General features: G+C 38.8%; 3 protein-coding genes across 4 annotated transcripts; 1 reads left to right on the forward strand and 2 right to left on the reverse strand.

Moving 5' to 3' along the window:
- Positions 1–60,914: 60,914 nt before the first annotated feature.
- On the reverse strand, positions 60,915–94,528 carry cckbrb (cholecystokinin B receptor b). Its single transcript, XM_066686883.1, has 6 exons — positions 94,323–94,528; positions 94,105–94,234; positions 68,567–68,815; positions 65,145–65,409; positions 63,980–64,107; positions 60,915–61,493 (listed from the first exon to the last, which is right to left on the reverse strand). Exons 2-6 carry the CDS (start codon positions 94,229–94,231, stop codon positions 60,964–60,966), a joined length of 1,299 nt encoding a protein of 432 aa, XP_066542980.1. The 5' UTR covers positions 94,232–94,234; positions 94,323–94,528; the 3' UTR covers positions 60,915–60,963.
- A 3,880-nt stretch (positions 94,529–98,408) lies between these two features.
- On the forward strand, positions 98,409–104,404 carry pdzk1 (PDZ domain containing 1). 2 transcript variants are annotated; one of them, XM_066686347.1, is made up of 8 exons: positions 98,409–98,615; positions 99,114–99,342; positions 99,437–99,573; positions 99,695–99,890; positions 100,781–100,977; positions 101,735–101,995; positions 102,374–102,679; positions 104,307–104,404. In XM_066686347.1, the coding sequence occupies exons 1-8, from the start codon at positions 98,409–98,411 to the stop codon at positions 104,358–104,360; spliced, it is 1,587 nt and encodes a 528-aa protein (XP_066542444.1). In that variant the 3' UTR covers positions 104,361–104,404. The 2 variants fall into 2 exon arrangements, with proteins under 2 accessions (XP_066542444.1, XP_066542445.1); XM_066686348.1 differs by having other exon boundaries at positions 102,374–102,616; positions 104,307–104,362.
- A 259-nt stretch (positions 104,405–104,663) lies between these two features.
- si:ch73-390b10.2 (Golgi pH regulator) lies at positions 104,664–113,983 on the reverse strand. Its single transcript, XM_066686349.1, has 14 exons — positions 113,814–113,983; positions 113,590–113,649; positions 111,352–111,455; positions 111,167–111,273; positions 110,961–111,062; positions 110,730–110,850; positions 110,146–110,226; positions 109,257–109,366; positions 108,783–108,871; positions 107,841–107,933; positions 107,656–107,751; positions 106,518–106,607; positions 105,867–105,932; positions 104,664–105,692 (listed from the first exon to the last, which is right to left on the reverse strand). Exons 1-14 carry the CDS (start codon positions 113,853–113,855, stop codon positions 105,486–105,488), a joined length of 1,368 nt encoding a protein of 455 aa, XP_066542446.1. The 5' UTR covers positions 113,856–113,983; the 3' UTR covers positions 104,664–105,485.
- Between the last annotated feature and the right edge of the window lie 18,996 nt (positions 113,984–132,979).

Genomic DNA, 132,979 nt, shown 5'->3' on the forward strand with positions numbered 1-132,979 from the left:
GGTTACACATGGGCTTTAATCCTGCTAAAAGGGTTTGAGATGACTTTCCCGGGGTTACTAGCTTTGATTTTTGCATATTACATGATCATGTGCTTCACACTCTCACCAGACTGACCCACATGTCTACAATACGGATTATTGTAAAAAAGATATGATCTTGATGAACCAATGTCTAATTTTGTTTTATTTGGATCATTTTATGGAACCTGCAGAAATGAAGGTGAATGTATTAACCCTAGTGATGACTTGAATGATAATCATTCATTAATTAATGGATTCATTCATTATAATAAAAACAAGAGATGAACTGCATGAGATGAAATAAACAGCATGTTTCTGGAATGGAATCACCAAACTTAAAGTAAGTGAATGCTCATCTAAAATGCATCTGAAATGCCTGGATTTAGACAAAGTGGTCCAAATCTTTTGAGAGGCTGGTATCTTATTAGGATTAATCAGGATAAAATCTATTTGCATAGCTGGCAAAAATATTAGTGGCTGTGTTTGCTGTTTACAGTGTGTTTGCTTCTCACTCTGTAGCAAGCTCATTTGAAGCTGTAATGAAGTGAGAACTGAGGAGGCACGCAGTGGGGGCATTTCTCACGAGATTCTAGCAAACTCTGGCCCTTTTTATTCCTCAGCTGTATATTCCTGTCATAACAGATCTGTTTGTTGCTGTATTTTAACACGTCTGATGCGGTAAGCTGTTTCTAAGTCTGCAGAGACGATACTATTCAGAAATCAACATGTATAAACTAGTGACGCTAGACAAGCTCACCTCTGCTTACCTATACACACACTGCACCTTGCCTCATTCCTCTCATCTCTGCCTTTCGGCATCTGCCTCCCAAGCTGCTTCCAACCCCATATGTCCAGCACTGGCCAAGTTCCAGCTCTGCTGGCACTTCGACCTTACACATCAAAGCACCACTCATAGCACTCAGCAGCATGGAGACAGCACTAGGAGAATTCTTTTAAATAATGTATTGCACAACACTGCCCTGGGAAAGTAAATATGTAAACACATTTTCACAAGCATGTGTAGGGAGACATATGATATTACTAACATGATTAGTAAGCATCAGTGCTTTAGGTTTCTGGTCCTTGAACACCAATGACCTGCATATTGTGGAATCCTGATCTAACATTCTGACTTCAACCCAGGACGGTCTGTTTAATTAGTTAATTACTGGGAATCAGATGTGTTGGCAGCAGAGGAAACTGTGGTTGTGCTGGTTGTGTTGGAAATTTGCCAACTGTATTTTAAACCAAAGATTATTGCTGTTTGTTGGGAACTGTATCTGTAAAATAACTGGCCACAAATGTTCTTACTTTTTAATGCAAGTTAATGCAAACAGCTTTCCATCATAGTATTTTAACAGAGTGGAAGAAGCAGATACTGTGTTCAAATATAGTTACACTTGCAGCTGTTCCTGTGAAGGGTCATTACAGAAGATCAAGCAATCCACACAGTCAAGTTGGAACAGGTTTTACACCACATGCCCTAACTAAAACACCACCCTTCTATTCCACACAGGCTTGGGACTGGCGCTAGAACACTGACCATCACTACTCCACACAGAGACACAGGCCTGCAGCAGTGACATCACCGTTGTGTGACCATGCTGCCAATGTTGAAAAAATAAAAATCAAATAGAAATGGGGATACATGGTTTTCTTTTACAGTAGCGATGTACTGTGTACAGCCACTATTCATAGGTGCCTGTACTATATTATACAGTATGCTACTATTCTGACATTGTAGCATACCATCAGTGAGAGCTGTAACAATACTCTATCAACATCACAGCCTCAAACTGACTGATCCCAACGGCCTCATTTTCTTTTGTAACATTTGCTTGTACATTTTATATTATGACAGTGTTTCTCAGGCTGAGTCCTGGAGAGACAGCATGCTTTTGTTTTTTTTCCTGGATGGTACTCCAGGTCCAGGACTGAGAACGGCTGCTTTGTGCAATTAAATTGAACAAATCCTGTCTTGAAGATGCTCTCTCTCTCTCTCTCTCTCTCTCTCTCTCTCTCTCTCTCTCTCTCTCTCTCATAATAGAATGAATCAAGATGGAATATTCTCAGTAAGATCTTCTCTTAATGCCATTTACCTCTTCCAGACACAAAGACCTGTTTCAAATCAGTGTTAGCAATATTAAAATAGCTATTGAAATAAGTGTGTGTGTGTCAGAGAGCGAGAGCAACAGTATAAGTGTTGACGTGTAAGTGAGGCATGTGAGTGCGTCAGAAAGGCCCTGGGGTCCAGCTCTTCTGCAGGTAGCACTGCTATAATGTGTCATTTGTGAAGAAGGACTGTGACTCTCCTGGAATCTAAAGGAAATTGCTACTGTGAAAATGACAACAGCACTTAGGTTGCTTTTATGTTCTTTAATGGAGAAAAATAAAAGGGCTTTATTATCAAGGCCTTGCTCATGCTTCCTGACTTGCATGTAGTTTGCGGCTTTTTGGTGGGGGAGGGGGTGGTGCAGTGATTTGGTTATAAAATCATAAGTATTGCCAAAGTAGTGTTTTTACTAGCACATGACTGAGAATGGTTTTGTCTAACTCTCAGCATCTTATAATTAAGCTTTCTTCAAGTCATGGACTCTTGCTCCTTTGTCCTTACTGATCAATAACTGAATCAATTAGAATTAAGGCCATGTCATCTAACCCACTGTTTGTAACTGTACAGCTACAATAACGATGTGCATGAGGTGCAGTTTCATGCAGAGGTTTTCTGTGTAGGGAATCATATTCTGTGTAACGAAGTCAGAGATGCTTTATGTGGTCAGACAGGGTCACTAAAGATCTCACAGTGAAGTTCACTGCTGCATTGCAGAAACGCGTTAATTATTTATGAGCTGGAAGTACACATTGTAGTTGTTAAAGAATGTCTCTTTAAGACTATCAGACACCAGTTTTATTAGGGGTAATTTACAGGTGGCCAGAAATGTTTTTCTGCCGTGAACAGGATGTTAATGACACTGGCAAACTCCTAAAATTAGCTGTTAAACATACTGGTAGCAACAAATTGGTAGCAATTAGCTAAAAACTGTAAAGCTAAATTAGCATGAAAGCCCTAAAGCAGGGGTGGCCAACCTATCAGACACAACAAGCCAAAAAAAACAAATAATCCCAGGAGCCACAAATAACATATTTACACAAATAGTGCACATTTAAGTACTTTTAGTAGTACAGTACTTCGCGGGTTTTTTTAAGGGGGCTTATGGCTGCTATATCGTGGACATTGAGGGAAAATCCAGGAAAACCATGAAAGATGAATAGCCAAAATATTGCATTAATATTTACATGTATTAGACTAGGCCTGTAGGTGAGAAAATATATCATTTACAAGTGTTTCTTACGTACAGTACATGTATTGTTCATGTCCACTTCCGAGTGAAATTTACTTATGCTAAATCACAGCTTGAATTACTCTATTAAAGAAACTGGTAGGATATCACATGTTCCCACTCAAAAACATTATAGAATGAATGTTTAATGCAAATGGTGGGTTGTTAACAGTAACAGGGAGGGTTTTAAAAATCCAAATACTTGTTAAATACATAAAAAATATATCTTTCCTCTACTTCACGGAAATTTGTTTTTCGCGGGTGGTCTTGGAACGCATTCCCCGCAAAAAATGAGGGATCACTGTATATTATAGTACTTTACATTAAGATCTTCATTTATATTTAATTAAAACAGTGTCTGAGCCAAGTGCTATAGTTGTATGTTTGGCGTTCATTGCTTGTTTTACGTATGATCCATGGACTTTTTATACATGTCTTTGCAATTTTGATTACTCTTTATGATGTTTTGGTGTACTGTCACTTTAAGGCCATGCAGCTTCAGGTTTAAACCCAATTTAGTGTGTGTTAGTGAGAAATGGCAAAGCCAATCCTGTTAGTGATGCATGTTCGGAAGGCGGGACTCGGGAGTAGAGAATGACCATCAAACGTTTGTGTACCGAATACATTGAATCGACAGCTATATGATTTATTATGAAAAGAAGAGTCGCAGATGTACAGGAAAACAGCCGCATGCAGCTCAGCAACCCCTGCCTTAAAATGACATAATTTATTAATTACTGTATAATTTCAAGCTCTAATTAATAGCTTAATTGATAATTAATAATGTAAGTAATAATTTTGCTTTGGTTTGATGCATTCTATTTTCAGTAATATTTATTTTAATCAGTGCATTTAATGTTTAGATTGGGAAGCCTATATAAATATATATATATATTTTTTAAATAACAGAATTCATCTGTTTTTTGTGTCAACTTACCAGACTTACCTGACTATCAGGCCTATACCAGCCAACTACTTTTAATTGTACATATTATACATAATCCTGTGGGTGTATAAATAGTCCATGTATTTTTTTCTATTGGTATATACGGTACGTATGTGCAGTATCCAGGACACATTCCTTGTATTTATTAAGTGATTCTGTGGGTGACTGATTTGTGCACAATGTTGCACTTTAATTTGCACGTCAATATCATTAATTTGCTCAAATACATAAAATAAATCTACTGAACAAAAAAAAAGAAAATGTTCTTGTGTGTGCTTCTTGCTCCCATACCAATAATGGATTACTGCAGGGGAACTGCACTGAATTAGCTTTGACCTTGCTTTAAACTTTAAGCTGCTGTAAATTGAACTCATAGAATGGACCAGTTGTCTGTCTTTCATACACACACACACACACAACACATAGGCATAGAGACGCACACACATCACGGGACAGGTAATTAATGTTCTCCTCGTTTCTCACAAACTCTCGCTCTGTGGGACCAGGGACGTGCCATGCTACTTCATTTGCTGATAAAATTCATTCCTCAATTTTCTAAGTAGACGTAAGAAAATTTCAACCAAATATTTCAGCACCATTGTCTCAGCATGATGTGTCTCATGTACATGTGTAGTCCTTGGACCCCAGAGTGTACTCATATCTGTACTAAGCAGTATATTATACCTTTTTGGGAGGGAGGATATTACTGTATTTTGAGGTGCTATTGTGTTTTCATGTTCTCAGAGTACACATAAAATGGGTAAAATGGGTTCTAGTGAGACTAGTGAAAGAGTAAATGCAGTGGAGAACACTGCAGGTGAATTCATGCATAATGAAATCCTTTTTCAGTGACAAAACCACCCCCTGCGTAACACAGATAGCCATCATGAGGCCTTGCTCACTGGAAAATTACTCTCCATTACCACATTCATTCCCTCTCTTGACAATGCCACAATATGCTAAATAAATACCCACCAAGACTAATTTCATCATTACTGACTAAGCCTAGAGGACATTCCTTTAGGCTCATTTTAGACATCAGTGGTACTTAAAGAACAACAGACTAAAAGACTAAAAGTCATATATTTAGATAGTATGATGACATGCAAATTGAGAATTTGTCTTCATTAGAGGATTGTAGAAATTCCCTGAATTTATGAATATAGATGGAAGCACCATTTTGTGTGTTTGCTAGTGCAGACCACGCCCGTAAAGACTGCAATGGGGAGGTGAACTCAGATGTTTTTGGGGAGGAGTTCAGAATTCAGGAGTTCAGCTTATGAATGCGTATGAAGCTAGACCCCCATCCCCTCTGTTGGATTGATGAATATAAAAAAAGGGTGGAGACAAGGAGGAGTGTGATGATGGACATGACTTTGTTCTAGAGACAGACCACAAAGCTTTGCAGTGGATCCAAAGGATGAAAGACTCTAATGCTAGAATCACACGATGGTACTTGTCATTACAGCCCTATCGTTTTACTATATGGTATAAAAAAGGTGCCCTAAATGTAGCAGCTGACTACCTGTCCCGCCACTGAGAAGGCGTTGAGCTTAAGGAGGGGGGTGTGTGATGATGTACAGTACCTGTGACACATCACCAAGAGAAACCATTATGTATACTTACCTGTACTTACTCACCTGCATACGGGTCATGTGAGAGGGAAAAGAGTACTATCTCTTGATGCTGAGTTTTACTTACCTGGTTGAATCCATTCTCCACAGAGGGAAGGGGGAACTAGCATCTAGAAGAGGGAAAATATATTATCTAACAAATAGATAATATTGATATTGATAGATATTATGAATGAATGTTAAACATGCCATGGTCGTAATTGAATCTTGGTACAGTTGTTAGTTCATTGTTATTTTTATTGTTTATGAAACTTGTGTATCCAAGATACAATAACTTTTACCTCTTAAGGGAATGGTATATTCTAAGGGGCGGGGCTACCTATATATATATACCACACAAGGGTAAAAGAGGGAGGACTCTGCTAGACCGTAGCGAGAGGAGCATAACCTAAGGGCATAATAAGACTCATGATTTAATTGTCTTTATCCTTTTTGTCTCTGCTTATAGAGAATTTTGTTTTGTTAATTTTTTTTGTCCTCAAGGAGCGCGCATGTATATATTGTATATAGAAATATAAAGTCTGGTGTGTAAATAAAGGTGGAAGGGAACCAAAAATCGAACCTCTCGGTGTTATTTCGAGTCAACCTTATAACATCTCAGGCCTCTCGCCCGACTCTACCCATAGAGAACACCTCCCACCATTTCACTTTGCGATGGTGAAGGGGTGAGCTTTATCACAAGGAGGTTAGAGCTTTTTTGTTTGTCCAACGCAGAAATGACATGAGTTTGCAGGGTATATATAGGGCTGAGGGGAGGAGTTTGGGCGTGGTCATACTCCCACAATTATGTTATTACATCACTTCACTTAATGAACACAATTAAATTTCCCAGATTTCCCAATGCTAAACTTTTAAGATTTTTGAGGTCAGTGAGTATCTCTGAATCTCTGAGCACTATGAAATTGATTTGTCACTCACACACACACACAGAAATTCAGTCACTCTATCACACTTAACAAAATGCTTCAGAAAGTGTGCTGTTTTGTGATTCACATCAATCGACCTTTATTTTTTTCTTTATTTAACAGTTATTAGAAATGCAGCTGTTACTCAGCAGTGTATGGGCTGTATATGACTAGGCATGCACACACATTTTCTTAATGCATGTACCAAATAGACTGAATTATAGTGAATTTCTTAAAAGGATAATGAAAGGGGGAAATGGTTTGCCTGGGGTGATAATAAAATCTGTACTGTCTGAATTAACCTTAATTTTGAACACACAAAAAGGTCTGATCATTTTTATTTATCCGTGCTTTCGTCTTCCCAGGTTCATCTGGGTCACAGTGTACAGCATTTGTTGTGAGTTTTGTTTTGGTGCTTTGTGGTGCTTTCTTGGGGTTTACTCAGTGACAGTAACGGATTGCTCCGGTATTAGATATAATTGGTTGGAATTTAGTTTCACTTTCCTCTAATTACTGGCCAGACTTAAAACCTGAGATTAAAATCAATCTGTAATGCACGCCTTCAGTTAAAGCAGTAACTCTGTAAGTACTCTGTAACCACATCCACCTCAGAACACAGATACATTCTCTTGATCCCACTACATTATACTGCTTACATAGTCCAGCATTAAGTAAAATGTACTTTATGTACATCCACCAGCAAACATCTTCTCTGTCAGTCTTTGATTTACAGACATAAGACATAAGTCAATTGCTTTAAATAATGCCTCATTATTTCATATATTTCTGATAGTTTGTTAATTTCATTCATTTATTCATTGTGTCTGATACCGCTTATTCAGGTCACTCAAAACACTCACACCTAGGGACACTTTTTAGTCACCAATCCACCTACCAATGTTTGTTTTTGAACCGTGTTTGAACTGGAGCACCCAGAGGAAACCCAAATGGACACAGGGAGAACACACCAAATTCCTCACAGACAGCCACCAGGAGCAGGACTTGAACCCACAACCTCCAGGTGGAGTTGTATGACTGCAACACTACCTGCTGCACCACTGTGTTTGTTAACACCCTAGTTTGTTAATTTGATTTATTCTAATTTTTGTGTTCACTTGTTTTTGGCTACAGGGTGGAAGTGTTGACAGCCTGAAGTTTAGGTTCAATACAGTGGGAGCAGGAAAAGAAAGACCTATACATCCTTTAAAACCCCCTCAACCCTTAGTGTGGGTTTGACAAAAGATCAATATGCCAAATGTGGCATAGCTGTAATCTAGCTTAATCATTTTTACAACAATAGACTAAGCTGTCTTTCTCCGTTAAAATGTATGGTATGTTCCAACAAGTGTTGACATCTGGTTATCCAACTTTGTGAATTAAATGGTATTTTTTGTCCCAATCTTTGCTGCTGTAACAGCCTCTGCTCTTCAGGGAAGGCCTTAGATTAGTTGTTGGAGCGTTGTTTTGGAGATTGAAATGCAGTCAGTCACGAGAGGTTTAGTGATGCCAGGTACTGATCACATTGGATTCTACTCCTTCACTCCAGGGAATGCAGTTCCACTGCTCCACAGCCCAGTGCTGGAGGGCTTTATAGTTCTCTAGCCAGTACTTGGCATTGGTCATGGAGAATTTAGAATTATAAGCAGAACCTCCACAGCATACCTTTCTATTGGCAGTGCTTTTTATGGAGATTATACAAGCTTTGTGTGAGCAATTGAACATCTGTTACCAGCGGGTAAACCTTAAAAATCACTGAATGCAATCATTAGAGGTCCTGTCTGCATGCATTTGCACATATAGAGTACTGTGAAAAGTCAAAGAGTCAAGTCAAGCTTCATTGATTTTATTCCCAGACAAAATGCACAGTATGTAAAAGTAATATTTAGGATGATTTGTTGTAATTAACTACAGCTTTTTTTTTTTCTTGGAGTTAACACTTCCTCATGCAAGAGTATTTTTATATTTAATGTCTTTATCTCCTACATGATCTTTTTGACTGAAAATTAAATACATAAATCTGTAGTCTGACTTTTACACAGAAGTCTATCATAGTGCGGATCATTTCATTTTCTACAAGGTCTTAGGACTTAAGTATGTGAGCTCATGTCAAGGGGCTTTAGTTAACAGGGCTCCAGGCAAACTTGAATCCAGAGCCTCCATTAGCACCAGATACGTGCTTTCAGTCTTGGCTAGCGAATCTGAATCTGAGGCTTCAGCGGCATTGTTTCAGAACAGGCAGATGAGGTTTAGAGATTCTGGCAGTGAGAGTTTCTCCTGGGGCATTGTTGTTTCTCCACAGACATCTGCCTCTGAGCATTTCAGTATGCTACATCATCACACGCAGGGGTTAGCCACAGCCTTAGGCATGGGTAACCAAGCTCGAGGAATATGTCAATGTTTCGAATGTACTGACGAATACACCCATGTAAATACAGGGAGCTAATAATAAAAAAAGAAGAAGTACATCTTAGTTGTAATAAGGTATGTTTATCTATCTAATCTTTTACAAAAGGGCATGTTTTAATGTGTTTATTTATTTCTGTTTCAAATTCAGCACATTTATTATATATCTATAAACACAGTGAGGATTTACTGATACTGTAACTAGTGTTCTTATGGTTCCTAACCATTCGAATACCAGCTGTTGCTTCAAGAAACTTGTCAGCTTTATTAAAGCTAAAAAAATGTTTTAAATAATCAATACACAATTGTTTACTTATTGTTTTCTTATCACTAGCCAAAGGAAAAATGTTTCTCCATTTTTGTGGATTTTTAGTTTACTGCATAATTTGAACAAGGCAAATTAATAATTTGTGTGTCCTTCACATTGTGTGAAACATTCATGATACATGAACCAATGGAAATGCTCCAAAATTACTTGGAATTAAATCATTTTACATTGACTTCTATTGACATTTAATTTTCCCCTTCTTTTATAAAGCTATAAAAGTAATTTTGGAGATTTTTTTTCTGTGGACAGCAACTATATATTTTCCATCAGATTTCTCTCCAGTTATCACCATTGCCAGTCACCTGCCTATTAAGTCTCTCTTTATTAGAATTGAGTGGTAATGAGCATGGATGTTGTTAGACCTGTACTTTTGCACCCCCAAATTCTTTTTTATTTTTTTCACAATCATTTTCTCTCTCAGCATTAACAATGTATTGAAACATGGGTGCACTAGGACCTGGGGGAGCTACTGCTGTTAGCATTTGATGCCGTTGACTGTCGATCTGTATTGCTTTATTGACAGAATACGCCCACGGTGTATGTGGGGAGAAGGTGTAGTGGTTGTCATTTAAAGACAAAAATAAAGAAAAAAAACTTTAATTGAATGCCTGTTACAGTATTTAATTAACCAAATTGAAAAGCTACTGATGCCCTTGTTGAAATAGCATTATGCTAGCAGAAAAAATTATTGATGGACGTAAATAAGCCTGTTAAAATGTTCAGGCATTAAAAACTGCAGTATTTAGAGCAGACTGTGTTGATGTTCATGTACTTTCCTGACTGTATATTTTACAGTTGCATGTAAATAATGACACCCCATGTTCGCATGGGTTTCCTCCGGGTGCTCCGGTTTCCTCCCACAGTCCAGTCCAGTTTTCTTTATATGTATCACGTCAAAGAAATTTGATGCTACATAGATCCACCTGGTTAAAGCTGCAAAAACGTTGCTGGTGTTTGTAAATGATGAAGATATTTGAACCTGATAATGTAACAAATTTCTGTTTCATTTTCTTATCTTATAAACTGGCAAATAAATGAGCAGAGCCAAGTTACTGTGACAGGCGATCCCAATAACAAAAACACCTTAAAAGAAGTGTGCTCCTCTTATTTTTGTCTCAGAGTAACAACTACAGGACAAGTATTCACAGCTTGGTGATGTCACATAATGAGAGGAACATAGATTTTGAATTCCACATGATTAAACTTCAATATACCTGTTACTCAATTTACCATGGGGTGATTAAATCCTGCTCTGCCTGCTCCACGAGCTACAGCAAGGTGATGAAACCTCAGTCTGCCCACATTGTGAGCTAATCCTTGGTGATTAAACCCACTCTGCCAGCCCCACAGGAGCCAGGGTTGGTTTAACACTGTGTATGGTAAACTTTGCTATGGCGACATCATTAAAACCTCTCAGAAAGTGCTAAGGAGAATTTTTTTCTACTCAAAGTTTGAATGCTGTACTCTAAATTGAATAAAACAAATTCATTCATGGAAGACTTTTTTAATAATTGGAGGGGTGGGTGAGGGCTGCTTTTCAACAGGTAGGGCCTTTCCGACCACCGCTGCCCCTCTAGCTATGTCCCTGGGATGTATAAAATCTATGCTCTGGAGAACTCACTTCCTTTCTCATTTGTCAAAGAAAATAAACCTGTCTTTGTTTCTGCTTAAAGAGATTGTTGTGTGGGGAAAATCAGATTGGATGGATATGGGTGTACCACTGGTTCAGGTCAAAGTAATGACAACTGCAGTCTTGATAGGTTATTTAGTATTTTTTTCTGTTCCAGGGACTCTCAGTGCCACTGATAGGAACAGGTTGAAAGCCACTTCCTTATCGTTTCTGCCATCTGTCATGTCAGGAAACCATTTCCAAATGACAGTACACATGAGGGATGGCTGAATTACCTTGTTTGTAACTATTACACGAGAATGACTAATGTCCTGAAGTTTACAAATTTCCACTTCCGTGATTGAATGTCAAACTTTAATCATTAGAAGGAAATCTGCTTTACAATGGGATGCTTTGGGGGATCTATAAGCTATTTTTATTATCTATAGGCTATACATATTCCTGATTTAGGATTTGGTTGATTGCATGTTGGTAGTCTCACTCAGTGTTTTGCATCCAGATGGTTGTTGTCAGACTGTTACCTTGAGGCTTTTCCTGTTCACAAAGCAGGGGCTGTAAAACAGACAGGAGTCTGAAAAAAAAAAAAAAAACAATATTTCCTTACACTGACAGATTTCCTGCCACAGGGATCCTGGCTTTAGAATTAGTCTCTTCCATGGAACAAAAGAAAATTCGGTTTAAAAAAAAAAAGATTTGGGTTTGGAATTATATTATTTTAAAATATGATTACAACATTTAATTATATTTCAAATTTGATGAGCAACACATAAACCATTACTGATTGTAATATTGACCCCTGAAGTCCACCACTCATCACAGATTAATATTGACAAAGCTATGATTCAGGAATTACATTTAGTTTCAGCCACAATCCTATAATACACTGAAGCTTTCATATCTCAATGAAAAGCATGCCATAAAAAAGGAATTCATTTGATTGATTGTTCCTTAATACCATTACTTCCTACATTTAAACATTCATTCATTCATTATCTGTAACCGATTATCCAGTTCAGGGTCGCGGTGGGTCCAGAGCCTACCTGGAATCATTGGGCGCAAGGCGGGAATACACCCTGGAGGGGGTGCCAGTCCTTCACAGGGCAACACACACTCACACGTTCACTCACACACTCACACCTACGGACACTTTTGAGTCACCAATCCACCTACCAACGTGTGTTTTTGGACTGTGGGAGGAAGCCGGAGCACCCAGAAGAAACCCATGCGGACAAGGGGAGAATATATATATGTGTGTGTGTGTGTGTGTGTGTGTCTTTGTTTATATAAAAAATAAGAAATAAAAATAAACTTTACTTGGATGACTTTTTTTTTTCCCCAGACAATGTCGCACATGATTGGTAAAGAATCTCCAATATGTAGGGAACACACAGCTGAACAAAAGGCAGAAGAAAATTAATGAATGTGAAAGGGGTGAATAAACCCCTCTCACTGGCTCACAGCCCCATGAGCCTGGACATAGGCTTATGAGAGACGAGATACTATTTACACACACGCATTTCATATATAAATATCACTTTGTTTAATAATATCTGGGTAAGTGCCTGATAAAACTCACATTGTTCCTTACGGGGCGCGTTGGTCTCGTGGTCGCTTCAGTTTTCGCCATGCTATATGAATCGGCGTTTTCATTAACATCGGGTATCCGTTCAGCGTGTGGCCATTTGTTTTCATAATGCAGTTTTCTGTATGGTGATAGGTGGACGTGTGGCTAGTGAGGTACCCACTACCACACGCTCCATTTAAACGATGGTCATGTTTTAAAATACCGCTGTTAAAACTTGCACCCGCGCTGATGCCGGCGTTTCCCACTTCCACATCCATTATTAGGGACCGGGTTGGAACACGCGCGCTGCTCTTAATGGCCCTTTATTGAAGGTTCTGGGGTGGAAGATGTCGGTTTTAGAAGGAGGGGTGTAATTTATCTCTAACATGCCGGTGGTATTTACATTGTGCATGTTTTAATTTCTCAGTTCAATAATATGAATAATGTGTTGTATTTGGGTGCTTGGTGTTATTTTAAAGTGATAAAAAGTGATTTTTGTTTCTTTAGGAACTGCATGTTCCTGGCTTACCATACCTTCATGGATGGTATATCCCAGGTGGGGTTAATGAGGGGAAGGTATTTAAGCATGGGGTGTGTGGAGGAAAAGGGAGTTGGAGTGGGCCAGCTTGAGGAGAGGCTGCACCCAATATAGCTCAAGAAATTTGTGGTTTCTTTTGATGTTTTTTTTTTTTTTTTCCTTTTCCCTTTTTGTCTCTTTGTTTTGGTAATCTCACCAAATAAAACAAAAAGATAAACTTACTCTGCAGTGACTGTACCTCTGCCAGTTATTGATACATGCAATATCTTCACATTTGGTGGCAGCGGTGGGATTTGTGTGCAACCACAGAGACTGGAGGACAGGAGTGCTAGGAGGTACCTCACACGGCAGGAGATGGCCTACAGGAGATTGGCAAAGGGGGACGAGGATCGACCCTCTGAGCCTGCAGAGGTGCTACCGGAGATGGAGACAGTAGTGGAGGAGCGGATCTCAGAGGAGGGAGCCCTGGCCTCACTCTATCAGCTGCTGCAAAAGACTGTCAAGTCTCAGGAAAGGGAGGCTTTCAAGCAGGAGCAGCAATGGAGGAGTGTGCAGGTCCAGCTGAACCAGCTACGGGATGATCTGGAGGCAGATCGAGGTGAGGGAGCAAGGACAGAACGACAGGGACAGGAAGGGCAACCACCAACAGAGGAGGACAGCGCTACCGGGCCCACCATGCCCCACCATCCAAGTCCAGATACCAGCCGATCGGTGGCCAGTGCAGAACCTCTAGCATGGACCAGGGCGATGGTGCCAAAGCTGGAGGAAGGAGATGACATAGAGCAGTACCTGGCAACATTTGAGAGACTTGCATCAGCGTACCGGTGGCCAAAGGAAGACTGGGCGATCTACTTAGTCCCATATTTGAGTGGGAAAGCACGTGGGGCGTATGTGGCTATGGACATGGGGGAGTCAATGGACTATGACAAGGTAAAAGATGCCATCCTTCGGAAATATGAAATTAATGAAGAGGTTTACAGGCAGAGGTTTCGGAATCCAGACATATGGCCTGGTGAGACCCCCCCATGAGTTATACCAGCGCCTGAAAGATTTATTCTGGAAGTGGATTCGACCTGCTGAGAAGACAGTGGAACAGGTGGGAGAGATCCTGATTCTGGAACAGTTCCTTCGTATCCTGGGCCCTAAGGTCAGAGTATGGGTCAAGGAGCATGACCCTCCAACTGGACAGAGGGCCGCACATCTGGTGGAGTCGTTCATGGCGGCGCGTCAAGGCACAAGGAGCTTCCGTTATGAATCAACCCTAAAGATGACAACCAGGGGTAAGTCTGAAGGGTTCAAAGGGGGAAGTGGTCCTGGGATTAGAGAGTTGTGTAAGGCACCGGATATGTTGCCCTCAGTACACTCACACACAAAGTCTAGCCACTCATTGGGAGACAGAGCAGAGGTGGTGTGTTATGTGTGTGGTCAGAAAGGACATATTAAGCCTGATTGCCCAGTAAGAAAAGCAAAAGCAGCCAGTCGATGTTGTCTTCCAAGACCTGAGGGGGAGTAGTCTGAGTTTATGGGGAGGTTGCAGACAGTGAGTGTGAGAGTCAATGGCAAGACATACCAAGCCCTGTTAGATACGGGTAGCACCCAAACCCTAGTGCAGCCAACTTTGGTCGATGGGAGAGATCAGGTAGGAGATAAAAGGCTTAAAGTACTATGTGTTAATGGGGATGAGCACGAGTACCCTACAGCAGAGGTTTACCTGGAGGTGGGAGGACACATGTTTCTGCTCACAGTGGGGGTGGTCAACAGCTTGAGTCATCCGGTGATATTAGGGCAGGATGTTTTAGTTTTACCAGAGTTGGTACAAACAACCAAGCCCATCCAGGTGGCCTTCACCCGTTCCCAGGCTAAAGTGCAGGAAAAGGTCTGGCAGCTATTACCTTTTAGAGGGGTTGAACTGGATAGAGAAGGCCAAGGGAAACAAAGGAAGTCTCGCAGCCAAAGAAAGAGGGAGAAGCTTGTTGGTTCCTTATTAAAAATACAGCAGGTGGAGGGTGCCCCGAGGTCGGGGGTGGCAGTAGAAGAAGTAGGTCCCTCTCAGATAGAGCAGCTGCAGAAACAAGACCCGTCATTACAGGCGGCTTTCGCTAAAGTTGTTCAGGTAGACGGAGTCCCAACCGGGGTGGCAGCGGCACTGTCGGGGGAGCATTACCTAATAAAAAGGGGCCTGCTTTATCACCAACCTGAGGGAGACCGTCAGGAGCAATTGGTTGTACCTAGGGAGATGAGAGAGCAGGTATTATCATTAAGCCACAGCATCCCTTGGGCAGGTCATTTGGGAAGTGTCAAGACCTGGGAGAGCATCAGTCATAGATTCTTTTGGCCAGGAGCATACAGTGATGTACAGAGATATTGTAAATCCTGTGGGATATGCCAGCTAACTAGTAAAAGGAAGGGGGGTTTGTTCCCTTTACAACCACTCCCAGTGATTGAAGTACCTTTTACCAGAATAGGGATGGACATTGTGGGGCCATTAGAAAGAACGAGAGCAGGTTTTAAGTACATCTTAGTGGTCTGTGATTGTGCTACTCGCTATCCAGAGGCTTTTCCATTGCGTAAGATCACAGCACAGGCAGTAGCGAGAGCCTTGTTACAGTTGTTTGCAAGGGTAGGAATTCCCCAAGAGATAGTTACAGACCAGGGGATGGCCTTTTTATCAAATACTCTTAGACAGGCTTATCGGTTGCTAGGGATATATGGTATAAGGGATATATGGTATAAGGACCACTCCCTACCACCCTCAGACTGATGGCTTAGTGGAGCGGTACAACCAGACTTTGAAGGGTATGCTCCGAAAATTTGTGGCTACCAATGGCAAGGACTGGGATTGCTGGCTGCCATACTTACTGTTCGCCTACAGGGAGGTACCCCAAGCCTCAACAGGATTTTCTCCTTTTGAACTTCTTTATGGACGCCAGGTTAGAGGTCCACTGGACATTTTGAGAGAGACCTGGGAGGAGCCACATATAGCCCCGAAAAACAGTATACTCTCCCATGTTTTAAAGATGAGGGAGAAATTGGAAGAAATGGCAGATTTGGTTCGGGAGAACATGAAGAGTGCTCAAAAGCGGCAGAAAGTCTGGTATGACAAAACAGCCAGACAAAGGACTTTCCAGTCAGGACAGAAAGTGCTTTTGCTACTACCCACCACAGAGAACAAACTGCTGGCACGGTGGCAAGGACCTTATACAATTCTTCGAAAGATGGGTCCTGCCACCTATGAGGTGGATATGCCAGGAAGGAGGAAACAGACACAGGTCTTTCATGTCAACCTGCTGAAAGAGTGGACGGAGAAGCAGGGGCTACCCAGCTTACAGCTTTTTGTACGAACTGTGGGGGAGGAGGAGGACTGTCCTGAGCAGTTTTTCCCAAGCCATCAGAAATCAGCATCCTTGAATCTGTCCCATCTTTCCCTACAGCAGCAGAAAGAACTTGCACCTGTTATCCCGGCAGAGTTGTTCCAAGAGAAGCCTGGGGCTACAACAATGGTGGAGCACTCCATTTCCTTGAGAGATCCTACTCCATTTCGGCAGAGGATGTACAGGGTACCTGAGCGCCTACTCCCATCCCTCAAGGAGGAGTTAGAGGTGATGCAACATCTGGGAGTAATTGAAAGGTCCTACAACGAATGGAGTAGTCCGGTCATGCTTGTACCAAAGAAGGATGGTTCCATCCGTTTCTGTATTGATTTCCGTCGGCTAAACACTCAATCCCACTTCGATGCATATCCGATGCCCCGGATAGAGAATCTGATCGAGCGCCTAGGGAAAGCACACTACATCAGCACACTGGACTTGAGCAAAGGCTATTGGCAAGTACCCCTGGCAAAAGAATGTCGGCCATACACAGCTTTCCGGACAGCACAGGGGCTCTTCCAATTTACAGTAATGCCCTTTGGTCTCCAAGGGGCCCCGGCCACTTTTCAGAGATTGATGGACTGTGTCCTGGCAGGTATGAAGGCATTTGCGGCCGCATACCTTGATAATATTGTGGTGTACAGCTCCACCTGGAAGGAGCATCTTCATCATCTAGAGGAAGTGCTGCAGCGAATCCACCAAGCAGGGCTGACTGTCCATCTGCACAAATGTGCTCTGGCCCGTCAGGAGGTGAGGTACCTGGGACACGTCTTGGGTCGTGGAGTGATTCGTCCACAGATGGACAAAGTGGAGGCCATACAGTCCTGTCCACCGCCTCAAACCAAAAAGGAGCTCAGATCCTTTCTGGGTTTGGTAGGCTGGTACCGGAGGTTCATTCCGGGATTTGCAACTCGAGCTGCCCCTCTCACTGACTTGACCCGGAAATCTGGGTCGAATCAGATTACTTGGGGTGCGGAACAAGAAAAAGCCTTTCATGATCTGAAGGACATGTTATGCAAGGGCCCTGTCTTGCAAAGCCCAGACTTCAGTCGACCATTCGTGGTACAGACTGATGCCTCTGGGGTTGGCCTTGGGGCGGTTTTGCTCCAAGGAGGAGTGGACCAGAAGCCAGTGGCGTACATCAGTCGCAAACTCTTTCCCAGGGAGACCAGGTACGCTGCTGTGGAACTGGAGTGCTTAGCTATCAAGTGGGCACTGGATACTTTCCGATACTATTTGTTGGGTAGAACTTTTAGATTGGAAACCGATCACCGAGCCCTTCAGTGGCTGGACCAAATGAAAGACTCAAATGCCAGAATTACTCGCTGGATTTTAGCACTGCCACCGTACCGGTTCCAGGTACGGTATCGTGAGGGAACGCAGAATGCAGTGGCAGACTTCTTATCTCGCCACCCTGGTGGCAAGCCTCAGAAGGAGGAGGAAATGTGAAAGGGGTGAATAAACCCCTCTCACTGGCTCACAGCCCCATGAGCCTGGACATAGGCTTATGAGAGACGAGACACTATTTACACACACGCATTTCATTTATAAATATCACTTTGTTTAATAATATCTGGGTAAGTGCCTGATAAAACTCACATTGTTCCTCACGGGGCGCGTTGGTCTCGTGGTCGCTTCAGTTTTCGCCATGCTATATGAATCGGCATTTTCATTAACATCGGGTATCCGTTCAGCGTGTGGCCATTTGTTTTCATAATGCCATTTTTTGTATGGTAATAGGTGGACGTGTGGCTAGTGAGGTACCCACTACCACACGCTCCATTTAAACGATGGTCATGTTTTAAAATACCGCTGTTAAAACTTGCACCCGCGCTGATGCCGGCGTTTCCCACTTCCACATCCATTATTAGGGACCGGGTTGGAACACGCGAGTTTCTCTTAATGGCCCTTTATTGAAGGTTCTGGGGTGGAAGATGTCGGTTTTAGAAGGAGGGGTGTAATTTATCTCTAACATGCCGGTGGTATTTACATTGTGCATATTTTTATTTCTTAGTTCAATAATATGAATAATGTGTTGTATTTGGGTGCTTGGTGTTATTTTAAAGTGATAAAAAGTGATTTTTGTTTCTTTAGGAACTGCATGTTCCTGGCTTACCATACCTTCATGGATGGTATATCCCAGGTGGGGTTAATGAGGGGAAGGTATTTAAGCATGGGGTGTGTGGAGGAAAAGGGAGTTGGAGTGGGCCAGCTTGAGGAGAGGCTGCACCCAATATAGCTCAAGAAATTTGTGTTTTCTTTTGATGTTTTTTTTTTCCTTTTCCTTTTTTGTCTCTTTGTTTTGGTAATCTCACCAAATAAAACAAAAAGATAAACTTACTCTGCAGTGACTGTACCTCTGCCAATTATTGATACACGCAACATCTTCACAATGAACTCACAAACACGAGCGAGACCTGTCTGTGAATATAAATATTCCTCTCACCTTTCCCTTTGAGTTGTCACAGTGACTTATAAATGTCCTCCTAAGTAATAAAAGTAATACAGCTGTAGCACCATTGGTTACAGAGGTAAAACATAACCAGTCTAGGTTATTTTCAGAAAATTGTCCAGTAAATTTGTTGAAAAAATAGGAATAGGACCTCTTCAGGGTCTTTGGTGCCTGCAACCCTTACACTGTGTAGCCTTTTGATGCTGGACTTTGAGATCTCTGAGGCAATCATACTGAAATTGTTACACCTGAATAATGCCAGCATTGATTAGGCAAATGACAGAGAATAAATTCCATACAACAGAATCTGTGACGGGACAGAGACATGTGGGACCAATTTGGCCTTTTTCAGTAGACATTCATTGAAATTAGGGTTGAAAGCTTCCTTGACATTGAGTGTAGAACTGTCTTCAGCACTTATTCAGTATCAAATACTCTGCTAAATGCAACAGATAACTTATGATGCCACTGATTTACATTTCTCCTTGTCTTCCAGAAAGTACAAGGTATAATCCCCCCCTATAATGACCTCTGTATGTCTGGCACCATTAATAAAAATAAGCAAAACAAAGGCTTAAAAAATCATTTACTCTGAAAATAAGAGAAAAGTTTGACTCTTGGGGATTTAGTAAAGGCTAAGCTACAAATAAAAAAGTTACACAGCATACACAGTCTTTTAAGCTTTCTTGTCACTCTTCTTTGCATCTTACCCCACAGGTTTCAGCTGAGTTTAGATCAGATGTTTGACATAGATATGGCAAAATATTGGCGTGTGTGTGTGTCTGTGTGTGAATTTTTAGTCATAGTTTTGATCATCCGCATGTTGGAAGTTGGAGCCATAATCTGGTGTCTGTAGTCTGGCAGAGGCACAGCCAGAGATAAATCTAAACCTTTGAAGGATTTGGTGGAGCCATTTTTCTTAAGACCTTTGGAAATATCCTTAAGTTATGAACCAGCTTAAATAAGTGCAAATGTAATATTATTATATGTGCAGGAATGAGCAATGTGCCTTGCGCCCAATGATTCCAGGTAGGCTCTGGACCCACCGCGACCCTAAAATTGGATAAGCGGTTACAGATAATGGATGGATGGATGGAATGAGCAATGTATGTCTGAGGTAAAGCAAAGTCTGATTTTAGCTAAATTCTTATTTTCCCTGAGGAAGTTAGCATTCATAATAATTATTGCATTCTTTATATTTACACATTACATTCAAATCAGGATTAGGATTCTACTTTGATGTATTTATTACTTTAGAATATCCACCTTGGTGTATTAGCTTGATCGCATTGTATTAAAATTATCATTTTTTTAAATTCTATTCAACAAAATATAACCTAAAATTACATAGTTTGAAATGGCAAGCTAGAATAAGTTATTTTTTTTACTGCATGAGTTCTATCAAGGAAAAGGCACTTCATAATCATGTGCATTGACTATGGTTCGACATTACACTGCAATGTGCAGCTATACTATTCTTAATTTGTTCTGTTCTGTTTTGGTTTAGACCATTTTAAAAACAGTTATTTTGATGTTAATGATCATGAATGTAGCATATTTGACTTAATTTTGTTATTAATTATTAATTTTGTTATTAAAATTAAATTTGTCATTGTAATACTATAAAGCATTTAGCAAAAGAAAACAAAAGCGGGAGAAGGTTTGAATTTTAAATGACAATTATGTTACACAAAACTGCTTTAAAACTTACTTGTACACATAATATTAGTCTATATTTAACTCAATGGAGTGGTGAGTGATCATAGCATGTGATTGGCAAATGTATCCCATGTACCATAGAGATGTCACAAATCCCCAAGAGACAACCTTTTGGGATTTTACATAATAGGAAAGTGATATTGGTAAAACAAAAAGCTATGTCATATTAGCTATGAACTTCCCACTGGACTGATATCATCAGACATCAACATCATTTATCATTCTTGAGATAATTTGATTTGGTGATTATTCTTGACAGCATGTGTTAGCAGTGTTTTGCTTGTGTTCATACGAGTCTACACATGATTCTGGTTAAGAGAGTATAATATTTGTAAATCTTAAAATATTTCAGAAAGGAAGACTTTCATGTTTGATCAACCTGGTGTTTGCTAGTAGGTCAAGAGAGAATAAAAATGAGGTCGCTACTCAGCCAATTTAGAATTATATTATAATAAAATAAAATGGAGCCAAATAAATGCATTTTCTTTAAACACAGGAAAAACAAATACTTCTTAAATTATCCCTCTTTTCAGTTTGCCATGGGATCATTTGTGAATGTAGAGTTTGGTACGTATTGGTCCATTTAGTTAAATTTAATAGCTTGATTTGAACAGCTGTGTGAATACACCAAGGTAATGGGCGAAGAGGAAAATCACAATAATATGTGTAAATCAATTCATTTCATTTCATGCACATGTTAAAATGTATATATCCTGTACTATAGTAACTTTTATAATAAATACCACACAATGGCTGTCTAGTATTTGTGTGGGTTTTTTTTTTTTTTGACATCCAGATGGTGTAGTGTTGTGCTTTGCAAACTTGATGAGACCAGAAATCATTCTTGTCATCATGCAATTTCTCCAAACTGATCTTGGGAGAAAGTTTCTCTAAAAACAATTACATCATCTTTAACATATTACAGATGTTTCAGTAGTGGAGATGAGTTCAAATTTTTTTTAGTGTTTTTAGACTGTAAGGTTTGAATCAGATCAGTCAGACCAGCTTTGTTATAGCTGGTGCTAGGCATGCTATTCTGCCATCTCCTAAACAGCTTTTGTAGTGGGCTTTTCAATCACATCCTATTGCTGTTTACTGAGAATGGTGCCAAAATTGGAAATAATGACTGGCGATGTTGTGGATGAAAGCCTCATGAGGAATAGTGGGGTCAGTGAAAGACCTTGTTGGATGCCAGTATAAAGCAATATAAACAACAAAGTGTGTCTCCAGTTGGCATATTTCTGAATTCTTTCTACTAACTGCCCCTTGGCCGTAGTGTTTAGAATTTAACATGCAAAATTAGAAACACATGTGTTCTCCATCTACACTGATAGATTGCTCAAAGGTTTCCATGATGTAAATGAGAAAAATGAAAGAAAATAATGAGATTGGACACTAAATTTTATTGAGCTCAGACTGGGATGCGATGAGAGAGGTTGTATAAAAACATCTGTGAGAAAATGTTTAGACCAATATGACAAAATCTAAGTGTTGTTTCTCAGAAACAGATTTTCAGAAAGGCTTTGATTTCACAGATTTTACTGACTTCACTGTTTTATATAATTTATATTAATAACATATTGTGGTGGGCTGTTTAATCCTCAAGGGACTGTTTGGAAGTGTGTGGCATGATGGGAGCTACTTCATATGTGTGTACACAGCAAAGCAACTCTTGTGTTGTTTATTTGTTGTTGTCATTCTAGAAGCGTGTAATGTTTTATGTAGTTTTATTTGTGGATGGTGTTTTTGTGGTATTTTTTAGTAATGATTTTCCTAATTAATAATCTCCCCTCATTTTGTGTGTTGGGATATGCCCTGGGTCAAGCACTTTTAGTGAATGATATGTGTCTCCTGCTCACTGTCAATCCCAGACCACTACAATGATATTTATCTAATAAATAGTCTGCAACTTCAAATAAACAAGAGGTTTATTTGAATATGAAACTATTGAAATTAATTTATTGAATAATGAAACTTTTGAATAAAATTAATATATTAAATAAATTATATTATTAAAAAAACATAATAAAGAAAAAATTGTAAAACCATTTATAATATTCATGGCATCACTCATTGGAGAGTTGGCTTTTCCAGGGATTCTTGATGTGGAGGATTTACACAAATCAGCAGAAATTTTCCTGAATATCCAGACGTCAATAACTGTCTAAATCCTAAAACATGAGACTAAGTTAAAACTTTAACTATCACATTTTCAGTTATAACTTTTCAGAACTACAAATACATTCACTCATTGTCTATAACCGCTTATCCAGTTCACTGTGGGAACTGAGCCTACCTGGAATCACTGGGCGCAACACACATGGACATTTTTAGTTGGCAATCCACCTACAATGTGCGTTTTTGAACCATGGGAGGAAACCTGAACACCTGGAGGAAACCCACACGGACACAGGAAGAACACACCAAACTCCTCACACACAGTCACCTGGTATAGGACTTGAACCCACAACCTCCAGGTCCCTGGAGCTGTGTGACTGCAGCACTACCTACTGCACCATTTAAATCTCCATAAAAGTATATTGTCACTTGTCAGATTTCTTCATAAATCCAATCACCTTTCCAACATCTATCAAATATGTATCTTTTTGTGACAAACGTTGTCCAGTATATAGTCTTTATGGACTTTTAGGTCGTTTTTGTTGGCAGAAATGATTCATCTTATCATTTTGGGTGGAGCAAGAACATTATCTGAGTACTTTAACCGTTCTGAGCATTTGTGTTCTTGGCTGTGTCTGAAACTCAGGGCCTTGCTGTCTTACTGTCTCACATATCATTGCCTTAGAAGGCAGCATTAAGAAATTAAGGTATTTGTAACTGTTTTACGTTAGAGACTGATGTAAAAAAGAAATCCTGGCTGCAGGAATCTGCCTGGTTGAAAGTAGGGGTTGGCGATATGGGCCTAAAATAATATCACAATATTCCATGGTATTTTGGTGATAACAATATTCTTGCTAATATGACAAAACACTGAAAAATAAATTTATTAATTTCAAGAAAACACTATTGCAACAAAATACATAATGTATTAATATTAGTTATATTAAATAAATATTTTAATATATATTTTATTAGTATTAAATATTTTCATATATAATGAAATATATCATATATTTGCTTATTTTGTAATCAATGTAATCAACAGTAACTTATCAAGATACTAATTTTATATTAAGTAAATAATGTAGCATGTAAATCTACCATAACACAAAAATGCAGAAAATTTAGTGTGCATATAAACAGCAAATTATATATATATATATAAGTTGTGTTTCCCTTTTCTGCTTATAAGCTTCTTTCATTTCTTATATAATACCATGGTTTATTGTACATCTTATATTCTGTAACCAAACCACCTCCATACGATTGAAGTCACTCCCATTTTTTTGGAGTAAAGTCCTCAAAGCTACTTTCCACTGTACTTCACTGTGCCTAAATGACTCATGTAAAGAACATATGCTGTACATGGGTAATTGCATGATTCATTCATTCATTCATTATCTGTAACCGCTTATCCAATTCAGGTGGGTCACGGTGGGTCCAGAGCCTACCTGGAATCATTGGGCGCAAGGCGGGAACACACCCTGAAGGGGGCGCCAGTCCTTCACAGGGCAACACACACACACACTTTTTTGAGTCGCCAATCCACCTGCATCGTGTGTTTTTGGACTGTGGGAGGAAACCAGAGCACCTGGAGGAAACCCACGCAGACACGGGGAGAACACACCAACTCCTCACAGACAGTCACCCGGAGCGGGAATCGAACCCACAACCTCCAGGCCCCTAGAGCTGTGTGACTGCGACACTACCTGCTGCACCACCGTGCCGCCCTTAGTTGCATGATGTCAGAACAAACAATTCGACATGATGAACCCAGAAGAATCCAGAGAACAGAATGGAGCGAATGGTTTAAAATATGGGTGACATTCATTGAAACACACCATTAAACACAATGGATAATATAGAGGTCAACAAAAAATTTTGAGAAAAAGTCCATATATTGTTCAATTAGTCAATAATGTAATTATTGTGATATACCTACTTTTAGCACACGAACAACAACACACAGGCATGTTAACAAGGTCAGAATGTTAATTTTCACAGGAGGGAGGAGGACATTAAGAGAGCATCATTCAGAGGATTAGTGTGTGCAAAATCAAACGAGCTGGGCACTGTTATGTAGATGACATGGCCTTATCTCTCAAGATTAACAAACACTGTCCACCCACATTCTGTCTGCTTGTTTTAGGACAAATATCAACAGATCAGTTTGATTAAGAGTGTATTGAACACCTTTGGCACAAAGAAGCATGGCAGGTAATTGCTACTACATGCTTTATGGTCACATGGCATCCTCAACCAATTAGCTGACTGTGGACCAATGCTTCAAGCCCAGATTAACATTTTAATTTAAATTCTAAACAACCAGCTTCAAGTCTGGAGGCGCTTAAGACATAGCTCTACAATGATCTGGACAGACACTTTGACTACTGATAGTCAAAATACAGCAATACAGTTAGTCTCAGCTGAAAAGGCTGGCCAAACATTCTGAGATTTATTTCAAAGAGCAGCACACACAACCGAAAACTGAAAGTAGGATGGAATTTGTGTCACTGTCAGAAATGTTCTTTTAGGTAGTTAAGAATGATTTTCTTTTTGTGAGTCTTTATGGATACTAGCCCTGATGTGAATCCCCTGGTTGCTTTCAGAGTGATGTGGTCTGACACTGCAGCTCAGAGTTAAACTGTGTGTGGAAAAGCAGAGGAGCTCAAAGGCTGCATTTATTTATTTATTATGTGGTACTACTCTCAGATGTCCAAGTCTGTTTCACAGCATCTGTGACATTTGAGAATGACTGAAATCATAAATAGATTATGTTTTTAACTTTGACTTTGGGCTTAGGCAGTTGGCTTCATCTGAAACTTGAGATATTGTTGAAAGATATTTTTCCCGAAATTAGGATGTGGGCGGCACGGTGGCACAGCAGGTAGTGTTGCAGTCACACAGCTCTAGGGATCTGGAGGTTGTGGGTTCAAGTCCCGCTCCGGGTGACTGTCTGTGAGCAGTTTAGTGTGTTCTCCCCGTGTCTGTGTGGGTTTTCTCCGGGTGCTCAGGTTTCCTTACACAGTCCAAAAACACGTTGGTAGGTGGATTGGCAACTCAAAAGTGTCCGTAGGTGTGAGTGAATGTGTTGCGCTCAGTGATTCCAGGTAGGCTCTGAACTAGTGCTGGGCGAAATGAGTGCAAATCGGTATCATGATTAACTGTACATTTTACCACGCTTATGATTAATGAACGATTATTTTGTTTTTGTATATTTGACCCTCATATTTCAGTGACATGGCTTTTACTGTAAATATGCTTCAGTATTAAATATGGGATATTTTTTCTAATGTTGTTTTTGAGTTTATATTGTTTATATTTGGTGGGTAATTGTACTTTGGTTGCTTACATTTGACTTCTTTTTGTTCAGTGTCGTCTTAATTAAAGTCAAAGCAAAACATGTCCAAACCACAGCCAATATGTTTTCATTTGGTACTAGCTGCTCGAGTCACTTGGTCGGCCTCTGCGTTTAGGTTGCTTCCATGTGGTAGATAGGGGCAGAATCACGTGACTACAGCTTGGTAGTGTCTGTACATGGCACAGTACAAGAACACACAGTGGGGACACAACAGAATAAAAATAATTGATCTAATCGATATAGAAAAACTTATGTTGATTAGAAGATCTGAATGTTGATTTAGATTCATTACAGACAATGATATAAAAGGGTTCAAAACTAGGGTCTCTGGTGGACTTGTTTATACCAGTAAGGATCCCTTTTTATTAGAAAATTTGTAGACTTTCAGTTGAGTCACAGTTTAAGGCTTGACATAAGTGTTTAATAATTGCTTGCTGTGCTTGTACAAAGCTGTGTTACTGTATATCTCTGTGTGAACTGAACTAAAATTGAAGTAAATTGTTGCTGTGTAGTGTTCTCCCCGTGTCCGCGTGGGTATCTCCTGGTCTCCCTTACAGTTGCAGAGTATAATTCACTTTTACATCACTTTCCTGAAATCAAGGGGGAGGTGGTAGGGGCCAGTGCTTTTCTACCCTCTAAAATTTGCTCATCTTAAATTTACCAAGGTTATAAGAGTCTTTCTGATAGATTTGAAATGCCATAGTCATCCATACATTTTTAAGGTACTGGAGGTCAAACAACTATGTGTTTATCTTTTGTTAGAACCTGTCTTGGGTTGGTGTATATTTTGCGTCTTTGACTTGTATAAATATCCATGTCCTCCACAGATGTAATTTCTAGGCAGTGATTAAATTCTAGTCTGATATGTCCTGACATATCTCTCCATTCATATTTCCCTCTGTGACATCTAATGCCCCAAAACTGTTTGCAGAAAAGCAGGCCCATATCATGATGATCTCATCTCCACTCTTCACTGTTGGGTGGTGGGGGGTGGTGTTTGTGGTGGGGTGTGTGTGTGTGTGGGGGGGGGGGGTCTTGCTGAGTTTGTTTTGTCTGATTAGACTGCATTGTTTTGAAGTTTTAGTTTGTTTAAATGCTTATGAAAAAAATTATATGCACATTTTTAGCAAAGGAGTTTTATGTGGGGTGCAGGAACAATGATAAATTCCGTTCACTTCTTTTCTTATTATTCTCTGTATAACTGAGGTTCCTGCTGCTTTCAGATAATCATTCAGCTCTTTTGAAAAAAAACTTTTTTTTTTTCTTTGTCATTAGTCCCGCAGCAGGTTAGTGGTGTTAGAATGCTAAATATTGCATGGTGCACCTGTCTGGGGATGATTTAGATTTAGTTTCATGAAATTTCCACTTACTTCATATCAAGACAACTTTTATTGATATGAATGTTTAAGATCTTAACTTTGAACTTTGGAACACCCTCCTTACCACATGAACACTTTTTAACCAATGAGTCCATCACAGGGCATCACACACTCACAAGGTTAATCACACATTTATATGCAATATTGCACATCCAATCCACCTCCTAAATTGTTTTTGGACTACAGGAAGAAACAGGAGCTCCTGGAAGAAACCAATACCGCCACAGGGAGAACACACCAACTCTTCACAGAGAGTTACCCAAGGACAGAATTGAAGCCACAACCCCAGGACACTGGAGCTGTGTGTGTGTGACTCTACCTGTTGCTCAACCTTGGCCCTTTTTTCAGCATTTAGAAATTATTATGTTCCTGAGTAACATTTACATGTGGATAGTATTAATATGTTACAATGTCATACAGCTAGTGCACATCACACTTTCTTATAGTTTACTTTTGATATATTCTTACTCGTATTTTTATTCCTATTGTAATATATTGCTATGTACTGTTTTTAATGTACTTGTGCTGCTGTGATATCTATCTATCTATCTATCTATCTATCTATCTATCTATCTATCTATCTATCTATCTATCTATCTATCTATCTATCTAATATATTGAATAAATACTTCTATGTATAATTTGTTCATATCCATGTGTACAAAGAGTAAGTGTATGAATTTCCTCTACTGTATATGTAGAGATTGATGGCAGTATATATTGAATGTTTACTGTTAGTACGAAGCCAGTTTATGTTGCAGCATAAATTAAGCTGTTGTTTTGTTTTGGAATTCAAATGGGCTTTCATAAATAATTAAATAGGTTCTGCTCTTTACATAGTTAACATGAATGGCATTATGTCACGGCTTGTTCATGCCTGGTAATAGTTTCTCAATTAAAAATGGGCTCCTTGTAGTTATTCAAATATTGTTTTTAAAATGATTATACCTTTCCAATGATTAACACTCAGACCTCAGAGGTCTGTATTATCCTGAAATATGAAACATCACAATAATCGATGTTCACCTCACCCATGTCAGGAAGTGGCAGGATCACAAGGTCTCTCCCACAGATGCAGAAAGGGAGTTTGTGGGGGTTGGGTGGTGGAGGCAGGATATCTGCTAAATAATGTGTTTAATGTGCAGTGGGAGAAAGTGACTGACAGTGATATCCTGTTATTCATTTAACTGACATATATATTATAATTACTAAGATTGTCCTTTAGGGGAGGTTAGTCATTTCTACAGCTCATTTATTTAATTATCAGCAATCATAATCTGATTTATATATGTGCATGTGTGTGTGTGTGTGTGTGTGTGTGTGTGTGTGTGTAAAAATAGCTCCTGGTGCTCATTCTCACACTGAAGCTTTGTTAATTGAAGTTTAATGAGATTCTTCATATTAAAATTGAAAACATCCTCATTTAAATACTTCTTTGTATTCTCCTAAACTAGGGTGCAATCAGAGCACGTACAATTGAGTACAATCTTCTTCTTTTTGGACATTGTGTTTGCAAAGCTAATTACTATAGCTCCACAGACACCATTCTGAACGCATATTTATTTGTTCATGGATATATTTCACACATTTCTGTTTGACCCCCTGTGATACCCTAATGTGGAACAAAATCTCAACGTAGCGTCACACAGAGAGCAAATCAGAGCCAACTCTACAGTGACTAAAGGGTTTTTCTGTGAACAGATTTTCAATTACATGAGATAAATGAGCCAAATGTTGTTTTGTAAAGTCCATATCGTTTAAAAGAACAAGTCACATCTGTTCAGCTCCTAAATGAAATTGTAAGCTATTTCATGCAAGCTAGGGAGTGGAACTTTAATTATTGTATTTGATTGTAAAGGTGATTGAGGGACGTCTAACACAAGCAAAATGTTTTTATTCTCGTCTACCAACAATCACTGCTGTATTATGCATTTACAAAAACATGACACGAGATTCAGCAATATCACTGAAAGGAATCATGTGAACTACGGAAAAGCCTTATTGAACTGGCCGTCTCCTGCATGGAACTCTAATCATTGTGTATCTGACTTCATGCTTTCATTCAGTGTTAAGACTTGTGGGCTTTACTTGAATTAATTTCTTTTTACCTTCAGAAGCTTGCTGCTATTTTCTTCTTCTTTTCTCTTTTTTGGACTTCTGCCCAGTTTTCTCCTCATTTTTATCCCTGTTATTTTCCCTTCACATGATGCTGCCAAGCTGGGAGTGCACTGTGTAGCACATTCATCTTTCAAAACATGGGAAGGCTGGAATAGTTTGAGAAGGGCCAGATCTTTCCAAACCATGATTACCTAGGGATGGCTCATGTAACTGGAATGCTACCATATCTCTACATTTTGTTAGAATTTGGTTTCCAGTTTAGTATCCTTTTTTATTTTTTTTAACACTGATTAAACTGTAAACTGATTAAAAGTAGCAAAGAATTATGTATGTTATATATATTTGCGAGAGGAGTGCTGTAAATCTTACAGATGTGTTATATTATCAAGCATGTATATACGTTGAAGCCAAACTTTAGTTGTCATCACTGGAATTTCTGAGGGAGTTTTAAAAATGTAATTAATTTGGTCCACAGTTCTTTAAATCTAAATATGCAATATCATACCAAAGATACGTCATTGTTGTATTGTTTTATTAATGTTAGTAAGGTTGTAGACTACCACAGATTTTTTTAACCTTCACCATCTTTTCTGCCCCAACAAACTTTTAGGAAAAGAAATTTGGCGAAATTCTTTAGGCTCTTTTCCCTTCCTCAACTTTCCCCAACTTTAGACAATTCATGAACAGAGTTATTAAACTGATTTAATCTGACATAAAGTCATATCATTGGTGACTGACAGGGGCTCATTGAAATTCATAATGTAGCTCACTGCATGACAATATGTGTGAGAGTGGAACAAACCTGAAATTTTCCTAATTTAGGCCTGCTGTTCACAGGCTGGATAGGGGGAGCTCTCATTATTCAGGGGTCCCCTTTCATCCATCCATCCGAAACTGACAGGTGACCTTTCCTGATGTCACTCTTCCATGGACTGTCTCATTCGTTCTGTTCATTTGGGACTGAAAGAAAGGGTGAGGAGGTCTTCTACCCATTTCCAGGTATTTTTTTTTTATTTTTTGGTAATGCACTGGGTCAGACTGATAAAGTGTGTGATTGCAAATTCAATCCGTGCATGTTTTATTTAGCATAAATTATATATGGCTGTTATTAGATTTGGTTGTTGTGTCTGTTATTAGATTGGGTTGTTGAAGTAATAATGTGATTGCTATGCTCTCTCTCTCTCTCTCTCTCTCTCTCTCTCTCTCTCTCTCTCTCTCCCTCCCTCTCTCTCCGTATGTCTACATTTGTATCTTATGCGTAGCTACTTTGATGTATTTCTTTTCTAGCTAGAAACAATGAATGTATGAAGAGATGAACATTCTCAGACGTTCAAAGTGACATATGTTCTATTGACATCACTCACTTGGAGACTGCTTATCATTTTCAATTTTGTTTTATATTTCTCAAATTGGAAAGATGGAAAACAGCTCCATATTGTTATGTTCAGACTGCCCTGCTTCAGTGAGAAACAGAAATGGGAAAAGTGTGTGTTTGAGAGTCGTTTATATCTTGTGAAGCTACTTTTCTTTGTGGTAATGGAGTCTGCCACTAATGTAGGAGGTATTTCTAATTTCATCATAAACCCATTGGTCTGGCTGAAAAATGCCACACAGAAATTTATGGCAGGATGGTCGGATGAAATAGTAAAGTTGGCATTATTATCAGAAAGAGTAGGAGGATGGGGATAGGTTGTAAGCTCTTTCAACCCGTCATATTTAGACTCATGTTGATCTTTTTATAATGATAGTATCAGATGGTTATTATCTGCCCTCAATCACATCCAAACTTGCAAGGACTCCATGGTTTATATTTGTACCTTAACCATGCGTGACTGCCTTTTAAGTGCAGGATTACATCCTCCCCTCCGCCAACATGTTTCCTGTCAATGTGTGATATGTGGTAACAACCTTGCAGTACAAATCTTCTTGTCTTCATGCGCATATCTGTGAGATCTGTGGTGATTTTATCTGGCTCACAGATCAAACTGGTGTAGATTCAGATGGGACAGAGATGTTCCGTGAAATCAAAAGCCTTCATCTTATTTTCCTCAGCTAGAGCTTTTGTTATGTTGTGTTATGTTTGCAAAGTCACATATAAGCACAGGATACCAATGCATCACTCTACTAAGACTAAAATATATATATAATCAACTGCTGCATAAACTATGAATATTGGAATGTTTAATAACAAATGGAAAATACACAGTATGATAAATGTGAGATATATCATGCTTATAACAATTAATTAGCTAGCACAACTATGGCTTTGTGTATAATTAAAATGATTATTCCTCATTTTATAAATTAAAATGAATCCAATATGTATATGTTGTTCAGTCTGTTAGCACGTAAAAGTAACAACATGAACTGTTAAACAGCTTACCAGTACAAGCCAATCCTAATAATGGCCTGTGTTTAAGGCATGATTATTATGTTGAAAAGAATCCTATGTTTATCTGTGTTTTACTTTGATTTATAAAAGAAGCAGATCATTGTTTCATTCTGTTTGTTTATGATGCAGGTTTCTTTGTAAGAGGAATTTCTCTTTCCTTAGGTGGAATACGATTTCAAATATTTTTTTTAAAATTAAGGCTTGGTGAGATATCCCAAGGTGCATTTAGATTCTGTAGAGTCAGTGTATATTCTGCACGCACTACACCTTGAACATCAGACCACAGTGATCTAGGCTGAGTTTGTTTATATCAGAAAATATCAAATTGCCATTTCAGCCCCTGATGTAGCCATTTCCATGGAAATTGAATACATTATTCATACAATAAATAAGTAAACTAGAGCATTATTGAGACCAGTATCCCTACTGTATAAATTCATATGTGGTGATATTTATATTATACTGGTTATGAACTATCCTTTGAGGCATTATAATATGCTAAAGGAACTTTCCAAGCACCAGCCACAGTGAGAATTCTTTCAAGATACTTGCATTTCACATAAATGAGTAAGGCAAATTTATTCAAAGTACATCTGCTAAAGATGACAGTAAAAATATAAATACAACCGCAAAAATGTGGGATGCTGTTTAAAATTAAAATGAATGTTAAAAAAAAGCATAATGTAATAATTTGTAAGTCTCATAGACCCATGTTTTATTCATAAAACTATAGTGAGGTCTGGCTGGGGCGACGGTTCCTATGTTCTGAGGGAGACAGTCCCTGTGTCCGAAATGGTTCCCTATTCACTATTCCCTATATTACTCACTATATAGTGCATTATTATAAGGAACTGAATTCAGCAGGGTAGTGAATGATTTTGAACACTACCTCATGTGGGTTTTCTCAAAACAATGCAGTGTATGGGTTTCTCTTTTTAGAGTGCCACACAAGCCTGGCTGGTAATTTGGTAAAGCCCCTTGAGTTTTCTCCTAGGTCTCCCTTCTCTCTAGCTGAAATTCCTACCAGACCTTTCAAGGTTTCTCTGGCTTCCCTCCTTGGCATTTAATATCTTACTTAATGTAACCTAATAGCATCCTTCTACAAGTCATCCATGGCCTGATGGCTATAGAAGAGGGCTTAGGACTGAGGTTTTTGGTTCGATTCCTATGACCAGCAAGAAAAATGGGGATGGTGGGAGTGAAGGAACAGCGCTGTTCTCCTTCCTCTATCCACAACTGAGGTGCCTTTGAGCAAGGCACCAAACCCTCAACTGCTTCGAGGGCGCCAGGGATGGCTTTGGGTGTGTGTTCACGGCCCCTAGTACACTAGAGTCTGGGTGTATTCACCGCCACAGATGGGTTAAATGCAGAAGACACATTTTGTTGCATGTTATACAATGACAAATAATTGCACTCTTCATTTCTCATTTTCATTTCAAGTCCCTTTTGAATGTTCTCTTTCCAACCTTTTCTTTGAGTTGTTTTGTCTCTTTTTCCTGCTTCTTTTTTTAGGAAACTATTTCTTTCCTCTTTTAAATTAGCTCAGTTATTTTGAGCTGTTCAGTTTTCCCGGGAAATCCTAGGATTTCCCTTTTTTCATATCAGTCACGAGTCCTATTCGTTGCTATCCAGCTGTGGCTTTGGGGGCAGGGTTAGACAAGCAAGCTTGAAGTCGTAGGGTCACCAGTTCAAAAAAGCAAAAGGCCAAGCCGAGTCGTATAGGTTCCATGCAGTGGAAAAGTGCAATATGATCATTGTACAATCGTACAAAGAAATTTGAGCTCTGCATTTAACCCATCTGTGGCAGTGAATATATACACTCACACTAGTGATTGAACCTAGTAACCTTCCGGTACCAAGCCATGTCCTTAGACCATTAGTCCATGGCTGCCCCATGAAATGCTGATGAACAACTAAGGATTTCACTGTGTTTAGAGGTATTTATCTCTTTTGTAGGGGCAGCCGTGAACTAATGGTCTGAGGACATGACTTGGTACCGGAAGTGGGAGGGGCATACGCAGCAAGTGGGAGGGGTAGATACCCTCTACTAGTTATATAGTTTAAAATATTAGGTTTCAGTGAAAACGAAATACATAGCACTTCTGATATTTTAATTATATATTTTTGGTAATCTGATTATGGGGTGAACTGCCAACTTATGAAATCCATTAGGTCTCTCATGTCTACAATCATTATTTTAATTTGATTACAGTATTATAGGACTGTATTATTTCTTTTGTACTCAGCACAGTATTGGATCATAATCAGTTTAAATGTGTAAACCCTTAAGTAACACTGTAGAAAATGGCCCACTATTCAAATAAATATTTAAAGAGGCTCCTTTCCATTAATGGACATAGGAGAAATGGTGCTAATAATTTGCAAATAATCATAATATTCAGCAAACCTACCATGACCACTCAGTCATAGTGGGTGAATATGACAATAGAGTCATATATATAGAGTGCATGTAGCTACAAGTTAGGTGAACTTAATAAGATGGAAATTCACTGTAGTTATGGTATAATGAATTTCAAGATAGTGGTGCAACCTTTCAGGAAATTTGGTTCAAGTTAAAACTAAGAATATAAATAGAAATTCAGAGAAGTTCACTGTACTTCATCTAGTTCCTTTGCATGGTTTTAAATGGTTCTTTATAGAAGTATGTCCTTTTTGTAGAGTATTATGTATTACTCTTTGCGTTCAGATGATCACACATGCTTTGATTTGGCATCAGAATCAGGTCCTGGAACACCCTACTCACAAAATTAGTTGAATCAAGTTTGTTTGAACAGGTAGAATAGGATCAGAATTGGATAACACTGGCTTAGACTGTCAGAAAGCCTCCCTTTCTTCTTACCTGGATTGTGCATGTGAATTTGTAGAAGAACTGTCATTCATTCATTCATTCATTGTCTGAAGCTGCTTATCCAATTCAGGGTCGCGGTGGGTCCAGTCCAGAGCCTAACCGGAATCACTGGGCGCAAGGCAGGAACACACCAGTCCCTCACAGGGCGACACACACACACACACACACACACACACACACACACAAACATTCACTCACACTTGCCAATCCTCCTACCAACTCCTAAAAGACAGTCACATGGAGTGTGGCTCAAACGCACAACTTCCAGGTCCCTGGAGCTGTGTGACTGCATCACTACCTGCCTCACCACCGTGCCGCCCAAAGGGCTATCGATGTATTTTAATACAGTTCATTTATTCAGTTTAATTTATTTAATAAATACACCATATGTACAAATATTTCAGGACAAAGTTGTAATGAATGTATTCTACATTAAGTTGCACCCGTTACTAACACAGACGTGCAAACGTGCACACACTGCCTCTCTAATCCCTGTAGAGAAATACTGACAGTAGAACTGGATTCTCTGGAGTAGAGAAACATGAACCTAATGACAGGCGAAGAATATATAGCACCCCAGCACTGAGCTGTGCTGATGAACCCATATTGACTGTCATGTCTCTTCTTAGGAAGTGAGTAGTAGCCTATATGTAAGCAAACATTATCATTCTCAGTGGTCTCAGTTAAATGGTCATTCTCTTTTTGTTGCAAGAATTTCACATATTAAGGCAACCACAAACAAGCCTGTAAATCACAAAATGCTGAAAACGTACTCCATATAATGTACTCAATGTTTAAAAGGTATAATATTAATACTGAAAAGAAAACTTATTACAGTTATTACATGGTCACCAGGCATAGAGCTGTACTACAAAATACACAATAATCTAACACAATATCCCAAAGAACTCACTGACATTCTCTTAAATTTCCAAACAATGCTCAAACAGAGCAATTTGAGCTGCATTAGTTATAAAAATTTGTTAGAAGAAAGAAAATAACTAGGATACCTATTTTGTGCAGGGTATTTTATGCAAAGCAGGACATCACAGTTAACCAGACAGTCTAGGTTTCTAAAAGTATCAAACTATACACACTGTCTGAACTGTGGTGTGGTGTGGTGTGAAAAGGTGCCCTGCAGTCCAGTTTTCACGCCTTAAAAATTCTGGGGTGAGGGGCATGGCATAACCACAAACATTGCATTGACCCTGAGACCCTGCTCATCAGCACAAGCTTTTAGAAACAGCTCCATATCACCCGTTTTCAAAAACAAATTAAAAGGGTTCTTTAGCCTCTGGGTCATCTCCAGAACCTTTATGCCATCTACATATCTCGAGGCCAGCGACGTGCTTGAGTCGTGCTTAAAATGTTCTTCTGCGCTCACTTGGAGCTGTACGGCCCACTTGGAGATGCCTCCGACCTGCAGAGATAGCCTTCTCACAACAACAAGGACAAGAGCTCTGAGCTAAGCTTATACAGGGTGGGCCATTTATATGGATACACCTTAATAAAATGGGAATGGCTGGTGATATTAACTTCCTGTTTGTGGCACATTAGTATATAGGAGTGGGGAAACTATGGGTACTGGTAGCCTGTGCTAGCATTTCTCCTGCGGTGTTGCTATCAGTGTGTGAAGAGAGGGAGAAGAGGGTTGCATTGACAATCCAACACAATGGGCAGCACTTATAAGAGGTCAGAAACTTGTAAATAACTCATGAAAGAATAAAGTTACGTTAAAACACAACATTGTTTTTCTTGTGAAATTGTGTCACATGACCCTCTTCCCATTAAAAAAACAAAAATTGGATCCAAAATGGCCAACTTCAAAATGGCCGCAATGGTCACCACTCATCTTGAAAAGTTTCCCCCCTCCCATATACTAATGTGCTGCAAACAGGAAGTTAATATCACCAACCATTCCCTTTTTATTAAGACGTATCCATATAAATGGCCCACCCTGTATTTAAGTTTAAGTTTAATCAGGGTGATGTGTTCATTCCTGAAGTGTTATGTTTGTGTTATTGTGGAATTGAATCTAAATCCCTTTAACACCCACATTTTTCAAAAATAAAAAATTATTTCCACCAGGCTTGCTCAGAGGGCCCTGTGCTTCAGGGAAACAACTAGGGTTCTCAATGATGGTGTAAAAAATCACCAGTTTGACCTTACGCTTTCCCCAGAGAGCCATTAGAAGAACACCTCATTCTCCTTATAGTCATTCTCCTGGGTCCAGTACATTGGCCTCTAACAGAAAGAACACATCATTCTTGTACAGGCCTGAGGCATCTTTTTGTCCACCCAGAACCAGTTATACATTCTGGCCCCAACACTGGGCAGAGCTTAAGGCACGCAAATATCCATTTGAAATTAATAAGATAGAGGTTCCTAGCAAATGACCAGGATTCTCAATAACGGTGAAGAAAAAAAAGACATATTTAAGAAAATTTTACCACTATAGAGAAAAGTACTTCCACAGAATAAGCATTCCACACTGGATGGAACATACCTGCAATAGATAATCTAGCCCTGACCACACTGGGTACAGCTTAAGGCATCCAGGCTGCAGGCTCACAAAAAGGGAACATTCATTTCAATTGAATAAGATTGAGGTTTCTATTGTATGACCAGGATTCTCAACGATGGTGAAGAAAAAAGTCAGATATTTAATAAAATTTGACCACAATAGAGAAAAATAGTTCCACAGAATAACTATCAGCAGAGAACGCAGCCTCCTCTTTTCAACCATTTCCCCAAAGCTCAGCAGTCTGACAGCATACCTGCGGTGGGTAATCTTCATGGCCCTGCCCACACTGGGTAGAGCTAAAAGCATGCAGGCAGCCTGAAGGCTCACACAAGTATTAAAGTGAATACTTTTTTGAGTTCAGTAAGATTTCTATCAAATGACCAGGATTCTCAATGATGGTGAAGAAAAATATATTTAAAAAATCTGAGTTTTAAGAAAATTTTACCATGATAGAGAAAACTCATTCCACAGAATAAGTATCAGCAGAGAACACACTCCTCTTTTCAACTATTTCCCAAAAGCTCAGTAGCCTGACCCTATTGTTAGACCTTATGATTGGTGTGGTGTTCCCGATTGGTGGGGGAAACCTCATTCTCGCTCAGCCTTGAAACACCTTCTGGTCCATACAGAATCAGCAATGCACTTTGGCCCAAAGTGGGCAGAAAATGAGGCAGGTTTGCGCTGGCCAACTAGATACTCCAGCTACAGTGGATAGAGCATACCTGAAGTGGGTAATCTCACTGGCACCAGGTAGAGCTCACAAAAATTGAACATTTATTTGAACTCAGTAAAATAAAGAATCCATTTCAGATGACCCAGATTCTCAATGATGGTGAAGAAAAATAAGTCTGGTAAAAAAATTACCACGATAGAGAAAGCATGTTCCACAGAGTTTTAATTTTAGCAGAGAATACAGACTCCTCTTTTCAAACATTTCCCAAAAGATCAGTAGTGTTGCTCTACTCTTTCAAAGACTGGTGTGGTAAAACCCCATGTTCGCTTAGTCTTGAAGCACCTTCTGGTCTAAATAGAACCAGTGATGCAATCTGGCCTAGAGTGGGCTGAGAATGAGCCAAATTTGGGCTGGCTAACTAGTCTCGCTGCTCTCTGGCTACATGTATGGAGTATGGAGCATATCTGCGGTGGGTAATGCCACTGGCCCTGCCCACACTGGGGAGAGCTGAATTATTCAGTAAGATAGAGGTTCCTACCAAAAATGCTGGGAGATTGCATTCCCTCCCTGGAAATAAGAAGCAGGGGAACACTGCACCAGCCCTTCTCTTACAGACTTACTGAATACCGTTTCTTCATAACCCATGCTGTATTTTTCTTTTAAAAAACAAACTACATTTTATGCAAACTTAATTATGAAAACTGTGAAATATTATGTAGTTTACACATGAACATTTTTCAGTTTCAGGTTTTCAGGTACGCATTATTTTTTTTAAATAAGTAGTAATTTTTATGAGGTCACCTGGCATACCACTAGTGTTATGCATACCACAGTTTGAGAACCACTGGTATAGATAGTTGCAGTACAGATAGATAAGTGTTTAGTAAATTCATTCCACAAATTCTCTTGTCCAGTGTGGGTTCTCCCAAATTCTTCCCCATAGATCTTTGGGAAACATATCATGAAGTTGTTCTTGAAATAAATATTATTTATTTTATGTACAAATTTCTCTCCCCTTCTAATATAGTATAAATTGTGCTGAGCGTCTACTTCACGTAAAGTCTCAGGATGACGACTGCTGTATTTTCATCTGATTTTCTTTCCTCCCTGTCTTTTTTTCTTTATGAAATCCTACTTTATTTTTACCCCCCAAGGGCTGTGACGGCTAGAGAATTTAACACGCCAGTGAACAGAGGGCTAATGATGATATGGCAAAAAAAAAAAAAATTCATATCCCAATATGTAAAGATGTTCTGTTAATATTAGGTCTTTCGTGCTATTGTGACAATTAGAGACAAGTTGCTCTCAGTGCCACATTTCAAACAAAGTATGTGTGCTGTCTTAGCACTGATTAACAGCATATATCATTACTATGTAAGCACTGACAACATCTGATATGCTCATAGTGATATGTTTATCACAATTATAAAATTGATCACATTTATGATAAAATATCTGTATATTGATATTGCCCTCCTCCGCTCTGGGTGCTTTTCCTTCTGTCTTTCCTCCTCCTTGATTTCTGCAAGGCATTCTTGCCCTACAGCAATGGGGAGGTGAGGATGTAATTTTACATAATGTCACACAGTTGCATTAAAACAGGAAATCAGTAGAACAGTGAGAGGTAGCCAAGAACAATAAACACTTTCAAATACCTCATAGTCATGCCTGACATTTACACTCAGGAATGAGCCAAACACAAGACTGTTTCCACAACATTTACATTGCCTTGCATTTATCACTTATTTTACTAGCCATTTTTCCTCTGGGGTTCTTTTTAAAAAGATCAGTTTTATTGTAGTCATACATGGTATTTCTGATATTTCTGAATGACTTTCTTGAAGTAAAAGCAAATGTGATTAAGGGGAAAGATGACATGGACCTCCTGAACACACCATACCCACACATCCAGGCTGAATAGGATTAAGATATTGGAATGGATACTATGTTTCTCCTCTTTTCTGTTTAAAAGTTAACACTGAGAAGGTAATTTTAAGTGAGTGAGTGAGTGAGTGGAATAGAGGTTGTGTGTGTGTGTGTGTGTGTGTGTGTAAAATATACAAGCCAGTTCCATGAGGTGCTTTACATTTAAAAAAAAAAAAACAAAAAACAATAACAACTGGAAAGTGCAAGTGAGAACCCAGAAGTCCTTTTCAAAATGTATTGGCCTGTCACTCTCCTTGTCTTTGCACCAGACAGAGCCAGTTATGCTGATTAATTCCACAAAAGGTTGATGCTTGTTTGAAACTTGCCTTTACACACCTTCTGAAGCATGTGCCTTGAAATAAAACCTTTATAAATAAAACATAAAGCTTATTGAGCATGTTCTGAATGAAAATCAAATCTGGCCTGTCAGGGTGAGACTGGGGTTCTTTTTTTTTCCCGTACAGGGATCTTTTTTTCCTCCAGTTTCATATTTGCATGATCTAACAGATTGCACTGGTGTTGCACTTGCCATTTTCATGGTTGAAGTCTGATACAATGAGCTGACACAGGAAGCACACTCATGTATATTACTTTAGAGGGTAGGTGTGGCAAATCTGAATAGAGGACTTGGGTTTCTAAAATACATCCTCCAGAATTAATATTGTGCTGTTTGAAACGAGGAACACAAATATATTATTTATTTATTTTATTATTCTTTTATTTTTAAGTCCAAGCATTGCATTTCTTTCGTTTAAAGTGCAGCATTTGCATTTGCCTAGAAGCCAGAAGTTGACCTTTAGGTGGACACAATTTTTCTTCCACAAATAAAGTGCAACTGCAGACTTTCTGAAGGGGACTCTTTAGCCATGACCAGGGTGGGGTTGTGGAGGACTTATTTTGTGTACTGGGGGCAGTGGGAATGAGAGAGTAGAGGTTAGTTTTATTGTGGTGGGTGTTCATTACATTCAGTTTGTTGTGGAGATGAACAGTCGATCCAGAAAGTGTCGAAGTTCCAATCAACGTGATGAAGCATCCACACAGAAAACAAACAGCTGAAACCTTTTTTTTTACATGCTTATTATGGAGTGTTTTAAAATAGTCTAACTTGAATATTAAATAAACCTTTCACATTTATTTTGCCACTGACCATAGTTCAAATGTATTAGCAAATTGTTTTTCATTGCATCTTACAAATGAGCAAATATTTTCCAGAAACAGGGTTTGTACTTTGATCTCTGTAAATGACACCACACCAAGTCTGTGCTTCAAGTGTTATAAAAAATATAACATACGATCTAGAGTAGATTTCATGGTCGTCTCCTTCTTCTTGTCCAGCATTCCACTGTTTCATTGTGATCCTTTTTTTTCCATTTCAATCTTGAGCTCACTCGTTAATGCAGACAGCAGCCAAGCCAAAGCAGCCGGGATGAGATTGGCTATTGCCCAGCTGCGGTTATGTGATAGCCCTGTCTCACCAGTTTGCACTTATCCTAAAGAGGAGGAAAAAAGGCAGTCTTAGGGGGGAAAAATATGTTGTGGCATGGACAATGTATATGCGCTCAACAACATGGTTTCCTCTGCCTGTTTGGCACTTGGAGCACAATGCATTGGTGATTTGAGGCTGAAATATGTTTTACTTTTAAAAGACCTAATGGCTTTTCAAATTCCTTATAGCACTGTTTTTCAACCCAACATGTCTCAAAGATAGCTAACATTTATTATCCTCTTCTCCTGATTCATCCTTTCCTACTCTCAAACTACCACCACCCCCCTCACCACCACAAAAAAAAAAACAACAAAAAATAAAATACTGACCTCATCCATTAAGGCTCACTAAGATGTCTGAGTGACATCTGCAAGTAATTTGGTGACATTTCAAGTTCAGACCACTCAGCTGATCTTAAAGGTGAAGATTCTTTTTTAACCTCGTAAAGGTTGAGGTAATATCATCTTGTTCTGGGTCATTTCTGTTGTTGCTGACAACTCTGGGGGTATCATTTAGCATCTTTCTACTGTAGTCCAGGTTTCGGAGTGTTTAGAATGGTTTTATAGGTTAACAAATTGTCACTTTCTATAGCTATCTAATCTATAGCTTCTGGGTTCAAGTCCCGCTCCGGGTGATTGTCGGTGAGGAGTGTGGTGTGTTCTCCCTGTGTCCGCGTGGGTTTCCTCCAGGTGCTCCGGTTTCCTCCCACAGTCCAAAAACACACGTTGGTAGGTGGATTGGCGATTCCAAAAAGTGTCTGTATGTGTGTGTGTGTGTGTGTGTACATCAACCTGTGAAGGACGAGTGCTCTCTCCAGGGTTTGTTCCTGCCTTGCACCCAGTGATTCCGGGTAGGCTTGGGCCCACCGTGACCCTGAAGGCTTACAAACAATGAATGAATGAATATTAATAATTATATTATCAAAATATTTTAACTGGGAATAGATAAGTGATATTTTTTAAACAGAGCATCACAGTGTAATTAAGTCTTACAGAAGTAAAGATGGGGAGAGGTTTGCCACTCGGTGAAAGACTGTGGGCACAGAAACAATTAGTGAGTAATGTTTCTCATGTACAGTACCTAAATATAATACAACGGTTCAGAGAATTTGGAAAAATCTCTATTTGTAATGTTGGCTGGCTATGGCTTTTGGGGCCTAAAGTGAAACTAAATTAAAAAAAAGACACATTTCTGTAGTGAAAATAACTGCAGGACAGAGAAACATTTCCCAAAACCACTGCCTGTGAACACAGTTCGTAGCTGCATCCACAAATGCGAAGAAGAAACCATATATAAATAACATCCAGAAACACATCTGCCTTCTCTGTGCATGAGCTCATTTAAGACAGACTGTGGCAAAGTGGAAAAATGTCCTGTGGTCTGACAAATCAATTACTTTTTTTTTTTAATGTTTGCCGCATTCTCCAAACGGAAGAGGAGAGGGACCACCCAGCTTGTTATAAGTGTAATAATGAAGAATATTATTATCAATAATGCCTGGCCTTTTATACAGTGCTTTTCAAGAACCAAACAGTTGAAATGAATATGGGTTCCCCTGTCAGCAGCCAGGCCCAGCCATTAGTATCTGTGATAGCAGGTAGCTAACCACCAAGCAGTGACAATGAAATCAGGTCCCCTCAATGGACAGCAGCACAAGAGGCAAACCCAGCAGAAATATTCATATAGTTATAAATCAACAACTGAATAAAAATAAAGACAAGGCATGAATAAGACATGGAGTGAATCAGTGCGCTTTCTCCTGGAACTTGCATCAAACAGAGACAGAAAAATAGTGACTCATTTGACAAATTATAATGATCTCAGGACAACAATGATGATGATCTGATGGTCTCAGGCCAACACTCATGAGGATGAGGATGATGGTCTAAGGAACAAAACTGAAGATGATGGTCTGTTTCAAGGCAAAGCAGATGCTGAGTTCTCAGGGCCACAGTGATTAACGTGAATCTCAACAAATCTGATGATGATAGTCTCAGAACAAGAGGTCTGAGGACAAACAGGAGGATTACGCTGGTCTAAAGACATCATTAGAACACTGATGATTGAGAGCATGTATATGGTGATAAAGTTGCATGTTGTGTTTTTTTTCCGTACTCTAATTCGTGGAGAGAAAGTTAGATTTTTGTTTACCACAGAGTATTCTAGCAAGAAACTTGCATTGTATTGCTATCAGAAAGCTAGATTAGACACAGGAGTTTCTAAAATGGTCACAAACAGACCTGTTTTAAAATTGCTTACACTTTGATTGGTATTTGGACATCATTGAGCAAATGACTCATTAATTAATTCATTCATTGTCTGTAACCTCTTATCCAGTTCAGGGTTGTGGTGGGTCCGGAACCTACCCTGAATCACAGGGCACAAGGCAGCAACACACCCTGGAGTGGGCACTAGTCCTTCACAGGGTGACACACACTCACACATTCACACTTATGGACAATTTTGAGTCACCAATTCACCTACTAACCTGGAGCGGGACTCGAACACCCAAACCCAGGTCCCTGGAGCTCTGTGACTGCGACACTACCTGCTGCCCCACTGTGTCACCCCCAAATGACACAGTGTCTTTTTTATTATTATTAGTTGAGAGGTAGTAAACAGAACATCTGTTGCTAAACATCAGCACAGTAATTTTCGCATATTTGCTACTGTTTTAAAAAAAATCTAAATCATCAGTGTCATCTGCAAATGTTTGGACAAAAATTTTGACAAGGTACCAGACCTTGATTAGCAATTCCTGATCATGCCTAAGACCTGTCATCAACTCTAATTAGGAACTGTTTAAATTAAGAACCTTTCATATGCTGTTAACCAAAGCAAATCAAAATGCCAGTAGGACAGCTGAGAATTTCCAGAAAAGAATTAATGAAAAGAAAATACAGCCAAATGTTAAATGTGGAGGTGGATCTATCATGATTTGTGGTTGTGTTGTCACCAGTGGCTTTGGCAGTTTTGCATGGGTCAAATGAAGAGTAAACATTATGAAAAAAAAAAAAAGTTATGCCTCCAAATCCTAGAATGATGTGTTAAAATTAAAGCTGAATGGTTCTTCAACAGGATACTGACACAAAACATATATCCATCATGAACTACTTGGAGTGATGAAAACTGAAGGTTTTGCAATGGCCCTTACAGTACCCAGACCTAAACATCACAGACTATATGTGGATAGACCTTAAAAAAGACAACCCAGTAATATTTCAGAAGTAGAAACCTTCTACAAAGAAGAGTAGGGGGAAAAATAAGCTACAAAAAATTCCCTGGCTAAAGGAAGAATTTGCGAGCTGTAATTCCCGACAATGTGGTCGTTCTAAGTAGTGACATTGAAAGGGGTCTACACTTTTACAAATGCCACATTTAGACCTACATTTTACTTTTGGTTAAGAAAGACAGAGTAACAGTGCATTAGGAAATATTGTGTTTAATTACTGATTAACGTCAGAGGCTGTGTTTTCTTCTCAGTTATAAAGAAAATAAAAGTGGGTGCTCAAACTTGTGCATGCAACTGTGTACGTTAGAGCCATGGTCACTGACCCTTCAGAATATGCCAGACAGTTGGCCTGCAGCCCACTTAGTACAAATTAGTGCATTTAAAACATCTGGATTATAAACAGCCTCATTTAGGTCATATTCATTATTGTGCAATGAGTCATTCAATAACAGAACACAGGCTGAGTTAAACTGACCCAGCACCATGTGACTGTCTGAGGAGAAACCTGACTGTCTTCCATAAGAGATTACTGAAATTACTCCATTGTCAGGGTTGTTATTGGGTAATAGTTACCCCACCGCTAACTGACGCAGTTACATAGTTCTCTCCCTTTTGGGATGGGCTGTATCCACATTTATCATGCATTCTCAAAATATTATTGTGGTATACAGTACTATTATGGGGTGTAGGTGCTCTGTTAGGCTGCGCTGACCCTTGTCTGTGAGCACAAAGTCGAGTGAATTTAGCTAAACACAGTTTGACAGCGCACACCGACACGTGTTGATGATAAAAATCACTTTCTGAGAATAAGCAAATTTCAGCAACTTGTGCTGAAGGAACAGAAAGTTTAGAAAATAAATGAAATAAGACGGTGTACATGGTTTAGAAGCACAGCTGGCACCAACGCACTTGTGGTTTAGCACACCACAGCAGATTTTTCAGTTCACTGAGACACATATTTAGAGGATAAAGCCATATACATGTGAGCACAATGTTGAAAGATTTTCTGAGGATTTTGTTTGTTTCAGGAGTGGTTCTCAAACTATTTCTATCATTCCCCACCTTAGAAGAAAGGGAATTTCCATGCCCCACCTGTCCCATATTGCCCCCCAAAAATGGTAAGTTTACATTTTTCTAATTCATTTAATTAACATCAACTTATACCTAAAATTATATCTAAATCTGTAGCTTCACATTATAACACCAGATACATTTAACATCAATGTTCAAAAATACAGAAACTCTGCCTAATCCAACATAAGTTTCTCACTTTTCAATCTGTGCACACATGAGCAAAGGCAGGTGAAAGGACATAGGGGTGAGCTTGATATTGGAGGGGGACATATTTGCTGAGGCAAAGTCCACACCATACCCAAAATATTAGCTATAAACTGATCCCTATGAAGATAAGTAAAATATTGCATTTATAATGAGGTGAAACATCATTTAATTAACATTAATGTGAAGCTGTGTCCCAAACAACACACTACCATCACTGATCCACCCCCATGCTTCACTCTGGGCATGCAACAGTCTGGGTGGTGCGCTTCTTTGGGGCTTCTCCACACCATAACTCTCCCGGATGTGGGGAAAACAGTAAAGGTGGATTCATCAGAGAACAATACATGTTTCACATTGTCCACAGAGTTGCGCTCCTTGCACCATTGAAACTGACGTTTGGCATTGGCATGAGTGACCAAAGGTTTGGCTATAGCAGCCCGGCCGTGTATATTGACCCTGTGGAGCTCCCGACGGACAGTTCTGGTGGAAACAGGAGAGTTGAGGTCCACGTTTAATTCTGCCGTGATTTGGGCAGCCGTGGTTCTATGTTTTTTGGATACAATCCGGGTTAGCACCCGAACATCCCTTTCAGACAGCTTCCTCTTGCGTCCACAGTGAATCCTGTTGGATGTGTTTCGTCCTTCTTGGTGGTATGCTGACATTACCCTGGATACCGTGGCTCTTGATACATCACAAAGACTTGCTGTCTTGGTCACAGATGCGCCAGCAAGACATGCACCAACAATTTGTCCTCATTTGAACTCTGGTATGTCACCCATTATGTTGCGTACATTGCAGTATTTTGAGCAAAACTGTGCTCTTACCCTCCACTAACTGAACCTTCACACTCTGCTCTTACTGGTGCAATTAATGAAGATTGGCCATCAGGCTGGTCCAATTTAGAACATGAATCCTCCCACACTAAAATGACAGGTGTTTCATTGTCCAACCCCTGTATATTTTCACACTATTCGGTGTAAAAGTGTGCAGTTTGGGACACGGCCAGAGACTAACGTTAACTTGCTGCATGTTTAGAGCGCTTTCTCACAACCTAAACACAGCTAATATTAACGTTGACCAACCCTCAGATCCTCCTCTGTTGCCCTAAGCCGCTTTTATAACAGTAATTAGCCGTCATTGTTATCGGTTATGCTCCTGTTACTGACCTCTATAATTAGAGCAGCTTTATATTTGAACAGGCGCCTTAATGAAGGCTGAAAGAAGACCCACCCTGTGTCTGACACGCAGCCAAAACGCGTTAATCTCAGTGGGGCATTTTCAAAATAAAAGTTTGCAGATAAAAGCATATTTTGGTTCCAGGCAACTACGTTTTTCTGAGGTCTTATCTAATGCTCTTTTATTATGGTTAAGGGCTATTAATGAATCCATTGTGAGTGGGTGCTTTTTACTGAGTAAGCTTTATAGGCAAAATAGAAAGACATTAATAAAAACAGGCTCATTAATAAAGAAATGCTTATGACATCAGCTGTCATTGAGCTCCCACAGTGACCCCTCCCTGTGGCTCTATTAAATGTACATGAACATTTTAGCACACTTTTAAAGACGCAGAACAAAAAATGTGAGACCCCACACACACGTCATGAATACCGCACTCATTTTGAGATACCGTCCACATTTTCAAATGCCGCTGTATGTGATATTATCGATACACCGCCCAACCCTATCTCTGCCTCTACTTCTACTTAATATTAGCAAATACATTTATCCTGATATGCAGTCTTTACTTTGTAAGAGCTTCATAAACTGGCTTACGTCATTTTTACATTAAGCTGAGTTCAATCTTCTCCTCATGTTGTTGGGAAACCACACCTGTTATACTTCTCATCAAATGTATTGATTACCATTTCGAGTCTTTGCTTTTCAAACTTATGCAAACAAAACTGCTTAGTCAGCAGGAAACTGCTATTGGGGAGCATTTTTTCCCCTTGGTCTAATGGGACATTATGAAGAGCATTATAGTGCTTTCAAGTACTTTGGGCCCATATCTGTGGAGCTGAAAAGCAGGTAACCTACCAACAGGCTGTGATGCCATTAAGTTGAAGGAATCAATCAATAAGACTCTTGCTACACTATGAAAGGTTTTTCTAAACTGTACATGGAATTTTATCCCTCAGGATTAAGCACACGTAGCTTTATTTCTAATTAGAAACCATACACAGCAATATTTGAGTACATATGCACATTGCTGTGATGTTGTGTATAAATTCATACAGATTCTGCTGATTCAGATCATTAAACCTTGTTTTCCTGCAGTGGTGGACACACCTAACACTGCATTAACACTAAGTAGCCAAGGTCAAGGGCTATTCTTTGATTTATTTGCATAGTCTTAAGGTTGGGTGGTTTTATTATTTTCTTTAAAGGAAAGAAATACAAAAAAGCAAAACAAAAAAGGTTTTTTTTTTTAACCTGTAGAATGTTGTTGGCTTCTTTACGTAAGGTAAAGCTTCCATATTAACACTCCTTAAGATGACATAAATTGCCCAGCTAATGTTTTTTTTGGGGGAAATTTCTCTCCTCCACCATGTTCAAAATGACCTGCATAAATGAATACACCCTGTACAAATGGACTCTCCCAAATACAATGTCACTGTTGCATTTAAGACACGTGATATGTACGCAATCCTAGCAAGAACCCACATAGCCCCATGGTGTCAACAAGGGGTGTGTACATTGACTCCAACCAATAGCATGAATGCCCTAGTGGTCCAAAGAACTAAAAAATTGTCATGTTAGCAGATTATTTTCTGTGGTCATAAGATGTTAAATTTTGATGTGTTAATGTGTTATATGTAAACAACCAAACATCTTTCCATGGAGAACTTCATTCATTCATTATCTGTAATGAATCTGTAGGGACCCTTATCCAGTTTAGGGTCATGGTGGGTCCAGAGGTGGGTCCTACCTGGAATCATTGGGCACAAGGCAGGAATACACCCTGGAGGGGGCACCAGTCCTTCACAGGGCAACACGCACACTCACAGGTCCCTGGAGCTGTGTGACTGCAACACTACCTGCTGCGCCACCGTGTCGCCTCCATGGAGAACTTCTTCAAGCTTATTGGAAATCATCCAAGTTTACCCCACATGAAAGAATACCATTAGCTTGTGCAAAGCTGTTGCTGCAACAAAGGATATGCGATGGTTGCTGTACTCTTCAGGATGGTAATAATCTGAAAAGTAATATAGTTAGCAATATTTATGACATATTCTTAATCAGATACTTGGCCGTTCACTGAAGACTTGGTCAGGGAATAGTCACATATTTAAGCTAGTGTCTCACTTGCTTGAACCGTCTGATTTCCGATTGAAAAATGTCTAAATTTGATATGTTACTGTAGCTTTTGGCAAGATTATGAAGGTTAAATGGACAAACAAATAGCAAGTGTACAGAAGAAGGAAGGGTTACTAGTGGGGACCAAAGCTTTGGAATAAGGATTTAAAGTTGATAAGCTTATGTAGAGCCTATGGAAATTTTGCTGTACAGATATGAGGTCTGGATTCAATACTGTGAAGACACTGTGCAGCAGAGGTCTGGGCAATCTGAAGCCTTTGAAGGGATCTGGATCTGCAGTGAGTTACAGTCCTTGGTTCTGATTTTGTAATATAGGGAACTCTCTGGTCTAGTGTCCTGATTCAAAATCGTTGAGTACTTGTTTATCCCCCTCCTGTAATTATGTTTATACATGCTGGTCTGAATCTGAATTTAGGAGTGGATTGGGCTATGTGCCCCTAAGATTGTGTTACAAGACAGAAGAAAAAAACAACACAAGCAGCTTTATTTCATCTGTACCACAGAAAATCACACTAGGCATCTTCATGGGTCCCATCTGGACTCCACTGTTTTACATACAGACACAAACACTGAAGCTCTTAGCCACTCTCTATAGTTAAATTCATATATTGCACTCCTGATTGAGATGTGTGTTGTTGCACATCAGCTAAATTGGGGTTATGAGCTACTGCTATCAGTCACAATCTCTCTCTCTCTCTGTCTCTCTCACTCTCTCTCTCTCTCACACACACTCACTCATTCTTTACAACCTAAATCTAACACACTTCATTAAGCTGACTTTTGAATTTAGTAATTTGATGAATACATTGTTACCAATTAATTAGTAACTAATATGGTTACTAATTAATTCTGCATAATGTTATTGGGGAATTTGTTTGAAACACTCTTGGAAATGCTTCAAAAATATTTGTAAATTTAAAATATGATTTTTTTCCAAGTAAATATCCTGTTGCATTTTTGATTTATCTTTTTGGCAAATTTTTTCACCTGATATTAGTCATCTCCAATTCCACCAGTCAATGAGTCTCCACCAAAAGTACACAGTGACCCCAAGCTTCCTATGAGACACAAGGTCAACTAACAGCTTATTTTCAAACTGCTGTTAATTCATGAGCACTCTGTAGGTTAAAAGAAACTGGCCAGATTTTTCACATCAGCTTACAGATGCTTCAGACTCGCAATCATATATTAGTGCCAATGTTTAGACTGCTGTCCCACCCTCTATATGAAGAAATAGTACATATTTTCACATATGTGTGTATTATTGCACTAGACATCATCAAGACAGTATCACATGGTAGTGTTAAAAAACCTTACCCTATACTTTATATATACTTTAAATATATATTTTATTTCCTCCTCCTAATATGCTATGCTCAGCATATAAATAGAGCTTGGACATTAACAATTACAAAAAATGTCATTTGATAAGTTTTGTTATCATTTTTCACACACATTTTTTATTTGCCTCCACCTACCAACATGTGTTTTGGGAGCATGTGAGGAAACAAGCACCCGGAGGAAACCCATACAGACACGGGGAGAACACACCAAACTCCTCACAGACGGTCACCCGGAGCGGGAATCGAACCCACAACCTCCAGGTCCCTGGAGCTGTGTGACTGTGACACTACCTGCTGCACCACAGTGCCGCCCAGTGATGTTCTCTTTTAAGATAAACATTTGCCATAGATTAGAATAAATATACCATGGAAATTATTAAATCAGTGAAAAGTATTGAAATAACCTCATGGCTGATGAGAATAATTAAATGTTAATTGGCATAATTTCAGCATTTCATTAATATCAGTTATTGGTCAAGTCTAATATTTAACCATTTTGTACCACATATTTTATAACCTCCATTACACCCGCCATTAGTAATTTATTCAAAGCAAAAATAAAACAGAGTCTGGCATGTTGAACAATGTTGTATTTAATAAATATGAAAGCAAGCTCTTTCCAAACACATGAAAATACATAACAGTTTTTTCCCCCAAAGGTTTTAAACACAAACATGACACTGAGATACATGACATGAGCTTCTCACTGAATAGCAAACACAAAATTACACTTACTCACACAATCTTTCCCCTCTCTGGGGATTTGCTTTCATCCAGTAATCTGGTAATTTTGTCTACCACCACACACAAAAACACACACAATTTTAAGGCATTGGTGGCCTGCAGACTATGACGTTCTAGCTCACGTTTCTTAGCCTCTAGTCTGTTACTGGACATCAGTAGAGATCCATCCAGACCTTTAATCTACCTTGCTTTGATATTGAAATAGATAATTGCTAAATGTTCATATTTACAACAGAGTAGACATAATCCCCTCACAGGCATGGACACATGACGGTTAAGAGTGGTGCCCATTGGCCAATCCTCTATTTTGCTTTGTAGCAATGTTAAACAGAGGCCATGACATTAAATCATTTTTCTACTTCTTACAATAAAACACATAATAACAGGATAATTTATCTCAAAAACAGCCAGTTTAACCTTGTTCTGTGTTCCATAAAAGACTATTATCTTTTTCCTGCTGTGCACTGGAAGTACATTTAGCCCTGAATTATGTACAGACCACTGAAAGGAAGCAAAAAGATCTAGGCATGATGATTGTGAGTAATTTTCTATAAACAAATAAAACAGCAGTAAGCAGTAGTTCTTTGCTTCTTAAATAATCAAATGATTGCTATCAGATGTTTTTTTTTTCTTAATAACAAATATATATCTGAACTTTTCTATTTGTTTCATTTTTAAATTCTTCAAAAGACTTCAAAAATAAAATGGACATCAGATTATATAAATTAACAAAATGGTGCCACTGAATGATGAGTGAAATGATGCAGTTACCAGAAAACAAAACCCCTAGATATAATAAGATGTTCAATTACTGAATATAATAAGTGGCACTCCTGTAAAGTGGGAAAAAAGAGATTAGTTTTAGAGTCTCTAAATATCTGCACAGAAGTCTGTCATTGATGAATCTCTTCTTGCAGTTCCTCACTGTGATGTGCTCTGTAATTAACAGCCTTTCTTCTGGAAAATATAATGAATTGTTTGCCCAGTCACTGTGACATTTACAGAGCATGCTCAAGCGATTAGGAAAGATTAAATTTAAATTACACAGGCTTCTAAGTGCTGTAAAACATAATAACCTAGACTACTAGCTTCCTTTTCCCTTGTTCCCTGCTTCTAAGCCTTGTACATTTTTGGGGAGTAATTAACTGGATTATCTTTTAAATCTTGTATTTCTGTTCAGAAATATCATTAGTTGGTGGTTTCCATTCTATCTTAAAAAAACAATGTAATTTTGGCAGCTTTACATTGTGTTAATAAATTTTTAAAAATCCAGAATTATTTGTAATATATTCATTCATTATCTATAAGCACTTATCCAGTTCAGAGTTGCGGTGGGTCCAGAGTCTGCCTGGAGTCATTGGGCAGAATGCGGGAATACACCCTGGAGGGGGCACCAGTCCTTCACAGGGCAACACAGACACACACACATTCACTCACACCTACAGACACTTTTGAGTCGCCAATCCACCTACCAACATGTGTTTTTGGACTGTGGGAGGAAACCAGAGCACCCAGAGGAAACCCACACGGACACAGGGAGAACACACCAACTCCTCAGAGACAGTCACCCGGAGCGGGAATCAAACCCACAACCTCCAGGTCCCTGGAGCTGTGTGACTGTGACACTACCTGCTGCGCCACTGTGTAATTATCAACTGGGAAATGGTGAGGTACTCCCAACTCTAAGTTACACAAAGGTGAATTTCAAGAGAGTCTCAGTAAATTACATGGAAATGTCTTACAGGTCCAAGGTATTACTTAGCTAAGTGTCTGATTTATATAGCACTTTTCTAATACCCAATGTCACTTTACACAAAGAGGATTTAAAAAATAACACATGCCTGTAGAGTGCAGAAGTACTGAGAGAAGAGGTAGGTCTTTAGCTGGGATTTAAAGGTAGAAAATGAAGAGCAGAGACGAAGACTTTGTGGTAAAGAATTCCAGAGCTAGGATGCCATCACACTGAATTATCTACCACCAGTGGTAACTAATTTAAATTTGGGTACTGACAAAAAAAATGTAGGTTGGCGCCAGACCGTGCAGAGCTTTGTATGTGAGCAGGAGAATTTTAAACTGAATATGGAGTGAGACAGGTAACCAGTGGAGCTGATGAAGAACAGGGGTGATATGAGCTGATGTTTTAGAATAAGAGAGAACCCGAGCAGCAGAGTTTTAAACACATTAAAGGGAGTGTATGGTCTTAGAAGGAAGGCAAATGAAGAGAGAATTACAGTAGTCTAAATGAGAGGAAATGAAAGCATGGACCAGAGTTTCAGCGTCCTTAACAGAAAGCAGAGGACAAAGGCGAGCAATATTACATAGATGGAAAAAGGATGTTTTGGTTAAGGCCTTAATATGAGGTTTGAAGGACAGAGAGAAGTCAAGAAGTACACCTAAATTGTGAACAACTGGAGAGGTTTTTACAGCCAAACCATCAAAGTTAAGAGTGAGATCAGAAATTTTTGAAAGAGTGGACTTGGGGCCAACGAGCAAGACTTCAGTTTTTTTTGTGTTGAGTTTCAAAAAGTTGGCGTGCAACCAGTGTCTCAGATCCCAAACGCAGAAAATAAGGACAGAGGGGGGCAGAGTGGAGGTATTTTTGGTGCTCACATATATTTTATATTTGAGTATCGTCTACATACCAGTGATAATTAAGACCATGGATGTGGATGATCTGACCAAGTGGCAGCATGTATATGGTGAATAGTATGGGGCCTAGGACTGAACCTTGGGGAACACCTTGCGTAACAGTACTAGGGGAAGGTCTGTGTGTACCAAGAGGAACAAAATGAGATCTATTGGTAAAGTAAGAAATGAACCAGGAAAGTGCTATGAAATGATAGTAAGTATTCAAACAGTCCCCCTAAATTACACTGATGTTCTTAATTTCCCTGTAGTTTAGATAAAAAAAAGAAGGTCTATTGGAAATTCTCTATGTAGCAGATAGGTAAAATGATATAAAACACATTATATATTTTGATTTATACTGCAAACCTTGCTAACACAGGGGTTGATATGTACACATGGTTTGTACAGATTCCATGCACCAGAGCATCCCTTTCACCGAGGCAGTGCTTTTATTGTAGGAAATACAAATATAGTGTTCTCTAAATTAGTCATTAATTAAGACAAGTGTTTCAAACATTTGTGCACCCAGTCCCATCATGGTACCTAAAATAATGACCAAGTAATTTTAACTGTGCACCTGAAACTTGGCTAATAACAGTGGATATTGATTCTTTGCAAATACACAGGTAAGATATTTCCCATAGTGGAGTTTTAAACATTTAAGTAAATACCCTTTACAATTGTTTTCAAGTACATATTTTTATAATTGTTCCATGTTTCCACAAAGCCTTCCGAATTTAAACCACAACAAAATGTTTCAGTATTTTTGGACCGGAAGTCCAGCATATGTTTTAACCCTGAATTAAGTAGTGCTTGCATCAAACAGTCGTCAGAAATTTCAGTGTCCTGCAGCTGGCCTTGAGTATTGAAAGTATTACACTGAGTCTGTGCCAGACTGTGTAATCCAATGATCAGAGAAGAGATTGTTGGAGTGGTGGGTAGTTAAATAATGTTTGGGTGCCCGTGGCTAGGTTTGCTGTTGCATCATCGCCTATTAATCAGAGAAAAGGTCTTGGCTGTTCTAGAGCCAGCTTCCTTGGTGCTGGAATTGTCCACAAAGACACCATGAGGAAATCTAAAATTCATATTGTCCCTTGTTATCAACTGTGGGAACCAGGCTAGAGGCCTTTACAATAACACATTACACACGATAATGACAGAGATTTGCCCTCTATGACGTCTGGCCGATAAAAGTGTCTATTGGCTCATTTGGAAGCGGATGTTTCCATAGGTGGATGTGTTTGCCAGCATTGAGCACACTGTCTCGAAGAATTTATGAAGCAGATGTTACTGTGTCAATTTGAAGTGGCGCAGATTTGAAAAGTATCCCTCTTCGGAGCACGCTTTTGAATATTGATCACGAGAGCTGTCATTAAGGGCTCAAACTGATTTAAGTTGTGTCCTTCAAACTTTCAGGATGTTGTCTGTCTAAGTCTTGTCTCTATTGCAGTGATCAATCACTGAAGACAGTAGTAAGACTGAAGTTCATATTTCCTTGAGGGTGTCTGCAGAGCAATATGTTGAAATAGTTTCTTATTCATTGGGTGGGGTGGGGTGGGGTGGGGTGGGGGTTGGGGGGGGGGGGGTACTGTGCAGGAATATTTTCTTCATTAATAGCACAGTGTACATTAAATACTGAGGTCCAGCACTATCCCTGAGGACCAACTGTAATCCCTAAAGGTTTACTACATTCTCTTTTACAAAAATAAAGTTAAAGGCCTGATGAAATGTAGTGTATGAAATACATAAAACAAAAAGCAAGAGACCATTGGAGGGTACCATTCCAGTGCCACTTTTTCAGAGTGCACAGTGAGTTACAAATGAAGCAGCTTTAGTCAACAGTATATTATTATATTTAATTAAAAATCCTGTCTCCCAAATACTCACATATGCGTGTACATCTGCTGTTGGGACCCCCAGCATGAATATGTATGTTAATGTACAGCTGGAGGAAGACACGCACCTCTAGACTTCTGAGCAGAATTACGTGTGCGCTTGTTGAGGTTTATCTAATCTTTTGCACAATCACTGAACAATGGTTGGTTGAAGTTATGGAGTTATGGTTCTGGTTTAATTAATTCCTTTTGTGCTAGCACCTAGATAAGTGCTTCTAATGTCAAGTCGAAGTTAATGTAATCCTTAATGTCATACTGAAATGAATCCATGGAGTTTATCCTTTAATGAACTGCAGTAAATTATGAATATGGAGCTGCAATAAGTGGATATTAACCGCTAGCAAAATTTTAAAAAGGGTATGGAGTCATATTTTCACTCTGTACCACCACAGTTATTTTTAACATGTAGGGCTTGGAAACCCTTAACCCCAATAACATTCTATTGTATTTGAGAAAATGATCTGCTTATATCATTAATAACATACAGTCATGCTTAGTATAAACATCATTGAAGGTGTGACTGTGAAGGTGAAGCCTGTTGGGATATGTCAGCAAGGAATGTAGCTGCTGTCACCTTGTCCCTGCACACTAATCTCTGGGTGTGACTGTGAATAAAAACCCTAAACCAAGCTGATAGTGGCATATCCACAGATGCGGTTACAGGGCTTACAGACACATTAACGCAAGTCACAGAGACGGTGCTCTATGAATCAAATGCAGAACTGTGTAGGGTTTGTTCCATGTTTTTCTGATGGACTGTTTTCAGAGCCAGGCTTGCTTAGAGGAGCCTGGGGAAGTGTGTGAGTAAACTGTTTTCACTGTTCAGCAGAACAGCAGCCACAGACAGCAGATGCTCACTGATTAACGCAAACGTGCTTAGCTAAAGGAAAATAAACAAAGCAGGAGGTTGAGTGCAGAATGAATGAGGGGCAGCTGATGGGGAGATGAATGGAAAGAAAGCACTGAGATAGAAATGAGAGTGGACAATAGAAATGGGATGTTTATCTGTTTTAGTGATTATACCATGGAATAAATCCCAACTATAATCTTAGCTTCATAAACAACGCTTCATAAAAATTATCTTTGTCTTCAGGTAACTGAGGAATAGAACTGTGGCACATTATTACACCAAGTTTAAATGTATACTTTTATTTTATTTCCACTAACTATTTGCACCACAGTACTAATCGTTGCCACCTGTAAGCCTCTGATCCTATTCTGAGCGTTTTTCCCATTTTACTTTGTGTCTGAGTTTTACCGCTGTTTTTTTTTTCTTTTGCCTAGCTCTTTATTACTGATTGACTCTTGTTGGCTTTTGACTTCATGGTTGTTACTTGGTTTTGTTTTTGGATTTGCCCATTGGCCTGGGTTTCCCTTTTCCCTGAAAGGCTATTTTGCCTTTTTCATTAAAACCCCTTTTTCACGTGTCTGATACATCCAGATATCTAACAATAAAGTAGTTTAGTTAAAAACACAGTGGAGGTAGTTTATATTCCACTATAATTTAGGCATATTTAATATAGTAATTAAAATGTCAGGAGTTTTTTGAGAAAGATTTGGGATGATCACACAAGCTGTTCTGTCTGAGATGATTTGGTCTAAGGCTGCAGTTACTGAAACTTAATCTGGTGAGTGTACTTTGTCTGTATTTTAGACTCAAAAGCAGGGTATTAAAATGCATGAAATCTGACCACAAGGTGCTTAAATGTACACTGCACCATGAGCGATTATAATTTTTTATTTATATGTATATATTTTTTTTAGTAAAAGCATTTTATTTGCATGTTTAATTGCACTGTGCTTTTCAGACAGCATAGCTCAGCAGCTGGGTTTTAGAATCACCCTCTCTGTTATGGGAACATACTGAATTGTGTGTTCTATCATGGTTTTTGTATGCCTTTTTTAGCTCATCTGTAACCACTTCTTCCTGTTCAGAATGGCTGGATTCACTGGGCACAAGGCAGGAACACACACTGGGCGGGGCTCACACACTCACCAAGCCACTCATAATGGTCACACCAATGGACAGTTTTACACAGCCTAATGACCACTTGGCTTTTGGGCTGTGGGAAGAAACTGTACCACCTGGAGGAAACTTACACAGTGGGGACAACGCATCAAACTCCTCACTGACAGTGAACCAAGGAAAGGTTTATACCCACAACACCAGGACCCAGAAATTACAACTATTATTATATAGGAATAAAATGTTTGTATATCTTCAAATATCTTTGACTACTTTATTTACATGGGTTTTTCATTATTTTGGTTTTGTAAATACCATGACATTAATAAAACCATCACATATGTAGTCAATGATATCCAGTTAGGATATTTTTAATACTTTCACATTCATAGCAGACAGCAAACTTAAGCACTGTACTTATTGTCCTTAGTTGCCACAGCATGTGCTCCTTTAGGCCTTCATCTTTCAAAAAGTACATTGTAAACTTAGATGCCATTTGAGTCATGTTTTAATTTAATCTGAGTGAGCTATGCTTATTTTCAGAGGTTATGTTTGGAAACATTTTATATGAGCAAATGGAGATGAGTAATAATGCAAATGAATGAGAGAAGAAGTAAATTGACTGAGAGTATTCTTCACATAATGCTCCACTAAACTGACCAGCACCCACCATCTCCACTTCTGGACCGCTTCTGGATTTTTAATGTCCCATCTTGCTTTCCTGGCTTGCTTTGAACATTAAGGGGAGTGCCTCTGCTTTATCTTCATTCGTTCTATTCTTGGAGTCAGAAGAGACAAAATAACACAAAGAAGAATTCAGCTTTTTTTCCCTTTTCCTTCTTTTTTTTCAGTGCACTTTGCTGTATTGGATGGAGAAGCTCTGGGAGGGTTTTAATTGGCTTAGAGATCTGTTATGTCTGACCCCACAAACACACAAAAGTAGCTATAAATCAGCTTTTGGGAATGTGACAGCTCACTATGAGTCCAATGTGACCCACACGTCCACTGCGAAGAGGTCATCGGCTATTAGAACCACTGAAATCGATGAGAAGCAGCAAGTGAAGGGCATGGCGAGCAGCTTGGACAAAACAAGCAAACAACAGTGAGAAAAAGAGCACTTGCTTACTCTGTATACAGAATTACAGTGAAACAATAAGCAGTGCAGAGGTCAGACATCACAATCCAGATCTGGTGCTGGCCCCGCTGCATTCATGCCTCTATAATCTTTATACACACTTTTAGCTGTTGAAGATTTCAACAAATATCAGCTCCCTAAAAAGGCTGTGATGCTTATATTTTCATTCCTTTGTGTTCACAAGAACATTATAAACACACACCTGTAAAACTGTGCTTGTCTCCCTATTTATGAAGGCTTGAAGGGTATTTACCTAAACCTATAACATACATCTTACATCCCTGTCAAATACTAACTACTGTTTAGCCCACAGAGTTCATAAATATTGAAAATATAGGCAGCACAATACCAAGCAGGCACTTAAAATACACAACAGGAAGAGCAATGGAGTAGTGTACGTGTTCATAAGGCTACATGACACCTACATAATCTTGTCTTGACAAATGACCGAAACTACTTTTACATTTAGCTTACTTTTGATATCGTTCCAGGCCAAGTTAACATAACACCTATTCCAGACCACATCACTTGTTTTTAGTAACAAAGTAGGTCATTGTTTAAAAGGCTACATGACATGACACCTACATAAGCCTTTCTTGACACCTGACCAAACAGACATCAACAGGCTTATTCCAAAAAGCATCCGTTGTTATGACACTTAATGCACTGTATATATATATATATATATATATATATATATATATATATATATATATATATATATATATACACACACACAACTGATGACTGTTATAAATTTTGCACGTCTGTATCAGATTTATGTATGTAACTGTGTATGTTTGTGTTACCATCTATCTAATATGACTAAACAAAATAAAACAGCATTTTATAACTGCTACTTTTAAAGCTTAGTGTATAACAGTGATATAACGCTGATGATGTGACACAGCTAGGCTCACAGTAAGGTTGCTACATCAAATGAAACACACGGTCTTGGCACAGGTTTTATGGCGGATGGACTTTCTGGTGCAACCCTCCAGTTTCATTTGGGCTTAAGACTGTCACTAAGAGCACTAAAAGCACTGACAAGTGCAGCCCCCCAGAAGCTGAGCAGCAGAAAAAGGAAGGATATACTGAACTCCACATATACAGTGAACTGAGGTGAGTAATATAACCCAGACTCCCAGGCCTCATGTAAGAACCTGAATGTCATCATTTTAAGCAATGTGCTTCCTTTGTTCATTTTTGACATGCTATATGATTTTATCAGCACTGCGATATACACTGATCTACAAAGTCTGGTATTACACTCCAGAAAGTCTCATGACAACATAGTCATCACCTAACATATATGTGTTATATCAGGTGAATGCTAAGTGTATGGCCACTGGAAGATGACTGGTTTATGTGTGTGTAGTGTAGCCTAATGACAGTGACCTCACAGTAAATTGTTACTGAAGAAGATTACTGTAGATATCAAAATACATACAAGAATATACTGCACATATGCAATCACAGGCGACCAAATACTGAACAATGAGCATGCTGATACTACAGTTGCAGTTACACAGTTAATCTCAGACATCAACATTTCACTCACTGCAAAGTCAAACCTCCGTGCCTCGTTCTTTTTGAAGTAAGTGACTAGTCCTTAGAGTTCACACCGCCCTCACATTTAACAGCGCCCATCCACTAATCCTTCCCCCTGTTTCAATCTAGGTTATGGTGTTCATGCATAACCAGGTGACCACATTCTCTGTTCTAGGAGTCAGCATGGTCCCATGGTACTGATGGTGGTGTAGGTGAACCTGGACACAGATGCTCCAGTGGCAGTGACATCATCGTCTCCCTCTCTAAACCCACGTGGGCGGCATGGCCGGCAGCAGCAAGAGAAAGTGGTCAGCAGAGCCTTGCGGAAACGCTTGTTCATGAAGCAGTAGATGATGGGATTGACGCAGGCCGAAGTGTAGGACAGCAGGTGAATAAAGGAGATGGGGGCTCCAGACAGAACCCGGTGAGCTGAGACCGGATGGAAGGCTTTCCATGTGTTAGCCGAATACAGGGGCATCCAGCAGATGAAGAACATAGTGACGATGATGATCAGCATTCGAATCACACGTTTCTTGGCCATCAGTTTGGTCTCAGATGTGTTGCTCCGAGGGCGGTCTATTTTGGTAGAGCTGGCCAGGGTGAGGGTGGACATCTCCATTGAGTTTGGTCGCTTTGAAACTTGAATATAGCAACCATCTCCGTCATCATTTCCACATGAGATTGCGGCACTGGTGCCATTCTTCAGACCTAGAGAAAGAGTGCAACACTGAGTGTGTTAACATGCACAATATATTCTGTTAAACTCACTGTTAGACTCATTCTGGCAAAAAAATCCATTCAATTCATTTTAGGTCACTTTAAAAATTAGGAGAATGGTGTCTACATAACTATTTGAATAACCAGATATCTATCAAAATCTAATAATTATCTTATTGTTGCTCTGCATATACATACATTAGTAACAAGGTAAGTGCACCATTTTGTTAAGTTACTTAGGTGCATATCACATTTTGTCGCTTCCCCTCTCTTGCTCTTTCTCTAGCTCGAGGTGTGGACAAGTTAGTTTGGGCGCGGCTGTACAAACCAACAGTAGCGTTTTTCTGTTAGACACATCAAGAAAGGGGCGGGTGCCATCCACTCTATTTTTTTTTTATTTGTTTTGTTATGATTAGTTTCATTGGCTAGGTTAGATGTTTTGTTATTTATATTCCTTTGGCAGCGACTTCAGTCCACCCTCGTACACTTGGATTTGTAACACTGTCCTACTCATCCTCTGAGTTTATCTCAATATTTCTGTCCAGTGTTTGTGTACCACACAAATAAGAGCATTATATACACAGACCTAACTATTTCTTGTCCTTCCCTTCCCCCATATGTTACTTTCCTCAACCCCTAGCTCCATCTGCTGGGATCATAACATGGTGTGTTTGTTTGTTCTTATGTTTAATATTGCTTTTTTCAGGCCACTATTCTTAAGAATGAGGTGTGAACACACTGTAGCTCTTAGGGAAACCCACATGAAATGAGAGTGCACTTATGCAGCTGAATTGAACCATCTAGTGCACACCATGTGCTTCACCTGCTGTGAGATTCTGTAAAAAACACAAATAAAAACACTAAAGAAAGTAAGACTGAGTAAAGAATGAGGATTTGTCTTTTCAAGCACTGCTATAAATTTTCATGGGGTAATGACCCACAGACTCCACAACAAAACACACAGGCTCCCCCTTTTTCCAAAAATAAATGATGTCAATGTTTAAGTAAACTTTTTAGGAAATGCTAAAAAAATTTTCCCTATCCAAATAATCCAACTGTCCACCAAAAGACGATGTCCTTGTAACACCTCTTATGTAAATTGCTTTTTCGTCATCATTATAATTAACCAGCTAAATACCACTACTGTGTGTTATAGTTTATTATTTTTTCCTTAACTACATTTATGGATACTCATATTTTCAGTGATTTTCCCTTATGTAGCGAAATTGTATTAGATATAATATTCACAGAAATATTGCCTTTAGTCCACTATACTGTTAAAGTTTTTAGAAACCTTCTGAAACATCTGAAACGAAAAGGCTAATAACCTTGATTTCCCCCCTCTTTTTTCTCTAATCTTCTAGGATGACTGTAAAGCAGCATGTTGCTTTGAGGGCTGGATTGTATTTAGTCGCATAAACATTACTCAGATCAAGTGTTGATAGTGGATGTTTAGTTAAAATCACAAATGCACCCTGCAACTCATCCCAAAAGTGACAAGTCTCCAGCAAATGTAGTGGTGCTACTCTACAGCCCAGTGCTTAGAGGCTTTATATCCCTCTGTTTTACGTCTCTGAATGTTAGTGTCTTTGTGTAGGGAAACAATTTTACTGTAACCACTGGGAACAATTTTGGCATTTGTTGATCAGAATGACAGAGGATTAAAGTGCCAGTAGTGTGCACAAATGTAAGAGTAGATCCTGTAAAATAAGTAACTTGTATGTAACTAACCACAGTCTGGTCTCTGACTTTTGCACAGTAATTGTGGTGAACACAGAATGTCACTCGTCAAGCAATATTTTTGTTTTGCAATCAATCATCCGTAATGACTGGGTAAATCAAGGAGAGTCCGTAAATAAGCACTGTTATTTACTAAACACAAACTCAACCTCCTTGATATTCACTGCTGATATTTTTATCTTCAACGGTTCATCCATTTGCAGAAATATAACGAGGCCAATACTTCAATAGAAATAACATACCCAGAATTCAACTAATTGGTAGCGCAGCAGTAATAGGAAAGGCAATGGTTCAAGTTGTTGTGATGTAATTTTAAGAGTTGGACCACCAAGTCAAGAGAAAGTGGGCATATTTATAGCACTAATAGAATTCTACTTGTACAGCGGAAAGAATTCACGACGAGACACAATTGAAGCCAAATGGCAGGTACTAAACTATTAATGACAAACACACCATAAAACTGTTTATGTAAAATCAGTTGCAGTTATGCTCTTGTGCTGCATTATGTTGGAAATTAAGTCCCATTCACTACATTATATTTTGTAAACAGATGGCCATTTCCAAGCACAGGGACAGTAAAATCCGTCCACAGAGAGGACAGCAGCTAATATGTCCTGAGGGATTAGCTTGCTAAATCCCCTTTAAATGGTTTTTGACGGGTACGTGGTATTACCCAGTGTTCATTAAAACAAAGTAAATGAATTTGTTGGTGGAATGTCAATAACAGTATGTCTTACCACACTGTCCCTTCTTCTGTTCCAGCTCAAACTGTATTCCACGATAGAGCTCCCGAGAAATAAGCCCATATGCAGTGATCATCACCACTCCAGGGATGAAGAAAAGTATACAAAGCAGCAGGATGCACCTGAGAAAGAGAGAAGAAAGTGGTTTTGTTGTGAAAGGTGTCCTGATAAGGGGTATATTGTCTGAAAAATTAAGTGGTTCAGTAAATCAAGTCTCCACACAATGAATCTGGCAAAAGTATACACCACATCATCACTTTCATATCAACATCTCAGAACTTCATTTTGTTACCACTGACGGAGAATTTATAATGAATGCAGCAGAAATATCCTAAAACTCCTTCTATTTCCAAGATCTCCTTCAGAGACGAAGCGTCGTTACGATGACAGCATGTTCTTGGATATACTGTGACGTCTGGGTAGTACCTTTCTAATGGTCCCTGCCATATTACATCTCATTCAGTTCATGATATTGACTCATGAAAGACCATGAATTTCCATCTCTGTCTACCCTGTCCTGTTTTTAGGACCATTAAAGCATCAACTTGAAAACCAAGAAAAACCCTGAAACAGTTGAAACCAAGTTGTCACTAGACTGTCCAACAAAGAAGTCATTAAAATAAAGTTTTGAACATAATTGTTAACTCAATCTAAATCTGTCCAATGAACAGTATTATAGAACCTCCAAAGAAGGATCAGCATTTTTGAGGGTCTTGGTTTAATTGTATGAATATCATCCAGCATTTACTTCGCTCACCTAAACTGGTGATGCCAATCAACAACTTCACCTGATATTTAAAAAAATGTAACCAGCCATTAGCTGGTTTCCCCAAGACACCTGTATGGGTTTGAATATTAACTCAAACCACCAAACCCTGGCACTTATTCAACACAAGCAGCCCTGTCATTATCTCAGAGAACAGAAAACAGGTACAGATCACTGATTTGTTTTTCCTGGCATAACAAATAAATGCACTGATGTGACAGGACCTGCTGACAGGTTTATTGCTTTTTTTCTCGTAGAGTTAGCAGACCTGCTGTTCTGAACTGAATGCACTCTTTATTTGTGAAACTCATGGCAAGTTCAAACCAACCTATAATTCCAGCCAACGTCTGTCACATTATTTTAAATGGAATGTAAAACATTTAAGTGACTCACCAAGCCTGGTGCACCTGGTCCTTGGGCCAATCATGGCGACACATGTGCGTTGTGATGGTGTTGTTGGGTTTGGTGTAGTTCACCAGTGTTGAGACCATGGGGTATGGGGTCATTATGAGGAAAGACATGACCCAAGTCACTGCGATGACCTTATAGGCATGAGAGCGAGTCTGCCAGGCCCTAGACTTCAGAGGGTTACAGATAGCACTGTATCTCTCAATGGCTATGGCCATGAGACTGAAGGTGGATATGCTGACAGAGATTCCTATAAGAGATGGATGGACCTTATTACAATATTGAACATGATACATACCCTTCACTGTTGTCAATACAAACATATTTATTCTAGCATTTTAGTTTAGCTATACCCTTAGCCAGAAAGCTTCTATATGTACTATACATCAAAAAAAGCTTGTAGACACTAGCCATTTTAAGGTGCACCCACAACAGGCAGATATTCAATGGGAAAACGTGATGCTCTAGAGCAGCTAAAAAAATAGCATAAATTTGCCCTGCCCAGTGCAAACTGTTGATTAGAGGGGTATAAAGCTGCCTCAGTATTGGGTTGTGGAGCAGTGGAAGGACTGTAGAACATCTAGTATAAATCTTTCCCAGAAGAACAGAAGCTGTTTTTGCATCAAAGGAAGTCATTCATTCATTATCTGTAACCGCTTATCCAGTTCAGGGTCGTGGTGGGTCCAGAACCTACCTGGAATCACTAGGCACAAGGCAGGAATTGGTGACACTTTTGAGTCACCAATCCACCTACCAACGTGTGTTTTTGGACTGTGGGAGGAAACCCACATGGACACGGGGAGAACACACCAACTCCTCACAGACAGTCACCCGGAGTGGAACTCAAAACCACAACCTCCAGGTCCCTGGAGCTGTGTGACTGTGACACTACCTGCTGCACCACTGTGCTGCCCCAAAGGAGGACATGTTACATATTAATTATTATATTTCATACATTTATTGTATAATAATAAAATGTGAATGTTTACTCACAACAATAGAGAAGACATGTTTGATTGTGTATAGGACCATTTTGTAAAAGGTCTGTAAATAACCATTTGCAACAGGTTTTGCATCTTAGTGAGGAACCAACTACAAATTCTGTGGTTCTTTAAGTGTTGATGGTTTTATATAGAACTATTGTCTTTCACAAAATGCTTACTGCTTTAGTTTCTTATCACTAAACCCACCACTCCGCATACTGTGTAAGCATTCACTGAGTTTGTGGACAGATACAAGGAAAGATACAAGACCCTCAGACAGAAATTCTTGTGTCTGAGACAAAACATGCTGAATTACTGAGCATTTGGCCTGAGGTCTCTGCTCTGATCTCACTCTTTGCATCAGGGCTTGTACCCGGGAAATGATTCTTTGCTTTATAAATCCACCATCCCCGCCTTTTTCAGAAAAGTAAACAGTAGCAGGGACAGGGAAGATGGTGTAGTGTGCCGGTCATGCTGCTATATACAGCTTTGAGCATACAAAAGCACACATTGGACAGAAGCAAACTGATCCATTTAGTCCTATTTATATCCAAGTGTCTCCAGAGATACAGAAACCTCAGAGAATTATAAAGCAGGCCAGAAAATGCTTAAAGATGATATTATCAAAAGTAAAATTTATTTATCTTAAAAATGGGCATACATCTGTGAATAACCCAAGAGAAAATGATCATATCAGGACTTCTCTGTGGTATCTACGTTTAGAGCCAAGTCAGGTCATCCATGGGATATAGGACTTCGGTAGCTGAATCTGAAACACTGCCAACATAATTAAGAAGCTGCAGTGGAATTGACAAATTATGTTCTGATTTACACCTAATGGGACCAGTTATATGGGAGAAAATATTACTCAAGGCCTTCTAACAGCTCTAGATAGTGTAATAAATTGTGTAGTTTACTCTGAGTGTAAGTAGACTGACCATTGTATTTCAATCAAATAGAAAGCTGCAAAATAGAAAAGAGCAGCAGTAGGTATATCCAAGATCTGTTTAGAGAAAACATGATTTGTAAAAGTGCTAAATAAGAAATGATAATAAGAAATATATGTTAATACTGAGTTACAATTTTTAAATAAATCGCAGACTGACAAAAATATGTATATGGATAATTCTTAGCTTGGGGCTAGTATACATCTTAATTCCCATAGATGCCATAGGAGGAATGATTGAGATTCTTAAGATTTTAGTTTTTTTTTCCTTCATGATTTTCATATAAAAAAGGCCTTTTGATATGCTGGTACCTGTCTAACAAATGATTGATATAGGATCTTTCTACTTTCTTAAATGTGTAGCTTTGCATGTATGTACAGAGCTAATTATGATATTGATTTGATTCATGTTGGTAAACATGAAGCTTGTCTGCTGAAAAGGAACAGTTAATGAATTTAGAAGCAAAGAATCAGTTGCATGACCACTATCAGCCATTTTATCCGGAAAGACAGGATGATGGATTTTGTTTTCAAGTAATGCCCTAATCAAAGTGTAAGTTACTGAAGCTTTTAGAGGCTGCTGTGCCAGCTGAAGATTTATTTGAGAAAATGAACATTATGCAAAAGTTACTGGTCATTTTCTGGACCCTAATGTGCTTGTCCCTAGTTACTGTTTAATTACTGGTAGTGCATGCTGACGTGTGAAAGCTTTGTTGGTTTTGTGTGGTAAAAAGGTGTAACTGTCATGCATTTTGAACCCTGGCAAGTTTTCTCCATATTCAAGTGCACATAGAGCTTGTGTGATGATGAGATCATTTGTAAGAATATCGCTTTTTTGTTTAGGCTACTTTCCCTGTGCTCTTTGCCTGCAGCATTTCTAAGCCTGAACTCTCATCTTAATTTTCTGGAGACTGTAAACTAGGCCTTTTTTAAGACAGGGTCAGACAGCCATGGTTTAAAAGTGATGGCTCTGTACTGATGTATAGCTTTTCATAATTTTGATCTTTATTTTGTTCTATTCATACGTTTTGTATTATTTGACTTACTTTACTTCTTATTCTACACCCATGGAGAATTTCCACTGAGTCTATACCTGTGTAATGGAGCCTGGTCTTGGTGTCACCTGGGTTTTCAACTTGCCTTCTCTATGTGCTTTCTCACAATATCAGTTGTAGCTGGATGGGCTTTGCCTTTCATTTTAAATGCAGCGAGCCATAAAAATGAGCAGAACAACCCAAGCACAATCTTAGACATACCCTAGATATCTCAGGCCATTTCCCTTTTTTTCAAGCTGGCCTTTCTCCGCATCACAAATTGAGCTTGTGTAATTCGATTGAATTTGTTCTCATCACCCTAAGGCATGAATAACAACAGCTTTCACTGACTGTGACTAAGTGTGTGATCACCAAATGAGTGCAATTGAATTGATTTGATCAGAATGCAAAGAACCAGAGTTCAATAGAAGATGCCTGCCTTACCCATGAGATAGGCCACAATCTTGCACATGGCAGCTCCAAAGATGAAGTCCTCCAGAAGGTTGGGGATGAATGTAAACGGCATGCAGAACACAGCCATCATCAGGTCACTCACAGCCAGTGATAGAAGGAAGGAGTTTGTGACTGTCCGCATACGCTTATTCACAACCAAAACCACGATGATTAGTAGGTTGCCAAAGACGCTTAGCAGGAAGATGAGAGTGTACAGCAGTATCCTCACTGAATCCATTTCTGAAAAAGATAGATATTAATAAATTAAACGTATCCTGCCATTCTCTGTGAGAGACTGGAGAACAACTGTCTAAGAGCTGGCCTATCATTGGGAGATTTCGTGTTTAATCTCTTCCATGGAGATTAAAGAGCCCATCACAACCTTAATCTCTCCAGGTGGGTCGGATGGCTTTCGCTGTTCTCCAATCACTCAGCAGGATGCTACACAAACTATGTCTGTTGGTTAGCGTGAGAAAACTGGGCAGTTAGTGTTTTCCTTTAAAGCATTTTAAGTGGTGCAATTACATTATGTTGAACTGTGCAATGACAGTTCAATAATTATGGAGGAACATGTGCTAGCCTTCACCCTCATAGGTTAGTAGCACTGCATTATTAGGGTTGATTTACCCAATGTGTTGAATTGGCAATGACTATAAATGGGTACAATTTAAATATATGAAGAAATTGTGTATATAGATGATATGTGAATAAAGATGATGTGCAAAAAATGATTGCAACAAGTGGGAGCTAGACTGGAAGATGGTTGCCTTGCATTGTTTACATTATATTAGGTGATTTAATATATTTTGATTGTACATCTTCTAAAGCTTGCTACACAATTAGAAACATTTTTACCATGATTATTGCCATTTCCCTGAAATGTCATAGTCTGTTTGCAGCCAATAACATATATGTTACACACATTCATTTTATTTTAGATACCACTGCCTTAAAAGCGATATTCATTCATTCATTGTTTGTAACTGCTTATCTAGTTTAGGGTCATGGTGTTTCTGGTGTTTCACTGGGTGCGATGCAAGAATACATCCGGGATGGGGCACTAGTCCATCACAGAGAATCACAAACGCATACTCTCTCACCCATAGACACTTTTCATGGCCAATCCACCTACCAACAAATGTTTTTGGATCATGGGAGGAAAACCACACAGATACATGGAGAACACAACAAACTCCTCACAGACAGGGCCTCGAGGCCGGGTTTGAATCCACAATCCCAGGAGCCATGTAATAGTGGCACTACCTTTTGCACCACCGTGCTGCCCTAATAAGTATATTTAAAAATAAGCCAGTGGATATATAACACAGTGGAATCATATACATTTTTAGATTGACTAAAATTCCATCAATCAGAAAGCTCTATCTGAACAGAGGCTTCTAGTGCATGGTAATAAAAAGCATTATGTTAATTTTAGGCCTCTGGCTAAAGTTGATCTATATTGTGTTAACATCGTAATGCTCCTTCATGCTCCAGGGCTTCTTACTCATGCAGGGAATTTCAGATTCATTAAGTACAGCTCAAAGCCAATAGCTCCTGGCACCCACTGCCTGCTGATAAAGAACTAATCTGCTGTTATCATATAATGTTCTATTATATAATTTCATAATAGCAACTGAACCAAATGGCAAAGAAGTGCTTTCATCATTTAGCAGAGAGTTATGACTGGCCCACTCTGATAGATTTGAAAACATTCTGCGAACTTCTTTATGTTTAAATCATATGTTTGTTTTATAGGATTTTAATTTTGACATTAACCACCATCTAAAATAGTCAGTTATAAATATAAATACAATTTATAAATATATAAATATAAATATATATAAATTAATTAATTATCTGTAACTACTGATAAAATTCAGGGTCATGGTGTGTCCGGAGCCTACCCGGAATCACTGAACACATCCTGGAGGGCCTTCGCACGTTAACACACACACACACATTCATTCATTCAAACACTCACTCCTATGGACACTTTAGAGTCGCCAATTCACCTACCAAATATGTGATTTGGACAGTGGGAGGAAACCGGAGCACCCGGAAGAAACCCACGCAGACACGTCTATATATGTATATATACAAAATAACAAAAATAATAATAATATTAATAACCTGTTGGGCATTTAGGCACAACTTGGATGTTCCTTTAACTTTTAAATAGGTTTATAGTAAAGTGGAATCTGTACTTTTCACATAGTTAGCACTAAGCTGATACTAGGCATTTCTGAGTAACTGAAATAAATTGTCAAGGGACCCAAAATGATCACTTATAATTGTGACATTTGTACTTTACATTAAACCAGTTAATACATATAACATTAGAGGCTATAAAGAAGTAAGGTTTAATGAAATGAAATACAAGATGTTGGAAATTTAAACATGAGCCCTAAAAAGATGGAGCCATAAACATGTTTTTTGGTGAGTCAGGTTAATAAATATCAAAGTTAATCTTTATTAATAAGCCCTAATTTGACTTTGGCTTGATTCTGTTAAAGGATGAGGAGTTTAATTAAGCTCCCCTCTACTAATTATTAAACGCTTGGGAACATGAATGCAGTGATACAAGGTGAGGAACGGAGGCTGCCACTGTGTTGCTGATATTAAGTCATTTTTCATGGGTTTATTCTTCATATCAAGTACTGCTTGATTAGTGCTTCTGCACCATGGCAAATTGCATAATCATTCATTTCCTCTCCAGTGGTTAATCTCAGTCTAATTAGCTCTGATATATGAGGATGGAGAGCCATAAATTAATGACTGATGGGAGAGTCGGCACTTAAGAACAAAAATTATAATTTAACTATTAAATTTTAACAATTTAAAGATATGAAAATGATCTGAAGTTAAAATACACTCAGAAAGGTACTCTACAGGTACGTCATTGTCACTAAAGGTAAAAACAGGGTAATGTACCTTTAAAGGTCCAAACGGTGGTGTTAAAGTCCAATTGTGTTCCCTAAAAATATGCTACATTCCCTACATACCCAGAAGCAGAGGTGAATATATGAAAATTCTGAAGATGAAATGGGGAGTATTAAAATATCACTACTTAAAACTCTACAATTAATAACTAAAGGTACTGGTTATGTACCATCAAAGCGACAGTTTTTCTGAGAGTGTACAGGTGAATGAATAATTATTTTTGGTTTATATATTGCATTCGGGGCTACACTTCTGCCTTTTGAGCAAGGTCTTTTGTGCCTCATTGACATTTTTAGGGGCCTGAAGGCAACAATAAAATTAACCTTGAAAATGAATAATGCAAAATAAACATTGTACAAAGTTTTTTAGCCTCTGTTATAAGTCAGGTGTTTGTTCTATACATTTTAAGATACCCAAATTCATTCATTCATTCATTCATTCATTATCTGTAACCGCTTATCCAGTTCAGGGTCGCGGTGGGTCCAGAGCCTACCTGGAATCATTGGGCACAAGGTGGGAATACACCCTGGAGGGGGCGCCAGTCCTTCACAGGGCGACACACACACTCACACATATGGACACTTTTTTGATTCGCTAATCCACCTACCAACGTGTGTTTTTGGACTGTGGGAGGAAACCAGAGCACCCGGAGGAAACCCACCTGGACACGGGGAGAACACACCAACTACTAACACACCAACTCCTCACAGACAGTCACCCGGAGCGGGAATCGAACCCACAACCTCCAGGTCCCTGAGCTGTGTGACTGCGACACTACCTGCTGCGCCACCGTGCCGCCCGATACCCAAATTACTAACATAAAAAAACAATAGTGTAGAAACCCAACATTTATGTGCCACTGCAGTGGATAGTTGCAATATACACTGCTCAGCCATAACATTATGACCACCTTCTGGTTTGTTCACTCTGGGCCACGAAACATACAGGAGCACATTGTGGTTCTACAATTACAGACGGTAGCATGCTTGTTGCTCTACAAACTTATTTTGCCTGCTTTCTCCATGCTTTCAATGGTCAGGACCTCCACAAAGCAGTTATTTTTTGGGTGGTGGGTCATTCTCATAGCTGCAGTTCCACAGACATGGTAGTAGTGTGTTATGAGTTGTGATGGTACGTGTGGATCAAGGAGGTGCTCATAATATTCATAATGTTTGTAAAATGGTGTAAGAAATAGCATTTCTAATTTCCCAATCAGAAATAGGGTGCAGGAGCTGATAACACTACTAAAAAAGTGTAGCAAAACCAAGTTGAGAGATGTAATTTCACCTCTGGATTATATCTCAGCAAGCACACCCACACACAGAAAAAAAGTATTCACACAACATCTGCAGAAAGCAGTCACTGTTTGGCAGCCTGAGCAGGGGGATTATGGCAGTGACCATATACTGTTTGCTAGCTCAGTGAGTTTATACGATCAATGCGGGACCTTTAACGGACTCACACATTTGTGACGGCTCTAAATATCACTGAATGTGTCTACAGACTCTGGAATGGATTCGATAAAATGATGCTGAGAGGGCAGAACAGGTCCAGCTAAGTGGTCATACTGAAGTGATCTAATTTTCTCCATCTCATTTCCCTGCTGTATGTCCAGGGAAACTGAGTGTATTTGGATCATGCGGGGGATTCTGAATGGAAAAGAGGTAAATCCTGTCATGGGAATGCATGGCTTCTTGTGCCTGAGGAAAGAATTTGAAAAAGTGATTCCTTTATGGTACAGTTTGATGTTGGATTTTATTTTATTCAAAGTTGAAATCTAAAAACGCTAAGAATACCAGCACTACTGACCAACCATAAAAATAATACCACCACTTGATTCTACCTTGCCTTCTTCACCTTATTCTGATATATTGATTTGGATGATGGCTCATTCTCAGCGCTGAAGTGACACTGACATGGTGGCGGTGTGTTTATGTGTTGTGTTGGTACAAGTGGATGAGACACAACAGTGCTGCCTGAGATGTTGAACACTGTGTCCCCTCACCATCCACTCTGTTGGCTAGATAGTTTTGGTTGAATGACTATTCTCAGTCCAGCAGTGACACAGAGGGTTTTAAAAATCTAGCAGCACTGCTGTGTGTGAGGCATTCTCACCAGCACAACACAATTTAACACCCCTTCCAGTGAGAATAACCCACCAGCCAAATCGTAATTATGCGGTGGTCCTTAGTTTCCTGACCATTGACAAACAGGGTAAAAGGGGGGCAAACAAAGTATGCGGAGTAATGGACTACATTCCTTAATTGTGGAACTACAAAATGCTCCTGTATGGTCAGTGCAGCTGAGAGAATCGACAGTGAGGGTAGAAATACAAGAAGTTGGTGTATGTTTTTGCATATTTTCACTTACTCTTTGCATCCTGTTAAAATTTCACAATAAAAAAATACAAAAGGAAATGCACAATAATGACATGGAAAATCATGGTTCTGGCAACCTTTGTTCAAAGTGAAGAATGTTTGCCCAGCCTGAATGTGTATCAGCTCTGGCCTGGCTACACACACTCTTAAGCTTTTCTTCCCTGAACTCATTAACCTGCTTATAAATACACTGCATGTCCAAATTTAGTCATGTCTGCTACTTTAACATGCCTCCATTGCCAACAGAGGCATGGGTTTCTTGCACACAATTTGTATAATTTCTGTACCAAAGTACTAACCACAGAAGTGGATACTGTGCTAAATGCAAAAGCCTGACCTAAAGGGGTCAAAAAACCTCAAGCATTATGCTGTGCTCCCCGTCCAATAACTTTGAAATTAGATGTAGTGGCATTTGTAATCCACAACGAATCTCCCTTTGTGAAGTGTTCTGCTGAGTTTCTATCTAGTATTGGGTGTTGCTGTGGTTTTGGCGGTTTGAATGGATTCACTGGCCTGTGTACTGACCCCTAACTCTTATCACAAGGACTGTTGGCTTCCTCTAACAAAGCTACTCTGCCACTGTATGAACCCATTCATTTTAATATGTTTGTGCCATTTTGTGAAGTCAAGAAAAAGTTAGGAAAATTGGTTTTGTTCCAGGGCTCCCCCTACAGTTGCAGTGTGTAATTTACATATACAGCACTGTCCTGAAATCAAGAGGAATTCCTATCCTCCTCCAAAAGTTACACAGTGCAATTTCTGATGAGTTGAGCTCAAAGTAGCAGAGGCTCTATTCTCCCTATTACAGGTCAGTGAAGCATCACAATGATTCTGAAGCTGTAGTTTTAAGGGACAAATACTACTGGTGTTGCTTTAAGTCTTCAGCTGCTCAGATACTGCTCCTAAGAAAAAGAGCACAGGAATATCATGTGTCTTCTCCTTGGCTGTAGTTGAGACCTCAGTTAAGACTCGCACTGTGTTCAAATTTGCTGAGATTATAACACTAAAGCATATCTAAGACTAAACTAAAGACTCAACCATTTCTGATCCAAGACTAAGAACCTTCTTAGTGTTTGATGCTGTAAATAACTGTCATTTTTTTATCTAGGCCAGATCTCTTTTTATTACTGAAAAGTAATTAATGCCAGAGTTTGATGAATAAACAGGAGTTCAGCACTCAGAGTATAGTCTTTAAACTGCTGTTCTGTTCTCTGTTTAAGGAGCTGTCCACAGAGTGACATTGCTCTTACCTTGTTTGGGAGATGATAGACAGATTAAAAACTTGTTTTTTAAAAAAGTTTTTCTTGAGTTGCTGCACTTTAATATTTATACCAGACCTCTGTGTTATGTATGTGTATATTTATGTTCTCTCACTGTGTTTACTTCAGAGAGGATAAAGCTTTTGATATTCTTAGGCAGTCTGAAGCACATTATCATATACTGCTGCACTACAAGCTTTTTTCAGCTTTCAATGCTCTGCTTTAATGATTATGATATTTTTAGAAATAAATAGTGCCCCTTGTATTAAGTGAAGTGACAGATTCTATCAAAGACATTCTGATAATAGTCCCTCCTTAATCACACTTTCTAATTTTGGCTGTTGTCAGACACAGGAAGTTCAGACATGGTGAAGAGATGTGGTAGAAGAAAGAAATAGATTAATATTCTTTGTCATACATGAAATAAATGTAGCAGGTTCATAACTAAAAAGTGATCATATTTTTTGCATAATAAGTACGTAAAAGAGCAAATGGAAAGACAAATATTGTTTACATCCTCTAGTTATGTACAAAAAGCAGTACAGCAGGTCATATGGAAGCTTAATGAAATCATATACCACAACTATTATGAAACATCTTAAAGTTGGCTTCTTGGTACATGGTTAAAAAGCAGGAATGCACTAATATGCATTGGTAATATGCATAGGTAATATTAGGTATGAGGAAATATTATATTACACAATGTGATAGGAATTCCCAATACCAAAAATGTTCATAATATGTGAAATCTTATACTAGGGTGCAACAGGTATGTCTGGTTTTTATTTTTATTTGTATTTTTTTACATTTATTTATTTATTTATTGTTTTTCTCACAAGCAATATATATATATATATATATATATATATATATATATATATATATATATATATATATATATATATATATAAGGCATCTATTTTGTTTCATCCTTTTGTTTTCTTTTGGAAACCCCTTTAGTTGAGAATATAATTTGGTTGTAATAGCCAGCCTTTCCTTTGCTGTCCTTTGTTCTATTTCCTGCCCAAAATGGGTGGGTTTTCTAATCATCTTTTTTCCACCCATCTTTGGGCATTTACTAATCTGCATACTACAAGTCTTCTAAATAATCATAATATTATTATTATTGCATTTGGAGCTATCATTCCTTTTGCTTAGCATCTGGATCTTTCGAACTCATAGTGGCTGACTTGACTGGCTTATTAACTCAAGTCTGATAAGCCGCACACTCCGTTACAATATGCCTAACTATAGGAAGGGTAGATTTAATGATCTTAGCATACAACTTGGTTTACAACAAGATGTATATCACTGTTAAAAATATACAAATCATTTCATGATCCAAACATATCTAATAAACATCGTATGGACTTTATATTGCTATCAGTAAGAATAACTCATTTATTTTTACTGATGGTATCACATCTATTAGCTGCAAGGTGAATCTTAAAGAAATCGGATTCACCACTCTGGCAGATTGTGTGTGTGCTGATATAGGTGCTTCATCTTGTTGAAGGAAAATGGCCAAAACAAAGCTACTAAAATGGTCCTGAACATTTGCTTCATTTTTTTCATTACTTGCATTAGGTCTACAGAGACTGTACACATTAATAAGTATTCTGCATATGTGCAGGTTCAGCTGATTTGGCTGAATTTTCAACTAATTTGGCATGATTGTTAACCAGACATTTTATCACCTGAAATCCACTAGGGATGCAATTCACTTGCTGCAGACAAGACTGAACACAAAAGCCCGAAAACAAAACAGAACTGAAAATAACTGCATTACAGTTCTGCCAAAGGAATGTACCCAGAAGAGCCCAAGGCTTATGGGATACAGTAATAACTAAGCGTGTAATGGACCAACTAATACATGTGAATGTTATGTTCAAGCTTTTAATATTAATTCATCTCATACTTATGGACTGGGTACAGAATGACTGTGACTGGGTACAGCCATCCAGCACATAGCACACTTATAGTAATTGTTTCATATCCAGTCCATAAGCTGCAGAAAAGAGTCAAGCCAACTGTCTAATTATATATGGACTGCACCTAATATAATACTTTTTTGCAGTCAAAACAAAAGCAGTTAGATTTAGTGCTTGGCTTCTTTCCCATGGTGGAGAAATATCTCCCTGAACACATTAAACTTTGTCACATTGACCTCAGTGGGTGCTATTCGTTTTGGAGAAGAATGCCAGCACATAGCTCTCTTTGCCCTCACCTCATTCCTACAGTTTACACTGAAAACTGCGGTCCCATGTTAATTACATTTACATTCCCCTCCTCTGTTAGCTTTTCCTAGTACTTCACTGTCTCAGGACACACCAACAACTTTATTATTCAAAATGGAAATCTAAATATCTTGTATCTTTAATACATAATAATGGTAAGAAAACATGGTATGATATGAGTATGGAACCAAGACATTGGGTCTAAGAAACTCTAGTTTAATACGATTAAGCTTATCAAAAATTTAGACGGTCTTAATTCACGACTAACTGTCTGTTAAACCTCCGTAATATCCATGTGAAATGAACAAACCAAGAAGATGAGTGCTGCCGTGCAACCATTTACGTAAAGATAACTCCACTGGCCAGTGTCACTTCATCTAAATAAGATTTGTTCATAAAAAATACAAGCTGTAATACCAAAACTAGGAGAGTACACACATAATTAAATGTTTTGTTTAAAGCAGACTTGTATTTATATGAGGTAAACTATTCCTTATTGCTTTATAAACACAGTAGCATGATTTCCCTTCACAGATTTACATCTTTAAACACATCTGGCCAAAAACACATGCACTTACTTGTTTAATCAATGTACTCCGCTTTCTCCCACTGCATGAATTTACTGTTTAATCAATACCACTGCCTGAGATGTTTACCTCCTCAGGCCACTACACTGAGAACTGGGTTATTACTGTCTCAGTTCTCACCAATAAAGGAATCAGACTAACATGAAAGTTACGAGCCTAAATTATAAATCTGCACATGAATATTTGCACGTGAAGATAGCACATGAATATTTAAACACCAAGGAAATAATTTTTATCTATATGTGGATGCAAGACCATGTTATAAGACATTCACATGCCCTTGTTTTCAGGAATTAAGAGAGTTCTAATACCTTAAGAAGCAACAGACATCATCACTTATTTGCAGAACACATGTCAAAGTGTCTCCAAGGTTAATATATATGTAGTTTTAAATCAATTCAACAAATGGAGAGCATGTTTGCTAAAGGCTAAACAGAACTGGTGCGTTTAGACTGGGCAAATACCTGTCTGGAATCCAATGAAATCATTCAAAATCTTAGTACACAAAGAACAAATGGAGAAATTGATTAATCCATAAATGAATGAATGAATGAATGAATACATTTGCTAAACAATTTTATGCTAAAAAGCTGATGTAACGTGAGTTTTATCAAGCATTGTATGATGTTCCAGGATAACCTCTAAACCACTGACTGATTTTCCTGAAAACATTTAATATTTTCTCTTTTACTTCAAATTCCAAGACACACACTCGTGTATTCTGTCATATATTGATATTTGAACTATTCTCCTTTTACATGTTATATATAGAAATAAATATACATTATGTACCCCCCCTCACCCCTCCACCTTAGCGATCTATGTGTGGAGCCACTCTACAAAAGGAGCACAGTGTGTAATTGCTAAAGTTAAATTTTTTATGCAGTTTTACAATAGAGTGATCACTGACAGTGTGCACTGAGCTCCAGTGTGTGCTCATTAATGATCAGTGGCACTTAGTCTAACCTTGTTTACTGTCTTTAAGAAAGTCAGAAACGTTTGAGTCAGCAGCTGCATGGCCTTTGTCTTCCTGAAAACAAAAAAGCTTTAGACAGCTTCGTAGCTGACCTTTTGTGTAACCTATAGCTCACCTGAATGATTAAATGTAGTGCTCTGCTCATTTACCTGAGCATCACGCAGCATCTAACTGACCCCACAGTTTCAGTGAGCAGAAAGCTGATGATGTAACTCCGGAAAATGCTGCGATGACGACACAAAACATCAAAACATTACAATGTCTGTAAAATGGAGGTTGAATTAATTTCTTCTGCTCTTTGGCTTGATGGTACCCAACTGATCAGGTTTGTCATGCATGATTAAATATATTAGTAAAGCTTTAGCAATATGATATCATGATATACACAAAACTAAAAACACCTAAGCAAATAAGACAATGGGAAAATGGAGAGTGTGGAAACATGACAGGAAAACTGTGACAGTTCCACTTAAGAATAATACAGTTATACTTCTGTTGTGCAAAGATTGTTTAATCTATCAAAGTCAATCATTATTTTCAATGAATGCTCCCCTCACATGAATATTTGTGTATGCATAGATTGTGTGTGTGTGTGTGTGTAGGCATTTCTATAATCATGCTTATATTTAAGCAGGTACTTTTATAATAGTTCTAGGAAGTGACACATTCTCAGGATTTATAAAGAAAACGTCAGCTCTTTTTAGAAGAAAAATTTTAAACGCCTTTATTGATACCCTTGGGGAAATTGCTTCTCTGTATTTGACCCATCCGTGGTAGTAAACACGCGAGTGAGCAGTTCTTCACACACTAGGGGCAGAGAACACACACACAACCGGAGCAGGGGGCTGTCAACTACCTCCTACTGTGACCCTCAAGCTTGCTTCTCTAACCTTAAGACCACGGCTGCCCCCACTTTTGATCATTAATATCATTGCAGTCGCTACAAAATCTAAACCATTGTGAGTAATAAAAGGATGCTGATACTGAGGATTGTGTTTTTTGGTCTGTCCTCCACCCTACCACCTGAACTCAGCACAAATCATATTTACCTGTTCCCAAGTTGAGTAATAAAGGTATTTCTTTTCAGAGAACTGAATAGCTAATTGCTAGATTAAGACAGAAATGTATAACAATGAGTGTTTATACAAAAAAAAAAAACCCTCCAGAGAAAGGAGGCATCACTAAAATTCATTCATTATCTGTAAGCGCTTATCCAATGCAGGGTCGCGGTGGGTCCAGAGCCTACCTGGAATCATTGGGCGCAAGGCGGGAATACACCCTGGAGGGGGCGCCAGTCCTTCACAGGGCAACACAGACACACACATTCACTCACACCTACGGACACTTTTGAGTCGCCAATCCACCTGCAACGTGTGTTTTGGACTGTGGGAGGAAACTGGAGCACCCGGAGGAAACCCACGCGGACACGGGGGAGAGCACACCAACTCCTCACAGACAGTCACCCGGAGCGGGAATCAAACCCACAACCTCCAGGACCCTGGAGCTGTGTGACTGCGACACTACCTGCTGCACCACCGTGCCGCATGGCATCACTAACATACTGTTGGAAATCTCATAGGAGCACCAGCACTAGGTGTAGCTCTAATAGTCACAGTATATCACACTTTGATTCACCTTCTACCTGTAAATGAATCAGGTCTATCTTGCCAATAATAGGTCAAGCCATTTCGAGCAGCCATCTACTTGACTGTGGCTAAAAGTCTTCTCTCTCTGTCTGCTTCTGCACGTTTGTATGTCACATTTCACACAAAGAGTGAAGCATGGCTGGCCCGCTCTGCAGCAGTGCCATACTCTTGACCTGAACTCCTGACCCCAAATGCTGAGAGATGCACAAACACAGTTACTCCCTGTGCCCCCTGACTACTGCTATTCAGAGCAAACACACCCTCTTCAGACACGGCTACACAGAGATGATGGCAATGTACTTGATGTTATGTGCAAGAAATATCTGAATTATAAAACAAGACTGAAACATGAAAGATGTGCTTTTACACTCAATTAAAAACAGGTGTGGTCTCTAATTAAAGGGGTGTGTGCATTTTCACAATTGCCCAGTCTAGTGGCCATCCAAGTTGAAACAAAGAACAGCATACCCACAAAGATAGCATTTCATCATCAATATACACAATCTGTAAAGAAGGAAAGCATTACATTCAAACAACATTGTATAATACTTTTCAAGATTGAGACCCCTTAGATATAGCATAGCTATCAGAATGGTGCATCCGAAAACATTTCGTAGATTTACAAAGATTGTCAACATTGGCTCCACCTTCTACAACCATTTGCCCCATGCCCAAAAAATAAATCCCAAACTGAGTTACACATTGCTATTGTACCTCCGAATTACTCATACTGGTGTGATGTAGGTGTTCAAAGATCCCAGTACATACTTTCTTAATATTTCCTTCACATACAACAATCTGCAACAGCAGCAAGTGGTATAAATTACAAACTGCATATTAGACCACTTTTTATATATTTATGTACCAATTTTTAAATCAAGTTAAAATGTCACCACTTTTACAGTGCTGCTTACAGGAGCAGAAAGTTATTTTTTCCAATGATTTTTCTTCACATTATGAACCAACCATTATCCCGACACCTAGTAGCCAAGATATATTAAAGATTCTTCACTAAACCTATTAGTGCAGTCCTCCAAGGTGGGAAGCCTGCTCAATGGAGCGTAAAGATGTTAATTCCGGGGCTATATTGCAATTTCATTTGTCACTTCAAGTGAGTTGCAGTTTATAAAACAAATGTACAATATGAAATAATCCTTCTTGCATATATTGCTTGCTGTGTGTTAAAATGTCAAAAACGACATTGCTACAGTTCTCCTTAATTATTTCAGCAGTTCACGAAGCATCCAGGAGAGCAGTAAAATATAGAATGACTTTGTGATATCAACTGTAATCAGTGCAAATGTCGAAGGAAGCTGAGAAGACCTGAGAAGATTATGTATTTGTATTTGTTTTATGTTTGCGTGGGTGAGACGAGAGGGAGAAAGGGTTATAGTATGTTCCAAAGGATTTTGGACTTAAGAAGTGAAATCCCCTATATAAACTTCTAGATTTCAAGCCCACACAAGCGCAGAGATCAACAGCGTCAAACACAAACATCAGGAGACACTCTGATCCAAAACAAAATGTCAAAATGGGGAAAACAAGGCTTGTTACTCTATGGTTCCAGAGAGGAACTTAAATTGCAGTAAGCTTGTTTGGAAAGATGATAGGTTCCACTATGACCTTCATACTAAGCCTTCATTATGTCTCTTGATGTTTTTGTTGTTTGTTTACACAAATACATGAATTATACGCTCAAAACTGTAGAAACTACTGATTGCACCTACTCAAAGTTTCACTCTTTGTGCACACAGATTTTTTTTATCTTGTACATGAGCTTAAGGCCAAGTATCAGAGGGATGTAAAGCTGTCCAGCACTGGGTTGTTGATTAGTAGAACCAGTGTTCTCTGGACTACCAGAGCACCATTCAGTACCCTTTGAAATGAGCTGAAGCAGTGTTTATAATCCAAAAAATACTCATCAAATATTTGTATCATACAACTTATTTTATGGGTGAATGCAATCAAATATTCAAACGGATGTTCCAACCATTATTTTACAACCTAGAGTAGACATTACTGCAGTGATATGGAACCCATTAATTTTGAATGAAAGCATTTTGCTTGCATTTGTTGCTTGTTAAACAGTTACTTATACAAAGAAAGTTATAATGGTATCCTCAACTTACAATAGGCATTGTACATTTTGTCAGCAAACATAACTATATGCAAGTGTTTTATATAAGTTTTAAATAATTATTTAAATTAATTTATTAATATTAATTATATTATTATTATTATTATTATTATTATTATTATTATTAAATGGCAAACTTGCTTCCAACATGTTTCTTTGAAAAAGCGGTTGGAACACACTGGTACTGGTGGTGTTTTTTTTTTTGCACAATTTACAGTTTAAAGAGGAGCAAACAGCACATTTAGCCATTACCGCTATAAGCAGAGATGCTCAGGCACACAGTGTGCTGTCGTAATGCAATTAAGTGCATGTGCTATCTTAGTGGCTATGAGACTTCAATGTGTATGTATGTGTGTGTGTGTGTGTGTGTGTGTGTGTATGAGAGAGAGAGGGGGGGGAATGAGAGAGAGAGAGAGAGAGAAGAGAGAGAGAGAGAGAGAGAAAGAGAAACATACATGGGTGGGTTAATGGATATACAGAGACACAGAAAAAGACAGGGATAAAGTGGAAAAAATGAAGGGAGAGAGGGAATCTGACAAAGAAAGAGTAGTAGAGAATTTTATGTCATGGTTCACATATCAAAGTTGACGGAAACAAGGCCAGCAGCATATGGCAGTCAGTGAGTGTTATTTCTCTGTGCATCATTCCCATCTTCCATGTGTGGAATGATAAGATTTCCTCAGAGAGATGATTTATATACCGAGTAGGGGTCCCAGGATATGAAGTAATAGCGTTCTGCTTTGACCATGCACATGCATAATCTGTTTCGATCATCAACAAATTAAGATCTGTCAAGGAGGTTTAAAAGCACAGATGAAATGTTTCTATGTTTAGCAAAGCCATCGCATTTGGGTTTGATGTAATTTCCTCTGTGCTCTCTGGGTTCCAGTTCAGGGATGCAGAGCTCTGGTTCAATATTAGTTGGCCCTGGGCTGATGACCTCATCATGACTAGACTCCCTAGACTACCACAGAGGATATGGGGGAAGATTTCTCAGATGGATATGTTGTTCTACTCGTTTTGATCTCTCATACTCTGACCTCTCTAGCCACTCCTGGATGTCTTCTGTGCCAATCTTGAGCCCACAGGGCCATGGGTCAGGTCCTCATCACCACTCACATCCACCCACTGATCCCCAGCTGTATACATCTACACTACACTTCATCATAATACACTCAGTCTTTGTACCTCTTTACTATTCTTCTCTGTCTGTGTCACACACTGGAGGCAGATTGAAGCAAAAGTGCAGGAGGATTAATTCAAGAGCCGATCCAAAGCCAAATAAATAATAAAATAAATGCAGCAGTTTCAAAACCAAGAAAAAGAAAAGAATGAAACAGGTTACATTAGGACACGAAGGCAGACTCTAACTACTTCAGATACTATTAATTCTTTCATTCATCTTCTGTAACCACTTCATCGTGTTTAGCATTGTGGTGGGTCCAGAGCCTACCTTGAATTATTGGGCAAAAAGCAAGAACACATTCTGGACAGGCCACCAGACCTTCACAGGACATCACACACTCACCCAGTCACTCACAGACTCACTTACATGGACACTCAAATTCATCAACCAGCATCATGTTTTTGGAAAGTGGGATGAAACCAGAGCACTCAGAGGAAACCCACGCAGACACAGAGAGAACACACCAAACTCCTCACAGACAGTAACCTGAGAGGGATTGAACCCACATCTCCATGACCCCAGAAATGTGTGTCAGCACATCAGGCGTCGCACCAAAAATTGGGTAGTGAGGATAGTATTTTGCCAAGGGCCCCTTCCCTGCCCCCCACTAACAGAATCTTCTGCAAGCCTAAACAGAGAAACTGACAGACACTGATTTAAACGCCTGTGCTTTTGGCTATCAGCTTGTTCTCTAGGGAGGACCACAAATATAGACTGTAGGGATTGAAGCAAAAAAAAATTTTTTTAATTAATTTGACTCAACCCATTTCCACAGATTCCTACATGTTTTAGGTAAAAATATGGAGGCAGGGGTGAAGGGCAAGATGGTTAGAGAAAGAACACAACACTATCAGTATCACAGCCTCAGACTGGCTTTGATTTCTACCCACCTATGGAACAAGAATAAAGCAATCCTCATTTTGGTTTGTGCTTTTCAATGTTTGGAGTTCTGTCCTTTGTCTAAAACAACTCCAGATGCCTCTGCCATGACAGAAGGAAGAAAGGAAGGAAGGAAGGAAGGAAGGTAAAAAGCCTAGCATACTGGATTGAGCCAGTATGTTTTTTCATTCGTTTAAAGACACTGGTGCTTTGTAAACACATTAGACCGGTTTTGAGCATGACTTGAGAGCTAGTGAATGATAAGGAAATATCTTCTGAATTTTATATAGTTTTTTGATTACAATCGTGAACTACACTTTAATTCATCAGTGAATTTGAAATAGAAAATGAAGAGCAGCTAATTTAGAAATCTGAAAAAAAAGATATTTGGATTTATTTGGTCAGTGAGAACTCATTAATTCATTCTTCTTCTATATCAACTTAATCCTTAATCAAAGTTGCAGTTGGTCTGAAACATGCACAGAACTTTCAATGCAAAGCAGAAAAATATATTGGACATGGTGCCTGTTTATGGAGAGATATTAGTCTCAAAATACTTGTACATATATATATATATATAATATTTGAAAAATATTCGTGACTTGGGTTAAATTTGTGGATTAACATTTATGCACTTGTAAACTAATCTCATTCCATACCTGTCCATTGCAAGGCATCACACACAAACTCACTCATACACACCTTTGGAGACTTTAGTATATATTTATGGTTGTGTTTTCTCTGTGTCTGTGGTGCTCCAGTTTCCTGGAATGCGTTTATGAGCTAAGATATTCTTCTACTCTCTACTCCAACAGCGACAATAAACAAGCTCAATGCAACAGCAACGTTTCCACCGGCAAATTGTGAAAATCACTGTGCATCAATTTACAACAGATACATGAAATGTGGTCTTACATCTATGTTCTCAAAGTTGAGAAGGGTCATTATTTGCATGCCAGTAACATTAAAACCAGAACTTGGATGCTGGTTTCACATGGGCACCACAACTGGAATGTCTCTCAGACTGTTTTCACTGTATTTAACCAACAATTAATCATATTTGTGCAGTACTTCATTAACCAAGGCCATTCTCTCATCAATCTTTAAGAACTGCATTTATACAAATCACTCTCCCACTTCCCTCCACTCCCTGTAAACTTTCTGCACTTCTGCATAAATGTCTGTAAATATAAATATAGTGTGTAAATGTGATATAGCAGGATACTTCTTATTATTATTTTATATATCAAAATGAAGTGGTAGAATGTTGTTATACAGTGAGTCAGTTTCTACCATTTTGAGGCATGTTTACACTCAATGTTTTGAATATTTAATATGACTAAAAATACCTCTGCAATCACTGACCGTGCCAGAAATATTGGACCAAAATCAGGTTCATGTTTTCTACACTATAACCTGGCTTTTGGAGCTCATTAGGGATATCTGCCACAGATTTTAGCCAAAATTTCATTTGTAGTGTGATATACATTAAACATAAAAGACACGTGTCATGGCATCATTTATAGAAGTCTTCAGTCAACCTGAAATATACATAAGATTTAAAATGTAATCATGAATTTTTTTTTTTCTACAATGAAATAAAACATTTCCAAAATGTGGCTAGTGTTTCTCAACATCCACTATGTACCTTCTCTCATTTAATAGCTAATCAAAACTTGCAGATCACTTAGTTTACTCTCAGCACAGACTAAATTCTTGTTAATAAAATAAAAATAAAATGCCACTTAAAGCAAAACCATATGAGAAACTAGAAGTAGATTTCTCCCCAATTTAGTCATTCACCACTTCCCCAATCACACAACGCTACCATATTATGAGGGTGAGAAATAGTACATGCTTCCTCTGAGACATAAAACCTGTCAGTGCTTCAATTTCCCAAATTATCTTAGCACAAAATTGATTTTTAAACGACAGATTGAGTTTCACACTGAACACCAACAGAGGGTCGTAGCACAAAGTTGTTTTGGGTAACTGTGACCAGTTCTGTTATGTTAATGCCTGCTTTGGTTTTGGCATCTTTTTCTGACTGGGAGAGCCGTCCAACCCAACACAGTGAGCGAGGCCAATTAAGCCCTTGTAACTAAGAACCATATATGTCCATTTTGTGTAAACATTTCTTAAACCCAAAATGACTTCATTTGATGTGCTCTATTTCAAACAAATCATTTCTTCTGTTTATTATGCTGTGATTTTCCATTTAAACACAAGCTCATGATGAGTAACTGTTTATCTCCACTGCTAAGACTGGACAGGTGAGGAGTGCTACTGAAAAATGGAAATGGCTGTTAACTGATCCATTGCAGTGAAGAACCATATATGTTCTCTCCTGGCCTTGGCCTAATGCTTAGACAGTTGCACCAATAAGGTCGACTGACTTTAATTATTTAATTTTTTTTTTTCAACAAGATCTTTGGTGACTGAATGTGGTGGCATTATTTGGCTCATGGAACAAACATCAGAACATTTCCAAAGCACTCTGTGGTACACTTTCCTGTTATTTTGTAACTGCTAGGACATAAGAGACCATAAATAAAACTGCCTCATCTTCAACTTTTCTAATTTCCACATTGCCAGGTCTCAAGGCACACAACCCTAATTTACACCCTGTGGCGAGGCCTCTTCTGCACATTCCAAATTCAATCACACTGTCAGGAAAGGAAAGGTCATCTAAATCAATAGCCTTTCACTCAGACACTGTATAATCAATCAATAAACACTACTCCATCTCCCTAGCTATCATGCCTCTTTAGGAAGCCTAATTTGCAATCAATTCATCATAAAAGCTGAACAACTTCCCTGGTATAAACAGTCAAACCACAGATGCATTTATTATAATTTCTGAAGAGCCACAAGATACTGTAGTTTCATAGGCAGACCAGACAGTAACCTCAAAACAAAGAAATTTACATTATTCTTTCTTTTGGTGTTATCACTTATATATACAAAAGACATTTTTATGCAACTCATCATCCTACATGTAGTAAAAATTCTCCACTTAGTTTGTTTCTTAGTTTCTGCCAAGGTAATTAACAAAGTAAACACAGTGAGAGTTAAGAACTTTTTTTTTTCCATTAGTAAACCTTGTTTTTTTGGACAGGCCACCAGACCTTCACAGGACATCACACACTCACCCAGTCACTCACAGACTCACTTACATGGACACTCAAATTCATCAACCAGCATCATGTTTTTGGAAAGTGGGATGAAGCCAGAGCACTCAGAGGAAACCAATGCAGACACAGAGAGAACACACCAAACTCCTCACAGACAGTAACCTGAGAGGGATTGAACCCACATCTCCATGACCCCAGAAATGTGTGTCAGCACATTAGGCATTGCACCAAAAATTGGGTAGTGGGGATAGTATTTTGCCAAGGGCCCCTTCCATGCACCCCACTAACAGACTAACTGACTGACAGACACTGATTTAAACGCCTGTGCTTTTGGCTATCAGCTTGTTCTCTAGGGATGACCACAAATATATATACTGCAGGGATTGAAGCAATAAATAAATAAATAAATAAATAATTTGACTAAACCCATTTCCACAGATTCCTACATGTTTTAGGTAAAAATATGGAGGCAGTGTTTAAAAACCCTGAACCCTCAAACCGGCTAAACAAGTCAAATTATGATATTCCCACACCATGCCACATGTAACGATCTCTGCTCTTCTTTCTCTCTCTTCTCACATTCCTGATAGCCTTTGTTTTCATTTAACCACGTGTGCACCGCCAACAACTCCCAAGTCTGCAACACAGAAATTCTGTGATGAGTTTGCATACAGGAGGATCATACTACTTTTGGTTTTGAGGCAGGGGGTGAAGGGCAGAGTACAAAGTAAACACAGTGAGAATCAAGAACACTTGTTTTTTCATTAGTGAACCTTGTTTTTCTGTCAAGCCTTGTCCCTTAACAACACTATCTGATCAGCTATTCATCTCACTGACACATACCTGATGCAAACACAATAAACAAATCTTGTGCACGTACTTGTAATAGTGCTATTTGTATTCCAGCCATTCCTTTCATTACAGAACAATAATGAAAATATGAACACAATTATATATGTATTGCAAAAGGTGAACTGATCCTGAGAGCAGCATTCGTTCCAGCCATATAAACATCTGAGCAAATATTAAAAAGTTCTCCTATTCACATAGTCTTAATCATATGCATATGGGCCCTGACACCATTTGTTTGTACGAAATCCATTAAGAGACCTTTGGTTTCTCAACTCAGCCTATAGATTTCATTGTGCTTAGCTCAAATAATTCAGATCACTTCTGCAGAAGCTCAGTTCTGTGCTTCTGTGCCAATTATTGTGTGTACTATGGGCACACTATAATGGAAAATGTATTCACTCACCCATCCAAACCATTGAATTCAGGGGTTCCAATCACTTCCATGGCCACAGGTGTATAAACCCAAGTACCTAGGCATGTAGACTCCTTCTACAAACATTTGTGAAAGAATGTGTCACTCTTAGGATCTACAGAGTGATTCACTACAGACCTCCAAACTTTATGTAGCCTTCAGATTAGCTCAAGAACAGTGCGTAGAGAGCTTCATGGAATGGAATGAGCAGTTGCATCCAAGCCTTACATCACCAAGCACAATGCAAATCTTTGGATGCAGTGGTGTAAAGCACGGACTCTAGAGATGTGGAGATGTGGTCTCTGGAGTGAAGTATCATGCTTCTCCATCTGGTAATTTGATGGATGAGTCTGGGTTTGGCGGTTGCCAGGAGAATGGTACTTGTCTGACTGCATTGTGTCAAGTGTAAATTTTGGTGTGGGGTTGTTTTTCAGGAGTTTTCTGTGGGGTTGTTTTTAGTTCCAGTTAAAGGAACACTTAATGTTTCAGCATACCAAGAGATTTTGGACAGTTTCATGCTCCCAACAGTTTGGGGATGGCCTCTTCCTGTTCCAGCTTGACTGCACTCCCGTGCACAATACAAGGTGCATAAAGACATGGATGAGTGACCATGATGTGGAAGAACTTGACTGTCCAGAAAATATTAACTACCATTCTTAACAGTGAACCTTAAGGTTCTTCTGTATGACTTTGACTATTACATCCAACACACCTCTTGGGCTTACTGCCAAAATGGCATATTTTTGCTTTCCATATAAAACTAAACTCTTTTAGTAATGTTTTAGGAACTTACATCTGTGTACATGTTTACAGCAGAAACTTGTTCTGGTACATCTCCCTGTGATGTCTAATTGTAGTGTTGAAAACATGGTAACTCCATACTTGCCCACAATTGATGAATAATTTAGGATGTTTACTCTGCATATCACCTCCTGTTAAACCCTTTCAAAACAGGTGTTATATAGGACCACAAACATATTGAGATACTGAAGACTGGTGTGCTTTGAAATAGTACAAATCTCAGTTGCATTTTTCAAATATGCATGTACAACTTTTATTTGCACAGGAAAATATTTTATTAATTAATATTAAAATATTAAAATTTTGTATATCCAAAACGAGAATTTATTTGAAGTAATTCAGGGGCATTTCTATTGGTCCATTTATTTGAAATTAAATGTCTGGCATTATCAAGTTATGGCAAAATATAAAAAATGCAGGTACAAGGAGATGCTATGTTTATATTGTGACTTTTCCTTAGCTAACTATCAAGATCTGTCATGTTACCAATAGCTGTGTGACTATGGGGAGGAGAGGTCATCCCACTGCAAAGACAGAGCATAGCCAATTATGTTTTCTTGGACTCCTGGCCTTGGATGGCTAAGGAATCACTGGGAATTGAACCAGATATCTCCAGATGACAGGGCTAACAGCACTACTCAGGAACCACTGTCTGTGGTGTATTAACCAGTGTAAGTCAGATAAAAATGTCATTTAAAAAACAGATTTAGGTGATGCACCGGAGTGCTTCCTCACCTTCACTTCTCTGCATTTCAGCTGAAGAATCATGCTGTGTAGAAAAGATCACTGCAATTTAAACATTCATACCTCTGGGCGATAGCTGAGTTTTCTTTTTAGAAGCGATTGTGCAACCCTGCGGATTCTGATTACAATTTTGGAAGCATCTTAGTCATTGCAGGCACCTTCCTCCTTATTATTGGTGTTCTTGTCATTGCGCAATGTAAGCCATGATATATTGTGGATAAAGTGTTGGATTTGAGCAGTAATGATCAGTGATCACATCTATCTGTCTGTCTGTCTATCTATCTATCTATCTATCTATCTATCTATCTGTCTATCTATCTATCTATCTATCTATCTATCTAATTATTTATTTTTATGTAGACATTGACAGCAACAGTCCTGTGTGTGTGTGTGGGTGGGTGTGTGTGTGTGTAATTGAACATACAGTGATTAGGCTCTTCGCTGCCCTTACATGCTCTATATATAGCCTACCCTGCAGGAGCCAAGTGCAGACTGCTTCGACAAAGCCACAGACTGAGAGACAGAGTGAGTAAGAGTGTGTGTGTGTGTGTGTGTGTGTGTGTGTGTGTGTGTGTGTGTTTGTGCGCGAATGAGAATCTTTAACTGTGAAGAGTATCTTTCACCTCCTCACACTGCTCTCTCATAAATCCTCAGAGCTCACATCCAGATTTTAGGAAACAGGGTAATCCAGAAAGCCACAATGCTTCCAGAAGTAAAGGTTACTAAATTATTTTTAGGCTTTGGTTAAAATACCACAAGGATCAAACAACACAGCACATCTCCCACTGTCTTAGCAGAACTCTTCAGAATGACTGGTTTTAGTGCCAGTCCTTTAAGAATGAGACGCTGTTTACCCAAACGTAAAGGCACCGCAGTGAAAGGCATGTGAGCTTTCTATTTTAGCCATCTTCACTTGCACAGGTCACACATCCAGCTTTGAAAGGGGCGGTACAGTTCTAAAGCCTCAGCAGGATAGGTCAGAAACAGATAATAATAATAATAATAATATAATACTATATAATAACAAAATATAAATAATAGCAAAAATAAAGAACTGGCTGGTTTTGTTTTACACTTTGTGGGTTGGTAGGAGTTCCAGATATGCAAATTAATGGGCTAATGCAACATTTTCTTTTTCATGTGTCCCTTAACATTTATTAGATATGTCCAAAAATGGTCTGGGCTCATGATTTTCTCTGATAATGATATTTATTAAAATGTATAGAAACCATACATATTAGAAGTGAAGTGAGAGTAAAGAACAACATTACTGATAAATGCTTCCAAACATTTTAATGCAGTGTTTACAGAAATGGGGAAGGGGACAAAAACATTTTATCCAGTTCAGGGTCGCGGTGGGTCCAGAGCCCACCCAGAATCACTGGGCGCAAGGTAGGAACACACCCTGGAGGGGGCACCAGTCCTTCACAGGGCAACACACACTCACACATTCACTCACACATATGGACACTTTTCTTTAGTCATCAATCCACCCACCAACATGTTTTTTTTTTTTGGCCCATGGGAGGAAACCGGAGCACCTGGAGGAATCCCATGCCGACACACCAACTCCTCACAGTCACCCAGAATGGGACTGGAACCCACAACCCCCAGGTGCCTGGAGCTGTGTGACTGCGATGGGATATTTTGTTGTGTCAGTAAAACTAATTATGTCGTCATACTTTATTGCCAAATTTGTGCTACCCATTATTTGGACAGTGAGGGTGTTGCCAAGTTTTACTTTTTATAGGTAATAAATCCCCATCTCTACTAGGACACATTATTTGGGTTGTGCAGTGATAGAGCAACATTCACTACCTTTACGATGACCTGGAGTGACTGATCCTCCTCTGACTTCAGTACCTTTCTTCACTAATGCTCTTGTGGCTGAATGCACACTATACAGGCTGTGGGCTCTGAAGACTTGGGAAACACTGCTTTAAAGTAATTTTTTAGAAAACATTATATGATACTTTTATGGAATTACAAATGATTTGAACAAATGATCAAACAAAATTTCAGCCAAGAACAAGCCTAATTTACACCAGAAAGAGTTATGAGTTTCCCCAAAACTCTCATGTTGAAGAAGAACATGCCACTTCTAATAATCTCCAGTAAATTGCATTCAACATTGCTTTCTAAAGATGCTCAGATTAGTGAATTGTTATGTGCTGTTCCATTAGTAGAAAGTGTGTCTGTGATTAAGTGGGTTTTACGTGTGAAATCTGAGCATGAAGTGCGCATGGCAATATCTCTGAATGGAGGGTATGCACACTCAGCTGTAGCTTCAAATATGTGTGCAGACTGACATGTTAAAAAAAGCTAAATATTTTACTTCACAGTGTTTTGTTGTCTTTTATCTGTAAGGAGTTGTGTCATGGGGGAAAAAAGCAGTCCATGCCATGGCTGTGCATTTCAACTTTCAAACTGATGTGTTCCAAAGACTCAAAAATGTGGATTCAGACATCCAGGTCTTCTTACATCATACATCTAAGGAACCAATGCCACCTATTGGGGCTTTGAAGACATATTATGGGAGGTATTGTGAATAAAATCATATTTTGAGCACATCACTACATTACTGTGGGCATCTAGAGCATTCCAACCCACATACTGTCCCAAAAAAAAAAACACTGTCAGTTTTTTCATGGGATAAAACAAGGCACACTCATATTTTGCAGACACTTCAGAATTGCCCTGCCTCCTCACAGACTTTTTTGAATGAAGCTGGACCCACATTTTTGTGAAGATTTTTTTTTGTGAGATTAAAAAGAATATAAAAAATACAATGGGTACAGTGTAAATACATGTACAGACTAAATACAGGGAAAACAAAGATTGAGAAGAATGAGAACAAAGAGAAAATGGCTGAAATCCAGAGCTTCTGCATCTCACACCTCACTGCTGTCAGCCTGCACTGAACTGAGCTGTGGCTCGTTCTAATTTCAAGGAAAAAGCACAAAAACAAGCCACTGTTTAAAAATGGGGAACTAATGTTATGTTTGATCCTTTTGGTTTTTTGAACAAAGCATGTCACAAATATTTCATTTAGATCCCAGCTCATGGAAAGCTGTCGAATATGTCAAATTTTCATGAAAATAACTTCTCAATCTTTAATATTGATGAACAATGATGAGTTGGTTGTAAGTAATGACCAGTAATGGCTCGCGGAGAAACGTCCAGCATTAAATTACTGCTATAGTATCAGAAAGTCAAGGAAAAAAACAAAACAAAAACAACCAATTAATATACCAGCGCGTGCCACCCAAGCATAAGCGCGCGGCTCAAGCGCTGACTGCGCGCTTCACCTCCCCAAAGACCGCCTGGGGCTCAGCTCTGCGCGGGGAGGAAGGACTCTTACCTTTGGCTTTGGGCGATTCAGGCGCTTTTGGGATCAGGGCGTCATGGCCACAGGTGGAGTTACTGTCCGTCTCGTTCACCGAGGAGCCGTTCACACTGTCCGCACACTCAGGCAGCAGCGAGTCCATGGCCTAATAACGACCCACATTAGCACTCCACTTCCAGAAATAATGGACCACAAAAATGTCCCTACTACAAGCAATAAAATAGAAGACCTACTGTTAGTCCAGAAGTTCACCTAAAACTCCTCCTCCTCCAACTACTGAGTGTGTGCCCTTCTGCTGCTGAACAATGTCTTCTTATGGTCCACAGAGTTGATATAAAAAGGAAAGAGAGAGAGACGCTAAAGCATCAGCACCTTGTGAAGGACTGAGAGCACAGAGGAGTGTGACTGGGACTTAAAGGGTGAGGGGGAGAGAGAGAGAGAGGGAGAGAAGGGTGGGTGTGTGTGACACGTGCTGAGCAGAGGCGAAGCATGAAAGAGCTGTAAGAGTGGAGCAGTAGAGTAACACCCCTACCTCCACCACAGTAGAAAGTTAAGAATGGTGGGATATTTGCAGCAGAACGATGGCGCCCCCTTGTGGATAAAGAGAGCTGGCACCCGTATGAGAAACGGACTGCACGAGTAGGGTTGAATGGCGAAGCCGGTCGTCTCTGATGCCCCCTGGTGGCTGACTGCATTACAACGCTAAGTAAAAGTAAAAAATAAGGAATAATTAAATAATTCTCTGTTAAAGATATCCTTTGTATTAAGTTCTAAAAGTTGCTTAACTAATAATATGGAAAATCTGAGTTAAACCATTATTATTATTCATCCTTAACTCACTATTTCCTTATCTAATAAATATATTATTTCTTAAAATTCCAACAATTTCAAGTTAAAATAACCTAAAATAAAATAATTATATTAATAGATTTTACTATTTAAGTTAAAAGCACCAAGTGTGTGAGGTATAATTGATGTGAACAAGCTGACATTTTATTCAGTGGTTTTTAACAGTACTTGTTTATTGATTGATGTTATGCACATGCTGAATATTACCCACTTTCTGAAGTAACCACTGTCTCCAGCATGAACCTGCCTGTGTAATGTTTCTGCCTCTAATCAATGCTCAAAAGTTCAAAATGACAACTCATGACCACCATTAAGTTTAGTTTTAAGAACAGTTATATGTCAGGTTTCTGCCTCTAGGTCCAGCATCATTCATTATCTGTAACTGCTTATTTATTTCATGGTTGTGGTAGGTCTGGAGCCTACCCAGAATCACAGGGCACAAGGCAGGAACACACTCCAGACGGGCTGTCAGGCCAGCATAGGGCACCATGCATTCACTTACACCTATGGACTCCTTAGCATGGCCAGTCCACCTATGGACGTGTGTTTTTGGACAAGGATGGAAACAGGAACACTCAGAGGAAACCCACGCAGACACAGGGAGTATACACCAGACTTCTCACAGGAAGTTGCCTCAGGATTTAGACAATAGATGGTTGTTCACCCACCAGCATAGTAGAAACAATGGGCACATCTCTTCTCTATACCACCGGGAGTATGTTGAAGATGTTAAGCATCACAAGTCCAATCATAAGTCTAATATTCACTAATTCGTTGTGTGTAACCACTTATCCAGTTCAGGGTCGCGGTGGTTCCGAAGCCCACCCAGAGTGGGCGCCAGTCCTTCACAGGGTGACACACACTCACAACTACGGACACTTTTGAGTCACCGATCCACCTGCCAATGTGTGTTTTTGCACCGTGGGAGGAAAGCAGAGCACCCGGAGGAAACCCAAACTCCTCACAGACAGTCACCCAGAGAAGCATTCGAACCCACAACCTCCAGGTCCCTGGAGCTGTGTGACCGCGACACTACCTGCTGCACCATTGTGCCGCCCTTGGCAGAGACACTTCCTGTTTATTTTCAATTACAATACACAGGTGCTGAGGGGCTGGCTGAACATGGAGAGCCAAACATTGAACTGCTGTGTTAATTTGTGTTAATCATTTTTAAATAATGTTCTGTAAAATTGCCAACCACTTGAGATGCAAAATGTGTTTAATTCAGTTTAAAATAAATACGATTCAATTTAGTATTATAAATATCTGATCAAAATGTGAATATATTTCTTACACCACACATTCAGATCTCAGAAGTATTCACTGAAAATTAAGTGTGGAAGAAAAAGTAGGGCTATTTATGTTATAGCTTCTGTTCAAAATAAATTGGTTTAAAATAAAAATAAGTAAATATATAATAAAATCCTGAAGAGTGCTTTAATTAAATTGCTTGCACTCAAATGTGTAAATGGGCTGGGCATGGGGTTTACTGAGCCTTTATAAAGACTAAGGTGTATTGTCCTCACCTTCTTAAACACTGGCTGATGTTTTATTGCTTGATATTATGCAGCTTAATTATGTGTCTATTTACATGAACGTAAAGTCAAACTAATCCTTCACAGAGGTTTATTACACTGTTGCTATGCTTTGGAAAGAGCTGGACTAGTTTATCCAATCCAGCATTACCTGACATTACTGATGTTCTCATGGCTAAAATACTTCAGTTGTAATATCCCTACTCTTCTCAGCCCCTTAAGTTTTGAACCTCACCTTTGCTCAAATCCTTTGGTCAGAGTTTATGATTGCTGTAGTTTACAGGGTTGATCGTGGTGGTAGCCACATTGTGAGGAGGCTTCCAGCCACGAGATGTGGTTAAATAACTCACTCTTTATGTCAACCTTTGTTCTGTCAAAGTCCATTACACACTTAGACACAGCCAGATAACACCTGTGTAAGAAGAGGAAAAACCCTCCTTTAGGCATGAACAGCCACAGCACTGCAACAGGTGAGTGATCATCCTCTCCTACACATTACCAACACCAAATCAGTGCATTAAGTCTATGGGAAGGTGTGTACATTCTGTTTCATATGTGGCACTATTGATTTATGTAAATGTAAATTTACAAGGAAAAAGATGCACATATAGGAATTATTATATTAGATAACATTTGTTGCACTTCTATGAAACATCTGATGCCTTAAAGCTTTAAACTCACCAGAATAAAATCATTCTTTGTTGTTAAGTTTAAATTACTTTAATGTAAAGGATTTATTTCCAAGTCATTTTGGAGCACTTCTATTGGTCTATATATAGTATAGCCTTGTTCAGTACATTTCTTTCTACTAATGATTCCAAAAATATTAAAACTGCATCCTCAGGACCTTTCATATTTAGATGATGTATATATAAATATCACCCTTAGCACCTATAAACATGCTGTTATTGTTAAAATCTGCAAACTAGTATAATGAACTACGATGTAATATCTGACAGCTATCTACTGATGGACAGAGCTCATGTCCAGTGCTGGATGCCTCTTTGTTTGCTGTTGCAAAATATTTGTTTTACAATAAACTACGAACCAGGAATACATGTTTATTTATAAGTATGCATTATACATTCTTATTACATACATATTAAATCACAAACATACAGATTTTCTGACATTCTTCTCTCTCTCTCTTCTTACTTGGCACAGATCGTTGGCATTTTTCTTTTTTTATTATTATTATTATTATTGTGGAGTCAAAGTGCACACTTTGTCATAGCACTTGCAGTTTAACAATTAACGATCCAAGAGCCAGATCACATTCTGAGAGCGTCAGCGTATTATCTTCTTATTAAACTTCCACTTCATTAGACTGGACTTCTTATATAGGGCAGGGATTTTATAGCTCTGGGTAATTGCTGTGATTTGCTATCTCAAATTACTCACAGGTACCTTACATGGTGTGAATATCTTTTAGCTACATTTCGTGATTCTCCGCTCTCAGCAACTACCATATTTGGCATAACGTATTAAGTAATAGGTACCTGATAATTTATTTAAATTGTTCTAGAATTAGAGAAATATGGCCTTTTAAGGTTAGAAAGAACAAATAAGCACAACAGATATGTATGAACACTCTGGACTTGAAGTTAATGTTTGTGAGGAAATCAGAGATATCACACAAGTATCTACAGCATTTACCCGTGTTTACATTTACTCTTTTATATTTTACAATGTCGTATAAGAGATTTAAATGGTGATGTAATAAGGCCTTTTACCACACCCCACTGATAAACCTTGAATATTATAACTGACACGTTTACAGCAGCATATGCTGTAAAATAATTTAGCTGGTACAAGATGATGAGTGTAGTGATCATTTTGATAAGATAGAACAGTAAAAGTGTGCCATAGATGACATAACATTTAACTTAAGAGTAAAGCTTGATTGACTCTTTGTGATTTTTCCCTTTAGAAAACATGGCTGTGCCCAAACCTCGAGTGATTTCCCTGTCCAAACGTGAGGGTCAAACCTTCGGTTTCTTCCTGAGGGTGGAGCAAGGGGAGGAGGGTCATCTGATCCGGGCATTAGAGATGGGAGGTCCAGCTGAACTGGCAGGTCTCAAGGATGGAGATCGCATCATCAGGGTCAATGGAACTTTTGTGGATAACCTGGAGCACAGCCAGGTATAAAGCTGAATTTAAAACCATAAACAAGGCTTTTAAACTAGTTAGAAACATTAGAAAAATTAGAATCACTGACACTGGTGCTGACAATTAAAAAAATATGCTGGATTTTGAAAACAGTGACTTTACCACCTATGACTTAAGCACCTATATTAAGAAACAATCTGCCACTTCACAACTTTTCATTGAAGGAAGCACAATACTAGGTAGCCAGTCAGAACTGAGGTCATTTGCATATATTATTCTTGAATAAACTGTATCCAAACATACTGTGTAACTCTAAAAAAAAATGGATGGAAATTTGACATTTCAAAAGAATTACTTTATATAAATACAGCTACCTTACACCAATATATACTAATATTCTAGGAACACATTGTGATCTAAAAGGATCACAAAAATACAAAAAGATTTGGAAAATTGGCTCTCTAAACACTGGCTACCGGAATATGCTTGCTGTGGAATAAAACATTTGTAATGCTGCTATATTTATATTAGGTTGCTGATCTGGTGAGAAAAAGTGGAATGACGGTCACATTTCATGTCCTGGGAGAGGAAGCATACTATCTGGCCATAAAGAATGGGATAAACTTGGCAGACCCACAGTCCCACCTCACTCAGGTACAGCCCACCATGAACGGAGTGTCTGCACCAGCCCCTAAACTCAGACTCTGCCTTCTGCAGAAGGCCAGTGGTGGGTTTGGCTTCTCAGTCAAATCCACAAAAGGTGAGAAAAGCTATGTCTCCTATATAATGAAATTGGACCAGTTGTAATACATAATTGAAAGACCCTGATCTGAGGTGTTGCTCTGTGTCCCTAGGTGACCAGGGAATCTTCATGATGGATGTAGTTCCTGGAGGGGTTGCTGATAAAGCAGGAGTTAAGTTGGGCGATCGCCTGGTGGAAATTAATAAAGAAAATGTGGAGGGGGCTACTCATGACCAAGTTGTGGAGAAAGTAAGCTAAGCTTTAATACTGAATCGCAAATAACAGTTATTATCCTCTAGGCCCTGTCATTAAATGCTAGGTTCAAGGTTTATTTCCTCATTGAAAGGGCTTATATCCCTCTGCTTGACAGATCAAGGCTTCTGGAAACAGTGTGATGTTCTTACTGGTGGATGAGGAGACAGACAAATACTACAAGAACAAGTGCATCAAGCTAGGAGCCAGACTAGCCACAGTAAAGTACCTCCCACAGAAGCCCCGCATTGTTGAAATGACCAAGGGTCCCAGTGGTTATGGCTACTTCCTTAAAGAAGACACCAAAAAAACAGGTAAGTGGTTCAATATTGATGGTGCAGAGTTTACAGTCAATTTATGCTGAGGTCTGCTAACATTATGTACAGCCATACATCAGACATGCAGATGTGCAGTTTAACTTCCATAAAAAAAAAAGTTTGAAATAAAATTGGATGCTCTGAAGCAGTTTTATTTACGTGAACTAAGTCACCATGCTTAACCCCAAGTGCTGAAAGTATATAAGCTTGTGTTGTTGAGCAGTGACTAGCAATCATTTTAATAATTGAGCTTTTAAGTAGGGTGACCAGATGTCCTCTTTTACCCGGACATGTCCTCTTTTTTAGGCTTAAAAAATGTCCGGGCGGAATTTCACAAACGTTGTTTGTGAAAAATTTTGTTTTTCTAGAGTTTACATAGAACTTGGAGAAGCGTTTCGTTCAAAACTAGTCCCGCCCTCCTCTACTCCGATTGGTTCGCTTGAGCGAGAAGGGGGCGTGGTGAAGTAGCCTAAAATCTTGTGATTGGACGGTCTGACTGTAGAGCTACCGTTATTGGTCAATACCCTTCTCTGTAAACATTTGATTGGTCAGTCTGCACGTCAGTAGTCCTTGTTTACGTCAGGCAAAGCTCAGGTACCTACCCTCATCTCGAGCAGCTATGCCGAAACGTAAATGTAAATTCTCGGATGAATTAACAAAGAAATTCCCATGTTTTGTGTAGCAAATAAAGATGTAATGGACCTAAAACCACACATAGGTTCAGCTAAGCATACAACGCCACCCCCACTAGACGTGTCCTCCTTTTCACTTTTCACCATCTCAGATCGGGTCACCCTATTTTAATGCACTCACTAAAAAATTCCACAACAGCACATTTGAACACTTGAGCCCTATGTCTCTACATGGCTCTAAATCGCTACCCTTAGGTCACTATGTTGGAGAGATTGATCGTGGGAGTCCAGCTGAAAAGGCAGGGCTGAGGGAGATGGACCGGGTGGTGGCTGTGGAGGGAGAGGAGGTGGACCACTTCACACATGAACAGCTGGTGGAAAAAATAAGACAGTTTGGAAACAGATGCTGCCTCCTGGTGGTGGATGCGGAAACAGATCAACTCTATAAAAAGGTGCATTCGTTTATTTACCCCCAACTGCTCAAAAGATGGAACAGACCCCGTGCCACGCTGATCAAAAACTTTTGTTGTTGTTGTTATTTTTTTTTCAGCAGATTTTCCAAAATTGCCAACATTTATTTGCTTTCAGATCACATTTCATTTAATATATGGCCCGTTTCTTTTATATTGTTTTCATGCCAAAATATTGCTGTCAAACATTATCCTACAGAAGAACAAAAATCCACTTTATATATAAAAATGCACTTGATATTCATTTAAACGAAGGGATATAAAGCTTATAACAGACTGACATGCATTTCTATAGTTACCCATTCTGTAAATTGCCCACGTATAGATTCCATTGATTTCAATTTCTGACAACTGACAGGTCAGGCCTAGAGTTGCACATTTGATGTGAATGGTCAATACTTATCAGTTTCTAATTGTTTTAACATTTATTCTGGAAACGTAGGCTTCCATTTCAGTTCCTGAACTCCTTATGAATGAAAGCCTAGGTGAAACCACAATCATACATCAAAAATACATTTAAAAACCATTGGATTGTTACATTTTACATTGTGCATTTCAGCCGTCCATGTTTAAATTTAGATTATATATTTATATATTTAAATAACAAATAACTAAAATTACAAATGTATTTTTCCACAGAAAATACTGTCTTATCTGACTTAAAATGGATATCCTAAACTGGCCATTGGGGTCCAATTTTTTAATAGAATTTTTGTGACATCTCCATGTTCTTCCACAGGGTGATGTTTCTCCTCTGCTTTATTGGGAAGAAATGAGGAGTTCCCAGCCTAAGCCAAGTCAGCCTAAGCCTGAACCTAGTCCAGTGCCAGCTCCAGAACCAACTCCAGTACCAGTTCCTGCTGCATCCCCTGCCCCAGCTGTGCCTCCTCCCGCAGAAGAATCTTACAAACCCAAAATGTGCCACCTGAAGAAGACTGCAGCTGGATACGGCTTCCACCTCAATGGCATTCAAGGAGTCCATGGACAATACATCAAAGAGGTTTGAATAGCCTATAGTATATTTACTAAGCAGGGCTCAAAGGTTAATTGTCTTTATATTGAAAAAGCTGCAATTACAATCATGTTTAGCGTTATTCAGATTTTTGCAGGAGAAGTAACCTAACAACACTGATCTTGTGGACGGGCAATCACATGTTCTCCTTTTGGGTGTGGAGATTAATTATAAAAAAAAATCATGTTTTAATTGGGGCGGCACGGTGGTACAGCAGGTAGTGTCGCAGTCACACAGCTCCAGACACCTGGAGGTTGTGGGTTTGATTCCCGCTCCGGGTGACTGTCTGTGAGGAGTTTGGTGTGTTCTCAATGTGTCCGTGTGGGTTTCCTCTCGCTGTCCAAAAACACACTTTTATGTTTTCAGGTGGTTAAAGGTGGAGTAGCAGACAAAGCTGGACTGGAGGATGACGATATTGTGGTGGAAGTCAATGGTGTTAATGTGGAAAAGGGCACACACGATGAAGTTGTAAAAATGATCCGCGGCAGTGGAGATACCCTGGTCCTCCTAGTGGCCGATAAGGTGACCTATGATTACCTGAAAGCCAAAGGAATTGCAATCACCCCACAACTGCTGGAGAACGAGCAGAGACCTGAGCCATGTGTCCCTGTCCTAGCACAAGAAGAACAGACCCAAAGAGCAGCCACTCCACCAGCTCAGACTCGGGCAAGGGTCAGTGCTCTTTTACAGTTTAAGTAACAGCATCACAATTCATTAGAACTAACATAAGAATAAACAAACCAGAGCAGGGCTGCACTAATAAAATATCTGATTATTACTACCTTCTCTAAATACACCACAGTGTCATGATGTTCAATAATAATAATAATAATAATAATAATAATGCATGAATTCTGTTTTTACTGGTATTCCATGCCAAATTAATGCCTAAAACATGTTTGTAGCCACATCTAATGGGAGATTTCCCATATTTTAAGGTGCCTAGCATAACATGAAAAGCATTGCCAGGAAAATAAGATGCTCTTGAGCAAGAACTGAACACCACCATGCCCAGAGCTAATGGTGTATAAAGCACCCTGCATTGTGCTCTGGAGAAGTGAATTTCACAGAGTAGTATTGCCACGATACCAAAATTATGGCTTTCGATATGATACCTGCTTACATATCTCAATACCGATACTGAAACATACCGTGGCAAAAACCTAAAACATCAAGAAAAAGTAATGTACTTTCTTTACAAGCTGAGGGCGGTCGACAAAATCGCTAGTCACTGTTAAGTGTGACGCCACACGTGATGTTTCTGGGTCCAATCGCACCTTCGGTCCTGTGTCATACATTCTGCTTTAGTCGCTGTGTTCTAACGAGTTGTGCTATTCTCTTCTATAAAGAGTAGCTAAGGTTTGTACAGAACGTTTTTTTTAAAATAACTTTCTAGAAGATCGGAAAAGTCGTTAAAGGGAGAGGGAGGAGGCAAAGCACCCCCGTGGCACTCGTTGGATGTACCACTCTCATTTTAAAACGCTACTTCTTAAAGTACCAGTAGTCATTATTTGGGTTATTGAGTCGTTTTTAATGACAGAGCACCAAAATACTTTTTTAGTACTGGTATGCCATGCAACACAGAGGGATGGAGCACCATCCAGTATCTTTGGAGTCCTGAAGCAGGAGTGGCGTTGGTGATCTAAAATTAACAACTCAACATCAGTACCTGACCTTGTGGCAATTCATGCTCTTCTGGCTGTGAAACCAACATCTCATTTAATACCCACATGAAAGTACAGTCTATAATTGTAGCACAAGGGAGACAAAACATCTAAATTAGGTTAAACAGGGTGTTTACAAACTACTGGTCAAACTGTGTAGCTTGCTCTGATTGAATAGGGTTCTTTTTTTAGAATCAAGAATCTTACACCATATTGTAAATTTTAAAGGAACACTAGATAAGGTTTTTATTTTTGCTCCTGGACTCCCTTTACCGTTCCAGAGGGTAATTCACTTTTATAGGACAATTCCTACCCTCCTCCAAAATTTATGTAATGCATTTTCTGCAGTGCTGAGCCCAGAGCAGCAAAGACAGTGGCTCTAATCTTCATATAAATTTGAAGCTGTAATTTTAAGGTAAAAATACTATCTCGTGTTCCTTTAAACTATTTTAAAATTAAAATAAACATGCTATTTATTTAGCAAATAACAGATCGTAGTTGACAATATTTTGGTTAAATATCAATATCACAGTATCATTACCGGTTCTGATATTGATGATATAAATGCCCTAAATGTAAATCAAGTGCCAAAATAAATTATTCTTTCATTTAACAAAATTTCTTCTTCATTTTAGACACCTTCTGTATCATCTGCATCCTCATCAGACAGTGTGGATGTGAGGCTTTGAGAAGACCACAGACAGTGTTTGCTGGATTATTGCTGAATTACAGAGATATTTATAAGTCAGCAATTAACATGATCAAGTTAAAATGTCTTGTAAGTGGTAAATAATTACCCTGCTTTAACAGACACTTGAAAGGAAAGCAGTTCTGGACTCTGCCCTCTTTACAACCAAACTGATATGCTAAAATATAAAACTTAGCACCATTTCAAAATATTTATTCCAGAATCTGATGGTATCACCCCTATGCCCACTGGTGATTATGGGCAATGGCACATATGGAATATAGAGACTGGACTGTGATCAAGCTTTAAAGCTAATGACATGCACTTTTAAGTAATGTACTGTTTGCTGTCAGGGATTGCATTTTTTGTCTGTGATGGGGGTTTGTAGGTGAAATGTTGAGATACTGATGTGGTTCGACTCTGCAGAATAATGCTTTTGGTACAATGTACCCCTTCATTTTTTCCACTCTTTAACTGACACTAATACACTTATACATATTTTTCACTCTCAAAGCCATGAAAACTGGCTGACTCCCTTCTTCTGGAAACTGGCACCACAGGCTCTTATTTAGGAGTGAGCCAGCTCTGTATTCAAAGTAATACAAATAAAGTGACTAGAATATGAAAGCTTAAGTCTCAGTGTCTTATCATATTGATAAATAATTTATTGTCTGGGTGATGGTGTGTTTATTGTTTGTTGCATGGGCATTAAAACAAAACAAACAAAACAAAAAACAGCATAATAAAAAAATACTGTGCTAACATGGCATGTGAATAGCGAAAATTGTAAACACCATGGCTAATTATATATTCTCTTCCCAGTACCTCTGTTCCATTATGAAAGGAGACAAAACAGTTTTGTGAATTTGTTTTTAAAAATTACATAAAATCATAAAAAATGGTGCATTGAAAAAAATCTATTTGTAATTTCCATAACATCTTGTCCCATCCACACAAATAAATTTTGATCACAAACAGACAACCCTCAAAGTTCTTGAACCAAAGCCCCAGTAAATCACCACAGTCTCTAAGCTCTTCCTGATTCAGGAAATTGAGTCCCAGTAGAAGTAAAAGCCCCTTCAGAAAACAAAATCTTTGTTTGGAATAGGGGGGACATATGCAAGGGTCACAGGGTCATGTGTTTCTCCGGCGCCTGCTTATGTGCCAGGTAGAGGAAGAGGATGCTGGAGAGAGCACTCACGAGGAAGATCACGTCAAACCAGCGATGATAAAAGTTAAACTGCAGTTCTCCTAAGACCTCAGAGACGATGGAGCGGTATTCCAGAGGCATGCTCATACGCATGAGCAAAACAGATGATACAAAATACATCCCCTTTACGAGGTAAGAAAGGAGGAGGAGGAGCGGTAGGGGGGACAGACAGCAGACAATGAGAGAAGGAGAGAGAAAGAAACTATAAATAAGTAGTTCAATATATTTAAGATATTAATAAAATTAAATAAGTTTAATACATTTGTAGCATTATGGCATTTTAGTGTTGCATTTTACCATGATCTGGGCCAGTACCAGTACTATAACATTGGACGACTTGCTGCTGGAGATTGCATAGAAGAACTGCGCGCGCACACACACACACACACACACACACAATAAAAAATTAAACAACAGCTTTTATGTGACTGCATTCCATACAAATGAAAAAATGTAACCTAAATAAACACATCATGCCCAAAGATTTGGATTAATTTGCTCATCCTGTACGTATCAAGTGAATTATTACTGAGTTTGCTCTCTCTCATTTGCAGGAGGCTTTACAATAGACGCTGGTACATTGCTGAATACATTTGATGACATTCAGCCAAAGAATCAGCAGAGGTCAAGTACTGATCTTCGATGATTAGTTCTGGAACACAAATGCCACTTTTGCACACCCCATATATATATATATTCAATGGTGCTTCATCAGGTTTAGAGAACGTAATTCCAATGCACGTTGATTCTCTAACTGATGCTTGGCACTGGGCATGTCACCATGAACAGGAATTTGTTTTGGAGCTTTGTAGTTTGCGTGGGTATTCATGGTTACCGCTAGCTAGCTAGCTAACTAACTAACTATCTATTTATCATGTCTTATTTAAATGGACACAAATATTTTTTCCATTAACACAAAGGATTAAACAATCACATATGACACTCTACCTTGGTTAGTGTGATTAAAAGACCTCGTATAGAAGTGACAATGATGATTCCCACCAGGATAAAGGAAATGTGCTGAGACCAGAACTTCACCTGTAGGAAGAAGGGTTGAAAATGCATCAACATGCAACATGTCATAATGAAAGGAAAGAGAGGGCCAAAGCAGAAAAATGCAAAAATGACCCAAGGTTAGCGCAATATGAAGCAGAATAAGTAGCTCCTCAAAGGGAAAAACTGGTAAAGAGCAAATTGGGAGCTTCAGGTAGTGGCTAAGGAGTAACAGCAGAGAGTGGGTCTATCTGAATGCTCACCAGTGTTCAGGCTCATGACAATAACATGACAGTAACATGCTGACCACAGTTGATTACATCACCCCAGCATTTTATTCTTTCTTTTGTTTTATACTCTGACACATGGTGTAAATCAGAATAGAAACATAGGTTATAACACACACACACACACATATAAACATATATATATATATATATATATATATATATATATATATATATATATATACACACACACACACACACACACACACACACACACATAGCAATCCCTCGTTTTTCGTGGGGGATGCGTTCCAAGACCACCGGCGAAAAACAAATTTCCGCGAAGTAGAGGAAAGATATTTTTTTATGTATTTAACTGGTATTCGGACTTTTAAAACCCTCCCTGTTACTGTTAACAACCTACCATTTGCATTAAACAGTCATTCGATAATGTTTTTCAGCTGGAACTACATGTGATATCCCACCAGTTTCTATAATAGAGTAATTCGTAAGCTGTGATTTAGCGTAAGTAATTTTCACTTGGATGTGGACATGAACAATACATGTACTGTACGTAAGAAATACTTATAAATTATATATTTTGTCACCTACCGGCCTAGTCTAATACATGTAAATAATAAAAATGCCCCCTTGAAAAAACCTGCAAAGTAGCGAATCTGCGAAAGATGAGCCTCCAGGGATCATATCATCTATAATAATCATATATATATATATATATAAATAATGTATCACCTATAATTCCTGGAGGCTCAGAACTCTGCATTGTGTCTACATCTGTTCAACTGATCTACATCTCTATTTAATATTGACTTTGTATATAAATAAAGTACAGATAAAGAGCTCACATCAAACTGGATTCCCAGATAATTAACTGTGATCTCAATCCCTCTCGTCACTGGATCAGTCTTTCCAACCCGGTCAAAGACTATATTGATTGTGGCCTGAGGAAAACACTTAAGGTTAGTTTATATTATAGACAGCATGATTACCATGGATGTCATATGTCTTATAAACCAAAGTATAAACGTACCATAAATATCTTCCATACACAGTAGATGGAGAAGAAGTACCCTAAAAAGTTAAAGTACTTTCCTTGAAACGTCTTTGAGTATTCTATCCGTTCCTAACACAGACAGACAAAGAATGTGAACATTAAAACATTAATCCATACATCAGTTTAATAGTAACACAGAGAAATAACTAAGAATGATACAAATCCACAAAGAGAATTAAAGGTACCACAGAAAGCAAAATTAGATTCATACTGGCATAGATGAAAAAGGAAAAAGTTGTACATGGAACTAACATATTGCAATCCTCTAACACTGTTGTCTCTTCCATTGGGGAATGTAAAATAACTGATATTCAGGGAGTGCAGACCCAGACACTGTCGAGAGTCGAATATGTGATTTTACTGAGTTGTTAGGGGATATTCCAGCTCAATCAATGATCAATGGGTCATGGCTTACTGTGCTGTAGAACCAATCAACCTGTAAATCAGTTAGGCAGATGATGTTGACAGATTTATCTATTTCATAGTGCATTGTAATTCGCAAATCGTGAAATAAATAAATCATTAAATTATTATTTTTTAAAACTTCTTAAATAATACATTATTAATATGCGTGATTATATAACAATGACAAATATATAATAATTAAGTACATGGGCATATTAAGCTTCTATTTCATTATTAAATCTTTTAATCCAACATTTAACAAATTCATTCCAATTTTAATAATTTAAATATGTTATTATAATTATTTATAAAATAATGTCAACAATATTTTTCATACTGTAGAGGAAGAGCCAAAAGAGAAGGTGCAAGACAGTGTTCTTAGGAGCAATGTCACCATTATTATTATTTAAAAAAAAAAAAAAAAAAAGGAATCACTTACAAAATATTGGTACATACATATTCAGGTAAAATGCCATTTAATGACATATGGCAATTTCTAAACAAAATCTGTACCTTGGTAGCCTGCAGGTCCACTGTCTCCAGAAAAAGCTGCCTACTGAGCTCCTCTAGGGCAACAACCTCCTGCTGGATCAGAGATAAATCTGCAGTTGGAATATTAAGGACCTCCACACCACACTGGAACAGCAGGTTCATTAAAATTTACATCTTGATAATGAATGTGAATACTAAATATTCATTTAACCCACATACTGTCATAAAGCTGTAAATGAGCTGAGTGAAAAGGTCCTCCTGAAACGAAAACCTCTAACATTCATATTATTCAAAAGATTAAATTAAATCTGAAGTGACAAAGAAGGCAAAACATTCTAGGCTGCATTTGTGCTCCAGATAAGACCTGTCAATTAGCAGCTGTCCTCTGGTTAAAGAACACACTTAGCACTACAGTTTTAAATTTAATTTAATGGGTTTTAGATTCAGAGAAACTAAACAATTTAGTAAACACACATATCTTAAAGCAAAGGATACTCTCACTGCCTGAAGCTGAGGAGGTAACACTCTTGAGCATCCCCCAGAAGCCAGTCTGTTTATTTTGGTCCTCTCCTCGCTGATACATCTGCCTCCTTGTCATGGCCATCCTAAATGCACACAAGCATTAGTTATTAGAGACAGTAGTTTTAAATGAAACAGCATCTCTATCATCATTTACAAAGATGCTAAAAACTAGTGTATATATTTTTGTACTCTGATATAGCTAGACCTGACACAATAGTCATTTATGTGTTCAACATATTGTCCCAGAAATAATTATGATAAAGATGCAAGATTCCTTTGGAGAGCATCGAGCTTCGGCGTACATACGAGCTGCCATCTAGTTGTGAACGATATTATTATTATTTTAAGACCATTATCTACAACAGGTACAATGATGATGATATAATGACAAAATAATGCAATAACATCCCCTTAAAGAGCAATGCAATTTTAGCAAAAACAGTCATTAAAAATATTTAGACAGTGGAATTAAAATACAAAAAATTTAATATCATAAATAAATGAAACAAATAAAGCCACTGTTTTCGAATAAATCAACACAATGGCTCAAGAACAGAGAGACTAGAGAAAAACAGAGAACAGAAAATAACAAGTGGTTAAAATATCGATGACCTTCAATCTTATGTAAACAAACCTGCATGTAAACACTAGGGGCAATATAGAGGCCAGCAAAAAGTATTATATAATAGATTCTTTCCAGTATTTAGTTGAAAAGCCTAATCGGTTTGACTTGCATCTCAGTTGTTTCAGAACAAAATAATTCCATGACTTGTTCTAGCAATTTGAGCGCTTCTGCCAAAAATTAAACTAAGGGCAAAATGTATTCTGTCTCTCTTGGCTACCCTCTACCTTCATAACTCACCTCTTCTTCTTACTGACGATCATGTCCATGGTCTGGAGTAGCCGTCTCTCCAAAGCCAGTATGTCACTGTCTGTCACATTCCTAGAAAGATTCAAGACAAATAACCCAAACAATTTCTTCGTGCTTCTTACCTAAACTACATGTGCTAAATCTTGTAGGCAACTGAACACACAAAGCTTGTATAATCTCCCCACCCCCCACCCCCCTGCTACATATGACTTTATGGTCACCTAACATTAATAGAGCACTTTTCTTAAATAATGGAACTCCATTCAATACTTTAGGGATGAGCAGGAATAACATTAGTGATCTAAAATACATAATATAACAAGAGTACTTGACCTTACTAATGTCACTGAGTGCCATTAAACCCTCACAGGAAGATTATAACATCTAATTCTACTGACTTCCTAGAATAGCAGAAGCTGTTACTGCAGCAAAGTAGGGCAAGCTGTTAATATCCTTAATTTCAAAATATAAATATAAAAATAATAGCTGAGCACAATATTTTGACCTAATAATGTCTATATATGTATAAATGTATATGTTTTCTCACAGTAAATGCCTGAAGTTTGCACCTTTACCTGAGAAAATAGGACATGTAAGTGTATGGGCAGTTCACAGCACCAAAACCAGACAGCAGAGCCATGAGTGTCACACCAATTACACCCACCCGACTGATGAGCTGCTCTATGGAGAGAATGCCTGAGGAAGGCAGGACGGAAGAAGAGAGAAACAGCCATGAACACAATGTAAAGAACACCCACCATTTTGCCTTATATATAATCATAAAGTATTCTGACACTTATTCTTACCATGTTTTGGACTCAGTATAGGAAAAGGGTCTCCAAGTTTCCAGAAAAAATACATGAAGGTAAACCAAACAACACAAGCAAAGAGCAGCCTCTGTCTCTGCACTTTAAGATACAAAACAAAACTCTGTTAAGATGTGCATACCTTGAAAGGGAAATCCAACTATTACTATGAATCATGATGACAGATAAAATTACCAGCAACTTACACAAACGTATATTGCTGACCACAAAGTAGCCAATGTAGAAAGGCACCACAAAAATTAGGACTAGCAGTATAACATATAAATTCAGCTTCCAGTGAAAATATCTGGACCTGTAAAAGAGAATAAATTTTGTGACCTCATGACAAATACGTTACTTCAAAAAATGACTGCATTTACAGGTCACTTACGTGCTACTTAAGGCGCCGAGGATTTCAAAGATGATGAGTTCAAACATAGTACAGGAAAACGCAAACGTGACAGAGAATACAACTTGCACTACATACTGACGCACCTACAGAGAGATATAAGAAACTTTACTTGTTGATATTTATGGCAAGTGTAAAGCAGTAATTGTACCATATTCTGTGTAGCTGTAGAAACACCATGACATGATGTTACTCATTATTAGTTTAGTTGTAACTAAAAATACTGCGCAATAATGGGGATTGCCTGAGAAATATAAATTATTTTAACATATTCTTCCTGCAAGTGTTCAGGCTTCTCAAAAAATATAGTAAAATATCTTTAAATACAAAATAACCTCTTCAGTAAAAATCAGGTTTTAAAATTAACATGTTTGTGTGACTTTGTTTTTACGCTAGAAGATGAATCATGAGCAAATTAAGCATAGAACATGTGGGGGCAGGAATAAATTGCATTTTCATATATCCCCATGTGCTGAATAGAGGCAAAGCTGTAGAAATATAGGTGCACCTCAATAAATTAGAATAATATCAGAAAGTTTATTTCAGTAATTCAATTCAAAAGTGAAACTCTAAAAGTGAAAACTATTATACAGATGCATTACTAACAGAGCGATCTATTTCAGTCGTGTATTTCTTTTAATGTTGATGATTATGGCTTACAGCCAGTGTAAACCCAAAAGTCATTATCTCAAAAAATTAGAATAATCAACACAAAACTCCTCCAAAGTTTTCTTAAGCCTTTATAGTGATCCCTTAGTCTGGTTCAGTAGGCTACACAATCATGGGGAAGAGTGCTGACTTGACAGATGTCCAGAAGGCAGTCATTGACACCCTCCTGCTGTATCCAAGCATATTAATGGTAAGTTGAGTAGAAGGAAAAAGTGTGGTAGATAACGCTACACAAGCAACAGAGAAAACCACAGCCTTGAAAGTATTGTCAAGAAAAGGCCATTCAGAAATTTGGGGGAGATTCATAAAGAGTGCACTGCTGCTGGTCAGTGCTTCAACAGCCACCACACACAGACGTGTGCAGGACATGGGCTACAACTGTCACATCCTTTGTGTCAAGCCACTCATGACCCAGAGACATGACAGAAGCGTCTCACCTGGGCAAAGGAGAAAGGACTGGACTGTTGCTCAGTGTCCAAAGTCTTGTTTTCAGATGAAAGTAAATTTCACATTTCAAGGCCCAGAGTCTGGAGGAAGAGTGGAGAGGCACACAATCCAAGCTGCTTGAGTCTAGTGTGAAGTTTCCACAATCAGTGATGGTTTGGAGAGCCATGTCATCTGCTGGTGTTGGTCCACTGTGTTATATCAAGTCCAAAGTCAGTGCAGCCGTCTACCAGGACATTTTAGAGCACTTCATGCTTCCCTCTGCTGCCGAGCTTTATGGAGATGCGGATTTAATTTTTCAGCAAGACTTGGCACCTGTCCACACTGCCAAAAGTACCAATACCTGGTTTAATAACGGCAGTATCACTGTGCTTGATTGGTCAGCCTGACCTAAACCCCATAGAGAATCTATGGACTATTGTCAAGAGGAAGATGAGACACCAGACCCAACAATGCAGATGACCTGAAGACGGCTATCAAAGCAACCTGGGATTCCCTAACACCTCAGCAGTCATGCCGCATTGATGCAGTAATTCATGCAAAAAGAGCCCCAACCAAGAACTGAGTGCATGTACTGTACATACTTTTCAGCAGGCCAATATTTCTATATTAAAAATCATTTTTTAAATCGGTATCACATAATATTCAAATTTTCTGAGATAATGTCTTCTGGGTTTTCATTCCATATTCATCAATATCAAAAGAAACAAACACTTGAAATAGATCACTCTGTCTGTAATGAATCTATATATGAGTTACACGTTTTGAAATTAATTACTGAAATAATCTAATTTACTGAAATGTACCTGTACATCTTATACACTTAACGCATAAGGATATTTCTTTTCTTGGAAATATATACTAAAGTTTTCATTTTGAAGAAATGAAGGAGAGAGTTTGGGGGTTTAATCAACGAACATATGGGAACTAGATGAGCAGCTAGGTGCTTCACAACAAAGTACGGAAGGGGAAAGTTAGGACGCACAATGATATGGTAATATTGATGTGCATAGATATTTGCAAGCAAATAATTATTTAGGCCACTATGCTAAAATGTTGGCCTTTTATTCGTTACACTGCATTGACACTAATGGTAGTGTATAATACCTCGTAATCTTTAAACAACTGCCGCATAAAAAAGAGCCAACCGAACCCGAAAAACAGCACCTGTGAAGAGAGAAGAGCCACTGTTTGTTTTAATAATAATAATCAGCTAATAAACAAACTGGCTAAGCTCAATCCTTAAAGAAAGGTAGGTGGTGTTGGTAAAATAAACCTTTGTATACAGTTACTGTTAGGCATTAGCTTTCAGTGCAAGAAAGACCACTGACCTGAGAGCTGAACATAATCACTGAATCTACAAAGAAAGACATTGTGGCTACACTGTCAGTCCTTTATATATCTGTAAACACTGAGTGTCATTGGTCAAATAAATAGGTTAGTGCTGTTTCCAGTGCGGAGCTCATAGCGTACAGCGTATTCATTTCACACTGAACTTCTTCCGTCGCACAGTGGCGTCAGCAGTCTCCCGCCACTCAGCAGAACCGACACGAAGGGCTGCGTCTCGAATCTCCCCGTGCTCCCTCTGTAGTGCACTACTTATGTCAAGGGATAACAGGTTTTGTACTCGAATAGTGTATTATGTTTCTTACACAAACCTTTTAAATTCATTCATAATTTATAATATAATAATAGTCACTTCCTTGTAGCCCAGGGCCACTTGAGCTAGCTGAGGTGATCTCTGGGACCCATGGGCTTCCTCCTTCAGTCAGCAGTCTATAGAGGATGGGGGGTCCTTGGTCAGCTTTTGGGCAGGGCTAGTGGGACCACCAACTGCTGGTATACTCCACTCATTTTAGCAGGAGAGGCTAGTTCATTATCTGTAACCACTTATCCATTTCAGGGTCACGGTGGGTCTGGAGCCTACCTGGAATCATTGGGCGCAAGGCAGGCAATCAATCCTTCACAGGGCAACACACACACACACTTACGGACACTTTTGTGTCACAAATCCACCTACCAATGTGTGTTTTTGGACTGTGGGAGGAAACCGTAATTTTGATGATTTTTAAAGTGCACATCACACACTTTAAACACTGTGTGTGATGTGCACTATCATTATAACTGACCATACATACTTCAGAGTTAAAAATGGCTAAACTCTGTTCAAAATGTTAAGCTGGATAGTTTAGATCAGTGGTCACCAAAATCATGATAAATCCTAATAAGGTAAATACTCTAATAATACATTGTTTATATATATATATATATATGTGTGTGTGTGTGTGTGTGTGTAACTGCTTATTGTAAACTGCACCAGAGGAAAACAAATTTACTATGAAAAACACATAAAAACACTCAAAACGTGGGTCTGAGCATACGTAGTTTGTCAGAACACCTGTTTAGCAAATGCAGACAGTGTAGCACCACAGCCAAAACTCAGTAAGTAAACAGTGTCATTTAATGTTATTGGAGGTGATGGGGACATATACAGCTATGCAAGGTGATCACACGTAAGATTGGTGACCACGGGTTTAGATGATGCACTGCCGCCACTTCTGGTCATGCTTACAGCTGTTATACACACGTCATTGTCTCGGTTTCTCTTTTAGTTTTCTTTCTAACGTAGCGTTGCAACGTTGGTTACGAACGAACAGCAGGGGGCGACAACATTTCGGACAAGAATCAGGATGAAACGGTGCTGTTGATTTTGAAAAACATTTTTTAAAAAGATAATTTTGCATAATAAACATTTCATATTACATTTAAATATCTAGTATGCTGCATATTATTTAAAGATGTACTTTGAGTATTTTCAGATTAAGATTTTTTTACAGAGATTCAGGGTCGAATTTAATACACACATTTAATACACACATTTAATACGCACATTTTGTTAAAAGAAATTGAATAATTGTAGTGATCTGTTTTGTAATCTGCATGTATTCACTGATTCAATATTACAAGCTATTAAGATATATGTTTTGTGTCATATTCTACACTAGATGTGAAGCAGAGAGTGACAGGGGTTTACCACTGTGTTACATCATCATTCCTTTCAATCCTTTTATTAAAACTTCCACCTTAGTGATGCCCAAAAGATAAAAATGGGTTCTGGGTGGATTGGTACATGTTATAAGTGAGACCTAGGTGGGCTGCTGATATTGGATGTGGGCAGGCCCAGTAACTCTTTCTCTATTTATATCTCTATACTCTCCATAGTGGATTATCTTCATTTAGTGGGATTTTTATAGTTCAGGTGAGCAGCAACCATACAACTCCCTGTATAACATATCCTGGTCACATCACTGAATGTGGAGCCAACAATTAAATCTTGGTTGAGATTTGTGGGTAGCTGTGCTTCTGTATTAGTCCCATACAGGTGAATTAAAGTGGTAGATAATTGAATGGGGCGTAGATTAAAAAAACAAAAACAAAACAACAACAACAGTCAGCTGTACAACATTATAAGGCCTTGGGGTGCATTTTACAAGTTGGCCATATGTTTTCAGATGGAGACAACGTTAGATTGCAGACCTATCTAGCACCTGCATTTCATCCAGAAGATGCTCCTCAAAATGTTAAAGCCAGAGTAAGTGATTTGTTTTATAACTAGTTTAGTTATATTTTGTTTCCAAAAAACGATGCTTGATGAAACCAGAGGGCAAAGCAGAGTAAACATAGGTGTAGTTGTAGGTGGGTGCTTTTCTTACATGTAATTGAGACATGAGGTAGGTCAGCGTAAAAGTGAGGCACTGCACACATCTCTATTTATTTCTATCAAGATGTGATGGTCCTGTGTTTTTTTTTATGGTTTTGAATGAGGGCTCACTGTAAAAGATGGAATGTGTTTGGTTGGGATTTTTTTTTTCTTTTTCAAAAACGATGATTTCTACAAAATGACCTACTCCATAATTACTGATGCTTTCACAGTCATGCAAGTAACATGCCATTAATGCTATTATTATTATTATTATTACTAATTATTATTATTGGGCAGCAGGTAGTGTCACAGTCACACAGCTTCAGGGACCTGGAGGTTGTGGGTTCGATTCCCGCTCCGGGTGACTGTCTGTGAGGAGTGTGGTGTGTTCTCCCTGTGTTCGCGCGGGTTTCCTCCAGGTGCTCCGGTTTCCACCCACAGTCCAAAAAACTCACGTTGGTAGGTGGATTGGTGACTCAAAAGTGTCTGTAGGTGTGAGTGTGTGAGTAAATGATTCCAGGTAGGTTCTGGACCCACTGCGACCCTAAACTGGATAAGCGGTTACAGATAATGAATGATATTATTATTGCTTTTAAACTTCAGACTGGTAAAAATTTGGATAGTAATTTTTTGGACATTTTTGGACAATACAACGTCCATTAAATTATATACACAGTTCAGAAGCCTTCAGGTAAACATTTCAATAGTCCATTGCATTTCAAATTAGATTAGTCTTTTTTTTCTTAATTTGTGGATGCAGTGACATTTATTAACAGATTTCTAGGACCAAACTGTAGATTTTTTCAGCCTTGTCCTTTATGCACATGTGATTTATGTGGTATCTCAGAATTGTTTGATTGTACTATGCACCACAGAGGCTGAAACTCTTGAAATCCTTGAAACTGCTCAGTGAGGAATGTTTGTAAGATACACTTGTGCATTATTTGGAAAATCGGCAAGCCTTAACTTATTCATAACGGCTCCTTTTTCTTGAGCATGTTTGATTTTTGGCATTTATGTTCCACTTGTTTATTAGGCATTTCATGCATCAATTTCAAGATGATGATGCATTTACAAAAAGGTCTTTAGTCTTAAACTCATCCACACATTTACTTACACACACACTCATGAAGGCTTTTGCACACCCAGAAGATGGAGGAAACCCGCAAAGAAAAAGGGAGAACTCTGCAAACTCTTCAAAGACAGTTATCTGAGGGAGGGATTGAAAAAGACAATGGAGCTGTGTGACAACCACACTACCGGTTGCACCACCATGCTGCCAGCCGACAGCAGATTTTAAGTTTGTTGAGTTTGTTCTCATGGAGGTAAACACAGTGTTGGGGAATGAGTGTGTTATTATAGAGAGAGGATTTGGAATTTAATTTAAAAATATTATAAGTATTGCCTATGAGAGCTTTTTTTTCAGTCCTTACTTTTTATGCTCCATAGTGACCCTTAATTAAAGGTTACAGAAATAGATCAGCTTCCAGCCAAACACTGCACTTTCAGGAACTAAACATTCTCTCATTTGTAATGATCAGCTCACTTCATGTGTCTCTCTAATGAGAAGCTGGTGGTTGTCCCAGACTACACTGTTACAATCTGAGGTCAAATTCAAACTGTATGTTTCTACTATTGACCTTCTGTTTGAGCTCCTTGCGTATAGATATAGGGCACTTTACCCTAACTGCCTTTTTAGCTAAAGTAATGATGACTGCAGAAAACAGAAACATACCCTGTGTATAATCAAAATTACATCAGTGTTATTTTATTGCCCAAGTATCCACACATTCTTTTTAATATGTGCATAGCTATTCAAAGGGACATAATATAGAACTTTTTCCACAATTTAGTACATTCTCTGGGGTCTTAATGAAAGGTCTGTCATATGCTTTTGTCAGAGTACCACAAGCATCAAACAACACAGTACCATTCTCCCACTGTCTGAATAACCCTGTTCAGAATAAAAAAATTCAGCAACGTTTTCTTTAAATAAGAATGAGCTGCAGCTCAGTTCAGTACGAGGAGCACAGGAATGTGGAAAGGGGTGAGGAGCAGAGCTTTTGGGTTTTAGCCAATTTCAATTAGTTATCTTTCTCTTTGTCTTTGGATTTTCACCTAATTTACATACATAGAGAAACATTCAAGTTAAAGAAACAAAGAGAATTACAGAGCCTGTTAATGTGTAAGGGTGTAGGTGCACAGGTCTGTAACATGTTTTTAGCTTCCAAATGATTGAAGGAGCTTTTTAACTGATGCTGAGTTATCATTTAATGTTTGACAGGTTTAAACCTAACCTGGATTTTTATAACTATATAGACCCTACAATAAAGTGATTGGTTTTCAAACTGCCAACCAGCAAAAGTGGGACTGCAATTAAAGATAGTCTAGCTAAATGTTAGTTCCACCATTTTAAATTATTTATTGGCTTGTGTGTATGAGAGAGAGAGAGAGAGAGAGAGAGAGAGAGAGAGAGAGTGTTAAGAGTGTGTTTTATTATTAATGTAGATGTCTCTTGAGAATAACAACACATATGAGGAAAAGAACATGGCTAAAACTGTCTGAGAGCTGTCCTCACACATCTGTCCCAAAGGGCCGTCCTCAAACTAACTGCTGTTTTATATTTAGCCTGTGGAACTGTGCTGAATCCACAGATGAAGGAATGGACTCTAAACCTGAGCAGCACTAGATTTATTTATGTTCCAGTTGTGTTTCAAATGAATAATTTATGAAGTCATTCTCAAATTTTGCAGTCAGCAGTGTTCTCTGATAATTGTTTTATAGGTTATGAAACATTTTCATGAGACCTGCTACAGTATGTATCAGAAATGTGATACTAAACCTACTTTAAAAATAGCTGTCTCCATGTGGGGGACCCACTCTACTGAGCATAAACTGCTTCATTCAGTGAATTAAAACTAACTCTATTCTTCCACAACAAGTAATGTCACTGTCACACAGCTCTAGGGTCCTGGGGTTCTTGGTTAGATCTTTGCTTCAGGTCAGTGTCTGAAAGAATGTGGGGTTATGGTGTTCTTCTGTGTTTAAAGGTGCTGACGTGTTGGTAGGTGGATTGGCTATCCTAAATTGTTTGAATGAGTGTGAATGGGTGAATGTGTGATGAAACTTTGATGGACTTGCACCCTGCTAAGCTCTCAGTGATTCTGGGTAGGCTCTGGTCCCTAACTGGGAGGAAGCAGTTACAGAAGGTGAACAGATACATTAATGATAATAAATAATCACTTTCATAAAAACCGTTTGCTAATTTTGGTGATTAAAATATACTTTTAGTGAAATTCTTTGTATTAAACATTCAGCCTTCAGCTCATTTTAACATTAATGTAATATTAGTTTCTGAATCACAGTACAGATACTCCTGGGACTACACATGGTGTCAGTGTGGTGTCTTTTTTGTATTGCACACTGTGTTATTATGTCATCTTGAAAATCTGACAATAAGAAGTGAGAGAACAATAGGAGTTAATGGATAATGTTCTTGTTTACTGTTTCCCTGTAGAAAAAGCAGGCATCTGGAAGGTTACTGGGCATGTGTGAGTGTGTGTGTGTGTGTGTGTGTGTGTGTGTCAGAGAGAGAGAGAGAGAGAGAGAGAGATTATTTGTTGTCTTTGTTGGAATTCCAGGAAATGATAATGTCTCACATGGTAAAGAACCTTATAGATGAATTGCCCTTGACAAGCTTCCAGGTAATCTGCCATTTAGTATTTGAAAGAGATGGACTATTACTTTCCATTGGACTCTTGGTGCAATGGTAAGCACGTGTCTCCTGTACTGAACTAAAAGTCAACAAAACTGAAGGTACATGGTTTTAATTAGACAGAGGTGATAGGTGATATATAGAGGGCAGTTAAAACAGTCAGTAAGTAAAAATTACAAATTTTTTTTAGGATCTATTTTTGAAGAGATGAAATATAACATAATCCACTTGGAAATGGAACGGGAAAGTCAAAGGAAACCGTTTCCAAGCCTTAAGTTTATAAATCTCGAATGTTTTAGAGTAAATGTAACTCCTTAAAACAGCTAAACCACCTAAAAAGACCTTGCAGACCACCAAAACTGTCTTTGAGAGATGGGGAAATCTTTCAACTTTTGCTTCTAAAGGTCCATTAAATGTTTGGTCCATCTTTCCCTTAGAAAAAAATGTAACAGCATGGGTCTGAATGGATGTGTAGTTTAACAAAGCTTCATTGATTGATTTCTTTCAGGGTATTTTTTTCAAAGCTGTAGGGCTGCTGAGTTTAAATAGATTAACTGTTATTTTCTCTGAATCTTTGCAGTCAAACAAAGATAGGAATAAAAATGTTGCATTTTGTGTGTGTGTGTGTGTGAGAGAGAGAGAGAGAGAGAGAGAGAGACAGAGAGAAAGACAGTCTGAGTGTGTGTAGGTTTGTCCATGTGTTTGTGTATGTGTGGGAGGAAGCAGCTGTCAAAAACAATCTCTGTCAGGATCGTCCTCTGTGAAAGCTAAGGCTAAAGCAAGCCTCTCCAAAACAAGCTCTCTTCAAAGGCACCTGCACATAACTACACAGTCATGTTTTATTCCCTGAATACACTTAAGGCATTGATATACCGTTTATTTTGGGGAATTATATCTGCATGGCAGTTCAACAGCATGATCTACCTAATACTGTACACTATCTCTTTACTTGAAGAGCCCTATAATTAAGATAATACACATAAGACAGTTTGTAAAATAAAGATGATGACTGCAGCAAATCTTGGATTTGGGTACGTTTTAAAACTGTTTTGCCCTCTGTATCAAGAAATACAAATTAAACTCATCCCAAGCTCATCTCACATTGTCCAAAAGTTAAAACTGACTGCTGTGGTCACAGGAGTTCCCGCTTCAAACAGTTAACAAAGACAGAGACCATTTTGACTCTTATCTGACAGAAATCTACATTTGTCATGGTATGATGGTACACCAGTGTCCATGGCATGGGAGCCTTGCATATGTGTGAATGTACCAATGATGAGGAGGCATACAGGACATTTGGATTTTAGGGACATGTGCTGTCATAAAGTGACATCACTTCCTGTGAAGTCTGTGGTTATTTTAGTGAAACTGCGCCAGGCATGGCTTCGTAGACACAGACAGCGTGTGTTTGAATGACCTGCCTCCTGTCCAGATCCTATGATCTCCTATGGCCTATGTCGTGAAGAGAAGATTTAGACTGTTGATTTAGATTTAGACATGGACTGCTGAGCAGCTGAAGGTTTGCATTAAGCCAGAATGGGAAATATTTCACATGCAAAATTGCAACTGTTTTTATCCTCGGTTCCTAAATGAATATACAGTGTAATTAAAGTGATGTAACACAGTGGTAAACAGATTTATTATGGACACTAGAAAGTGGTGCTCCTGTATTTTTTACTGAACTTGGTGAGAATGCCAGCTTTGCTATCTTGACGCTCACAACGATTTCAGTGCCTGAGTTGTCATGTAATCTAATAAAGGGCACTGCATGCCACTGAATTATTATCACAGATTTCACTGCATATTTCTGGTTCAGCATCATAGAAAAGATATAATACTGATTTAATAAGCAAACGTGATCCTTCAGCATCAAGCGACCTATAAATAGTAGTGCTTTGGGGCCTATTGAAAATGATTTTTGTGCTTTCTCAGCCATCATAATAGGTTCTGTTTGTTTGTGTGTGTGTGTGTGTGTGTGTGTGTGTGTGTGTATGTGTGTGTCTGCAGTGACCAGGGCAAAAGGCTTTAGTGGTGCACAGATTGCGACAAGATGCAGGGAAGCAAAAAGGTCCATCCAGCACAATGACAGACTGAGGGATAGAAAAAGAGAAAGAAAAGCAACAGTGAGGGGAAAGAGAGAGAGAACAGAGAGATAAACAGAGGGAGAACAATAGGAAGTTACTGCTTCATGCCTCAGTGCAGTCAAACTGTGGCCAGGCCTGTCAATATCATATATATATGATATTTTATATTTTTTCATATTTATTTATTTATTTTTACCAATATTCTTACCAATACTTCTAAAGCCTTGATTTTTGTTTAAAGATCGCCGCCTTTGCATTCTTTGCAGTCTTTCTATAATAATTGTATAATAATAATTGTCCAGGTTCCATGTACCTAGTAGTTTTTTCCATCATATGTGTATGTTTCACCTGAACAAGCACTTGGCTTAGAGAAATGTAGAAAATCCTGACACGCTCTAACAAAGATATTGATCCAGACGCTGCACTAGAATCTTCTCAGTCTCAGACCTTGAGCCATAGGAGCAGCACAATGCTATCTGTACACACACACACACACACACACACACATATACACACAAACTCTTTCAAAGTACCACAGATCACACAGTGCAAAACAAGCAAAAGAAAATATTTTACCAGGAAACCAATTTCATGGCCTTGAAAGCACTTCAGGTTCTTTAGCTAATCTCTCTAAAACTTGCTTGTGTACCACTATAACAAATAAAGGAGCGTGACTGAATTGTACAAGCTCTTATTATTCAGTGTCTACTGATGCGTTTACTCATGAACAGAATCCCAACGAATAATTGTTCATGCATCATATTTATTCATTTTTTTCTGTAACTGCTTATCAAGTTCAGGGTCGTGGTCCAGAACCCACCCAGAGTCACTGAGCACAGTGCAGGAACATATCCTGGATAGAGAGCTAGTCCATCATAGAGCAGCACACACTCACACATATGGACATTATTCATGGCCAATCCTATCCAAACCTACCCATGTGTGTTTTTGGACTGTGAGACGAAATATGGACCTTTGAAAACCAGTCATAACCTGACAAACCAGAATACACAGACAAACGGTGCCAGGCTGCCGCATGACGAAGTGGATCTTCATGCTCTGCCACTCTGGCGTCATAAAGAACTAGGAAAAGTACACTGCCATCCATTTTATATTTTCATCCGTTGTCTGTCTGTTCCTGCCCATCTTCGTTTTTGTTGGTTGATGTGCCTCCACATCCGAATCCACTGCAGCAAAAGCTGAAATGGTTTGAACATTGTGGCACTTGACAGAGCATTGTTAACTGCATGTCTGTCAGAGCCAACGCAGAGTACTAACTGAAGTAAATTTGAGAAATATGTTTCTGATGCTGTGTCAGCCTCTAGTGTGTAGGTACCCTTAGTAACTAACATAAACATGCCCAGATATTTCAGCAACTGTAAGGTGCACCCACGGTGGACACACTATTAATAATACTCATATAAGAGCAATATTCATTAATTCAATCAGTGTCTGTAACCACTTACCCATTTCAGGGTTGTGGTGGGTCCGGAGCCTACCCGGAATCATTGGGTGCAAGGCAGGAACACACTCTGGCGCCAGTTTTTCACAGGGCAACACACACACCCACCCACCCACACACACACACACACACACATACACACACACACATTCACACCTACGGACACTTTTGAGTCACCAATCCACCTACCAACGTGTGTTTTTGAACTGTGGGAGGAAACTGGAGCACACGGAGGAAACCCATGCGAACACAGGGAGAACACACCCAACTCCTCACAGACGGTCACCCGGAGCGGGAATTGAACCCACAACCTCTAGGTCCTTGGAGCTGTATGACAGCAACACTACCTGCTGCGCCATTATTTCAACTACAAATGATGTATGTACATACACAAATGTAAACGTAAATCATATATGTATGATGATGTGGAGGAGAAGGCATGGCGAGAGCTGAGAACCAAGCCTTAGCAGCAGAGGTACGATGATAGGATGCTACCTGTGCAAATCCAGTCTTGAACTTCCCTTGCTAGTAAATATTCTAGTCAACTGTCAGTGTTATTATAAAAAAAGTTGAAGCAAATGGGAACAACAGCAACTCAGCCACAAAGTGGTAGGCCACGTAAAATGACAGAGCAGGGTCAGCGGATGCTGAGGATCATAGTATACAAAGTATGCAGAGTCAATCACTACAGACCTCCAAACTTCGTGTGGCCTACAGATTAGCTGGAAAAGAGTGCATAAAGAGCTTTATGGAATGGGTTTCCATGAATGAGCAGCTGCATCCAAGCCTTACATCACCAAGTGCAATGCAAAGTGTTGGTTGCTTAAACACTTTCAATTGTAAAGCACATTGCCACTGAAATCTACAGCAGTGGAGACATGGTCTCTGGAGTGAAGAATCAGGCTTCTCCATTTGGCATATCGGTGGATGAGTCTGGGTTTGGTTGTTGTCAGGAGAATGTTACTTGTCTGACTGCATTGTGTCAACTGTAAACTTTGGTGTGGGGTTGTTTTTAGTTCCAGTGAAAGGAACTCTTAATACTTCAGCATACCAAGACATTTTGGACAATTTCATGCTCCCAAGTTTTGGGGGTGGGCCCTTCCTGTTCCAGCATGACTGCTCACCAATGCAAAAAGCAAGGTTCATACAGACATGGATGAGCGAGTTTGGTGTGGAAGAGCTTGAGTGAGCCCCGACCTCAGCGCAATAGAACATCTTTTGTATGAATAAGAGCACAGACTGCAAGCCAGGTGTTCTCGCCCCACATCAGTGTCTAGCCTCACAAATGTGCTTCTGGAAGAATGCTTAAAAATTCCTGTAAACAAATTCCTGAACATTGTGGCAAGTCTTCCCAGAAGAGTTGAAGTTGAAGAGTTGCCCAAAGAGTGGGCCGACATCAAATTAAACCCAATGGATTCTAAATGCATGTTCGTGTGAAGGCAGACAAGTAAATAATTTTGGCAGTATAGTGGACTTACAGTGGCGATGTTCAACTGTGAATCCACCGAAAAAAATTGAATGCTATGGAGCAGGAGCAGAGGCATTCTAACCAAAGGTCACATAAGGTCTGTTTACATACAACTCTGCCACACAATTCCAGGGTCCAGGGATTGTGGGTTCAAGCCCCACTCGGGCCACTGTCTGTGAAGAGCTGCATGGGTTCTGTGTCTTATCACAGTCCAAATTTTCATGTTGGTACATTGATTGACAGGGGTGAGTGTGTGACTGATGTGAGCTAGAATGAGTGCCTGCAATGGACTGGTGCCCTGTGCAGAGTGTGCTTACACCAAGATTTCAGGTAAGCTTCAGGCTCACTACAACCCTGAACAGGATAAAGATATTACAGAAAATGAATGAATGAATTAATGAATATATGCAGGAGTACACGTGTACAATATACTGCTGCTTCTAGGTTTTGATATGCAGATTTTGTTCTGTTAAAGAACTAGCACTATCTCTTATCTACTTAAAACAAGCACACTCTAATTTACTGTATTATTAGGGGTTTTACGAATGGTTTATACCTTATTTTGTTCCTGTTTTTAGCTTGTGTGTAGGTCAGGCCCGACTGATCTTATTCATAGAGGATTTAATGTTTGGGTTTTTTGTTTTTTTTTCACATTCAGGCAGGATGTTATGCAGCCCTGTAGGGGTCATTAATGAAAAAATATATATAGTGATTTTCTGTATATATAGCATTACATATCTAACCCAATATTAGGTTATTTTTATACAAATCCATGAATTCAGGTTCACTGTTTTGCTAAATTGAGCTTATAGTGATCCCTACCAGTCTTGTTCTTCATGCTTCATCTTCTTTACTATGACACTTCTTTAGAGTGACTTCACCCCCAAATTCCACTGTGTTTGGTCCATACAAATGTTAAGACCCAGTCTAGGGTTGAGCCATAACAGAATGGGGTGTGTGTTAGGAATAATGTATGGGAAATGAATAACTGTAACAGATGAGAATGTGGACGAAAAGGACACAAACGGAAACACAGAATGGATAATGAATAGAATATATTGTAGATGTGATATTTATAATGACACAAACACCAGTGAACTTCAGGGTGGCCTTATGCCGACAAAAAACAAATAAACAAACACCTCACCTAACTGACCCACAGACAACTCTAACTTACCTAAGTGAAAATAAAAGGAAACAGAAGACAATGTCTTACCTCACTCCCTAGGTATATACAAAAACACGCACAAAACCCACTCCCAAAACAAACGGCAGCCAATGTACAGGAATGATGTACAGGAAACGGTAGACAGACAGAACACATGGACTGGAATGGACTCATGACGCTGAACAAATGCATGGTCTGTATGTAATATAGAATGAACTCTAGATGGTCTGGAACATACTGCAGAACCTAGAATTTTACAGAGACACAGAGGGATAGAGAGAGAGAGTAAACATACACATACACAGCGCAGCGTAACACAAATAATATGTGGTTATTTGCAACTTATAATGTGGACTGTATAAAAAAACTGGATCTTAGGCCCCAATCCCAATTTTTATCCAAGACAATGAGCTTTGAATTTGAACATGAATCTGGGCCAGAAATGGCTTTGTCTCCTTTTTGTCTGATGCTGTTCTCATGAGAAATTTTAGAATATTCACTATTAAGTCTCCTGAGCCACCAAAAAACAGCTGTTCCTCTGTGTTGGTTGTAATGTCACTAGGCTCAGTTCCAACTGTCCTGAGCTCTACGGGAACGTCTGCCTCTCATTCCCGATCGTAAACATAGAGTAGTGTGAGACCAATTCGCTTAACTAAAGAGAGTGCTCAAAATAACTTACCCTACTGTATCATTAGGATGTAGTTTTACAAGACTCCTGGGAAGATTATGAGCCATGTACAAGACAATTAGACTGTACTCACAGCAGCAAATCTTGCCTCATCATGTGAGTGTTTTTTTTTTTTTTTTTATGAGCTAGAAGAAAAGGACAAACTTGTAATTGAAAATCCCAAGGTGAGTGTGGTCACGTGGCGGTCTTGTTCATGCATAACTTCACTTTAAGTTTTTATATTATCTTTTCAAGTAGAAAATGCCCACTGTTATCAGTTATTTGGGAAAGCACTCTCCATGACCCTCGCAATGTTTGCTTTTATATGCGCGAGTGACTGCCTTGCACGTGCTGAGACTTTTTAACATGCAGGCTATGTCCTTGCTCTTCAAGATCCTGTAATTTTCCCTGCTTTTCAGTGATTATATTCATTGCAATGGAGAACATAGAGAAAGTAGAGGCTTCACTGTGAGTCATATCTTCAAGAAAAGACGTTAAACATAACATTAAATCTATCAGCTCCACTAACCTTTTAGGTGCAATTTGTAGTTCTACGGTTACTGTACTGTAGATGTTAGCCCATATTCGCCCTATTGTTCAGCGGTCAGGCAGCCCTTAGTATCTCTGCTCTGCTCTGACACTGACGTTGTGGTTGTGGTGTGTTGTACTGGTATGAATGGATCAGACACAGCAATGCTGCTGGAGTTTTTAAACAGCTGGGTGTCACTTCTGGTCTAAAAACTGTCCACCAACCAAAAATGTCCAACTAACAGTGTCCGGTGGGCAGCATATTTCAACCACTGATGAAGGACAGATAGAGTACTAACACAAATGTTGCTGCAATAGATAAGCTGCTGTCTCTGACTTTACATCTACAGGGTAATATAAGTTATGATTAAACTAGTAACATTAGCAGAACAGCAATAAGGTGAAATACGAATGTAATTATTTAAGGCATACTCTCTCATGGGGTGATGTCACATGCTCTCATGTGGATCTGAGAGGTTTCTAAATAGTTATGGATTGATTACCTGGAATGCTGCTAATCCCTGGGATTAAAAGAAATGGTCATCTGACTCCACATGTATGATCAAATGAAGGAAGTGAAGGAATTTAGCTGAGAGAAAGTTCCAGCCTGGGAGACATAGTGATCAATATCAGATCCTCAGCTCTTTTTGAAAAGAGTTGAGAAAGATTAAGATAACAGGGCACACAAACTACTGACAGAGAAGAGTTCCTTTAGGGAGATCTGAAGCTGAGGGGGATCAATGTGTGATCAATGTGCTTTTGAAGGCCATAGAGAGGAACACAGAAATGATTTTCTCATTGATTCAAATCCACAGTGCATTTAAATCAGGAAGTAATTTCTGATGTTTGCCAAGAGATTACCGGGTCAACAAAGGTATGTGGAGCACTGTCTTTTAATTTTAGAGGTGCTTTACTTCAAACAGCTCTCTCAGGTTAAGCCTCAGCTGTCCAACCCATACATGCCCTTCCCCTGACAACCACAGCCGCACCCCCACCTCTCTCTCTCTCTCTCTCTTTTTCTCTCTCCCTTTAACTCCAGATGTTGAGTGATTAAGTGTTCCCTAATGTTCACTCATTTGCCCTTTGCCAGAACACAGCTCAGACTTATCCATGCTAAACCTCTTAAGCTGATCGGACAAACAAAAAAGGAATTAAATAAAGGGATAACATTCTAACTGACAAACTGTTTCTTCCAGATAACAGATGAATCTGCTGCTGCAGGAAAATAATAGTTCACTTAGTGTCTGGCTTCAGGAGAAGCATACACAGAGATTTCCCTCAGTCTCTGAATATGTAAAAGGAATTAAACAAAAGCACTGTGTCTACAAGCAAAAGAACAAATGTGAACACCCTGCATAATAAGTAATTGGCACATTTAGAGAAAGAATGTTAAGAGATTTATAGAAAATGGGACACCTAACAACCGTGCAAAATAAAGTACACCACCAAAATGGGATAGAAATAAGTGATTCTTTCCCATTCTTTCACTCTGAGAGGATAAATCAGTGTGATGTGAATACTGAAAAAAAAGAAGAAAAAAAACTTACAAATGTAAAATCTGATCCTGATAAAGCTCAGTCTCTTAACTTTGTACAGTCCTAAATTTGATTCTCCGGTAGTCTCTTGCTAGCTTATTCTCTTACTCTCTGTCTCTCTCAGTGTCTCTCCCTCTCTCTCATGCACACTCTCTCAAATGAATGAAAAAGGCTAAGGTCAATGTAACATTATAACTATGGCCTGTCTGATTTCAGCCATCTCCGAGGCTGATAGGAGAGCACACTTGTCTTGATTACATGAAGATAAAAATATAACCAGTCTGTCTACTCAACATGCTGTTAAGAGTTCGTGCACATTCCACACGCTCATCCACATGGAGCGTCTTCTTCAATCTATGCACGCACGCACACCCACATGCACCCACAATCACACACACACACACACACACACACACAAAATATTCTTTCCATCTGTCATCAAGCTGAAGTCATTCTCCCCCTCCACCAGTCTAGTTGACCTTCAGCTGGAGGGGAAAACTCCCTTGAAGTTTCTTCCCTCTTCCTGTCCTGTCCCTGCTCTGATTACATTTCCAAACAGCTGAGGAAAGCAGGGCTGAACCCGAACACTGTGAGTGTGTGAACATGTATCCACTGCGTATCAATAGCTTCTCTGCTGGCAGGAGTAGAAAGAGAAGGAAAAGTGCTGGCTTGACGGATCAAATCCCTCTGAAGACTCTCCTTGAAGGACTTGTGAGGCTGTCAGCAGATAAGACCCCTTTCAGACCCTTAACCACACAGGCAGTCCAATTAGTTCCGCAAAGCAAAACTGGTTTTATTTAAATGTGCAATACAGTAGTAAATTCTACTGCTCCACAATTCAATGATGTGGCCTATTATACCCCTCTAGCCAATGCTTATCATTGGACATGGTGCCTTTTAAGGTCATCTGCAGTTGCTCTAGACTGTGCAACTTTTTTGCCACACTATGGAGTCTCTACATCTGTGTCCATAATGGGTGCTTCTTATATTAGCTGAATATACTACTCAGTAATGACCAAAGCCCTTTGCACAAATAGCATGCAGTACATACATATGTCAGTCAGTAAACACAACACAATTAAATACAAAAGGTAAAAATGTAAGTTATATAAAATAAAACAGAAAAACTGAGCAACAAAAACAGCAAAAAGATTAAATAAAGAAATAAATAAAAATGTCTGGATATGACAGCAACAAAGTACTGTTTGTGTTTCCTCTGCCCAGATGACCTTATAACCTCCTCTTGAAAGTACATATCTTGGCTCCCTGACCGGTCAGAGCTGCTGGTGTGCAGTGTATTGTCTTTCCCTGATAACACAGAGGTTATCACAAGCTCCCCCATTGTGTCTGATAGAAACCACAGACATGACACAGTTTAATTCATCCCTAGGTGATATAGGGATCATAAATTCAGGTCATAAACATCTGCGCCATAAAGATGAGCACTATCCTAAAGACATAAAGTGGGTCCAAAGAGGGTTCCTTGGCAATGGCATTGGTAATGTGTAATATGTAGAACTGCAACAATCAGCATGGATTCATGAATAGTTCTGAATTTTATTTTTCTTAATATGAACCATTCTAATTTTGATTGTTGTCACCTCAGTGTGATGGTGATGATTATGATTATAGTTAGTACTGCTATTACAGTACATAATGTCAGTTAAAATGATGAAGAATTATTGTACTCAGGTAAAGGCATACAAGGTATGACAGGTCTAGTTCCTGTGATGAAACTACTATGTTAGGTCAATATTTAGATACTTTTTAATATTTAGACATTTAAAATACTCACTTTTAACTTAAACAGAAAGAACTTGGCATCATTTAGTGTATGATATATATCACAACAATCTGAATCCACTGTAAACAATGATTAAACCATGACATTTTACTGATTTGATGCATTTATATCTGCTACTGTCCTGATTTTGACAAAGGGCAGCACTTGATAATGTAGACTTATTTACCAACAGCTCTGGTGTGAACCAAATTTCAGTAATCCTGGATGGGTCCAAAATCGCATAAATTGAAGATTCAGAGTTTGTTAAAAAAAGATGAAACGAGCAAAAAGAATGTGTGACAAAAACAAACTATTCTTCCTTGCGAATGGTTGATAAACAAACAAATAATTTCCACTGACTTTTTTATCTTAAAGCCTAATTATAACAGCGATAACGAGCTGTGGTATAATCAAAATAATACTCTAGGTTTGTGCTATAACATGAGATACTGGCACTGGTGTACTGATCTACGATCGCAGCACCCCAGTGCCAATATCTCACGTTATACCACTCCCTCTCGTGTATTATTGCTTAATTCTGGCCTGATAGTCACAGTCTGATTCATTGATCCTCACTTTCTCATTTGAGAGTTTGAACAAGACTGTCAGTATTCAATTTTCCTTCTCAAATATCAAGTGGGATTTTTGGGAGTTTTTGTGGTTACATTTACTTCTACGTGAGTTGTTATTCTTTTAAAGGTATAACAATTTTTCTAAGCAAACAAAATGCTAAACACACACATATACCTTTGAACACGTTTGAATAGTCAGTCTACCCAGCAATACGTGTTTCTTGATTGTGGGAGGAAGTCATAGCACCTGGAAGAAACACACACAAACAGGGATCTAAAGTGCTGAATAAACCCACAACCCCAGGACCCTGCAGCTGGCTGACAGCGACACTACCTGTTTCACCACCATGACTTAAACAAATAGACAATGTCGCTCAGAGAAAAACATGTATGTCCATTTTTGTTGATTTTTAATTTACTACATCATTTGAACACTTTCATCAATATTGTGTGAAAATATCAAGATGAATTAACCAACAGAATGCTCCACAATTACTTGGAATGAAATTTTTTTACATTCAAATAAATGAAGGTTTTGTCCTTCTCCTGTAATATTACTATTTTGGAGATACATGGTTGCCTTTGGGGCAACACATTGGCCGACAGGTGGTGTACTTTCACACAGCTCCAGGGTCCTGTGGTCATGGGTTTGAGGCCCGCTCTGGGTGACTGTTTGGCGTTTTCTCGCTATGTCCCTGTGGGTTTCCTCTGGGTTCTCTGGTTTCCTCCCATGGTGCAAAAACAAATGTTGGTTGGTGTACTGACTACTCAAAAGTGTCCGTAGGTGTGAGTAAATGTTTGTGTCACCCTGCAAAGGTTTGGCTGGACACACCGCGACCCTGAACTGGAATAAGCATTTACAGACAACGAACGAATGAATGTTTGTCTTTGGACAGCAACGATATGGTAACTTAGTATAAGAGCTTTTCATTTTGATTTTAAACGCTGAAGCTTTGTAGACATCATTTTATAGAAAAAAGAGCCAATATTGTTTCACTCAGCACTGATGGCTTGTAAGATTTGCAAAGAGTAGGTAAACAATATTCATTCACTCATTCATTCATTATCTGTAACCGCTTATCCAGTTCAGGGTCGGGGTGGGTCCAGAGCCTACCTGGAATCATTGGGCGCAAGGCGGGAAAGTAAAACAATATTGCCAAGCTTATTTGTTTTTAATGTGAAAACACATTTTATGTCTAGCATTTAGATCCTGGAGTCTGATGAACTTGTTCTTGTTCATTTCTTTTAAAAGGTATTGCTTAAAAGTCTTTGCAGTGTGACAATTGTCTTGCCCTTTCTGCTTACAAAACAACTTTTCAGTTGTGGGGATCAAGTCTTTCTCCAAAGTTCAAAGATGAACGGTTGGTCATTTTGGATTTGTGTAATTTTTGGCCATTGTATAAATAGTAGAAACTGTATACAGTCAAAGGAATTCAGTGTTTCTCTACTGACCCCATATCACCCCACTCTGCTCTCAGAGATTGACAGTGGCAGGAAGGGACCCTGAGGGAGGACCATGTAGGAACAGCACACACTCACATTCACCCATACTCCCCACACACAGACCGAGTCACATTTACCACACATCTTCTGAATCAAAGCACAGACACTATTCTTAAATAAAATTAGACAAAATGTCCCCACCCGAGTCTTTAAAGTCAATTCCCTACTAATCTACTGTCTGTACTGTGTACACTCAGACAGAGATGGAACAGGGAAAGAGCAGAAAATGAATGGTAGGCACTGCCCTTGTATTTCTGTGGTTCACCATAAATCAGTGGGTGCTATTTATAACCCTGGCAGCACTCAATA

Source organism: Hoplias malabaricus, chromosome 12 (assembly GCF_029633855.1).
Source record: "Hoplias malabaricus isolate fHopMal1 chromosome 12, fHopMal1.hap1, whole genome shotgun sequence".
Classification (NCBI taxonomy): domain Eukaryota; kingdom Metazoa; phylum Chordata; class Actinopteri; order Characiformes; family Erythrinidae; genus Hoplias; species Hoplias malabaricus.

Excerpts from the sequence above, each read along its gene's own strand:
- cckbrb (XM_066686883.1), bottom strand. The coding sequence starts at position 94,231 with ATGGACTCGCTGCTGCCTGAGTGTGCGGACAGTGTGAACGGCTCCTCG. Across the intron at positions 68,816-94,104 it reads TGAATCGCCCAAAGCCAAAG|AAATGGATTCAGTGAGGATA; the intron begins GTAAGAGTCCTT and ends TATCTTTTTCAG. Across the intron at positions 61,494-63,979 it reads ACAGAAGAAGGGACAGTGTG|GTCTGAAGAATGGCACCAGT; the intron begins GTAAGACATACT and ends CTCTTTCTCTAG.
- pdzk1 (XM_066686347.1), top strand. The coding sequence starts at position 98,409 with ATGGCTGTGCCCAAACCTCGAGTGATTTCCCTGTCCAAACGTGAGGGT. Across the intron at positions 100,978-101,734 it reads CAGATCAACTCTATAAAAAG|GGTGATGTTTCTCCTCTGCT; the intron begins GTGCATTCGTTT and ends GTTCTTCCACAG. Across the intron at positions 102,680-104,306 it reads CAGCTCAGACTCGGGCAAGG|ACACCTTCTGTATCATCTGC; the intron begins GTCAGTGCTCTT and ends TCTTCATTTTAG.
- si:ch73-390b10.2 (XM_066686349.1), bottom strand. The coding sequence starts at position 113,855 with ATGTCTTTCTTTGTAGATTCAGTGATTATGTTCAGCTCTCAG. Across the intron at positions 111,456-113,589 it reads AGTTGTTTAAAGATTACGAG|GTGCGTCAGTATGTAGTGCA; the intron begins GTATTATACACT and ends ATCTCTCTGTAG. Across the intron at positions 107,934-108,782 it reads TGGACCTGCAGGCTACCAAG|GAACGGATAGAATACTCAAA; the intron begins GTACAGATTTTG and ends TGTCTGTGTTAG.